Source organism: Lucilia cuprina, chromosome 2 (genome assembly GCF_022045245.1).
Source record: "Lucilia cuprina isolate Lc7/37 chromosome 2, ASM2204524v1, whole genome shotgun sequence".
In the NCBI taxonomy this organism is placed as follows: domain Eukaryota; kingdom Metazoa; phylum Arthropoda; class Insecta; order Diptera; family Calliphoridae; genus Lucilia; species Lucilia cuprina.
The window spans coordinates 21,004,929-21,121,438 of NC_060950.1; the positions used below are offsets into that span (position 1 = coordinate 21,004,929).

At 31.1% G+C, this 116,510-nt stretch overlaps 12 protein-coding genes across 15 annotated transcripts; 8 read left to right on the top strand and 4 right to left on the bottom strand.

Moving 5' to 3' along the window:
* Positions 1–1,580: 1,580 nt before the first annotated feature.
* On the top strand, positions 1,581–45,522 carry LOC111678362. Its single transcript, XM_023439659.2, has 8 exons — positions 1,581–2,451; positions 31,850–32,613; positions 40,442–40,607; positions 41,218–41,315; positions 41,380–41,765; positions 41,828–43,076; positions 43,208–43,539; positions 43,609–45,522. Exons 1-8 carry the CDS (start codon positions 2,364–2,366, stop codon positions 44,252–44,254), a joined length of 3,729 nt encoding a protein of 1,242 aa, XP_023295427.2. The 5' UTR covers positions 1,581–2,363; the 3' UTR covers positions 44,255–45,522.
* A 2,190-nt stretch (positions 45,523–47,712) lies between these two features.
* LOC111678373 (protein MCM10 homolog) lies at positions 47,713–50,420 on the bottom strand. Its single transcript, XM_023439711.2, has one exon. The coding sequence runs from the start codon at positions 50,310–50,312 to the stop codon at positions 47,880–47,882; it is 2,433 nt and encodes an 810-aa protein (XP_023295479.2). The 5' UTR covers positions 50,313–50,420; the 3' UTR covers positions 47,713–47,879.
* Positions 50,421–51,751: 1,331 nt separating this feature from the next.
* On the top strand, positions 51,752–64,547 carry LOC111678360 (GMP synthase [glutamine-hydrolyzing]). 2 transcript variants are annotated; one of them, XM_023439657.2, is made up of 10 exons: positions 51,752–51,996; positions 59,501–59,608; positions 59,680–59,984; positions 60,271–60,571; positions 60,633–61,099; positions 61,162–61,354; positions 61,415–61,586; positions 61,658–61,887; positions 61,955–62,146; positions 64,247–64,547. In XM_023439657.2, exons 2-10 carry the CDS (start codon positions 59,519–59,521, stop codon positions 64,346–64,348), a joined length of 2,052 nt encoding a protein of 683 aa, XP_023295425.2. In that variant the 5' UTR covers positions 51,752–51,996; positions 59,501–59,518; the 3' UTR covers positions 64,349–64,547. The 2 variants fall into 2 exon arrangements, with proteins under 2 accessions (XP_023295425.2, XP_023295424.2); XM_023439656.2 differs by lacking the exon at positions 51,752–51,996 and adding an exon at positions 56,569–57,148.
* A 574-nt stretch (positions 64,548–65,121) lies between these two features.
* On the top strand, positions 65,122–68,844 carry LOC111678379 (serine/threonine-protein kinase Nek5). Its single transcript, XM_023439717.2, has 2 exons — positions 65,122–67,937; positions 68,001–68,844. Exons 1-2 carry the CDS (start codon positions 67,779–67,781, stop codon positions 68,679–68,681), a joined length of 840 nt encoding a protein of 279 aa, XP_023295485.2. The 5' UTR covers positions 65,122–67,778; the 3' UTR covers positions 68,682–68,844.
* Positions 68,845–72,293: 3,449 nt separating this feature from the next.
* Positions 72,294–81,848, bottom strand: LOC111678359 (probable aconitate hydratase, mitochondrial). The gene is made up of 5 exons (XM_023439655.2): positions 81,689–81,848; positions 74,008–75,467; positions 73,772–73,943; positions 73,202–73,705; positions 72,294–73,113 (listed from the first exon to the last, which is right to left on the bottom strand). Exons 1-5 carry the CDS (start codon positions 81,716–81,718, stop codon positions 72,922–72,924), a joined length of 2,358 nt encoding a protein of 785 aa, XP_023295423.2. The 5' UTR covers positions 81,719–81,848; the 3' UTR covers positions 72,294–72,921.
* Positions 81,849–83,340: 1,492 nt separating this feature from the next.
* LOC111678383 lies at positions 83,341–84,233 on the top strand. The gene is made up of 2 exons (XM_023439721.2): positions 83,341–83,420; positions 83,515–84,233. Exons 1-2 carry the CDS (start codon positions 83,366–83,368, stop codon positions 84,042–84,044), a joined length of 585 nt encoding a protein of 194 aa, XP_023295489.2. The 5' UTR covers positions 83,341–83,365; the 3' UTR covers positions 84,045–84,233.
* A 1,608-nt stretch (positions 84,234–85,841) lies between these two features.
* On the top strand, positions 85,842–87,255 carry LOC124420553. Its single transcript, XM_046953804.1, has 2 exons — positions 85,842–86,020; positions 86,098–87,255. The coding sequence occupies exons 1-2, from the start codon at positions 85,954–85,956 to the stop codon at positions 86,613–86,615; spliced, it is 585 nt and encodes a 194-aa protein (XP_046809760.1). The 5' UTR covers positions 85,842–85,953; the 3' UTR covers positions 86,616–87,255.
* Positions 87,256–88,666: 1,411 nt separating this feature from the next.
* On the bottom strand, positions 88,667–92,030 carry LOC111678377. The gene is made up of 4 exons (XM_023439715.2): positions 91,707–92,030; positions 91,402–91,634; positions 89,255–89,425; positions 88,667–89,195 (listed from the first exon to the last, which is right to left on the bottom strand). The coding sequence occupies exons 1-4, from the start codon at positions 91,902–91,904 to the stop codon at positions 88,970–88,972; spliced, it is 828 nt and encodes a 275-aa protein (XP_023295483.2). The 5' UTR covers positions 91,905–92,030; the 3' UTR covers positions 88,667–88,969.
* A 2,147-nt stretch (positions 92,031–94,177) lies between these two features.
* Positions 94,178–95,477, top strand: LOC111678380. Its single transcript, XM_023439718.2, has 3 exons — positions 94,178–94,702; positions 94,797–94,976; positions 95,033–95,477. Exons 1-3 carry the CDS (start codon positions 94,278–94,280, stop codon positions 95,283–95,285), a joined length of 858 nt encoding a protein of 285 aa, XP_023295486.2. The 5' UTR covers positions 94,178–94,277; the 3' UTR covers positions 95,286–95,477.
* A 1,650-nt stretch (positions 95,478–97,127) lies between these two features.
* Positions 97,128–100,908, top strand: LOC111678378. Its single transcript, XM_023439716.2, has 4 exons — positions 97,128–97,670; positions 97,737–97,960; positions 100,417–100,593; positions 100,657–100,908. The coding sequence occupies exons 1-4, from the start codon at positions 97,470–97,472 to the stop codon at positions 100,868–100,870; spliced, it is 816 nt and encodes a 271-aa protein (XP_023295484.2). The 5' UTR covers positions 97,128–97,469; the 3' UTR covers positions 100,871–100,908.
* Positions 100,909–102,071: 1,163 nt separating this feature from the next.
* LOC111674663 lies at positions 102,072–110,644 on the bottom strand. Of its 3 annotated transcripts, XR_006941670.1 has the most exons (7): positions 110,508–110,644; positions 110,274–110,432; positions 107,607–107,827; positions 107,243–107,475; positions 103,113–103,283; positions 102,269–103,039; positions 102,072–102,208 (listed from the first exon to the last, which is right to left on the bottom strand). XR_006941670.1 is itself a non-coding variant. In XM_046956697.1 (6 exons), the coding sequence occupies exons 2-6, from the start codon at positions 110,290–110,292 to the stop codon at positions 102,814–102,816; spliced, it is 870 nt and encodes a 289-aa protein (XP_046812653.1). In that variant the 5' UTR covers positions 110,293–110,432; positions 110,508–110,644; the 3' UTR covers positions 102,079–102,813. The 3 variants fall into 3 exon arrangements, 2 of the variants coding, with proteins under 2 accessions (XP_046812653.1, XP_046812655.1); XM_046956697.1 differs by having other exon boundaries at positions 102,079–103,039; XM_046956699.1 differs by having other exon boundaries at positions 102,079–103,039; positions 107,607–108,034.
* A 3,402-nt stretch (positions 110,645–114,046) lies between these two features.
* Positions 114,047–114,965, top strand: LOC111674662. The gene is made up of 2 exons (XM_023435317.2): positions 114,047–114,176; positions 114,242–114,965. Exons 1-2 carry the CDS (start codon positions 114,122–114,124, stop codon positions 114,811–114,813), a joined length of 627 nt encoding a protein of 208 aa, XP_023291085.2. The 5' UTR covers positions 114,047–114,121; the 3' UTR covers positions 114,814–114,965.
* The last annotated feature ends 1,545 nt before the right edge of the window (positions 114,966–116,510 follow it).

The window sequence follows — 116,510 nt, forward strand, 5'->3', positions numbered from 1 at the left end:
GGACTATTGTCTAGTCTACAGTGTGGACTATTGTCTAGTCTACAGTGTGGACTATTGTCAAGTCTATAGTGTGGACTATTGTCTAGTCTATGGTGTGGATTATTGTCTAGTCTATAGACTGGACTATTGTCTAGTCTATAGTGTGGACTATTGTCTAGTCTACAGTGTGGACTATTGTCTAGTCTATAGTGTGGACTATTGTCTAGTCTATAGACTGGACTATTGTCTAGTCTATAGACTGGAATATTGTCTAGTCTAAAGACGGGATTATTGTCTAGTCTATAATAACTGGACTATTGTCTAGTCTATAGACTGGACTATAGTCTAGTCTATAGACTGGACTATAGTCTAGTCTGTAGACTGGACTATAGTCTAGTCTATAGACTGGACTATCGTCTAGTCTCTATACTGGACTATCGTCTAGTCTCTAGACTGGACTATCGTCTAGTCTCTAGACTGGACTATCGTCTAGTCTATAGACTGGACTATTGTCTAGTCTATAGACTGGACTATTGTCTAGTCTATAGACTGGAATATTGTCTAGTCTATAGTGTGGACTATTGTCTAGCCTATAGTGTGGACTATTGTCTAGTCTATATACTGGACTATTGTCTAGTCTATATACTGGACTATTGTCTAGTCTATAGTGTGGACTATTGTCTAGTCTATAGTGTGGACTATTATCTAGTCTATAGACCATACTATTGTCCAGTCTATAGACCGAACTATTGTTGATAATCATTTCCTTTCCTTAATTTACTTTTTCTGAATTTAAACTTCACTTGATAAATATGAGAAAAATTAAAAAAAAATTATGCTTTAATTTGCATTATACCACAAATTCAGTTGCAGCTTAATAGTGCAAGATAATGTCGCCGTATGCAAAATTTATAGTAGCTTTGCATATGTCAAACATTTCAAGAAATCCATATCAATTTAAACGTATTGCAGTCACGAACTTTTGCTAAATCCATTTTTCAAAAAAAAAAACTTATAATAACCTCTTTTTATATTAAATATTAAAATAAGTTATAATAACTAACTGCTAAGTGTTATGAATTATTTAAATATTAATTCGTTTAAAGTTTTCTCATGTCGATTTAAAGGAGATAAAAATGTTAAACAGCATGTGGCTCATGACTATGATATTCTAAGATCTGCTGTGCTGTGTTCAAATGATTCTTTTTACTTATGTTTCTCAAACAATATCAATTCATTAAATAAAATAATCACGTGCTGAAATTAAAACTTTTTTACTTATTTAACCATGACACAAACAATTGAAAGGGGTATAGAAGCAAAGGCAGTAATGTCCATTTTTGTAAAAAAAAGAATTAGATGAAGTCAAAGAAGCAATCTTTAAAGAAGATCAAAACAAAAGCAACTTAAAGTAATTTACATTGATTTTGATCATATGGAAGGTCATTATTAATTTGTTACTTAAAAAAAATGGAGATTGCAGTTTTTGTTCTATACCGCACAAATATTTGTGTGCCAAAACAATTCTATTAATTGTAAAAATTACAAAAATATTTGCTATTTTTCTAATATTTTTTTTATATTTTTATTGATTCTAATAGATCTTTCGAACATAACAACAAACCTCAAAAAGAACAAAAAAAATGTAAACGATAAAAAAAACATTAAAGTGAGGAGGCGTCTAAAAATAATAAAAAAACAATTAAACAAAAAAATATTTATTTGAAAAAAAAAAACCTCAAAGAACCTAATGATGAACCAAAAACTAGACATTTATGTTTATGACATGTGTACTTACGAGTTTTGTACTCCAACATCTACAACTATGTTTGACACAAGATACTAGAACTGGAATATTTAAAAGATAATAACAATAACAACAAAGATATGATTAACAACATGATGTATGACAACAATAAAAACAATAAACCAACTAATAAATAAATGAGAAAAGTAAATACAAACAAATTAAAATAATTGACAAATAATAATTATAAACAAATAGTTAATACAAGCAAACAACATAAACGTAAACAAATAAATAATCATAATAAACAAACAACAAAGTGACACTCACCAACAACTAGAACATTTATTCAAGCGTCATCAATTCATTCAACTTTTAGTGATTGTTCTTCTCGTTGCTTGTTGGTGTTAAAGTATAGTGAACAATAAACAGTGTAAATAACAGCAACAACAACAACATTTTATGTTGAAAAACAACTAAAACAAAGTGTCTTAAAGAGTGAAAATAAAAACAATCAACAACTAACAAACCAATAAATAAATAAATAAACAACATATTGTCGTCTTTAGACAGCAACAGCATCATTTACCTTCCAACATCATCAAGAGCAACAACATAAAAAACAACAACAGTCAAGATGTCAACCACATGTTGCGGATTAAAACTGTTAATTGCCATCATTGTGTTTGTCACCTATGAAAGTGGCAACAAACACACCTGTAATGGTAAGTTACATTAACAACAACAAACAAAACATGTTTCTCTTTCAAATGTTTGTTACTTCTTTTAATATTAACTTGTTCTCAAGAAGGGAAGCTAGATATGTACTTTAGTACTATTTTCACACACTATAGACCTACTAAAACAAGTTGATAAGTATAGTTGAACAACACCGATTATGTGATACCCTAAACTAAATACATTTTGAAGTAATTTTGGAAAGGATCAAGATCGAGAAATATTAAAAATTTTTGGAAAACTTTGTTATCGATTTCATTGACGTTTATGTAGGATTTCGAGGAGACATTTGTAATAAGATTCGCATAAGGTTTATACGGACAAACATGGCACAGCCATAGATAGATAGATAGATAGATAGATAGATAGATAGATAGATAGATAGATAGATAGATAGATAGATAGATAGATAGATAGATAGATAGATAGATAGATAGATAGATAGATAGATAGATAGATAGATAGATAGATAGATAAATAGATAGATAGATAGATAGATAGATAGATAGATAGATAGATAGATAGATAGATAGATAGATAGATAGATAGATAGATAGATAGATAGATAGATAGATAGGTAGATAGATAGAAAGATAGATAGATAGATAGATAGATAGATAGATAGATAGATAGATAGATAGATAGATAGATAGATAGATAGATAGATAGATAGATAGATAGATAGATAGATAGATAGATAGATGGATAGATAGATAGATAGATAGATAGATAGATAGATAGAGATAGAAAAGAGTTAAGCCATTATTTTAAAGTCCACAGATTGATCTTTTATATAACATATTTTATATAGATTTCAGTTTCAATCTCCAAAGAAAAGTATACTTTGGTCTCTGGTTTACAAATTTCTTGGCCTGTATATGTATGTATTTATTATCCAAGTATTTGCATACATATGTATTTGTATATGGGAAACACTAATAAGTAACTTTTTGCTAAAAGACTTTTTACCCTAAGATTACAGTTTTTCATTGTTGAGTTTTCTTAAGTACATGAATAGTCGCAAGTAAACAGTTATTTATTTGAAAGGTACAGATGCAGTTGTTCATTTAAGTTTAAGAAAAATGACAAAGTTGCAGCAAAGGCATTTTTACTTATAAATTATGTTGGGTGGGAGGGTTTTTTTTTCTCGATTCATAAAATGATTTAAGATAGAGTTTTAAAAGACAACAGACATGCAGACTAATAGATAGACAGACAGACAGACAGACAGACAGACAGTGTAATACAAATGTTAGTTAATGTTTAAGTACGTAAAAAAAGTTTTATGAAAGGGGTCATTAATAAATAGCATAAAATAAATACTATATGAACGAAAAAATTTACAAAAAAAAATAATAACTTTATGATTTTATCTTTGTCAGAGATAAGTACAGAGTGGTTTTTCTTTTCCAAATTATACATACATATATATTATTTGAGTTTAACGCAGTTGTTTACAGTGTCTAGTAAAATGTAAAATTGTATTTATTTAAATGTATTATTTATAAAATGACTTAATTACAGGTGGTGTTAACGAAGAGCTTAAGGCATTTAGATTTAGTGTCATTTTTTATGAAATAAATATATAATTTCATTAATGTATAAAGCAACAATCTCCATAGTAACCCAGCAAAAAAATTGGACCGCATTTAGAATATGAAAAAAGCAAGACTTTGATTCAGAATAATTAGTTTAAAAATGTAAATTTATGTTTTTATTGTATATATCTTAAACACTATATTTACATGTTTAAATGTCAGTGCAAAGTTTCTTGTAATAATTTTAAATCTTAGCCACAGAGATTTGAATAGAGCGGAAACTCTGGTGTCAAAATCTTAAGCACTAGTTCCGGGAGAAAGTCCCGAACTGGTTATTTAACCCACCACTTAGAGTTATCAGTTGCCACAGTACCAATTTGGCGATTAAACATGAGTATGTATTAGAACCTAGGAGGAATCAATTCCTAACAGTTAGGAGAATATTTCTTTAAGAGTTATCTCTAGCCACCCGACTACCCATATGATGTAAACCGTTACTCCACAGATTACCAAGATACAGTCAAAAAGCTAGTCCAATGAAGACAATATATGAGAATGAACATTTTCGTTTAAGATTTTTAAGTGTCTACTCTCTAGGATATTTGGAAATAGTCTTCGCTTTTGCTTACAATTGGGCCACTAAAAATACGATTAACTGTTTGTCAAACTGCTTGAAAAAATGTAAATTTAATGTTTAATTCTAAGTTTCCTTTCTATGTGGTTTATTCTGTACTCTTAACAAACTAGTTGTTCCATATATTCTTACTAATGTCACAGTTGCAACAATTATCTTTGACAAGAGATATATTTTAAAAAATTTAATTACAATATTGTGTTGTTAATTAATCATATGATTTGAAATCTTTTTAAACAATTTTACATATTATTTTAAGACAAAATCTAATATATTTTGAAAATATATAGTTAGTTAGTTTAAAAGGAGGATATATATATACATCAAATCCAAAGAAATACACCTAGGCCTCTATCGGGCTTGTTGTGTGCTCCTTAACCAGTGTCTCAGGTGGGAATCGAACTCACCACCTCCGGTCTATCAGACTAGAACACTAACCACTAACCTACCGGAGGCAATGAAAATATATGAAATATATAATTGTTTTGTCAAGTTTGAAATTGCCATATTTGTATGAGGTAATTTTAGAAGTACGCTTTATGGATTGGAATTAAAAAAAATTATCCTATAGCCATTGAAATGAACAACTTTCATATACGAAAAGTTTATGCAAAATCGGACGTGCAGATTAAGACGTATGTAGAGCATGTAGAGAGGACAGTGAAACACTGGAGCACTTTCTTTGCCACTGTCAGGCATTCGTCGAATTTAGATCCAAGTATTTTGGAAGTGATGTTATTCCGGAAATAACATTTCTGACTAAAACTGAATGGAAGATTCTTAGGAATTATGTTCAGGAAAATAAGTTTCTAAACACTGAAAAATAATTCATTCAGTTACCTTTTTTCATGATAAGGAGATTCACTGGATGTTTATTGATTCACTGGAACAGCGTCACAACGTAGGCTGAATCTATCTTCCCTCTATATTACGACAAACTGTCTTCCTCAGTTTCCAAAACTGGTAGATTTATATGCGACTCAAGCCAATTACCAAGAAAACATAGACATTTATAGTCAATTGATCATTGGATCAGCTAATACATTACAAGGAAAACTTCTTCTTTAGGCAAACTTTCCGTAACTGTAACAAACTACCAGTAAATGTATTTACCGTCATTTGCATTGTAAGTAGATTTAGATTGAATGTTTTCACTACTTCCTCTATCCTTCCTCCCACAACATAATTTCCTTAATTCAACCTAATTTTCTATCCAACGAGTAAAATGCTCTAATGTTTTCGCTATTTACTTTGGATACAAAGAAGTATCATTGTTTTACCCTGACATTTACACGGGGGTAAGTCAAAAATTCGCACTGCGTATAAAATACATGTAAATTTTTTGGTTTTTAAAAATTGATTTGCCAAAAAAGGATTTCTTTATTAAAACACTATTGGCTATCACCTAGTGATAGGAACTAATAGCCCTAATGTACATATATGTAGTTGTCATCATTCTTCCATTTGATTTATGTACGAATTACGAATGAATGAGTGTCATCGGGTGTCATATCATAATCAGCTGTTTGTTCTTATTGGTTAGAGACAAATAGGATATATGTATATATGTATACAAATAGGATATATGTATATAACTTAAATAATGAAACAAACGCTATGTATACACGGTTATTAGATCTTACAACGTTGGCAGTAAAATGCGCAGAAAATGTCTAATAACACTGCCAACTTACAAATTTTGTTTTACAATATTGTCAGTAATGCTTTGTCTGACAACGTTGTAAAAGAAAAATTTTAAGTTCAGGCGATTATTAGATATTTTCTGAACATTTTACTGACAATGTTGTAAGATCTGACAACCGTGTATAATGGCTTATACACACACAAATATTCCAAAAAAATTGTCATTCAAAGGTCGAATTAAGTAATTCTTGCTAGTGTGAACTTGATATAAGTTTATACTCGATCGCAATTAATCGTTAGCATTAAGTTTTCTATATTGATTCAAAGACGATCTAGCCATGTCCGTCCGTCTGTCTGTTGAAAATACAATAGAGTCCAAACGAAAGTAGCTAAAGAGCTGAAACTTTGTACAGTTAATGTAGGTTATTGAAATTGTATTGAAAATGGGCAATATTAGTCTACAATTTCGCCTAGTCTCCTAAATCTCTTTGTAAAATTTTATATGGACCTCTTTAAAACATGTCAGTAATGCTTTGTCTGACAATGATGCAAAAGAAAAATTTTAAGTTCAGACGATTGTTACATATTTTCTGAACTTTTAACTGACAACATTGTAAGATCTGACAACCTTGTATCACGGCTTATACACACACAAATATTCCAAAAAATGGCCAATAAGAGGCTGAATTAAATAATTCAACTGCTGGTGAGAACTTGGTGTTAGTTTTTACTTGACCGCAATTAATCATTAGCATTAAGTTTTCCTTATTGACACATAGTTAAGCATAGCTCCCAAACGATGTGCCCATCTAAAAATTCTTAACTTTCAACTTTATTTTACTGCAAAATTATACAAAAGTCACATAATTTTTCAAAATTTTACCATATAAAAGTTCTTTGAAGATTTTAACCCCTTATGAGGTAACTTTCCAAAACTAAACAAACAAATTATGAGCAACACTGTGTGGAAAATTATGTTGTAGATATGCATGTATAAAAAAAAAACAGTTGTAATATTTGAATGTCGTACCGTCCTCGTTCCGTAAGTCAGTATATTTACAGACATGTGTTGACATGTTAAGGTGCAGGCGAATAAACACTGAAAATTTAACCGGCAAACCACCTTTTTACACATACCGAATATATCCACACATACAATCAATAATATTGACAATTGTTTGTGTGTGTGTGTGTGTGTGTGTGTGTATGTTTGACCAAAAACGGAAGGAGGCGCGTTTTTTAACAATTTTAGTCATTTTCTCATAAACATCGAAATGATGTGCCGCAAAAACAACTACGCATAGATAGTTCTTTTGATTTTTGTTGTTGTTTTTTTTATTTAACTAACAAAAAACATACTAAAAACACACCTTAAAATTGTATTTTGTTTGTTTGCCTTTTTGAGTAGGTTACACTTAGTTTTAGTTTTTAATACGGGTATGAGTTTGAAATTTAGCTTATCATTGTAACCGAAAAAAATTCTTTTTTTGTCGAAGTCATACTAACATAAATGGGCATTATGGAGATGGATATCTTTATACACATTAGACCGGTACTTAAAGAATCGAATTGGTAAAGGTATCTTCTCGCTGTTATAACCTCTCCAAAATAGCTAAAACTGGATTTTAGGACGAGATATCTCGAATACCTGATGTTTGGGAAAATTTCTAAATTCAGTTTCATATTCAACGTATACGTTGTATGTAGCTCAATCCTGAAGTATATATACCTTGGTTTCTGGGTTTTCTAAAGTTTTCTGAATTCAACGCTTTTTTGATCCCCCCTAATGTACATACATAAAAATCTACTCACACACTTGAATATGCAATCGTGCATATTATATTTTTTTGGTTTTTATTTATCAGCCAGGGGGGTTGACCATTTGGCATGAATGACCTTCCATTAAAAGAATATCGACTATCCAAAAAACATTTGTGTTTACTTACTTTTATTATTTAAACATTTTTTTTTTACTTTTTTCACTTAATATTTTGCATTAATATAATAAACACTAAACTCTAGTTGTACGAGACTGTTGTTAGTTATGCTATGTACACACGGTTGTTAGATCTTACAATGTTGGCAGTAAAATAAGTATGCAGAAAATGTCTAATAACAGTGTAAACTTACAAATTTTTTCTTGCAATAACAACGTTGTAAAAGAAAACTTGTAAGTTCGAAGGATTGTTAGACATTTTCTAAACATTTTACTGACAACGTTGTAAGATCTGACAACCGTGTATTACGGTTTTTAGTTCACAAAATTAATAAGATAAGTTCAAATTTGGAATTTTCTCATTTCGGGGGACGAAAATTTTAATTGAATATTCTGCAAAGTTTGCTAAAATTCATTATTAAAATGTACTAAAATGAAGGGTACTTATGAGTCGCCACAATCGAATGTAGCACACTTAATTCTTTGTTTTTTTTTTTTTTTGACTGCTCCCAAATATCAATTTAAAATTCGTAATTTAAACGTTCATCAGTGTGGATTTTTGACAGACAAATATACAAATTTAATTGAATTTATTAGCATTCGTAAACCAATTATGTTTTTTTTTCAAACTCACATGATTGTTCAAACATTTAAAAAATAAGAATTAAATATAGTAGGTATGTGTGCCACGAGTATTTAGAATATTTGGTATTATATTTTACCCCGACTGTTGATTAAACCAGGTGTTTAAGTGTCAACATAATTTCATTCTAACACACATACGTCTAGATATTAATTTATTACCCCCAAAAAAGAAAGAAGAAGAAAATAAAAATAAAAAAAAACATTAAGTGGCAAAACATATGCTAATCATTGACCGAATTTAGCACATCTAAACTTGATAATAACACTAAAATAAATAAATGGAATTTGAGTGTTTTATGATTCTATCACGTCTACAATTATCTCTTGGTAATTAATTTATTAAAGAAATGTCATTCATTAACATTTTCAGACATAGTTTGAAGATGAAAACAAATAGAAAATTTATGCATGCAATCGTTTAGGTGAAGTTTCAAATGTGGCGTATGTTTATTATGAACATATGTTTTTATTCAGGGTAATAAATCAGTATGTTGTAAAAATTCTTGAGCAATTTTCTTTTAATCTCATCAAATAAATGGACAATGAAAAATCTTTTAATACCAACACCTATAAAAAAGATGATTCAGTTCTAGTTTCCAATTGCTTCCTCAACTTTATGTTAAATTTCCCAATAATCAATTTGATTATTGAAATTCAATTTGATAGTGTTATCGTTAATATATTGCGTATATGTCTCTTTCCAATTCGATATTGTTAGACATAATCACAAACAAACGAATGTTGCGTAAATTTCGTTTTAGCGAAAATATCTTGAGTTTCAATATAGTTTCCAAGACGAGATCTATCATACGAATATTCACCATTAAAAAATTCTAGCCCAACATCGGTGCACAAGAATATGTAGGGTAGAAGGGGGATTATACGTCATAGGGCACATCTGCCAAAGCGAATAACTTGAAAACCGAGTAATCGATTTTATCGCATTATCAAATTTTGTTTTCGTATATCGATTATCTATGATCCCTGAAAATTTGAAACAATTACTTTACATATGAAGGGAGGCAGACATGATTAATTGTTTTTCAAAGGGCTGTGAAAATATTTCACTGTGTGAACTTTTTGTGCTAACTTTTTTAGTTTTTGTGATAGAAAAAATATATTGGTCAGTATTAGAACGTCAATAATAGTGAACAATAAGGCAAAATAATATTTTCGATAGTATAATTTGAAGCCCGAAAAAAATTTAAACTAAACCCCAGAACTGACCGTGGGGCACATACGCCAGTAATAATTTGTTTTAATTTTTTGTTAAGTTTTGTGAAATAAACAATAAATAGCTAGTTTATTATACTTTGTTTAATGAATTAAAATATAAAACAGCAAAATAAGTTTTTATTTTTGTAATATTTTCTATTATTTTTTAATGACAAATCTGCCCCATCCCCTTGGGGCATTTTTCCCATGGATTGGGCGGTATCGCCGTTGTTGGTCAGTGCGGAAAAGTTAAAAAATATGTACATGAGGATGACTTAGGAAAGATTGAAAGGAATAAAACTAAAGCCAACATATCTAAGTATCCGAACCAAGAAAAAAATTAAGATATGTATTGCGGATTTAATTTGAGGCCGCCTCAAAAAATAAGTGGCGTATGGTCCCCCTTCTACTCTACTATATAGTTTAGGTCCTTAAGTAGGTCTTCTAAGTATTCAAAAATTAGACTGCAGAGATTGACGAAAATCATGTTTCTAGTGGCTTGAAATAGATCTATTGGAGGCCAGCATCGGTCCACATGTACATGTATATATGTATATATATACATGTAGAGTTTAGGTCCTTAAAAGTTTCTCTTCCAAGATAATATCACTCCGAAGATCTTTAGATCTACGAAATTGCTTCAGATTTTTTGCTGTCCTCTACACCTCGTCTAAACTTGCCCGAATATGTACGTCCAATTTTGTATAATTGTAATTATATGTTTTTAATAACAATATATTGTTACAGTGAACATAGTATAGTTATAGTAACTATGTTTTTTCTCTGCGTGTAGAAAAGAATGAAAAGGGGTAGTTTTAGGGTTGGACCATAAGAGATGTTTAGAGTAAATATAGAATGAAATATGTGTACCTAATGAAGAATTGAGATAGAAGTAGAGGAGGAAATAGAAGGTTTTGTACTTGTAGACTAATAAGCGCCTTGGTCAAGTATGGCTTGGTGATCTTAAAAACCAATTACTGTGTATGATAAAGGCATTAATATTATTCAGCCTTGGTCTGGATAGTTCTGACAAATAGTCGCTTTTCTAGAATCGAATGTCTACTAGTGCAGGGCATTGATAGAGAAGATGTTCGATAAATTCTTTTTCGTCTTGACAACTTCTACAGAAGTTGTTGTAGGGTATACCAAGTCTTCTTGCATGGTTACCAAATGATTTATATCTTGCAATGACAGTGACAAGATTGTTGATGTAAGAACGGTTTAGTTGCGATTAAAGTCGTAACTTGGCTATATCTTCCTAGGTTGATACAAAACTAATCAAAAATAAAAATTTTAAAATACTTTCATATTATAAAAGATTTAAGAACACAAATTATGCACATCGTAATCGAGGGAAATAAAAGTATATTTCTACTGATAAATTTAAGTTAAAAACTGGTAAATTTATTTACCCATTAATTTGACATGGTCTTTAAAAACTTAAGTAATTTATGTCTTCTTTTTATAATACTCTAATGAAAAACCAAATTCCACAAACAATTGTCAGTCCTATTGTATCTTATCAATAAAGTTTAATATTAAAATTATTTGTCTAGTAAGTTCGACGGACGACCACTGTTGAAGTCAATGAGCATTATTTACTTTAGAACTAATTATTTGAGGGCCAATAAAACTAATTGGACCTGCTTTAAAAAAAAGTTAAATTGCTTGCGATATTAATTATTTTATAATGTGTTCTTTTTTGGTGCGCGGGTTTTACGAGCTTTTTCTTTTCAAAGCATAATTATTAGACGACAAAAAAGGTGCTTCAGAATTAGTAAAGAACAAATAAAAGATAAAGAATTTAAAATTATTATTTTAACATTTACTATTTACTAGTATTTTATTAGACTGCTCATACTTATTTAGTATTCATTCACATTAACACACATTTGTCTGCATAATATCTATCTATCTGTCGGTCTGGCCCGTTCCGTCTGTTTCTTTATTATGTATCTATTTATCTATTCATTGTGCATTGTGTATGTTGAATTCATTAAAACCAAAAAAAGATTAACAGGATTCACTGTTCAAACATCAGGGGAAACAAAACAAAAAATGTCAATTATATAGAAATCACTCATTAAATGACATTAAACGAGTTGAAATGATAAGCTATGAGAATGAAAGGGTTGAGTAATAATAAATATTGTTTAAATGACACAAACAAAGTTATGAACACGAGGGTCGTTGAGATATTTGTTCAGAAATTTAGTGATTTCATATTTCTATTGGCAAAACATTGTTGTAATGGTCGAAGACCCCTAAAACGTGTTATGTGTTTTCACAAAATGTCAAAACGCTTTGCCCAGGTTCAGGTACAAGATGGTCTAAAGGGAGGGACAAAGTGGAATGAAATTTGTTCCAATGATCAGTAATTATTGATATTGAAATGTGCAAAGAAATTCAGAAGGCCGAACATTAACTAAAACATTACCAGGTACTTCTTGTTCTCTGTGGACACAATCCAGAACTATTAGTTTTGATTATGTATAGAAAAGTCCGTCCGTAGTTCCTGAAGGAAGTAACTTTGGAACTGTATTATAATGCACCTAATATTTTTATACTTTTCACCACTTTAGTAGGGAGGGAGTAGGGAGGGTTTGTGCTGATGTTTGTAACGTACAATAATATTGGTCATATACCCACCTTAAAGTATACCAATCGGCCCAGAGCCATTTTCTGAATCGATTTAGCTATGTCCGTCCGTCTATTCGTTCGTCAAGGTAAACCTTGTAATCAAACTACAGGTCGGATCTTCTATTGTGCCAAGGATGAAGAATATTGAAAATTGTTAAGATCGGTTCATTATTTCACCTAGCCCCCATACAACTGAACTTCTGAATAGGGCTTGTAAAACTTGTTATCAAACTACCGGTCGCAATTTTGGAGATAATTCAATGAAACTGCGCACATGATCTTCTATGGTACCGTAGACGAATCCTGTTGAAAATGGTTTACACCGGTCTATTATTTCACCTAGCCCCATACAACTGAACCCCCGAATAGGACTTGTAAACCTTGTAATCAAACTACAGGTGGCAATTTTGGAGATAATTCAATGAAATTTGAAACATTATCTTTTATGGTACCGTCTATTAAAAATGTTTTACATCGGTCCATTATTTTACCTAGCTCCCATACAACTGAACCCGCCGACTAGGGCTTTTAAGTTCATAATTATGTTTAATATACTCATATCTCGACAAAAGCTGCAAAACCAAGTTCTATACTAGACTTGATGAACCTCACGAATTCTATAATAATGGGTCCTCATATGAGCCTATTAAAAATTAAAACTTCCCAGACAACCTGGAAAGTATGCAAATAAAAAAAGACAATGTGCTACCATGATGTCCTTTCTTTTTCCACTAACATGCCATTAAAAACCAGCTATCAAGATATTTAATGTTGGACATAAACTGACAGACAGACAATTAGAGAGACGGACGGACGGACAGACAAACTGTAACTGAAACGAAAACCACACATTATCTAGCAACATTTGATGTTGTGTAGCAACATTGTTTGTTTAGAAGAACAATGTCATTATAGAATAATATTGAATTTTATTTAAATGAAACTTAAGTGAATTTTTCTTTTTCGAGAAGAATGAGTGAAATGTTTCTTTTTTTGCCATTTCACATAAAATACATTAGAAATATAAAAAAAACAAAATATTGTCTACAAAGAATAACCATCATTAAGGAAAGGGTTTGGGTGTAAACAAAACAAGTTTGATGACAAAAGGAAGAACAAGAAAGAAAACAATTTTTCATATTACACAGTGAGACATTAGGGAGATGTTAAGAATGTTTAATAAGGTGGCAGCAAGATTAGTTTAAAGTTTAAAATTAAACTTTTAGTTCAGTATCAAATTAACATTTAAGGGCGGGTTTCTTACTACTCAGTTAAACTAGGCTTAACTGGCTGTTAGATTAAACTCGGAACAAATTTAGGCGGACTTTAACAGATGATTGTGTTTTTCAGTTTTGGATTTAAGTTCCGATAACTTTGTTAGTGTTGCCAACTTTTCACTCAAAAACATAAACAATGAACAGCTGTTTTTTGCAAACAATACTTTTGTAAAACGAAAAATTTTGGAAAAATGTTAAATAAATATTTAAAACAGTAATAAATAAAACAAAATAAATCAGAAAATTGCAATTTACTTAAAATATTAAGTTTTTGTTTTTTCGGAAATCCTTAATTGTGAATTTTGACTTTCAAGTTTATTTCTGAAGGGGAGTTTGTATGAGTGTTATGATTTTTTTTTTTTGACATAATGAAACATTTATCGTAATTATGAGCCCAAAGGCCCCATTCGGGAAGTACGGTTGTATGGGGGCTAGGCGAAATAATGGACCGATTACAACAATTTTTATTTTCAACCACACACCTTGCGTTCGTTCTATGTGCCAAATGTCATCAAATTATCTTGAAAATTGCGACCTGTAACGTGCGCACAAGCTTTACATGGATACAAAGACAGAAATCTGGACGGACGGACATAGCTAAATCGACTCAGAAAGTGATTCTGACTACTGTACATAGGGGAATAAAATTAATACACGCCTGGTACCAAATTAACACTAAAGTGTTTATAATTTTCCAAAAACATCCGTTGTCAAAGTATAAACATACAAACGACAACACTATTTTCTCAGACAACATAAAATAATAAACACTTTGGTGTCAATTTGGTACTAGGCGTGTATATTTTTGTTCTCTCTGTGTAACATTAAAATCCATATAAACAATTAATAAAAATTGGTGAAATTTCTATGTGGAGCACTGTTCATATATATTAAATACATAAATTCACATATCTGGAAAACTATTAGAGACAGTATCCTCAAAATTTTCACAAACAATTTTGACATTCATGTGAAAGGGGCAGACTTTCACCACATTCGAAAGAAATGAATGAGTTGCATTTACTAGCCTGGCAAAAAGGCATGTGAAAGAAATACAAAGGAATCGTATATCTAGGAAACTATTAGAGATAAAATTCTCAAAATTGATTAATGTTTGTCAAATTCACAAACCATGTTGTATTGTTGTATGTCATAAAAAATTTTCAAACTAAATTTTTTAAAACAAAACAAATCAATAATAAAAAAAATTACGACATACTACGATACAACACCGAATGTGAATGTGACAATTGTGTTTAGAGTAGTAAAGTAGTAAATTTCTTTAACTACGATGTAAAAATGTATCCAAAGCGATTAGAAAAGCTCATAAAAGACTCTTTTAGAAGAGATAGAAAGAGAGCGGATAAATTAATCAAACTTGTATACAAATTTAAATGTTGCCTGGGATTATAGCACTTTTGTGACACTTTTCACATATACTAATAAAGTTGTTCCTTTTTATACCCTACATCACTTTAGTGGGGAGAGTATATTGGGTTTGTGCTGATGTTTGTAACGCACAATAATATTGATCCTATTCCCAACTTAAAGTATACCAATCGGCTCAGAATCATTTTCTGAGTCGATTTAGCAATTTTGAAGATTATTCAATGCATAATCTTCTATTGTCCCAGGAACGAAGCCTGTTGAAAATGGTTTATATCGATCCATTATTTCACCTAGCCCCCATAAAACTGAACCCCCGAATAGGGCTTGTAAACCTTGTAATCAAACTACAGGTCGCAATTTTGTAGATAATTCAATGAAATTTGGTACATGACCTTTTATGGTACCGCCTATTGAAAATAGTTTACATCGGTCCATTATTTCACATAGACCCCATACAACTGAACCTGCCGAATAGGGCTTTTAAGTTCATAATTATGTTTAATATACTCATATCTCGACAAAACCGAAACCAAGTTCTATACTAGACGAAATTGACCCTCACGAATACCATAGGACCTCATATGACCCTAGTCCCTATGAAAAGCCACCATCAAAATTTCACTTAAATGTCCACAATTTTATTCAACAATAAATGGCTTAAGTATGTATATCTAAGGCACCAATTCAACTTAAATCACAAATTATTTTTGTAAAAGGTGTAGGGTATTATATGGTCGCCCTCGCTTGACTATAATTTCTTATATGTTATATCTATTATTTTATGATTAAGAACCAACCTATTGCTTTTCTTTTTATTCAAAGACAAAATAAAAATGTTTTATATCATATTTATAGTTTTGTTCCTGAACTTGATGCAAAAGCACCAGGAAGAAAAAAAAAGTTCATTACGGTCGCTGGACTGGTTTGATGTTTGGCATTAAAGGCTTTTATCGTTATCGTTAGATACAATATGAATTAAAAAGAAAAAAATGTTGAATGTTATGTATGTATTTGTGTTGTATGTAGGTTTCCTTCCTTCTAAGCAAACAGGTTGATTATAGTTCTACTTCATCATACAGGTGTGGTATGTAAAACAAAAAAAAAAACACATTTTCATATTCAAACACACACACATACACACATACAAACATAAATAAATATTGTGGACATAAAAGATACACATGTAAACAGTTATTAGGATACTAATTAACGGCGGCTTTTAATTAATCTTCATTAGTTTTTGTTTTTTTTTATACATCGAGATTTTCACCATGACAAGGAAACAAATAAAGTGCTGGTGCTGATGACCTGTTGTTGTAATACGAGTATGATGAGAATAAGAAATTACCACTAATTACAAGTTTTGTTACAAACTATTGCATCATTAAATTGTTATTAAAGTTTTCATTTGGCAAAAGAAAATTTCAAATTACTTTTTGTGAAATTTGTGAAAAACCATAGAAAATGTTTAGATTTATTGCTTTTAATCTACATGTTTGTTTTTGCCATTTAATATTCGTTTAAAATACTAACATCCAGTCAGCATCCACATGAGTCATTTAACAGTGTTGTCATGTTGTGTTTTTTTTACGTTTAGTATTTTTCCCCAATATAGATTTTTGTCTTGTGATGTTGTTTTTATAAGAACAACTTTCTGTAAAAAAGTAAAAATACTCTACATAACGTTATTATTAGATTGTCAAAAGAAAAAGTAAAATAATTTGTATATTGCAGTGGTTTCATTGAACATGATTGTATATTAAGGGGGCTTTCAAATTAAATCTCTTAGTTTAAACCCTAATATTTAATGAAGAGATAAAACTCTTCACATTTTACATTGTTTTTGAGATTTTCTTTTTACAATAGTATTCTTTTCAAGTTTACTTATACAACTTTTACTTCTACTTTCCAAAGAGTCAGAAAAGTGAAACAAAAAACATACATTAAAAACAAAAAAAATTATACATCTTGACCTTAGTCAGCCAACTTGTATATTCGAAAGTTCCAATAAAAAAATATTACAATACAAAAAAAAAAAAACAAAAAACACTTTAATGCAAATTGAACATGGTATAAGTACTAGGAGTGTTTAACTGTTTTAAAGCACAAGTAGGAGTAAGAGTAGGATGTCTTGTCCACATTGTTTTCTTTTTGTTTTTTTTCTTTTTGCATTGTTAACAAATCACATATAAACTTGTCGTAATCTTATTAAAACTAAAACTAAAAGTTGTTTTTTTTTACGGAAATCCTTGACTAGGGAACAATTATGTTTATGTCTCGGTTTATGCTGATATACATATGGGTAGGGAATTAAAATATCTAGAGAACGCATATACATATAACACAGGTTAAACATGATTATTTAATAAATAAGTTATAAGTCTCTAAAATGGCCAAAAAAGGAATTTTTCATACTTAATGACGCGATATCTCAAAAATATACGAAATTCTAATCGTATAAAGAGTAGCTCAATCCTATCTATCTATCTTTCTATCTATCTATCTATCTATCTATCTATCTATCTATCTATCTATCTATCTATCTATCTATCTATCTATCTATCTATCTATCTATCTATCTATCTATCTTTCTGTCTATCTATCTAACTATCTATCTGTCTATCTATCTATATATCTATCGATCTATCTATCTATCTATCTATCTATCTATCTATTTATCTATCTATCTATCTATCTATCTATCTGTCTATCTATCTATCTATCTATCTATCTAGCGATCTATCTATCTATCTATCTATATATCTATCTATCTATCTATCTATCTATCTATATATCTATCTATCTATCTATATATCTATCTATCTATCTATCTATATATCTATATATTATATTATATATATATATATAATATATACTATATATATATATATATATATATATTATATATATATATATATATATATATATATATATAATATATATATATATATATTATATATAAGTCTCTAAAATGGCCAAAAAAGGAATTTTTCATACTTAATGACGCGATATCTCAAAAATATACGAAATTCTAATCGTATAAAGAGTAGCTCAATCCTATCTATCTTTCTATCTATCTATCTATCTATCTATCTATCTATCTATCTTGCTGTCTATCTATCTAACTATCTATCTGTCTATCTATCTATATATCTATCGATCTATCTATCTATCTATCTATCTATCTATCTATTTATCTATCTATCTATCTAGCGATCTATCTATCTATCTATATATCTATCTATCTATCTATCTATCTATCTATATATCTATCTATCTATCTATCTATCTATCTATATATCTATCTATCTATCTATATATCTATATATCTATCTATCTATCTATCTTATATATAAAATATAATATATATATAATATATATATATAATAAGATATATATATATATTATATTATAATATATATATATATATATATATATTATATATATATATATATATATATATATATATATATATATATATATATATATATAATATATATATATATATATATATATATATATATATATATATATATATTTTGAAATTTTGAAAAAAAATAACTGAATTTCATCAAAGTCATTTTACATTATAAAATCTTGGGATTTAGAATTGAAAACAATCACAAATATTTTAATGTATTGAAAGAATTCTATTGAGAAGAAATCTGTTTATGCACCATTTAAAAACAACATAGCTATAACAATAGTATAAAATCGATAATTATCAATTATTTTTTATAAACTTTTCCCTTTAGTAAAATTGCATTTGAAAATTCATCATATTAAAAACACTTAGATGCGTCAAAAATTCATCAGACCATATTTGTATTTGTATGATTACGTTATTATTATTTTTTCTTTCCTTTCATAATCAAAACAAATAAAATCTTTTATTTCTTGTTGTACGAAAGAGAGTAGAATTCTGATTCTGTTTGTAATGCATTGTTGTTTATGTTCCATTTCCGACACAATTCGTTTTCTTTTATTCGTTTCATTGTCTGCAAAAAATAAATATTTAATTTGTGCGGAAATTAAGAAGTTTCTTTTTCATACTCTTTTCTTTTATTTTTTGTTTGTAATAAATGATTTGTGTTGTTTGAAATAAGAAAAAAATGAAAGTTTAGTTATGGTGAAAAGTTAGAATTGACCAAAAGATTGCAATTGGCGACCCAATAGGAAAAATTAACAAACAATTAGCAAACTTAAAAAGACTCAATGAAAAAATAAATCAGGATAAGAACATATCCTTTTTTTGAGTTCAATTATAATTTTAAATTTGTAAAATATTGTATATAATTTGTTTCCTAGTCGCCATGAATATTGTTCTTGTATTTAAAACTCCCTCTTTAATCAAATTGTATAAAAAATCATAATGTTTAAATAAACAGTTATTATTCAATATATTATTACACTCATACTTCTTCCTCCACCTAATCCACACACTCCCATCCATCCCATTCATTTACATTCACATTTATGTATTATTTACACAACTGTTAATATAAACAGTTTTGTATGGACGTGTCCTTTGGAATGAAAAAAATATATATATATTAAAATGAAATAAAAAAAAGAACTTAACTATTTAAATACATTTTTTATTCACAATTGTATTTTATTATGCGAGTAAATTTAAATTTATCAAAGCTGAAATCTTTTTTTTTCTCTCGACACTGCTGCATAAAAGACATTCAAACTAAAATACAAAAGACTAGAATATAAGATATAATGACGGTATACAATAAATAACTTTAGTACTTCCGTACAATGGGTACAACACCAACAGCAACAAAAACAACATCTCTTCCTTTAAAAACACTTGTATTCGTACAGTGTGTAACAAAAGTATATATAGAATTTTGTATTCGCTTTAAAAAGCAATGTGAACGTAAAACATATGCATGAGGTCTTTTAGAACGAATCAGTGAGATTATTTATGTTCTTTTGCTTCTCGTCCGATCATATTTCCATTAGCGATATGATCTAATGGCTAAGAACTTCCCGAACATCTTTATAGGCTGTATACACGGTTGTCAGATGTGGTTATGTACTAACAACAAAATATTGTAAGCAACAGGTAATTTTTCAGTAAGAAAACCTTACAATTTGACAAAGAATATATGTATTTGTCAAAAGAACTAAGTTCGTATGACTAAAGTTGCCAGATCAATGGTAAGACTTAGCCAGAAATGTTTCACTTTTACTACACATTTGTTTCTTTTTTTAATGTACATTGTTATCAATACGTATTTGACAATGTTATCATTGTCAGATGCATAAAAATTGCACATCTAACTATAAAAATTGTCAGGCATTTATCTTATAATGAACGGGTAGTGACAACGTAATATGTTTACGTAATTGTAAGATGTCTGTCAATTTACTGTTTGACGATATTCCGACAACGTTGCAAGGCAATTTTTAGAAATTTTCTGAAAATTCTTCTGACACAAACTAATCACATCCTTTAAAGCTATAATACATGGTTGTCAGATTTTATGCTAAGTCTACAAGGTTGTCAGAAAATCTGTAAACACACTACTTTTTAATTACCAAACAAATTGTAAGCAACAGGAACATTTTCAGTAAGAAAAACTTACAAAATAAATAAATAAAAATAAGTTCGTAATGTCGTATGGCTGAAGTTGCCAGATCCGTGGTTAGACTTAGCCAGTAATGTTTCACTATTACTACACATTTGTTTGTTTCTTTTAATGTACACTACGCACATCTGACTATAGAAAATGTCAGGCAATTATCTTAATCGTATAATTGTAAGATGTCTGTCAATTTATTGTTTGACAACATACTGACAATGCCTTTTCTGACAACGTTGAAAGGCAAAAATTTTTAATGTCACACGGCTGTTCGAAATTTTCTGAACATTTTTCTCACTCAACCTAATCAATTCTGTAAAGCTTTGAACACGTACTTGTCAGATTTTAAGCTAAGCCTATATAGTTGTCAGATCTACCAATATTGTCAGAGCAATTTAGGGAAAATATCTTACAATCGTGTAAATTTAAAATTTTTTCCTGGAAATATGTCAGAGAAATTGTCAACAAAATTTGACACACTTCTTTATAATTCCCAAATTGTTAGACATTGTCAGATGAGCTAGTTTTAACATCTGGCAATGACATCATTATTACATAAAAAACAAAAACGGAAAAATGTAAACTAAACTAAAGTCTGACAATTGTGACCACCGTTTGAACTTAAAATAAAATTATTGTCAAAAAAATATCTCACAACCGTGTGAATGGACAGTCTATATCAGGCGCGGATCCACGGGTGAAGGGGAATTTATAATAATCTGATAATAATCTGAGCTTTCGGATCTGTAGATCTTTTCCAAGTTCAATTAGCTCCATGGGAACCTAAGAACTACTTTGCTCAATATCCTTTCTAATATGATAGACGCTTTGAAGATGACACCGGTCTACACACTTTTCTCACACACTGTCATGTGAATGTGTTTATTGTTTTGTAAGTGTTTATGTTGGAATGTGACATAATATTAGTGGGAGTTATTTATGGCGCTACATAACAACCCAGCTGGAATGGTTAAACTTTTTTTTAAGTAAATATTCAATTATGAATTTTATCTTTTTTATTTAGTATGTTTTCTTTTATTTTTATCATCATTTTCTTTTTCTATCTAAAATATTATTGCCAATGTATGTAAGTGTAAATGTGGAAATGGAAAAGTGTTTTCTAACGAGGATAAATTTTAAATACGAATACGAGTTAGTATGTATTTATGTTGTTATTTTGAGTGATGTGCGTGAAGATATTTTGCTGTTTTTTTTTGTTCATCTTCCACAAACTCTATTTAAACTTAGTCACTTAATATATATCACTTGGCCACAAAATAGAACGTACATATTATAGAAGACACTTAAGAAAAAATAGAATGCGGTAGTTCGTTCTTCTGATCCCTGATGACATCTTAGACAGCAACACCAACAACAACAACAAAAACTATTAATACAGAAAATACTTATGACGACAATATGACGCCAATAGATTGCAACTTATTTGTTGGTTTCATTCGTTATTTTTCATGCAGAAAAAGGAAAAATAATAAACGAAAAAGTGGGAGTGAACGGAACCGGAAATGCTAGATTTATTTTGAACTCACATATATAAATGTGTGTATGAGTAAAGTGTATGTGTATGCTGGTTTATGTAAGAAATAAATACAAGAACTTTAATTGAGTATCGAAGAAATTAATAAATGTGAATTGTATAAAATTAATCAAAAATAATTAGTAAATTTTGGATTTTTATTTCGAACTTTATTTTTTTTAATAACACATATTTATTGTATTCAGTGAGTTAGAAAAATTTGTATATTGTCATAGGATTAAATTAATCCTACTTGATTTGTGCATTTGTTTATTTTCCACATAATTTTCCATTGAAATATTTGTATTTAATTTCGATTTAGAATATCCAAATCTAAATATTTATTTTCTTTTTTATTTGAACTGATAGTAATACTGTTTGTTACTATTTATTGAAGTTCATTGATAAGTAAGTAATTAACTATTTGAATTTTTTGTTATTTATTATATTGTCAACGTCATTGTCAGCTGTAGCATGATTATTGATATTTTCACAGTCAACATTTACTTTCTTCTCCAATTCACAAAGCGCAGTAAAGAGGTTATTTTTGTGGTTTTATGGTTAGATAGATAGATAGATAGATAGATAGATAGATAGATAGATAGATAGATAGATAGATAGATAGATAGATAGATAGATAGATACATAGATACATAGATACATAGATACATAGATACATACATACATACATACATACATACATACATACATATATACATAGATACATAGATACATAGATACATAGATAGATAGATAGATAGATAGATAGATAGATAGATAGATAGATAGATAGATAGATAGATAGATAGATAGATAGATAGATAGATAGATAGATAGATAGATAGATAGATAGATAGATAGATAGATAGATAGATAGATAGATAGATAGATAGATAGATAGATAGATAGATAGATAGATAGATAGATAGATAGATAGATAGATAGATAGATAGATAGATAGAAATAGAGCCTCGATGAAATAGTGGACCGATTTCAGACAAGATCATCGGACAAAAAATGTAACGTATAATAAATTTCATAGAATTACATATCTTCAAAATTGTAACCTATAGTTTGATTACAAGGTTTACATAAGGTTATTATTTGATCATTACTTAAGTGCCTTAAAGACATCACAACAATAGGATGAACAGTATTGTGCTGATGTTTGTAACACCTACATCGGTGTGTTTTGTATAAATACACTTTTAAATTTTTGTTCAACAGCAGACAGTGACAATGAAATATTTAATATTTGTTTATTTTAGCAAACAAATTCTTCTTTTATGTTATTTCTCATATTTAAATAATTACGTCAGTGCTTTGCTCCATTACAAATATTTTACTTATTTATCTCTCCTTAAAAGTTTAGCCCACCAAACAGTTCTGGGAAATTCCATTCCATGGTTAAATATTGCAAAAAAAAAGTAGACTGATATGTGTGAGGGTCTGTTGGACAAAATTATTAACAGTTTGTTAGCAGTATGGTGAATTTTTGTATTTTCTTTTTGTTTGTGTAAATTACAAAAGACGTTTTGGGAATTTGTTAATGGTTATTAATTAAATTGTTTAGTGTAAACATTGTTGTTCGTTGTTAAACAGGCGTACTTTTCATTAGACTAAATAAAAGTGAAAATTTGATGGCTTAAAATATGTGTCTCATACATGTCATCGTGATGAATAAATTTGGTCATACTTATACTACTTAAATAAACAATCATTTTTAGGGTTAAATTTGTTTATGTGTTTCCATTGAAAGGTGTTATATTTCATTAAATTTTACACCTTTTTTAATGTAAAATATTTTTTTAACTAATTTAAATACATATGTATGGGTAGCTGTTTTACACAGTTTCCGGTAAAATAGTCGAAACAAAACGTTTTTTTCGAAAATTTTTGTCTAACTATTTAACTTGCTTTAAAATTATATGTAAAATTAAGAAAAATTGGGACTGAGGTACTATATTAAAGACTCTGAAATAGATGTATATATACATAAATACCTATTCACAACATTAGCTTCCCGGCAGACGTACGATCAATAATGTAATGCATTTGGTTTAGATTACATAAAGTGCAAACAGGTCTTATCATTTTTACCGAACACCAGATGACAATTAGGGTCGTATCAGATGAAAAATGTTAATATAAGACCCTATTGGATGTAAAAAGGCGCTTAGACCATATCACTCGGCAGTAGTCGGTAGCAAATGTGATAGCTTTAAAGGGAAGGCAACTCGAGGAAATTAACCTGGTGAACGGGATCCACATAGTGGCTGGGGTTTAATGCCCAAAATCGCGGGGAGAGAATGTTGGTTTAAGGACTGATATATCCTATACCTAGTCTATATAGGTCTGTGTACAAAGCAGCATATGCTAGATTCCTGAACCCGATAGAAATACCTACATCCTTTGTCACATAGATTAGTTCATGAAAGTGGGATCCTAATCCATTTTGTTGGGTATTTCGGACTACCAAATATGTCTCTAGATGCTGTTGCGGAAACAACAGGGCCATCTAAGTTGTGAAGTAGCGCTGACTTAAAGAGGTTAAGAAATGCACTTGAATTGGTTATTACATGATGAGGATTGCATTTTAAATAATGCAATTTTTCATGGCATCATAAAAGGGTTTAAATTCCGGTATATCCAGAAGATTTATTTTACCTTCTATTGACTTTAGACTAGTGATAGCTCTTTCCCTGTCTGGGTGTATATTAGACTTGAGTCAATGCTGCCCATCATTCCACAAACGGGGCTACTATGAAGGATTCAGGGGCGCATGGTAGACCGTTCTGAGATCTACTCAGATTACGCAACTAGGGCAGAATTAAAAATATGGCTAAGAGATCCCTATAAGTCCTCTTGATATAATGAAACGGTGAATAGAACCACAAAGATCCTATGATGTGACCCCAAGGAAAGCAGTACGAGAAGCCGCCTAAATATAAGCAAGTCTGAGGTTAGTTTAATGATACGTATTCTTAGTGGACACACTGGATTACGAGCTCAGCTATACATAATTCGACGTGCGGATTCAGACGAATGTAGAGCATTTAGAAAAACAGTTAAACTCTGGGCCACTTTATTTGCCTTTAGATCCAAATATCTTGGGAGTTTTATAATTCCGAATTATGCATTCCTTAAGAATATAACTCATATTCAAAGCATTACTAGGTTATACATATATAATCTAAATATATATTTAGATATCTTACTTCTAGCCCCTATCACACACACACACCTCGCTTAAACTAGCTAACAAAATTAACTAATTGAGTACTCAAAAACAAGTTTCAAGGATTAATGTTAATTTAATCTCTAGTCCTTCAACTAAAATTTGGCCCTTAGCGTTTATTTTTCTATGGAATTTTTTAATATTATTAAATATTGTTCGCGCGCATCCTTTGGATTGTTGACAAACATTTTATTTAGATAAATATCGAGTGCTAAATAATAAGGAAAGATAAATAAAAATGAATAGTATGTGTTTTGGTGATTAACCCAAATTTTGATTAAATTATCAATACACCATATATGTAATAGAACAAACATATAAATATTAGAACTGCTCAAAAAATGTGAATTAAAAAAGAACGATACAATAAAAAATTTTTAGAAGAGTATTGATATCTTATGGAAACAGACATATATATCTAACAGGAACAATATCTTTTAATTTTTTTATATCGAATACAAAGTTATCGGATATATGTAGAAATTATACATATGAATACAAAAGATATTGCAAAAACCATTTTAATAGAGTTAACCAAAGATTTAACGATATTTGTTGGACCTTCTTATTGTTAATATATAATTATGTATAAAGTCTGTGTATGATAGTTTGATAATCATAAGCATGAATAAACATCACTTTCTTTTTAATTTATATTCAGATGAACACACACGCTTCCATACACAAGTTTTTTTTTTTTTGTGTAAACAATCATATCAAATGATTGTCAATAATAAAATAAACTTAAATATACGCACACATACTCACACACACGCTGTTAATCTAAACAAAAAATTTATTATCTATATATATAAAATTCTAACGTTACTGACTGACTGACTGACTGACTGACTGACTGATTGACTGATTCATCATCGCACAGCCTAAACGGTTAAAGCTAAAGAGATACGTATTCTTAGTGGACACACTGGATTACGAGCTCAGCTATACATAATTCGACGTGCGGATTCAGACGAATGTAGAGCATTTAGAAAAACAGTTAAACTCTGGGCCACTTTATTTGCCTTTAGATCCAAATATCTTGGGAGTTTTATAATTCCGAATTATGCATTCCTTAAGAATATAACTCATATTCAAAGCATTACTAGGTTATACATATATAATCTAAATATATATTTAGATATCTTACTTCTAGCCCCTATCACACACACACACCTCGCTTAAACTAGCTAACAAAATTAACTAATTGAGTACTCAAAAACAAGTTTCAAGGATTAATGTTAATTTAATCTCTAGTCCTTCAACTAAAATTTGGCCCTTAGCGTTTATTTTTCTATGGAATTTTTTAATATTATTAAATATTGTTCGCGCGCATCCTTTGGATTGTTGACAAACATTTTATTTAGATAAATATCGAGTGCTAAATAATAAGGAAAGATAAATAAAAATGAATAGTATGTGTTTTGGTGATTAACCCAAATTTTGATTAAATTATCAATACACCATATATGTAATAGAACAAACATATAAATATTAGAACTGCTCAAAAAATGTGAATTAAAAAAGAACGATACAATAAAAAATTTTTAGAAGAGTATTGATATCTTATGGAAACAGACATATATATCTAACAGGAACAATATCTTTTAATTTTTTTATATCGAATACAAAGTTATCGGATATATGTAGAAATTATACATATGAATACAAAAGATATTGCAAAAACCATTTTAATAGAGTTAACCAAAGATTTAACGATATTTGTTGGACCTTCTTATTGTTAATATATAATTATGTATAAAGTCTGTGTATGATAGTTTGATAATCATAAGCATGAATAAACATCACTTTCTTTTTAATTTATATTCAGATGAACACACACGCTTCCATACACAAGTTTTTTTTTTTTTGTGTAAACAATCATATCAAATGATTGTCAATAATAAAATAAACTTAAATATACGCACACATACTCACACACACGCTGTTAATCTAAACAAAAAATTTATTATCTATATATATAAAATTCTAACGTTACTGACTGACTGACTGACTGACTGACTGACTGACTGATTGACTGATTCATCATCGCACAGCCTAAACGGTTAAAGCTAAAGAGCTGAAATTTGGACAGGGGGTTGGTCTCCCACCAAATAGATCCACTTAGACGGGATTTTTGGAAATTCGAATGTTTAGGGGGTAAAAAAGGGTAAAAACGGGTAAAATCGGTAACCTCATATCTCCTAAACTAGAAAAGATACAAAAATAGTTTAAAGCTTATCGTCGTTCATTTAAAAAATAAGCGGACAGGTGTCTGGTACTTTTTTCAATTTCGGCCCCTTTAGGGAATAAACGGGTAAAAACTGTATTTTGGTACTTTTTTTGCACCCCATGTATCTTTTAAACCAGTGAACATTCAAACAATATTTTTGACTCCTTCATAACTTGACAAAAAAATAAAAATATAAATTTAGTACTTTTTGGTTATTCGGATGTTTAAGGGGTGAAAATTGTACCTATTTTTGGTACTTTTTTCATAAAACACTGATTTTGGTTTATTAACTTATACATATAAATACGTAATAACGGGCTCCCACTACGATGTTGCAACATTTTGGAATAAAATTTTTATTTCGTTAATGAAATTAAGCATGTAGAGCCCGGAGTAAATGAGAATCTATAAAAGGGGACTTTTTGGTACTTTTTCGTTCTTTAAAAGGTACTTTTTGAATTTCCTATAATATTGAACCTAGAAACATGAAATTAAGTATGTAGAGGATGGATTAAGTGAGAACCTATAAAAGGGGACTTTTGGTACTTTTTCGTTCTTCAAAAGGTACTTTTTGGATTTTTGTATAATATTGAACCTAGAAACATGAAATTAAGCATGTAGAGCCCGGAATAAATGAGAATATATAAAAGGAGACTTTTTGGTACTGTTTCGTTCTACAAAAGGTACTTTTTATGAGAATCTATAAAAGGGGACTGGTATTTTTGGTATTTTTCGTTCTTCAAAAGGTACTTTTTGAATTTCCTATAATATTGAACCTAGAAACATGAAATTAAGTATGTAGAGGATGGATTAAGTGAGAACCTATAAAAGGGGACTTTTGGTACTTTTTCGTTCTTCAAAAGGTACTTTTTGGATTTTTGTATAATATTGAACCTAGAAACATGAAATTAAGCATGTAGAGCCCGGAGTAAATGAGAATCTATAAAATGAGACTTTTTGGTACTGTTTCGTTCTACAAAAGGTACTTTTTGAGTTTTCTATAAAATTTAACCTAGAAACATGAAATTAAGCATGTAGAGCCCGGAGTAAATGAGAATCTATAAAAGGGGACTTTTTGGTACTTTTTCGTTCTTCAAAAGGTACTTTTTGAATTTCCTCTAATATTGAACCTAGAAACATGAAATTAAGTATGTAGAGCCCAGAGTAAATGAGAATCTATAAAAGGGGACTTTTGGTATTTTTTCGTTCTTCAAAAGGTACTTTTTGAATTTCCTATAATATTGAACCTAGAAACATGAAATTAAGTATGTAGAGGATGGATTAAGTGAGAACCTATAAAAGGGGACTTTTGGTACTTTTTCGTTCTTCAAAAGGTACTTTTTGAATTTCCTATAATATTGAACCTAGAAACATGAAATTAAGTATGTAGAGGATGGATTAAGTGAGAACCTATAAAAGGGGACTTTTGGTACTTTTTCGTTCTTCAAAAGGTACTTTTTGGATTTTTGTATAATATTGAACCTAGAAACATGAAATTAAGCATGTAGAGCCCGGAGTAAATGAGAATATATAAAAGGAGACTTTTTGGTACTGTTTCGTTCTACAAGAGGTACTTTTTATGAGAATCTATAAAAGGGGACTGGTATTTTTTCGTTCTTCAAAAGGTACTTTTTGAATTTCCTCTAATATTGAACCTAGAAACATGAAATTAAGTATGTAGAGCCCAGAGTAAATGAGAATCTATAAAAGGGGACTTTTGGTATTTTTTCGTTCTTCAAAAGGTACTTTTTGAATTTCCTATAATATTGAACCTAGAAACATGAAATTAAGTATGTAGAGGATGGATTAAGTGAGAACCTATAAAAGGGGACTTTTGGTACTTTTTCGTTCTTCAAATGGTACTTTTTGGATTTTTGTATAATATTGAACCTAGAAACATGAAATTAAACATGTAGAGCCCGGAGTAAATGAGAATCTATAAAATGAGACTTTTTGGTACTGTTTCGTTCTACAAAAGGTACTTTTTGAGTTTTCTATAAAATTTAACCTAGAAACATGAAATTAAGCATGTAGAGCCCGGAGTAAATGAGAATCTATAAAAGGGTACTTTTGCGTTCTTCAAAAGGTACTTTTTGTCTTTTTTATAAAATTGATCCTAGAAACATGAAATTAAGCATGTGGAGCCCGGAGTTAATTAGAATCTTTAAAAGCAATCAGGGACTTGAGTAAATGAAAATTTAAACTGGAATATTTTCTGGTACTTTTTGAATTTTCTATAATATTGAACTTAGGAATATGAAATTAAATAAAATAGGTCCTTTGGTACTTTTTCGTACTTCACTGGTACTGGTACTTTTAGAGCCTTCTAAAATATTGAATATATAAACATAAAATTAAACCGCAGTATCCCAATTGAACGAAAAAGGCACTGTCTGGAACTTTTTCGTTCATCAACTGTTTTTTCTAATTTTCTGTAATATTGAGACTAGAATCATAAAATCAAACTTAAAGAGTTCTCTAAAAGGGGAATTTTTGATATTGCAGATATATATACATTTACAATAATGATATTTATTTTATTCCATTACGATGAGGGTAGCGAAGCACACTGGGTATAGCTAGTTAATAATAAAATCAAATCAAATAGGAAATAAAACAAAGTGGGTGACAAAAGAAGATAGAAGTGGTTCATTATGAGATTTTCTATATGAATTTGATTATATCCCCAACTCTAAAAGTTTATCAACTTAAGGATAAAATGGGGAAGTTAACTGCCATTTTATTAATGATGTTACTTCATCACTCCCTTTCTCTGCAGATTTAAACAATCAACAATCAAATTGGTCATTTAAAGGAAATTTAAGTATCTATCTATCTATCTTTCTATCTATCGATCTATCTATATATCTATCTATCTATCTATCTATCTATCTATCTATCTATCTATCTATCTATCTATCTATCTATCTATCTATCTATCTATATATCTATCTATCTATCTATCTATCTATCTATCTATCTATCTATCTATCTATCTATCTATCTATCTATCTATCTATCTATCTATCTATCTATCTATCTATCTATCTATCTATCTATCTATCTATCTATCTATCTATCTATCTATCTATCTATCTATCTATCTATCTATCTATCTATCTATCTATCTATCTATCTATCTATCTATCTATCTATCTATCTATCTATCTTTCTATCTATCTATCTATCTATCTATCTATCTATCTATCTATCTATCTATCTATCTATCTATCTGTCTATCTATCTATCTATCTATCTATCTATCTATCTATCTATCTATCTATCTATCTATCTATCTATCTATCTATCTATCTATCTATCTATCTATCTATCTATCTATCTATCTATCTATCTATCTATCTATCTATCTATCTATCTATCTATCTATCTATCTATCTATCTATCTATCTATCTATCTATCTATCTACTATCTATCTATCTATCTATCTATCTATCTATCTATCTATCTATCTATCTATCTATCTATCTATCTATCTATCTACCTATCTATCTGTCGATCTATCTATCTATCTATCTATATATCTATATATCTATATATCTATCTATCTATCTATCTATCTATCTATCTATCTATCTATCTATCGATCTATCTATCTATCTATCTATCTATCTATCTATCTATCTATCTATCTATTTATCTATCTATCTATCTATCTATCTATCTATCTATCTATCTATCTATCTATCTATCTATCTATCTATCTATCTATCTATCTAAATGTTCACCTCATTCATTCAGAGTTCACTTCAAAACTGTTATTCAACTTATTCAAAACCACATTCCCATAACTGTCTGCTCTATCTAAATTTAAATTAAAAGTGCATCTATTTTCTCTCTTTTCAGCCTTCGAAGTCTACTTTCCCATGTCGGCCATACAATTAAATCTCCCCTTAAATGAAAAATCACAAAGTATATTCTCCAAAATACCCATAGGACAGTTTCAAGTCCTGGCGGTCAGCAATAACAGCGTTGCCACCGATTATGTTTACAGTTTAGAAAACAATGATCTTTTAAACATAAATAGCACCACAGGAGAAGTATTCATACGAAATGATTATAAACTCATTCAAGATAAAGCCAAATATATATTAACCGCTCTCAGTAAGAGTACCGAAGATGTAACAAAAATACCACACATGTCATTGGAACTGAAACCGTTGAGCGAACAAAAATATTGTGCCAATATGGAAAATATATGTTTTTGGTCTTCGGCTCATTATACCATACTGGAAGATGTTAATGTGGCCACTAAGGAGGATCAACAGAATTTTAAACCTATACAGATAGGTTCTTTAAATCCCAGAGCAGCTAAATATCTATGTCCATATATGAATATAACATATAATCTTTTAAATGCTAGCGATTTATTTATATTGAAAAATAATCTATTATTTACACGAGCTCCCTTGGACTATGAGTTATTGAATTCAACGCATCAAACAAATCTCACGGTTACTGTTAGTTGTCGCGTTGAGGTGGAAGAGAAAAAATTTAAAGAATTTCGTAAAAACATTAATATTCAAATAGTGGATCGTAATGATAATGGACCAGAGTTGCAGGATAAGAAAATTTATAATTTCTATTTGGATAATCCACATTTTAAGGAGGTAAGTTATGTTATTAACTTGATAATTTAAAGATCACTACGTACATAAGTATTCTGACTACTTATATAAGTAAGTGCCGGTCCACACTAAAAAACTTGTTTTGGGAAACTTTTGATTTTACATGAGAGAGAACGAGATGGAAATATCATTTATATCTATTGCGGTACGAAGTTTCTCGTACTCGGAAACTTGTTCTTTTCATTCGTATAAAAACAAATCAATACAATTAAGTACCGTTCCACAATAGGAAACTTGTTTTGCGAAACTTTTGATTTTGTTTGAAAGAGAAAGAATATCATTCATTTCTCTCCCGGTACGGAGTTTCTCGTATTCTGAAACAACAAATCAATACAATTAATACGTAGTTTCTGAAACATAAGTTTCTATATGTAGACATTAAGGAAACTCCAAAAGAGAATTAAGAAAAAGTTTCTCAACAAAAGTTTCCTAGAGTGGACCAGGTCTAAGAAAACTTTAAACGAGAATTAAGAAAAAGTTTTTCAAAAAAAGATTCCTAGCATATAATTCAGTTCTGGGTAAAGGAAGATCGTCGTGCGTCATTGACATTATCTCTTAAGGGCAAACAGGCCGTCCTATTCGCTTTGCCTTTAAGAGTTTTACGTTTCACTGCCGCATTGGTTTGGGAGACCATAAAACTCATTAGCTAAGTCTGAGCGATCTGGATTCCTATACAAAGGTATAGTTTGTTTTGTGGACCAGGTCTAACTACCAACTTCTATGTAACTCTAGCAGATATCCTGATGTGAACATCTTTCAGGTTGTGGTTAACCAAACTGAAAATTCTCAAAACAAGTACATTTTGAGATAACTGTCTTTCCAAAATGACTTAACAAGAGCTAAAATTAAGATATTCGGTGTTGTCATAGAATCCAACAATTGTCGGAATTGGTTTTAATGAACGACCAAAAAATACATTGATATCATGAAATCATATGTTTTAGCTTGATAGTGAATTGAATTATTAATCGATTATTATCTGATCATGTTATTTAAAGCTTTTAAATCCAATTCCGACAACTATTGGAACTTAATGGATTTATGTATGTTTACATTGTATAATTGAATCAAGTAAAATCCCTACTAAAAGTATTATTAAATTCTCAAACTGTTTACGTAAAAATCAACGATCTGATATGATTATGTTGAAAAACAGAATAAGGAAAAAGTAATCGGAAAAACAACAAAATACCTAGAGAATTTTAGAAAGCGAACGACTTGTAAAAACTTGCAACCCAGACGAGTACAAAAACAGACATATTTTAAATTCGATATACCTCATCTAAGGAATCATCTATTGACTACTACAAAGACTAGTCTATTGACTACTCTATGAACTAGTATATTTTCGAATTTTTGGTTTATTCTATGGGCTGCATCTAAAGATTAATATATTGTGGTGTAGTAGACCCTTGTCTAGAGAGTTGACTAATCTATTAACTACTCTATGAACTAGTCTAGTCAATATTCTAAAACTTTATACTTGTAAAAACTTGAAACGCAGACGAGTACAAAAACAGACAAACTTAAATTCGAAAGACCTCATCTAAGGAATCGTCTCTTGACTTCTCCAAGGACTAGTCTATCGATTACTCTAGGGACTACTCTATAAACTAATATATTTTCTAGTTTATGGATTATTCTATGGACTGCATCTAAGGATTAATGGCCCCAAGTCTGCATTTCAATTCGAATCGACAATTTCTCCGTTTGGCAACTTTGGTATTCTGCATTTCGATTCGACTCACCGCCACATAAAAAACAAATTAGACCTGGTTCACACTGGGAAACTTTTGTTGAGAAACTTTTGATTTTGTGTGTAAGAGAAAGAGATGGTTGATATTTATTTCTCTCACACACAAAAATCAAAAGTTTCCCAAAAAAGTTTCCTAGTGTGAACGAGGAAAACATAGGTACGATCGTAACGCAGAATACACATTCGTAAAGCATTGCAACGAAATGAAATTGCCTGGAATACCTTTTTTGATCGAATGCGTAAACGTAATCGAAATGCAGAATAGGGGTGTGGTGTAGTGGACCCTTGCTTAGAAAAATGACTAGTCTATTACCTAATCTATGAACTAGTCTAGTCAGTATACTAGTCTATAGGCTAGTCAAAACTCAATACTCCATTTTAATTAAAATTTAACAATTTATCGATGCTCTTAGCAATTCGACAAAATAAAACATACAATTTGGAGTAACAACTTCTAACCAGATCGACCACTTTAAGAACGAGCGGACATACTTTTCTATATCTACAAAATATTTATAATACGTTACAAACGTAATGACAAATTCAATGTAATTTTCATAACTTTAGATGATGGATATAAAAAGAACATGATGTATTTCAATTTACTTGAAAACAAAGAAATACCAACTTTTAATAAAAGTTCTTCCTTCAACTATTAAAATTTTTATGTGTATTACAACATTTTGACGATTCAATTACATTCCTGTTTTTATTTTCTATTAAAAACATGTACAAACCTTAATTATCCTGACCCAATTTTCAACATTCTAAAAGCATTTTATTAAAACACACAATAATCACAAATACTTGATAATTTTTTGGGAAAAAATGTTTTTTAAACTGTAAAATAAAAGGAAACAAAAACAAGTAATATTTCTATATTCAGCTATGCTGAATCCTATATACCCTTCACCAAGTATGTTTTAAAAAACAGTTTTTATTTATTTTGTATCTCTGCACACATGTCACACATAACATACACACAAACAAACTGTAGCAGAAAGAAATATTAACCGTTGTACTGTAATACCACCGCCAAACTGTATTACCAATATATTACTGCTTTATCTCCTTGTTCTTGTTATACCCTTCACCTTCGTGAGAACAGAACAGCAACCAAACATACAAAAACAATACACAGCTGAATAAAACCAAATACATCTCCACACGCACATGTACATCTTTATCCAATTCACAATGTTGTTGTTGCTTTTTTAAAAAAGCATGAAACAAAATTGGCTTTTTTGATGAAATTTTAAAGGTTGTATGGGATTTTTGCTTATATTTCCGTTATTTATAGACCGATTTTGCTGATTTTAAATAGCGATCTTCTCGAAAGCATGTCTAACTGAATTATTGAAGATTCGGATCTCGCCGATATCTGGGGACCTCTAAAAACTCAAAAACTTCAACAGACAGACAGACGGACATGGCTTAATCGACTCCGTTATCTATAAGGATCCAGAATATATATACTTTATAGGGTCGGAAAATTATATTATAGAAATTACAAACGGAATGACAAACTTATATATACCCTTCTCACGAAGGTGAAGGGTATAATTAACCTAAAATTTTTTAACAACCCACACGCTTATCCATTACGTTCTACGTAAACTAAAGTAGAATTTCTTTTAAGTTTCGTTGGGCAAAGTATTAAAGACCAGAGCTGGCTATACAATTATCTATTTTTTTTTTTTTTTGACCGAAAAGTATAAAAATGAAATTATTTTGTTTATTTTTGTAGTTGTTGTTAAAATTGCTCAATGGAGTGAGGTTAAGTGGTAATGATTTCAAACTAAAGAAAAACACCGGTAGCGTGACGCGTTAACATTTATTATTGTTGTTGTTAGTGGTTTGTTGAAAAATCATTCTTAAAAAAATATATATTTGTTGTTGTTAGTTGACTTTATACAATTTTCTTCATAAATATAAACTATAATTTGAACTTTTTGTTGTTGTATAAATATGCCAATGAAAATGGAAAATACATTTGGCAGACAAATGGTAGACATGCTGCCAAAAATAAACGGTAAAAAAAACTTTGCAGACACCAACCTAGACATGCTATCAATAAAACCAGAAAAAACCAAAATTATATTTGAATCAACAGACTTTGGTGCGGTGCACACGAACAGAAATATACTAAGTTTTGAAAAAAACAAAACGTATCCTTGAATTTTCATGACTTTGACAAAGAAAATACGAAAAGTAAATGTATAAAGAGAAGTTAATAAAAAAACATAATCGATATTAAAATTTGATATTATCCAATTTTCTTAATAAAAATGTATGTTTAATGTAGTAGATTTGCTTAAGGGTTATTTATTTTGAAATGCACTAAATTTCCTTATCACATATATTGAAAATCAATTAAAAACATTATATTCGACTTAGGGCGAGTTTTTCAGATAAAGATAATCTACATTCTTTGATTAAACCTAGTTTAATATATGTTTTGTGATAATCTACATTCTTTGATTAAACCTAGTTTAATATATGTTTTGTGTTTTTCAGTAAACAGTAACGTTACTTATTATCTTAGTTTAACTGAGTATTATTGGCCAATTTAACTTAAGTTATAAGTGAGAAAACACAATTAACAAAAACAATAAACCAATAATTTCGAAACAACAACAACTTAATATTTTAAATAAATTGCAATTTTCTGATTTGTTTTATTTTATTTGTTACTGTTTTAAATGTTTATTTAAAATTTTTTCAAAAATTTTCATTTTACAAATTTATTATTTGCAAAAAACAGCTGTTCTTTGTTTATGTTTTTGAGTGAAAACTTGGCAATACTAACAAAGTTAACTGAACTTAATTCCATAACTGAAAAACACAATCATCGGTTAAAGTCCACCTAAATTTGTTCCGAGTTTAATCTAACAGCAAGTTAAGCCTAGTTTAACTGAGTAGTAAGAAACCCGCCCTTAATGTCTTTTTTTTAAAGTAGCTTGTTGCGTTTTGGACATTAAAAAACTGGCCAGGATTATGTTATCCTGATTATATTTCCCCAATATATATCAATACCTTAAGTCTTCCGGAATGATGGTGTGAAATGTATCCTCGTCCTTTGATTAGAATGATTTAACAAGTGACCATATGGGATGTTTTCGCCCATATGTTTACTTATTCGGAAGTATTCGTTTATGGCGGTTATTCATTTACAATATCTGATAGCTATCGACCATTTTAGTTTACAGTGTTGACCAGTGCAATATATCCTTTCCCAAGGATCATGTTATCCTGATGATCTTTTCCCATATACCAACATCTCAAGTCTTCCGGGAGGATTTTATAAAGCAGATAACTCGTTTCTAGTTATTAATACTTATTCTGAATAATAAACTCCCCTCTACTATAATTGAAGCATAAAAAAGGGAACAAACACCCAAAAAATAATAGTTCATAATTGACTTGATTATAAGTGTACTTTTGTTAATGGATATGCATAAATCCGTCAGTAAACCTGGACATTCAGGTCTCCCCAAATAATTTTTATGGCCGTATGGAATGTTCTCGCCCACATTTTTACTGAAGCGCTGGGCGGAGTATTCGTTTATGGCGGTTATCCTTCCCCCAGGATCATTTTATCTGAAACCTCTACCTTTGTGTTATTGCAATCTTGGGGAACAGAGGTGTTTCCAACACCTCTAGTCGGCCGGGACTATAAATTGGTGTTTACTGTCTACCGCCTGTCTTAGTGTAGCATAGATTGAAAAGAGGTCTAACCAGAGAACTACATAATCTGGTACTACGGGTAGCCAGTTGCCTGCAGGACCATGTTCTGGCTGGTCAGTGGGACTTACCGTTAGAAATGAGTTGGTATTAATTGTATATGGTACGAATGAAAGAGGAGTACGGCGGGGATCACCCAACCCGTCTACCTATAATGAATGTGTCGTATGTTTGTCTGTCTTAGTCCTTGCATAGATTGAAAAGAGGTCTAACCAGAGAACTACATAATCTGGTAATACGCGTGGCCAGTTGCCTGCAGGACCATGTCGTATGTTTTTCTCTTACGAATGTGTCGGATGAATGAGTTGTGTGCTGGGCTGTCTGATGATGGATGAAAGGTATCATGTACAAACGATACCATTGAATTTTCCTTCCTTGTTAACACAGTCTGTCCTTGTGAGTAAGAACAAAGTCTCGGCTTATTTGATGGATTCGTTTACCGGTTACGTCTCTAGGTGCTGTTGCCAAATCAACAAAGGCCATCCCATCTACGTGGTTGTAAACGGAAGTGATGTTTTACATCTCGGTAGTTACGTAACGGGGCAGCAATGGTCAGAGATTAAATAGCTGAAGTACTCGAGCAAAGTTTGTACATGGACCGGTATATCCGTGTACAAAATTTGCAACCTGCGTGTAAGATACACAAAGGGGAAGTGGTGAGTTGTTTACTTTTTACTCACCCAGTGGTTGAAAAACTACCACCGTTATATAGGGCAACATCCACTCATGGTACTCACGTAAAGCACTTCGACATTCATTTCTCTATCTATCAGTACCTCTAGTCTGCCGGGACTTGAATTCGTAGATTCAGAATTAGATGAGAACATATAAAAGGGATCTTTTTGGCACTATTTGCTTCAACAAAAGGTATTTTTTGAATTTTCTATAATATTGAACCTAGAAACATGATGTTAAGTATGTATAGTCGAAATTAGGTCAGAACCGGAAAAACTAAACTTATTCGTACTTTTTCGTTTTTCAAAAGGAATTTTCTATAATAATGAACATAGAAACATGAAATTATGTATGTAGAGCCCGGATTAGACGAGAACATATAAAAGGGAACTTTTGAGTATTTTTTTGGTTTTTAAAAAGGTACTGTTTTGAATTTTCTATAATATTAAATCTAGAAACATGAAATTAACCATTTTGAGCAACGAGGTGATTAATAAGGTTCAATAAATAGACTAATAATCGAACTTTTTCTCGAAAAAAAGTCGAAAAGTCGAAGTCGACTATTTTCTTTCAAAAAGTCTATAACTCGACTATCGTCTGTGAAAAAAGTCGACTTTGGAAATAAAAGTCCAAAAAAGTCAAAAAGTCGGAGAGTCGAAAAAAGTCAAAAAGTAGAAAATAGTCGAAAAGTCGGAAAAAGTCAAAAATAGTCAAAAAGTCGGAGAAAAATCACAAATTGTCAGAAAGTCGGAAAAAATCAAAAATAGTCAAAAAGTCGGAAAAAGTCGAAAATAGTCAAAAAGTCGGAAAAAGTCGAAAATAGTCAAAAAGTCGAAAAGTTAAAAATAGTCCAACAGTCGAAAATTGTTGAAAATGGAAAAGTCGTCTTTTAACTAAATGCAAAAAGTCGACTTTTACTTAAATACAAAAAGTCGAAAAGTCGACTTTTCGTTTCAACTATAGAACCCTAAGTAATTAATTATACAAAAAGAGGCCTAATGTGTAATATTTTGGTCAGTGTTCGAAGACTCTTTCATACATATGTATATATATACCCAAAAATGCAGACATATACTAGATTTTTTCATAATTTATTTCCACATTCTAATATTTATATGCACAAGCACGTAATTAAATAAAATATTTCAATATTAAATTAACGTTCATATTAAAATATCATCACATTTCCTTTTAAATAATTACTTAAACATGGAGTAAATTACTTGTTGTGTTAAGACATTCCTATGAGAAAAGAATTTAACCCAGTTAATTACTATTTACGTACTAATGTAGTATTTAAAAAATTAAACTACACATGTCAATATAAAGAAAAAAATCTATATGTAAACTTAAAATAAAACTGACCTTGTAATACGTGCATAAAAACATTTGGATGGTCAATGTAACAGGCGCAGCATAATATCCTTTGAGGATAAACAAATATTCCTTGAGGACTCTTTGACATTTTCATTTTAAACAAAACCCTAAAATTGGTTAAGTATTTAATTATATGTACATGGTCTCGAGCAATGTGTGTGTTTTTTTTTAAATAAAGAGGTGTAATTTAATTAACTTAATACAAATAATATTTTGTTAACCTAGTTAAATAGTATTATAATTATTTTTTTCTTTTAGAATGACACCATTGGCGAGAAAATAATCTTTGTAGACAAGGACTCTATGGAAACGAATGCTCATCAAACTTATCAAATTTTAGACGATATAAATGATTTGGTACGACCACTGTGCAATGCCTACGAAGCTGATCATACGGGAAAAAGGAATTCTATTATAAGTTGTCGTAAGTTGATTAATTTTAATTTAATAAGTTTTAAATCTGTAAAAAGAGGTAACGTGTCATATGACACTAAAATGTGTCGAAGTGTTTATGGACGTTAAGACAATTCTTAATATAAAAACAGAAATGTATTGAAAAATTTGTTTAAAATTTAGGAAAGGGAAAATGTTATCCCGAAAAGAATTACTTCTAAATTTCAAAATGCAACATGCATTTTGAATTCCTTTTTAAAAGTGTCCTTGATAGCCGACCTTCGGCTAGGCACATGTGTCTTAAATTTTGGCGTATTTTCAATACCTGATTCGCTAAACTAAGCTTTTCTTTACATAAAAAGACTCCTTTAAATCCATAGACTTTAAGTTATTTTTCTCATAGAACAAGCGCGGATCCATGGGTGGAAACCGGGGGCATGTTATCTTGGCGGTTTCCACCGATCGTCCCTTTACATAAGCACGCTGTTTATATTTGATACCTTTGTCTTTAATTTAAAAGTTATATATAAGATTTCAAAAAAATATATCTTAAAAATAACAATTTAAATTAAAATATTATTCAAAATCTTTTGAACCGATTAAATATGTTACAAAGAATAACAAGTTAATTCAATTTTCAGAAATTGTCTTCGCCCGAAATGGAATTCTCAGCCAATCTCCGTACTGCTTTATATTGGAAGCCACAGATAAGACAATTGATGTCCATGTCCCCAACACTGTAAGTATTAGATCTAAAGAAACTTAGAAACTAAATAAATTCAACTGTACTTTTTTGTTCCAAGGCTAAAGCCCATATTTGCATTAAGTCCGATCCCAATAAAATACACGAAGCAGATCGTCCCAAAGCTTTAGCGTTGCGATCACGGCAACATCGCAAATCCAATGTTATGAATTCCGAAGAATCAATATTAAATTCAGATGGTTTTGGTCGAACCATTACTCGCAGTATACTCAGTACTTATCCTAAAGATGCGTATGTTTATCGTACGGCCCAAGCAATGTATCGTGTAACTCAACCTAAAGACTTTTTGGAATTGATGAAGATGCCAGAATTGAAATACACCATAGTAGAGGATCGTAGTAAAGCATTCGCCATAACATCGGTGGCTGGTATTATTTATGTTAAGAATACAACAGCTTTGGAAAATGCTCCGGAAATTGTGTATTTGTAAGTTTTGTTAGGAAAATAAATGTTATCTTTAAGCTCTTAATAACATGTTTTTATTCCAGTTTAAATGTTTCCTGGCATGATACCCATCAGCGTTCTTTTGTGATAAATGTTCATTTGGTAAATGGTCGTCCCGACAACACCACCTGTGATCACAAAGTCAAATCTAGATCACAAACATGTGCTCAAATCAAATACGCCTCGCAATGTGTTAGATTTTGTGGTCTCGCCACTAATGGCAGTAGCTGTGTATGGCGTGGTTCTAGTGCGGGATTTTTTGGGCGTAACTATAAATCTTGTGTGCCAAATCCTGAATTCTGTCCCGATAATATCTGTGATCCTTTGGAAGAACTTAATACAGCTGCTTGCCCCCAAGATTGTACACCTAGCAATAAGATCATGGGACCGCACTCAACAAATGAAAATCGTCGAGGTATACTTTCGGCCTCAGGCACTTGTACGTGTGAGGATAATGGCAAATGTTCTTGTGCACCTTTAGACGATGAAGAACCCAAACCGAAACGTAAACGAAAGAATGATACCAGATCGGAAAACTCAGCTGACAAGTTAGAGGGACCAATTTATAATCTAAATACACAGAAAACTGATAAAGGTCCCCTTGAAGAAATGCTTAATTTAGCAGGCTGGGAATGTGACAATACATGTATAATAGTAGCCATTACTTGCCCCATGATTTTCATTACACTAATCATATGTTTGATTCTAACCAAGAGAAGTTTCAAAAAACGATCTTTCAGCAAAGAGAGTGTTACTAATAAGAAAAAAGATCATTTATCAGATTGTGATGTTAAGAACGGAGATTTACCTTTAATGCAATTGGAAAATAGTTTCAAATTTGATAGTTCCATTGCCGATACTAAGTGGGAGTTCCCACGCGAATCATTGGTCTTAGATTGTATTTTAGGCGAAGGAGAATTTGGCAAAGTAATGAAAGGTTATGCCACCGATATAGCCCAACGTCCGGGTGTTACTACGGTGGCAGTGAAAATGCTTAAGAAAGGTGCCAATTCGGTTGAATATATGGCTTTGGTCTCTGAATTTCAACTGCTGCAAGAAGTTTCCCATCCAAATGTTATAAAACTATTGGGAGCTTGTACTAAAGGTGATGCTCCCATGATAATTATAGAATATGCTCGCTATGGTTCATTACGTAGTTATTTACGTTTGAGTCGTAAAATCGAAAGTGCCGGTTGTGAGTTTGCCGATGGTGTGGAACCAGTTACAGTGCGTAATATTCTGTCCTTTGCTTTGCAAATATGCAAAGGAATGACGTACTTAACGGAAATAAAGGTAAGATTGAAATTTTGGATTAGATCCCTTAATAACCTTAAAAAACTTGACAAAATTATGTACGAAAATTCGTACTAAAATCGAATATAATTTGAGTTCAGATGTTAACTTATTCACTTGTAATATTCTAGTTGGTTCATCGCGATTTAGCCGCCCGCAATGTGCTATTGGCCGAAGGTAAAATATGTAAAATATCTGACTTTGGTCTAACACGTGATGTCTACGAGGATGATGCTTATTTGAAAAGATCTAGAGATAGAGTGCCAGTTAAATGGATGGCTCCCGAATCTTTGGCAGATCATGTTTATACCACTAAATCAGATGTTTGGGCATTTGGTGTTCTGTGTTGGGAATTGATTACTCTAGGAGCATCACCATATCCCGGTATACCACCACAAAATCTATATCATTTACTTAAAAATGGTTATCGCATGGAAAAGCCCGAAAATTGTTCAGATGAAATGTAAGTTTGAAAACAAAAAACACTGATAAAAAAGATTTATAAGAGCTAACTTTAAAATTTTCTCAATAGCTATAATCTTGTTAAATCCTGCTGGACAGATGAGCCAAATGCCAGACCCTCATTCAAGTACTTGGCCTCAGAGTTTGAAAAACTATTAGGCAATAATGCCAAATATATAGAATTGGAAACAAATGCTTTCTCCAATCCCAACTACTGTCTCGAAGAGGAGATAACGAAAGAGGCCTCCAATATAGAAGAAACCGATTTAAGTAAACCTACTAATTTACAATGGGGTGAACCGGATCCCTTGGATCATCTGTGGAGACCTCCCAAAATAAGTTATGATTTACAAGATTGTTGCAATAGTCGTGATACTACCAACACATTCTCTAGCAGTTTTCAACCACCACCCGGTTATGATATGCCAAGACCTCTCTTGGAAACACACACAATCGAACAACGTTTACGTTATGAAAATGATCTCAGATTTCCACTCAACATACGTAAAACATCTATGGCCGAGCCCATGAATAATATACAGGCTACGTATACCTTGCCCGTAAAGCGGGGACGTTCGTATATGGATATGACAAATAAGACATTGCTATGCGATAATTTAGATAATGATGATTTCGAAAAGCATATTTCTAAAACAATTTCATTTCGTTTTTCCAGTCTTTTAAATCTGAACGAACAAGAAGATAGTATGGCTTAAATATTGAACAAGAAAACAAGGAAATATTCTCTTGTAAGAGAAAATTTCTTGTCACCTTTTCATTTTTTTAGGAGAATTATACAGATTTTAAGTCAAATTTATTGGTTTAGTTTAACTTTTCGGTATTCCAAAGTTAATGGCTTTAAAATAGTTTTCCATGAATGAAATCTCTTAACTTAATATATGCATAAGACTATTTTTCAACATACACACCTATTCGGCATTTCAATTCGAATCGAAATTTTCTCAGTTTGATAACATTTCGTTATCAAAGTCAGTCACTAAAATAACAACTAAAGGGCAGTTCACACGATCACACTTTACGTCCGTAAAGTCTAATGAAAAAGTTTTGTATGTGTTTACATAATAATACATCCCTGATCTAAAGCGACGTGCTTGTTTTTTAATCGTTTTACAAAATGAAGAGAGCCATACGACTGTCAAATTTTCCATCCGTATTCTCTCTCGATGTGTGATAGTTTTATTACAACGTACTCTTTTACACAAAATTTTGACAGCTCATATTACTTGTGTGATCGTGTAAAGCCGGCTATAGGGCGGTTTCTACTACTACTCGGTTAAACTAGGCTTAACTTGATGTTATATTAAACCCGGAACAAATTTAGGCGGACTTTTAACGATGATTGTATATTTCTGTTATGGATCTAAGATTTGTTAAATTTATTGGTATTGCCAACTTTTCAGTCAAAAACATAAACAATAAACAGCTGTTTTTTTGCAAATATGTATCATTTTTGTAAAATGTAAAAAAAATGGCTAATAACACTCAGGTTACAGATTACTAAATAACACAAATAGTTAAACTAGGTTTAACCAATGACTGAAGATTATCATAATCAGATAAACCCGCCTATACAAAAACGTAGTAGTAATGCAGAAAAAATACAATCGTAAAGCATTAAAATAATAATGTTATCGTTTCTTCTTTTTCTTACGATTCCATTTTTAGTTGGAAAACAAATTTTCGAAATGCAGAATAGTGGTGATAATCTTTTCTCTCGACCATACATAAATAAATCTTAATTGTGCCAAATAAAATTTTAGTTTTTTTTGTACTTACATATAGACAAGTTTTCTGATACCACAAACATCTTTGACATCTGGAAATCTTTGAGATCTTAAACCGATTTTCCAAATTTCCATAAATTTTGGCATAGAATCTTGCATTAAAATAGCAACTAAAATAAAACAAAAAGAAAATTTAAATCTTAATTTTAAATCAAATCAATATTTACTTAAAAAATATTAGCAAAATACAAAATTTCAAATTAATTTCCATTGTCATTAGTTTTTTAAATTTTACCTTGAAAATTTTAGAATATATTTATTTTTAAAAGACTGTTATTATTTAAAAAAAAAATTAATTTAAGTTTTTATATAATTTAAAAACAATTGTTCAATTCACAATCGTTGTCATAAAAATGTTTGAAACAAATACAAATCAATAATATACAAAATTTACGACATACTAAGAATACAACCATACAACACCGATTATGAATTGAATAAATATTATGTTGAAACTGTTGATTAGTATTAGTTTATTGTTATTGTTTAAATTTAAATTCTTTTGCATACATAAAACATAAAATACTCTTTAATCCATAAAAGAAAATATTTCAAATTTAAGAATTTTTATTTTAATAAAATTTGCCAAAAAAAATATAATAAAAAATTAAGAAATTAACTAAATTATAAATGTAAATTGTATTTTTTTAATTAATATATATAAAAATTAATAAACTAATTTAATTATTTAATTTTTATAATTTTATATTTTAGCAAAACGATTGAATCGAAAATCTTTTGCAAATTCAAGCTTGCCAAAAACAAATGTTTTACTTTCCATAGATTTAAGTTAAACTTTGTAAATATATTTATTTATAGATTTAATAAAAAATATACACAACTATTAAATATGTATTTATGCTTAAATAAAATAATTATGTACATACATATAAATGCAATCGTTTATGAATTATTATTAAATACATAACTAAGGGCGGGTTTCTTACTACTCAGTTAAACTAGATTTAACATTTTGTTAGATTAAACTCGGAACAAATTTAGGCGGACTTTAAACGATGATTGTGTTTTTCAGTTTTGGATTTAAGTTCCGATAACTTTGTTAGTATTGCCAACTTTTCAGTCAAGAACCTAAACAATGAACAGCTGTTTTTTGCAAATATCACTTTTGTAAAATGTAAAATTTTAGAAGAAATATAAATAAACATTGAAGACAGTATACTGTTATTATAATAATATCAATAAAACAAATCAGAAAATTACTATTTACTTAGGGCGGGTTTCTTACTACTCAGTTAAACTAAGCTTAACTTGTTGTTAAATTAAACTCCGAACAAATTTAGCGGGTTTTAACCCGCACTCATATTGCCAGGTTATCACACGATTTTCCAGAGAAAACCCCACCAAACGACCTATACCTTCATATAGGAAGTTGGAGCATGCGGACTTCATTTCATCAAAGGTATTGTTGGTCTCCACCAGAAATAAGTTTCAGAGTTTTAATGGTCTCAACCAGTATATATGTATTTGAGTTTAAATGGTCTGCACCAGGTTATATCGTGAGTATTTTATGGTCTTTACCAGTTAAAAACATAACCTCACTCTGAGGTAAAACGAAAGCACGCGTTTAATGAAGACAGCTCATAACTTATAACAGTTTAACGAAGTAGTGCATTAAATTAGTGCGGGGTGAGAAGAAATTCTGTCGAAAGCCCAGCAACAAGCACAAGCCTCACCGTACTTAAGAAATAAAAACGTTGTCGCGAGAGTTGTTCCCCAACTCAGTCCTGAATTAGAACTTGGATTTTGAATTTAAGTTTAGTTAGCTTTGTTAGGGCGGGTTTTCCAGATAAAGATAATCTACATTATTTGTTTAAACCTAGTTTAATACATGTTTTGTGTTTTTCAGTAAACAGTAACGTTACTTATTATCTTTGTTTAACTGAGTGTTATTGGCCAATTAAACTTAAGTTATAAATGAGAAATTACAATTATGAAAAACAATAAAACTATGATTTCGGAAAAACGAAAACTTAATATTTTAAGTTAATTGCAAATTTCTGATTTGTTTTGTTTTATTTATTATTGTTTTAAATGTTTATTTAAAATTTTTTCATATTACAAAAGTATTATTGCAAAAAAACAGATGTTCGTTGTTTATATTTTTGAGTGAAAAGTTGGCAGTACTGAACTTAAATCCATAACTGAAAAACACACTCATCGGTTAAAGTCCGCCTAAATTTGTTCAGAGTTTAATATAACAGCAAGTTAACCTAGTTTAACTGAGTAGTAAGAAACCAGCCCTTAGCATTGCCAACTTTTCACTCAAAAACATAAACAATGAACAGCTGTTTTTTTGCAAATAATACTTTTGTAATTTCACCGAAGAAAGAAAAACACCAAAATTATTGCTAAATGTGTATTTATTTGTTCCATATGAAAATGAAAAAGAATCGAAACATAAAATTCATAATATATAAAAAGTAAAAAATACCACATTACAAGTAAAAGAATTTATTAATACAATCTTAAAAACTCGAATATTTGATCAGAATGGCGCCAAAAAAATCTTGGCCTCTTAATCATCAGGAACAGCTAAATTTAAATTAGCTTTACCCGATACAGAACCAATAAACATTTCTTCGTCACCACGTAGAGATAAGGCCTCACTGCCATCGCACACCTTGCGTTCGCGTATCATACCGCAACGTTCCCAACGTGAACCCTGACAGTTTTTGCAACTTACTTTGGGTAATTTAAAGACTGACACCGTACGATTACCGCAGTCTTTGCATTGGAAGAAACGTTTCTCTGCATCGACCACCTTTAAAGGATGACCTTCAGCTTTACAACGTTCCGAGGCAGATAATGCAGTATATTTGCAGATTTTGCAAATGACCGCTTTGCAGGGCATTTTATAGGTATTTAACATTTTCTCCTCCAACGCCTCCTTCTTTTCCAATTTACTAAAGTATTTATCCTGTTCCTCACGCTCACGCATATCCACTAGGTTTGTGTGCGATGAAGTGGCATCCATAATCCTTTGTATACGTGTTTTACGCTCCTGTTCTTTATGTTCTTCTTCGAGTTTTTGTTTCTTAGATTCATGTGACATAAACTGTTCATTGAGGTCATCTATGGCACGACGTTTACCATCTCGTGTTCCTCTTGTGGAATTGGGATTGACCTTTTCTATGGGTTTTTTCTTAAGAACTTCTAATGCCTTCATTTTCGCTAGCTGAGCTCTTCTATCGCCAACATTAACTTCTATGCAGAAATTATCTTTGGACAATTGTGGTGATTTTGAGGTGCCGGCAAAGGAAAACTCACGATTTTTAAATTTGTCTGGTATCGCTGAAATCGTTGGCGTTGAAATGGAAGGCGCTGCTAATTTTGAATTTGAACAAGGGGTAGAAGTTTGCGAGCTGGCAAATATAGATTCTCTTGTTTTTTGAGCCTGTGGTGTGGTGGGTGTCGGTGAGTTTTTTCCGTCCAAACTTGTAGAATGTTTTTCAGATTCTGCCTGCAGAATCTTTAATCTTTCCAAGTCCTTCATACGCTGCTTGGCTGAAGCTTCAACATTGCCTGCTATTTTAGAGACTGGGCCTTCTCGCGATGCATAAGGAACTGTAGAAGCTTGTAGTGCTCTTGGCTTAGAGGCATGATTAACACTGCCAGCAAAGGGTGATACAGCATACTCTGATAGAGAACTTATTCTTGAATTGTCTTTTTGTGTTAATTTTGCACTTTTTCTTGCCGGCACTGCCGAAAAGGATTGGCCACCATAAAAAACTTCACTTTTACCGAGTACCTTATTGCGCAAATCATTTAACCCTCTACCAGCATTAGCTGATTGCAATTCGGAACGTTTAGACATTTTACCAAACTCTTGTTTCATGTGAAATATACAGCAATCACATTCACTAAGATTGATTATGGCGTTACAAATTTCTCCATTGCGTTTAGTGGCTTTGCAGTTACCCATATCTTTAGACTGGCCCAATACCATCACTTTCTGGGCTGTGTCTATTGAAAGGCAAGCAACATCTTTACTTTCAGCTCGTTTTTCAAATATGGTGGGATTTAATACTGCTATACACATGCCCTGCGCTGTTTTCCATAGTTCTTTATGTGCGCCCTTAAAGAGAAACAATGACACAGTCTTGATTTCACCTCTCAAATCGGACAAACGCCAAATAGAATATGGTTGATCTTTCTTGCTCATCTGCACGGGACTTTTATGCACAAGAACTCCGGCAATAACCCAATCCTTAGAAAGATCTCCTCTTTCGGTATGAAATGCTATTGCAGAGAATGCCACAGATTTACGTCCACTCATACGTTCTATAAGCAAAGTACTAGAAATTAAAGGATTTATGATACGCAAACCGAAGACTGGATCAGTGTATACAGAACTACTAGCTCCGTTAGTGGGCAAAGACCGCCTGTCTTTATTTTCACTAACATTTCCAGCCGCCTTTGTTTCCGGCATTTTCTTAAAAGAGTCACTTATAAGAGATTGTCGCTTAGTAGGATGATGTGGATTTTTAATATGCATTGACAAAGATTTTCCCCCTTCAGCGGCATTATTATTACTTTTATCTTCCTTCAGAAACTTGTCGATTTCATAGTCAGCTTTTGACTCTTTTGCTGCTTGCTTTTGTTCTTTCAGTTTTTTGTTTATATCACAGCCATACTCATTGTACTTACGTTCTAAGAAATTCTTTATTTCTTCATCATCGGATGAATCTAATTCCACCGTTTTACTAGCTACCTGTTTTTCTATTTGCTTCTCAAGTTTGTTGTCCACTTCATAGCCAAAGGCTTCCGCAAAAGTACTGTCTTCTTTTAATTGAGGTCGTTGTTTCTCTACGGCTTTTGCAGGCAATAAATTTTTCTGTTCAGCTTTTTTCTCCTCTTCTTCAGCTTCGGCCAGAATTTTTTCTAGAGCCATAATTTCGGCATCATCATCAACAGATTCGTCATGTGTACTTTTCTCTTGGGGAGTCATTTTTTCACAAGTCTTCTTTAAACTTTCATTAAACTATATTAATTTGAGTCCAAAAAACGAAATCAACTGAAAATGAAATAAAAAAATTTTGCCGCTTTTTTTATTAGTGTTGATATTTTAACGATAACTTTCGTCAGGTAACAAGGTTATCGAATTAGAGTTGTATTTTGTTTCAGAGTTTTATTTTAATACAAAATGCTGGAAAGACATTGAATTATTGTATATGATATTAGATCTGTCAAAGGATATTTAAATGATATAGAATGCGCTGTTGCTGAACTGATTGCAGATTCGAATACCTCAGATAGATATCTTTAAAAAACTTAACATACAGCCAGACGGGCGCAGATAAATCAACAGATATACGAATATTTTTAAGGGTCGGAAAATTATACTGCAGATATTATTATTATTCAGTATTTTCCTGCAAATCTAACTTCGGAATCTAAATCCAAATATACTTCTCTATGAAAATGCAGTTTTATAAACAATTTCTATATTATATCCATCTTTTCCCACTGTGTTTTGTTCATAAAATACAGCTCTGTTTTGATTAGTTTTAAATATTTTAAATTTTGACATTTACATTTAGGCGCCATTGTTGTTTCACACTAGCTGTTCTCTTTTAACATGCAAGAATAACGTAATTTTCAATTTTATTTCTTATTTTACTTTGTTCATATATTTCGTATCTATTTCATTTTGATATTGCATTTCATCGGCTTTTTATCTTGATGCTCAATGGTGCTAACACTATGTTATCGAAAACCGTTAAATGAGAGTTCAAAAATGGGTAAATTATTATTTTGAAATTTCTTTAGATCTTAAAAAGGTGAAGTCGAAATCCCAGCTGATTATGTTTCTTAGTTGCAGTTATTGGAATTTATGAAAGTAACATTTGTCAGCCCTTTACCACTAAGTATACAGAGATGTCACTTTTGACATTTGAAAAACTCTAAAATCAGCTTTTGTTTGATTTTGAAATTGTTTGGTGATAAGAGGTATATAAAATACAGCTAAAAAAATCGTTGAATTCGTTTTGTGCGAAGGAGAGGGAAAAAGCTTTTTGCTCGTGACGTCTCTGTATACCCTGTGCCTTTACATCAAAAATAATCCAGAAAACTCGTATGATCTGTTTGGCTAACAATTTTACGAGTCCTTGTAATAGTAAGAAAATAAAAAACAAAAGTGTTTAGTTATATATCCTCTGTTCTAAAATTATTAGTTATCAAATATTTGTTATAATAGCGTTTTCCCGTATAAACTTAAAAAAACACCAAATAATTGAAAAAAAATCGCTAAATTATTACTACTGTACGTGATGTGCAGTCAAATATTTTCCGATATGTCAGATTGGGCGAACAAAAAGTCGGAAAATATTTAACACAAAGTAATTTCACAAAATATACGGCGTGGAAAAAAGTAAAAGTAACAAGATAATAAACTAAACAATTACATGAAAATTCAAAAGTAAAAAGTGTATTTGTTTAACAAGTTTTGCAAAAAAAAAGAAAATCTGTAGACTAGCGACAAAGAATAAAGAAATAAAAGTAAAATCCACAAAAGAAATTTGTTGCAATTTTTTTTCTTGTGGACCCCATTGAAGCAGCAGCAAAAAGTGTGTGTAATAAAGAAAGGAAGAAAAAAATAAAACAACGGCACAAACTCCAGAAAAAAAGTAAAGGTCAGTTTTAACAAAATAAAATATAAATTTTACAAAAGTTATAGGTATTTTTAAATATTTTTAAGGATACATAAGTTTTATAGCAACAATTGTAGTCCTTTAATTACATATTCGGATTCAAGGGCGACTCCGGTTTTTGTGTATGATACGACATTTAAACATACAAAGATAAAGGGATTTTGCATTTTTATTGGTATAATTCTATTAAAAATATATTTTGTTATAAAAAATGTGGTTCTTAGAACAGAAATTCAATATTACACGTGCTTTTTTGATTTAACTCAGCTACTTTGCCCTTGTTATTTTGTTAATAACAATATGGGAATAATGTTTGTGTGTATTTGCACATGTTTTACATGGAAAGAGTAGGTTATCAATTTGGCTTCTAAACAAATTGATTAGTATTTATTTTAAATAAACTAGTTAGTGATTAAATGTATTTATTAGTGCTAATCATGTAAATAATTAAGTTTTTGTTGCAAAAGTAAAATTATTAATATAAACAAATATGTAGGAGTATACTTTACATGGATATAAAAACAATATCATCCTTAAAAATATTATCATAATACTAAGGTCCATTATTACAACTTGCAATAATTAAAGTTAGGATTTTATAAAGCATACCTATAACTCGATAGAGCAGAAGGAGATCTTTCCTCCAGATTATCTTATATAATAACGAGAAACAAATTATCAGTATTATAAAAGCCTACCTTAATTTATTGCTAAATTGTTATAGTTTGGCCTATATTACCTGATTATTGAAAACAATGAAATTGAATTTGAAACAAATCAGAGCATGGCAGATGGGCAACATTTTGGTTGCAATGTTAAGTCTTAAGTGTACTCTGTGATATTGGTTTCTTCATTCACTGACCAACAATGGTTTCTAAGCTGGTATACAACCAATGGTTACTCATTATTGTCAAGGTAGAGGATCCTTGTTGCAAATCCCTTTTTTTGTGACATAGCTGATAAGTTGCCTAGGTTCATTCTTGTTCAATAAGGATCTTACTTTGGAACTTATCAAATACCTTGTTATGTCATAAGATGTTACTAAAACCATTTTGTGTTTAATGTTGTTCGTTCGTTAGCTGGATCATTCTCAAGAAATTGTCCTAAGGGGGACAAGAATTTACATACAAAATTGTAACAAGATTCAAAACACATATCTTTGTTTTATGATAATTGCCAAAATATCGGTTACAAAATACCCATTTTTGTTACTTTTTTAAACTTTGCTGATTTTTTTACAAAAGTAATATTTCATTTGAGAAGTTTTCTAATGCTGTGTCTAACGGTATACCTACAAAACTTGCAATATTCTAAAAATCTTAATGGAATATGTCAATTATTAGGACATACAGATTGAGTATAAAACATTTTATTTTAAACTATCTTTTTTGAGATATGCATGTCTTGAACTCGCTTGGTCATTGTAATGTTATTTCGTTATACCGGAATGTTATACATTAGTCCATGAACGTTATTTTTGTCTATTGCTTATTAAATTTCCCTAATAGTTTTTTATTAAATGTAGGTTCTAGCCTATATTTAAGTTTTGCTCTTTACCCAGCAAATTAAAAAACCTTCAAAGAAGCAAAAAAGACCTGAAGAAGTTATGATTTTAATACAGGCTTGTCATAGGAGGGAAGTCCTTTTTATTTGATTCCAAGTACACTATATCTGAAGTCATTCTCAGGAAGTAATTTGTAAGTTCTTTCAGGCATTTATCAATTAACTCCAAAATAAAATTGGTTTAATTCAGAAAAATTTCAGTACAAACAAATATACCTTAAATTTAAAAAAATTGGATTCTTTTCGCTTCTTTGGACATCAAAAAAATATCACTTCTATAGAAGTTACAAAAATTCACTTAGGTCGGGTTTCTTAATCATCAGTTAAACTAGGCTTAACTTGCTGTTAGATGAAACTCGGAACAAATTTAGGCGGACTTTAACCGATGATTGTGTTTTTCAGTTTTAGATTTAAGCTCAGTTAACTTTGTTAGTATTGCCAACTTTCCACTCAAAAACATAAACAATGAACAGCTGTTTTATGCAAACAATACTTTTGTAAAATGGAAAATTTTGGAAAAATGTTAAATAAACATTTAAAACAATAATTAATGAAACAAAACAAATCCAAAATTGCAATTTACTTAAAATATTATGTTTTGTTCTTCCGAAATCATTGTTTTATTGTTTTTTTTAATTGTGTTTTCTCACTTATAACTTGAGTTTAATTGGCCAATTACACTCAGTTACACTTAAATAATAAGTAACTTTACTGATAACTGAAAAACACGAAACATATATTAAACCAAGTTTAACCAAAGAATAAAGATTATCTTTATCAGAAAAACTCGCCCTTAGTGCGAGTCTTCTTGTTTGAAAAGCTATTTTTAAAAGAAAACATTTCCCTGAACGAAAATTTACATTTTTTTAAGGAAATATTAGTTATTTCTTTCAAACAGTCTAAAAACTTGAAGTCTCTATAGTAAAATTACTAATAAAACATCCATGTTACTAACTATTATCATTAACATAACTCCCAGTTACCAATTATTTTTGAGTAATTTTTAGGTTTGTTGCAGATACCCAGCTAGCATTTTTTGAAATTTTTAATCACATTTGAGACATTTATGACTCTTCTGTACGATTAAAATCGTCATATATGCTCTCATTTTCTGATCATAAATTATACATTTGTCGGGAAAAAATGGTACCCTACCCGCGACTCTTCTAAATGAGTCATTTATGAGCCACACTTCTGATCAATTTTTACTCATTTTTCAACCTTTTTTGAGTCATTAATGAGCCAAAGAACTGATCGTTTTTGAGTTACTTCCGAATCATATTATAGTCATTTTAGAGTCTTTTCTGAGTATTTTTATGTTTGTTACAGACAAATACAATACAACAGAAAACAGTTTTTGATCTTCCGACTGCGCGAAATTTAACTACAAACTGCATTTTTAAACAATCATATTTCAAACGCCTGGATGACCTATTTATGATTGGTATACATTTTGTTATTGTTTTCCAAATAAAACCGAATTGTTTAGACTTAGTTTAGTGATTAGTCGCCCAACTATTTTCCGTAGAAGATCATTAAACATATAAAATTATTATAATTAAAGCATAATAAAATTTCAATTTCCTTGACAGAAAATCGACTTTATAAATATCACACAAATGCAAATAAATATACATTTAATTTTATAAACGAAATGAGAATTATATCAACTCATTTTAGGCCAAACAAAATGTTTTGCTAACTCTTCTAATCAGTTTCGATTCATTTTTTTGCTGTTTCATTACAAACAAACAATTACATAATTAACAATTTTAGATCTTCCAACTGATGGAAAAATATGAACTCAATGTAAGTTTTTAAAACTATCATATTTTAAATACCAGGATGATCAATTTATGATTGCAATATATTTTGTTATTGTTTTTCAAATATTCAGTTTTCAATCATATATCGAGATCATTTTCGAGTCATTTTTTAAACGCTCAACTTATTAATCACATTTTGGTCATAAAAAGTAGTCAAAAAATGACTCATTTTACTGATTAATCAACCAAATTCTAGTTGGGCTATGACAGTACTACTTTGTATTGGTATTTTCAGTCTGCAAACTTTGCTACGATTTTGGACAACTTTAGCTACACTTGTTCTCAGGATTCTTATTTGAGAACACTAATCTCCGGGAGGTGAGTGGTTAGTGTTCTAGTCTAGTTCGATTCCCACCCGTGGCACTGGTTAAGGAGCGCACAACAGGCCCGATAGAGGCCTAGGTGTATTTCTTCGGATTTGATGTGTATACATCCTCCTTTCAAACTAACTATTTGATAATTAACTCATTTCAGTATATGAGTATATTTGTGCGTTGATCTTGGTCCACCTACTTTTTAAATATTTATTTATTAGTTGACTTTGCTGAAATCTACTTCCACCATCCTTTTCCGAAGTGATATTTGGCTGTATGTGAAATAAAAATCAATTGCAATTCTCATTGTTTATATTTATTTTTGATACATTCGGTTTTACGTTTTGTTTGTTTTGATTTTCAATATTTACCTACTATCATATACTTTAGCTATTGCTCTTTTCCTATGGCATTTCTTGCCAATTTTTGACAATTTTGTTGCAAATATGATGTTATTTTATTTTTACGCTCTCATTGTTTATAGTTTGGTTTTGATTCCATTTTTATAATTCATGTCATTTCTCAGATTATCTTTATGTCATGCTCTTTTAATGCTATTGCAGCAGCAATTGCTGCTGCTACTACTACTACATACTATAACTATTGGTTGTCAGTTTGTCTGTCTGTCCGTGTCGCTGACTATATGTCTGTCGTCTATTATTGTTGTTGTTTTGCTGAGTTGACCCACTCATATGATTTGTATGAATTTTCTTTATATTTCAGTTTATATTATTACGTTTGAAAGTCGAACGCAATAAACTAAAAATAATAATAATAAAAAGACATGAATACAAAAGACAACAACTGCAAAAAAACAGCAACAAAACATCTATTCCAATTTTCTTTTTTTGTTGCTGTTGCTCACACACACACTTACTCGCTCACAGATTGATTATATCTACTGATGACATTTATTTTTTGTTTTCCTTTACAAGTGAAAATTTTTTATTTAAATTTTCTCAATAATCACAAGAAAAACTCGGAAATCCGTAAAAAGAAAACTTTCAACAAAATAATAAACCTAATTGCATATTTGCTGCATTTATATAAATATTAAGAATACTACATAACATTAGAGTGCCAATAAAAATGTATCAATGAAGTGAAAAATTTGAAAAAAATAAAATAAAATAAAAAAAGACAATAAGCAAATGAAATTTAATAATCAGTGGGCGTAATACTTTGTAATTAATAAATTATTGTAATTGTATTCACATTAAATGCATTATTGTTTATTACAAAAATAAAAAAAAGTCAGTCAATATGACCAACTGAAGTTATACGAATATATGAATTTGATGTTAGAAAACGAAAACTGAATTTTTTTCCTTGTTTGATAATCTTTATTGACTTGTGTGACCCCATTTAAATGCTTATTATTTGCTGTTTGTATGTTGAATGTTCCTTAGAGTTTTCCTCAAAGTATTGCCGGTTTGTATTTCTATTATAATATTGTACATAATTACAAATCTTTTAATTATTGTTATTATTATTTTCTTATAAACGACTTGCATTCTTTTCAAATCAATAACTCCCAAATAAACAAGAAAGAATCATCTATTGATTTTATTTATTTTTTTTTCAACTTTTTGAAAATTTTATAAGATTTCCTCTTTTTTATAATTACATCAAACACATTTAATAAAATAGAATATTTTATTAACATTTAACATTAATTTTCTTAATAAGAAGAAGAAAATAATTAAATAGACTGTCCTATACTTGCTGTCATTTCCCAGCAGTTAATTTATCCGAAAAAGACAGTAATTTCAACTAACCTCTAACAATCGAGTTGGCTCTTATACACATTTCGTTAGAAGTGTACTAGAGTGCAAACAATTGCCACTTTAGTAGCCACATAATAACACACGAACACACGGGCGGATGGGCGGACATAGCTAAATTGACTTAGGTCGGGTTTTTTAGATAAAGATAATGTACATTCTTTGTTTAAAGCTAGTTATCAGTAACGTTACTTATGAACTTTGTTTAACTGAGGGCGAGTTTTTCTGATAAAGATAATCTTCATTTTTAGGTTAAACCTGGTTTAATATATGTTTCATATTTTTCAGTTATCAGTAAAGTTACTTATTATTATTATTATTATTATTATTATTATTATTATTATTATTATTATTATTATTATTTGCAATTAAACAGCTGTTCTTTGTTTATGTTTTTGAGTGAAAAGTTGGCAATACTAACAAAGTTAACTGAACTTAAATCTAAAACTGAAAAAACACAATCATCAGTTAAAGTCCGCCTAAATTTGTTCCAAGTTTTATGTAACAGCAAGTTAAGCCTAGTTTAACTGAGTAGTAAGAAAACCGCCCTTAGCAGTTTAATATGTGGTGGACGTCATGAGCACTTGACCAAATGCAGAACATTCGTTAGGAAGACATGGTCAATGCTTGACTAATAGGCATTAACTCCGATCTTAGTTGTGCCAGAACTGCTCTTGTTTTTCGCGACATGTTTTCTTCTGTGTTTACTATGTTGATCTAATTATAAAGGGTCCTTTACATATCTGCGTAAGGTTTTCTCGTATATATAAAGATTTTTCTTGGCATGCCTCGGGGAGTTGAGATGAGATTGACATCTAATGAAAGTGCTTCTAGCTTTTTGACCCTACCTTTGTACTCAGTGAAGTGGCTATTCCTTCTAGGACTAGCACATGTTAAAATAGTCAACTGCTTACTCGGCGGCCTAGAGGTAGGTTAAATAGCTAGTTCAGAACTACCCCTCCTATCCTGCTATGTTGCTCCAGAGTGACCTCCTTCGCTGAGTGATACCCAGTGAAGAAATATTCTTGGCTTCCAAAATGCTGCCCTACGATTTGTAACGTGCTGCATGCAAATAACCTTGGAACTCTACTTACATTTGGAAACAAAGGTGGTGCTTCCAGTCAAAGAACATAATATCATGCTGACAGTTGGATGCTTTTCTGAGGCATGTCTGGCCCTTCGTGTATACGAGGAGAGCATACGATGATATATGCAGGCCCTTGCATCTTAATTTGTTTACAGCAGCATTGAACGACATTTATATAGACGTCATCAATACCTCGGTTTCAGGTTACCGGATGAATGACGTGCTTGGAGGCTGAACTCCGCCAATATATACCCAATATATACCCAATATGTGGACATGGATATCCACCACATATTCAACTCTCCAGCACACTCTATTTCTCTTAGCCCAATGCGTTTATGGACTAACCCTGTACAAGTAGCCCAATTTCTTGGCTTGGACCTAAATACAGAACCTCTGAATAAAAATTGTACAGTTAAAGATGTTACAGCAACAACAACAAATATCTGCTTACGAGCTCCACATAACGAGATAACTTTTTCTTCGACTTTCGTTAAACGTTCTTCCAAAATCCTTTGCCTTCTGTCAAGTTAAAAAGTTTCTCCTTTAACCTTTTTGAAACCTTAAAATCGAATGGTTTTTTTTAATATCTAGTCTTAGTATTCATCCTCTAAAGATCGTCCTCCAAATTCTTTATTATTACAAAACGGTCAACAAACTATCTTATGTGTTATGAAAAGAAAAGTATAATAAGTAACTTTTCCTTGAATACTAAAAGTTCTAGTTTGGTAGATCAGTTTGATAGATCAGAGCTCGTGGGTTTGACTCCCAACTGAGGCACTAGATTTAGTTGCCCTATAAGCAGTAGTTTCTGGGTTTATCCAATACAAATAAACATAATTCCATGTAGATAAAATGAAAAAAAATAATTCTTTTTATATAATTAATTTTTATGTTTTCTTTTCCTTGTAGTGCTGCAACAGTAAAGACATGAGTGCATCAAATAAATTTCTATCTGCGGAAAATGGTTTGCGCCATGATAAAGTTGCTATTCTAGATGCGGGTTCTCAATACGGAAAGGTATTCATCAGTTTATAATAAACATTTTACTATAAACAATTAAATAAAACTATTCTTTGTATATGTTATAGGTTATTGATCGTAAAGTACGTGAACTATTGGTAGAATCCGATATTTTGCCATTAGAAACACCGGCTGCCACTTTACGCACGTCTGGTTATCGTGGCATTATCATATCGGGTGGACCTAATTCCGTCTATGCCGATGATGCTCCCAATTATGATCCTGATATTTTCAAATTAAAAATACCTGTATTGGGTATTTGTTATGGCATGCAAATGATTAATAAAGAATTTGGTGGTACTGTTCAAAGGAAAAATGTACGTGAAGATGGTCAGACAACAATTGAAGTTGAGACGTCGTGTCCATTGTTCTAGTAAGTGAAAGAAAATAGAATACATCTTTAGTTTTTTGTAGCCCTATTTTACGAAGGAAAAGAAAGCATTTATTTTATAAGCATTAATAACTGCCGATACAATCCTTCAATATTAATAGAAACCATGAACACTCCATTACTGTTAAGTTTTTCAAATTGGACTACATGTGGTTTAACAAGTTTTTTTCTTATAAAATAAGAAAATTAAAAGATTTTTTAAATGAAAACTTTTAAAACAAATGTACATTTAATTAATTTTAAATAATATTTTTAAATATTTCTACAGCCGTTTGAATCGCACTCAAACTGTGCTTTTAACTCATGGCGATAGTGTGGAACGTGTTGGTGATAAGTTAAAAGTTGCTGGACGTTCTTCTAGTAATATTATAACTGCCGTTTATAATGAAAGCTTGCGGATATATGGTGTACAATTTCATCCAGAGGTGGATCTAACCGTTTGCGGCAAACAAATGTTGCAAAATTTCCTATTCGATATATGCGGTTTAACGCCCAACTTTACCATGGGCAGTCGTAAAGAGGAATGTGTTAAATATATTAAAGATAAAGTTGGCAACAATAAAGTGTTGGTAGGTTGTTTAAATTTAACTTCAAATTTGTGGTAAATAATTATTTTCTTATCTTATTTAGTTGCTTGTTAGTGGTGGTGTTGATTCATCTGTATGTGCTGCCTTATTGCGTCATGCTTTACATCCCAGCCAAATTATAGCCGTGCATGTGGACAACGGTTTCATGCGCAAAGATGAAAGTGAAAAAGTGGAAAAATCTTTACGCGATATTGGCATTGATTTAATTGTACGCAAGGAAGCCTATACGTTCCTTAAGGGAACAACTCAAATCAAAAGACCCGGACAATTCTCAATTGTCGAAACGCCCATGCTATGTCAGACCATTAATCCCGAAGAAAAACGTAAAATTATTGGTGACATTTTTGTAAAGATTACAAATGATGTTGTAGCCGAATTAAAACTAAAGCCCGAAGAAGTTATGTTGGCCCAGGGTACCTTAAGGCCAGATTTAATTGAGTCTGCCTCAAGTTCGGTTAGCAAGAAAGCCGATACCATTAAAACACATCACAATGATACAGATCTTATAAGGTATGTAACTTAACTAATAGAGAGTTAAGTAGTTTTCTATAAGAAATTTTGATATACTGCAGAGAGCTTCGCAATGCTGGTCGTGTAGTTGAGCCTTTAAGTGATTTCCACAAGGATGAAGTTAGAGAATTAGGTAATGATTTAGGTTTACCAGCTGAATTGGTAGAAAGACAACCATTCCCTGGTCCAGGTCTAGCCATACGTATTTTATGTGCTGAAGAGCCTTTCATTGAAAAGGATTATTCGGAAACACAAGTAAGTGAATTTATAACTTAACGCTTTAAAATAACATTTAAAAAAACTTTAACTTATCAGGTTATTGCCCGTGTTATAGTCGATTACAAGAATAAATTGGAAAAGAATCATGCATTAATAAATCGTGTAACTGGCGCCACCACAGAAACAGAACAAAGAGAACTTATGCGAATTTCTTCAAATTCTCAAATTCAAGCCACTGTGCTGCCCATACGTTCTGTTGGTGTACAGGGTAATTATTTGTTATTCTTTATCGATTTGTTTTAGGATTTTAAAGTTTTTTGTTTTTCATTTAAATTAAAGGTGATGCCCGTACCTATAGTTATGTAGTTGGTCTCTCTAGTTCCCATGAACCCAATTGGGATGATATGTTATTCTTAGCCAAATTAATACCTCGTATTTTACATAATGTCAATCGTATTTGTTATGTCTTTGGCGAACCGGTTCAATATCAAATCACAGATATCACTCATACCACCCTTAATAATTATGTTATTAAACAGCTGAGACAGGCCGATGCTATAGCTAATGATGTAAGTTATTAAGTTTAATTTCGTATTTTTTTTGTAATTTTTAATTTTCCTTATCTTTTTCTTTTAGGTTATAATGCAAGCTGGACTTTATCGTAAAATTTCACAAATGCCTGTTGTTCTAATACCTGTACACTTTGATAGAGATCCCACAAATCGTACACCCTCATGCAGTCGATCGATTGTTTTGAGACCATTCTTAACTAGTGACTTTATGACTGGAGTGCCGGCTATTCCAGGTTCCGAACAATTACCAATTTCCGTAAGTTTTAAACAAAAAAAATTAAAGTCTTTGTGTAAATATGAATTTATATATACCCTACACCACTTTTGTGGGGTAGGGTATATTGGGTTTGTGCTGATGTTTGTAACGCATAATAATATTGGTCCTATATACAAATCGGCTCAGAATCATTTTCTGAGTCGATTCAGTTATGTCCGCCCGTCCATGTTAACCTTGTAATCAAACTGCAGGTCGCAATTTTGAAGGTAATTCAATGAAATTTGGTATTCTATTGTCCCAGGGACGAAGCCTATTGAAAATTGTTACGATCGGTCCGTTATATCACCTAGGCCCCATACAACTGAACCCGCCAAATATGGCTTTTAAGTTGATAATCAATATACTCTTGTCTCGACAAAAAGCTGCAAAACCAAGTTCTATACTAGCCTTGATGACCCTCAAGGATGAGGAAATACGCGACAGAGGGACATTCATACAGGCCGATTTTCCTCTTATCACCAGTCGCGAAGACTCTTGAAGCTCTTTTCCTCCCCCAGCTGTCCAGCCACCTAACAGCAGCTCGTCACCAGCATGGCTTCCGCAAAATGTACAGCACCACCACAGCATTAACCGCCATTGCCACTCAGATCTCACAAGGTTTAAATCAGCAGAGACCCCGTGAAAAGACGTCCTAGTGGCTCTTGACCTGTCGAAGACCTTCGACACTGTCAGGCACGCTATCCACAATGCCCAACAACACGAAGAGATGGATGGTAAATTATCTGATTGGCCGTCAGTCGTTCGTGGAGTTTAGAGACAGACGCTCCAAACACCGTAGAGTTAAACAAGGCGTACCTCAAGGTGGAGTACTATCGCTACTTTTGTTTAACTACTACCTCTTTAAGCTCCCCGCACCTCCATAAGGCTTGGAAGTGATTTCATATGCGTACGACTGTACAATCATGGCGACGGGCCACAACATTGATGAATTATGCGTTCTGGTGAATGGTTATCTCCACGAAATACATCAGTTCTTCACTGCGCGTATCCTGCAATTATCACCAGCAATGTCGTCAACAACACTTTTTACCACCTGGACGAAGGAGGTAAACCTAAACCTTGGTATCGTAGTCGATGGAGTCCAAATTCCGACCGTGCATCACCCATAAATATTGGGGGTCACATTTGATAGCCTCTTTACTTCCTCAACTCACGCCACTGCAATCACGCACAAATTGAAAGGTCCTCAAAGCGCTAGTCGGCAGCACTTGGGGTATGGATAAAGAAACCTTGTTGGCTACATACGCTGCTCCAGTGTGGTCACCTTTGCTAAGTGATACCCAGTGGAGAAATATCCAAAGCTGCCGCCCTAAGGTCTGTAACGAGCTGCTTACAAATTTCCTCGGAACATCACCTGCACGAGGAAACGAAGGTCCTTCCAGTCAAGGAACACAATGTCATGTTGACTAAACAGTTTCTCCTGGAATGTCCCAATTTTAAAATCACAGAATTGGATACTCCCCCGAGGCATGTCAGGAAGGATCTTCGTATATTCGAGGAACACATATGCAGATATGTGCGGGATTCACTGGATCAGTCCTCGTATTCGGAAGCTTTGAACGACATTCATAGAAACGCCATAAATTTCGCGGTCGCAGGATACCGCATGAATGTTCGTACTTGAAGGTCGCCCACCGCCCATAGCAGACACGAAAGAAAACCGGCCGCGGAAAATAAGAGTAGTTCTGGCACAACTAAGATCGGAATGGAGCAACAGCAACTATTGTATAGTTGAGACTGAAATAGCTAGATAAAATGATTCCACGATGAACTAGTAGATGTAGCAGGGTGCAACCTAGGCGACATTATGGGCTTCATTAGGGAAATTTTAGGGATTTTCATATAACAGTCTATTAAGGATTTGCCTTCCATGACCACTTCCTATCTCTGTTCTCTTTTTGAAGGGAAAATCTCACTCTTCTCATCTCTCTTCTCTTCTGTCTTCTTTTGATTTCTCCTTGTTCTTTATTAAAGGGGTTCACAATGGACCTTTGGGTCTCCGAAACTAAACTAAAATTATATGATCGACCTCTTCTGACTATAATCTCTTACTTGTTTTTTCTCCATTTCATTTTTCAGGTGCTACACAATATGGTGCAACAAATTTCCAAATTAGATGGAATCTCAAGAGTTCTTTATGATTTAACATCAAAACCACCGGGTACAACAGAATGGGAATGATTAAATCAAATGTTGTAGAAAAAATTAATGAAAGAAACCAACAAATAACATGAACAAATGTTTTATTTTGTTGTAAAATATATGATTACAATAACAAACAGCCATTAACCATAATAACTAGAAATAAAAAAGAAAAAAACTTTTCATTTGAATATAAATAATTTTCTTTTTTAATACAAAAGAGTAAAATAACATCAGATTCAATAATAAAAAACAAAAGGATTTTAATCCATTTATAAAAGTCTTTTAAAGCTTAATATTATAATAAATATAAATTTCCTTAATATATTTATATAATTTGTTTCTACAAAAACATACAAAAGATTAGTTAATGTTGGCAAATTATAAAAAAATAAAACTATAAACGTCCTTTAACAAATATATGTTTAAAATTTTGTTGTAATTGTAGTTTTTCTTTAATTTTTTTTTCTGTCCGCTTATTTTCTTTTTGTATTTTAAACTTTTTGTAAAATAAAATTTATAATATTAACTAAATAAAAAAAAGTCTGCAAAAATATTATAATAAACAATATTTATAAACAAAAATTCTATGAAATCCATTCACACTTACACACACACAGACACTAAAAAAAAGTAAAACGAAAATTAAATTTTAAATAAATTAACACAGGAAATTAAAAATAATAAAAAAATAAAACTGAACTATTATATAAATGTAAAATTAACAAAATTAAATTGTTATAAAACGTCATAAAGTTTATTATATAAATAAATAAAAAAAAAAACAAAATTAAAAACATTTGCGATAAATATATATATTTAAAAAATATATATAAAACATAAATATATAAATAAACACATACATATAACTAAATATTTGAAATATTATTAATAAATAATTGAAAATAAATAAATAAAAAAAAAACAAATTAAGGATGACAATGAAAGTAATGATTCAAGTGTTGAGGCATTATAAAAAAAGGTCTAATAATTATGAGAGTATAATAGATGTGCTGCATTTTTAAAAAAAAGAACATAAACAATATATATATATATTTAAAGCCTATAACAAAAACATATTTTTAAATATAATAAATGAAAAACTAATTAACAAAACACATTCTTTAGTTTGAAATTTCTTTGCGAATAGTTTAGGAGTTTATAACAAGAATCACCCACACGCTACATATGCTTATAATCACAAGTAACAACAAATTTTGAATCGCTATTACGCTATCAACCAGAGTGTTTCGTTCTCACGACAATTGAATCTCTGTTCCGGAACGACCCGATTCTTGATCGGCCAAAGATTGACAACATTGCAACAGCTGTATCAACCGGAAGTTTTTCCCCAAAGAAGAACATCCAGTTAGAGACAACCTGTTACAACAAGAACAGCCAGTGTTTCGTTCTCACGACAATTGGATCTCCGTTCCGGAACCACCCGATTCTGAATCGGCCAAAGATTGTCAACAGCTGTATTGCTGATATTAACATAAAACGGTCTTTCCGACTTCCTGACGAATGTAGTGTCTTCCAAACAGAGATCCTAGCGATCTGGAAAGCGACGGAGCTGCTCTTAGAGCATTGGTTTGTCACACGGTACATTCGCATCTAGTTGTGGATTGTGGAAATGCCCTTAGGGACATTATGAGACTATTTGTCATTAGATTGTGTTGGGTGCCAGGGCACTGTAATGTGCAGAGCAATGAGGTTGCGGACGAACTAGCTAGACTGGGTTCGAACCTTGATATAGAAGACAGGGAGAGGATGGTAAAACCACTCATTTGTCACTATAATAGGATGATATTCGAAAGAATGCGCGACATCATCAACCAGTCCTGGAATAGTAGATGAATGGTGAAACACAACCAGTTTTAACACAGATCAATCAGAACTAGATCTATTAAAGGCAAGATATGGTCGATCTTTATAAGCTAATCGAAGACATTACAATATCGACTCTTCCACAAGGCTGGATCGCCAAACTATACTACTCCCGTCGGTATTCTTAATCACCCCTATTCTGTATTTCAATTACGTTTATGCATTCAGAGAAAATTTCGATTCAAATTGAAATGTAGAATAGGGGCCAATATATGTATGTCGTTGATTGTAGCGATTTAGGAAGTAATTGGGGGCTCTCTTCTGATTTATACAGTCCCAGTACGTAACGCTGTGACACCTAATTAATCACTCCTATTCTGTATTTCAATTCGAATCGAAATTTTCTTCTTTTGGCAAAATACAATTGCTTCTTCTTTTTCCTACGATTTCGTTTTTATTTTTTTTGTTGGAATACCAATTTTCCATTATTGCGAAACAGAATGCGGAAGCGTAATCGAAATGGAGAATAGGAGTGAATGATTGTTGCTGTTGCAACAGCTAAATTATACAAAAATCTAGTTGGGGATTCTACCAATCAATGGACAAGCCTAAAAATTGTGCTATTTTAACTTGATGTGTCCATAAATCTATTGGACAAAGTGGAATATGTGGTGGATGTTATGACCATTAGACATTAAGGCTAAACAACTCGGTGGCAACAACAACCCCTGCGAGAACACCATTCCAAATGCAAAGTAAGTCCAAAGGACTAAGAATCTTACCCGAGACTCTCAGAGAAAATAATCTTCAAAACAAAACCATCTAAAGTTATTGGTTCAGATTGCATCTTTATGTTAATAATAAAGAAACTCGTTTTAATATGTCTCGAATATCTAACCCATCTTCTGGAACTCTCTCTTCACTAATTGAAGATTCCCGATATCTGGAAGGTCGTTCGGCTAATCCCAATTCTAAAACCAGACAAACTGGCTACTTAGGGAAACGGTGGCCAGATACCCGCAGGACTATGTCTGGCTGGTCAGTTGGTTGAGGTTCCTTCGGAATCCACGTAGTAGCTGAGTTGCGGTTTAAAGACTGATGTAAGGTAAAGTCAATATTTGGGGATAAGTTCGGTGCTGTTGCCGAAACAACAGATACTCCAAAAAGGAGTGACTGTGGGACTAAGCGTTGGAAATGAGGTGGTATTAATTGTATATGGTACTGGATGAATGTAGGGTACGGCGGGTATGTTTTTCTCTTATGAATGTGTCGGATAAATGAGATGTGTTCTGAGTTGTCTGATTATGGATGAAAGGTATCGTTTATATTGAATTTTCCTTGTCCAGCTATGTTCAGAGATTAGATAGCTCAAGTACTTGAGCAAAGTGCTTGTACATCTACTATCTACTAATACTTCTTGTTAAAACTTGTAGCGAAAGGGTTAATGAGTTCTTAAATTAAACATACCCTTTCAATACCGTTATTTATATATAAAATATGTCCTCTATGTACTACAAATAAACAATTTTATGTACTAAAATGTGTTTTTCGGTAAACAAGATCATGTAATGTTATTTTTCCAATCAATTATAGTGAATTTGTTGATTCAGCTGAAAAAGTTCAATTATTTAAAATAAGCCAAATGGATTTGGGAGATCCATCGTTGAAGCCAATCAAAGTCTTGGGTTCAGGCTCATTTGGTCGTGTATTTCTCTGCAAGTATCGTAATACTCAAATGGCATGTGTAAAACGTATTATTGTGCAAAATCCTAAACAAGAAATGAAAATGATCATGGAAGAGGTAAGTGATGCAAATATAAAAACACAGTGTTAAAAGAAATAAAACAGTTTTCTTAATTTGCAGGTCTATATCATATCACAAGTACGTCATCCAAATATTATCCAGTTTATTGGTTCTTTTGTTCATGCCGGTACGGTCAATATAATTATGGAATATGCACCGAATGGTACTCTCCAAGACATTATAAATCAAGCAAGACCAGTGGGTCTCTCCAATGCCAACATTCTGCGTTATTTTTGTGATATTCTAATGGGTTTGGAGTATTTGCATATACGACATGTATTCCATCGTGATCTAAAGCCAGCCAATCTACTGGTCGATATAAATGATCATATCAAAATTGCCGATTTTGGAATTTCTCTAATACACACGCCGAACAAAGCGAGTGGCAATGCAGCTGGTACTGCATTTTATTCAGCACCTGAAGTTTTGCGTGGTGATAAATACGATTACAAATCAGATATTTGGTCATTGGGATGTATACTTTATGAAATGTGTGTGGGTCATAGTCCATTCTCTCAGGCCAATAATTTAGAAGATTTGATATATTTAATTAAAGTTTTAACGCGCCAAAAGCTAAATTGCAATTATATCAGAAACAAGTATGGTCCCTTGTGGGCGAGTCTATGTGAACAGATGATTATGATTAATTTACAACAACGAATCTCCCTACCCGATATTCTGTGTATGGATCCGGCTCTAACTTTACCTTATTATAATAAGTATTTTGATTATAAGTATTGATTGAAATTAGTTACGATTAGTTTAACATTTATTATCTTTAATTGAGATTAAGAAGACTCGTGTTATTTGATGTTAATTTGTAATTCCATGTTATTTTGATTCCAATGTTCTTTAGTTAAAATTCGAATGTGTGTTCAAATAAATTTAATTAATACTTTTAAAAGTTGATAGATTAAAACTTGGCTTCAAATCTTCCCGATAAAAGTTAACCGAAAGTTGTAATAAGCAACCATAAAAGTATGTTTTAAACATAAAGATTGAACAACAATCACTATTCGAATAGAAATTTTGTCCGGTTGGAAACTACGGCATTTTGCATTTCGATTCGTTACTTTGAAATGAAAAATAAAATCTTCTTTCTCTTACATCATCAACCAATCTTGGTTAAATATATGAAAGCTACCAAGATACTTATAGGACTGGTAAGTGGGACAGTAATATACTTAACTAAAACACATTGGGAATTACTTAAGTACTCAGTTAATTTTGTTTCTAGTTTGGAGGTAGTTTTTTTTATAAAAATAAACATTTAAATTCTTAATTTATTGATTAAATTTAAAACAAAAACAAGTAATATTTCTATATTCGGCTGTGCCGAATCTTATATACCCTTAACCAAGTATGTTTTAAAAAACAGTTTTTATTTATTTTGTATCTATGCACACATGCCACACAAACAAATATAAACTGTAGCAGAAAGAAATATTAACCGTTGTACTGTAATACCACCGTCAAACTGTATTACCACCCTCAAACAAATATGAGCTGTATTACCAACATATTACTGCTTTGTTCTCCTTGTTCTTGTTATACCCTTCACCTTCGTGAGAACAGAACAGTATCCAAACATACAATAAATACACAGCTGAATAAAACCAAATACATCTCCACACGCACATGTACATCCTTATCCAATTCACATTGTTGTTGTTGCTTTTTCAACAAAGCATGAAAAAAATGTGGCTTATTTTATGAAATTTTCAGAGGTTGTCTCGGATTTTTGCTCATATCTCCGTTATTTATAGACCGAATTTGCTGATTTTAAATAGCGATCTTCTCGAAAGCATGTCTAACTGAATTATTGAAGATTTGGATCTCGCCGATATCTAGGGACCTCTAAAACCTGATTTCAACAGACAGACGGACATTCCCCCCAGGGGCATGTTACCTTGGCGAAGACCTCCGCCTTGGTGTTATTGCAATCCCGGGGTATAAAGAGGGCCCAATACCTCCAGTCTGACCGGGACTGAAAAATTGGTTGTCTCAGTCTACTGCTTGGCTTAGTCCTTGCATAGATTGCCAGAGGTCTGACCAGAGCACCGCATAATCTGGTTCAACGGGTGGCCAGTTGCCCGCAGGACTATGTCCTGGCTGGTCAGTTGGTTGAGGTTCCTTCGGGACCCACGTAGTGGCTGTTGGCTGAAACCAAATTCGCGGGAAGAGAATAAGTGGCGGTTAAAAGACTGATGCATGATAATAGTCAATATTTCGGGATAAGGTTCGGTGCTGTTGCCGAAAATCAACAGATACCCCACAGAGGAGTGACTATGGAACTAAGCGTTGGAAATGGGTTGGGGTCAGTTGTATATGATACGGAATTAATGTAGAGGTATGCGGGACTCATCCACCCGTATACCTAAATGAGTGTGTCGTATGTTTTTCTCTATGAATGTGTCGGATAAATGAGATGTGTGCTGGGTTGAATGATGATGGATGAAAGGTATCATATACAAGTGATACCAATTAATTTTCCTTCCTTGTCCAGATATGTTCAGAGTTTACTCTGTTCATATCAGACTTGCCACAGCGTGTCACTGTGAGTAAGAACAATGTCTACGGCTTATTGATGGATCGTGCTTCGGTCCACCGGTTACGTCTCTAGGTGCTGTTGCCGAATCAACAGAGCCATAGTAGTGTGGTTGTCTTACAACGTGACTACTTTGGCAAGAGATTAGATAGCTCGAGTACTCCAGCAAAGTACTTGCGCATGGTACCGGTCATAGCCAATGTGCAAAAATTGCCACCTGCGTCTTCATTGAAGACAAAGGGGCGATGGTAGACCGTTCTCAAGTCTACCCTGTGGATGAAAAAGACCACCGTGAGATAAGGCCGACACGGCAGGTGCTCACGTTAAAACTATCGACAGTCAGACAGACGGACATGGCTTAATCGACTCCGCTATCTATAAGGATCCAAAATATATATACTTTATAGGGTCGGAAAATTATATTAAAGAAATTACAAACGGAATGACAAACTTATATAAACCCTTCTCACGAAGGTGAAGGCTATAACAAGTATGAATGTATAGTCGGGCAAAGCCATAGACCATGTGATACCCTACACCAGTCAGTATGTTGAAAGTGGGGATTATTTAAATAAATTTTTTTTTAAACTTTTTTTCGGAATATTTTTATTTTTTCAGCAAAAAAAGAGATTTTTTACAAGAGGTCTAAAAGGGGAGTACGTGAAAATATGGACTTATCCTTATAAATGTTGTTAGAGTAATTCACGACTAATTCAATGTTATTTATGTAGAATTTAAAAGAGTTATTAGTGTTTATAGGTAAATTTTGACCTTGAAGTCATTTTCTGAAGGTAGACAAGAGTCAAATGAGGCCCAATAATTACAAATACTGTTAATGTCATTAAAAGTTCTTTAAAACTATGTTTTGCCGACTTTTGTTGACATAAAAGAATATTTAATTTAATTATGAGCCCAAAGGCCCTATTTGGGGGGTACGGTTGTATGGGGGCTAGAACCGATTTTATTCATTTTCAATAGGCTTCGTCCTTGCACCAAAAAAAGAGTGTGCGCGAAATTTTATCCAATTATCTTGAAAATTGCGAAACATTTGAGTATTCTGTGGTATAAGCCAATAAAACATAACCTCACTTGAGGTGGAACGAAAGCACGAGGTTAATGTAGAAGACATATAACTTTGAACAGTTATGTGAAGTAATACACTACACCAGTGCGAGCGAGACGCAAAATTGTCGCGATGACGCGAGTGTTGTTCCCCCACTCAGACCTGAATTACGACTCGAAATTCAAATTTTTATTAATTTTCAAATTATATTTACAATCCTTCTTCTTTTTTATGAAACATGCATTGTTTTGATAACAGTCTGTGACGTTTTCCGTTGTTTTGGCAACTCGGCGAAGTTTAATCTTGTATTCAAAAACATCAAAGGGGGTTTACATCAGATTGAATTTATTTTTCGATTAACTAATCTGATTATTAATTGGCATTTGATTGCCAACTTAAACACCTGATCTTAGCAATACTAGAAAACCTTTTTTGGAAACTTTTGATTTTTGTGTGTGAGAGAAAGAGATATCAACCATCTCTTTCTCACACATACAAAATCAAAAGTTTCTCAACAAAAGTTTCCAAGTGTGAACCAGGTCTAATTGATCTTAAACAGAAAAACACAATCATTAGTTAAAGTCCGCCAAAATTTGTTCCGAGTTTAATTTAACAGCAAGTTAAGCCTACGATAACTGAATAGAAAGAAACTCGCCCTAATTTGTCCTTTGAACAATGTTCAGTTTAATTATTCAAGATATACTTACTACAATAACTGAATGGCAAATAAGAAAACAAAAAATTTTTCCATTTTAACGTATTTAATATTGAATCACATCATCCGAACTATTTATATAATAAATATGCGTGTATTAAGTAATAATAGATCATCAACATCATCATGCGTAATCGAAAAATAATCGTATTTATGAATGACAAAGTATTAAATAGCAAATTGAAACTTTTACATTTTTCCTTAACTATTTCACTCGCTTATTGTCCTGGCAACTAGATATTTAAATTTTGAAATAAATTAACTATATTTGGTGTTTCGTTTTTTTTTAATTTTTCACTGAATTAAATTCATCATTTTTTCTTTATTAAATAAAAATTTTAATTAAGTATATATGGTATATCGTGTCATGAGTGTTTCGCCATCTGTTTTATGTTTTTTTCTTTTCTCTTAATTGTTGCATTTTTCTTTACAATAATTAACAAAATGGTATGGTATATCATTTAAATAAAATACAATATCGTAAATATATATAAATATGTGTATCGAATTTCGATCTTTGTTTTTTTTTAACATAAATTGAAACAACAATATTACAAAAACAATTGTATATTCATTCATCGGGAAAAGCAAGACAAACAAAAAAAAGTCATCATAAATTAGGAAAAAATCAGACATGCAGTGTTGGATTTTAGATTTAGTTGCCAGAAATTTCCTTCATGCGGTTGAGGGCACTACCGGCTCTGAACCATTCAATTTGTTGTTCGTTCATGGTGTGATTCAACTTGATTTTGTCGACTTTGTCGCCGTTCTTGATTTCACAATCGACTTGTTTGCCAGGTGCCAAATTGGCAAGACCCAACAAAGAGATTTTGCTAGTAGGTTGAACCTAAAATTATACCAAAAGAAAACACGTGTAACAATTGTTATTTACCAATTCAAATATTAGAAATGCGGGCATGTGTGTCTTTGTTTACCTTATCGTAATCGGCAGGGTTGGCGAAAGTCAAAGGCAAAAGACCTTGTTTCTTCAAGTTGGTTTCATGGATACGGGCAAAGGACTTGACAATGATGGCACGGCCACCCAAGTGACGGGGTTCCAAGGCGGCATGTTCGCGAGATGAACCCTCACCGTAGTTGTCATCACCAACGGCAACCCATCTAATGTTGTTGGCCTTGTAGTCACGGGCAACATCGGGTACACCACCCCATTCACCGGTACGTTGGTTCTTGATCTTGTTCATTTCATTGTTTTCATAGTTGGTAGCACCAATGAACATGTTGTTGGAGATGTTGTCCAAATGACCACGGTATTTCAACCAGGGACCAGCGGCAGAAATGTGATCAGTGGTGCACTTACCCTTGACCTTGATGAGTACAGTCAAATCGATATAATCTTTGCCGTCCCACTTGTCGAAGGGAGACAACAATTGCAAACGTTGACTCTTGGGATCGACATCAACCTTAACGTTCTCGCCGTTCTACAATTTTAAATAGGACATCATAGAATATTTTTAATTTCCCTATTTCTGTTGTTCACTACTTACAGCTGGAGGAGCATCATAGGTGTCCATGCCGGGGTCGAAGCCCTTGGAGGGTAATTCATCTCCATAGGGAGAGTCCAATTTGAATTTCTTGCCATCAGCACCAGTCAATTCATCGGTAAGAGGGTTGAAGTCCAAGCGACCAGCAATGGAAAGAGCTGTTACCAATTCAGGGCTACAAAAACAACAATTAAGTTATTAATTATCATATAAAATAATACAACAATTTAGTATCTCACCTAGTAACGAAGGCATGAGTGGCAGGGTTGGCATCATTACGACCGGTGAAGTTACGATTGTAGGAGGTGACAATGGTGTTCTTGTCGCCCTTCTTAATGTCCTTACGATCCCATTGACCAATGCAGGGACCGCAGGCGTTAGCCAAGACGGTACCACCGAATTTGTTGAAAACATCAGCGATGCCGTCACGTTCAATGGTGGCACGAATCTGTTCAGAGCCGGGAGTTACATTGAAGGGAATCTTGGATTTGAGACCATGTTTCATGGCGTTCTTGGCAATGCTGGCGCAACGACCCATATCTTCGTAGGAAGAGTTGGTGCAGGAACCGATCAAACCGACCTTAATGTCCAAAGGATAACCGTTCTTCTTGGAGTTCTCACCCAATTTGCTGATGGGATGGGCCAAATCGGGAGTGAAGGGACCGTTGACATGGGGTTCCAAAGTGTTCAAGTCAATTTCGATGAGTTCATCGTATTGGCAATTGCTGTCGGCAGACAAGATCTTTGATTGGAATTTCTTGGCTTCATCAGCGATGCCAGAGCGACCAGTGGATTTCAAGTAAGCAGCCATACGTTCATTGAAGGGGAACACTGAAGTGGTGGCACCAATTTCAGCACCCATATTGCAAATGGTAGCCATACCAGTGCAAGAAATTGAGTCAACACCCTTGCCGTGGTATTCAATGATAGCACCAGTACCACCCTTGACGGTCAAGATGTCAGCAACCTTCAAGATGACATCCTTAGGGGAAGTCCAGCCGCTAATCTTACCAGTCAAGTTAACACCAATAACCTTGGGACACTTCAATTCCCAGGGGATGTTGGCCATTACATCGACGGCATCAGCACCACCGACACCAATGCACAAACCGCCAAGACCACCACCGTTGGGAGTATGGGAATCAGTACCGATCATCAATAAACCGGGGAAGGCATAGTTTTCCAAAATGATTTGATGGATAATACCACTGCCTGGCTTCCAGAAACCCAAGCCGTATTTAGCACAAGCACTGGCCAAGAATTTATAGACTTCGCTGTTCAAGTCCTTGGCGCGAGCCAAATCCTGAGGACCACCAACTTGAGCTTCGATCAAGTGATCGCAGTGAACGGTGGAGGGGACAGCTACCTTCTTCAAGCCGGAGGAAATGAATTGCAAAAGAGCCATTTGAGCGGTGGCATCTTGCATAGCAACACGATCGGGGCGCAAACGCAAGTAAGAGGTGCCACGAACAATTTCTTGGTTTTTGGGATCATCCAAGTGAGAGTACAAAATCTTCTCGGACAAGGTCAAAGGACGGTTCAAACGACCCTTGACAACATCCAAAGTTTTGGCCAACTTGTCATAAGGCATAAATACATCAGTATCGAATTTGGATAAAGCTACTTTAGAGGCGGTATAGCAGGAAGCATGGAATTGACGAGCTTGTACATCAAAACCATATTGTCCGGCTTTGCGAACCTAAAATGACAACAACATAAAGACATCATTTAGAAACAAATAGAACATATCAATTTAAATTTGCTAAACAGCGGCAGAGAATGGATGATACAAGTGATAGACAAACTTGTTAATTACGCTAATAAGCCAACAATAAATACATAATTCATAATCAAGCCGGTATATTAGTTCACTCACACTTTCATTCATTCAGCCACACATGACCTTGTTGTTTTTTTTCCTAGAGCCGTACTAATACCATCATAGTCTGTGACATTTTTATATTAATATGCAAAAAAAAAAAATATGTTCAAATCTTATCAGTTCTGGAAAAACACCAACAACACTGTGTACAAATGGTGAAATTCTAAAGGTAAATATTTGTTATAAAATTTTTTGTTTAAGAAAAAAACCAACAACAACTAATATACATATTAAGTCACATGGCTGTTGGACTGTGACTATATTTGTCTGGCAGTGGCAATTGTTTTTGGTTTTATATTGTTTAATAAAACCTTTTAGTAGATGAGATTGTCATTGAACCTTTAAAATACTGGTATTGACGATTTTGTTTCTACGTCATTTTTTTTTTTTTTTTGATTTAAGGAAGCTTATTTATGATGCCTGATAATTGATATCAATCAATATATATTTTATTCGAATATTTAAGAATTTTATACTGATTGTAAAATAAAGTTATTATACCCACCATCAAAAAAGTTGGGGGGTATATTGATTTTGGCATTCCGTTTGTAACACATCGATATATTGGTCATAGACCCACAAAAGTATATAAGTATTTCTGGGTCCTTATTAAATTCTAAGACGATCTAGCCATGTCTCTCCGTCCGTCCGTCTGTCTGATGAAAGCTCCATAGATTCCGAACGGAAAGAGATAGTGGATTGAATTTTTCCACAAATTGTCTCTATAGGTAAAGTTTGTTTGGTATTGAAAATGGGCAATATCGTTTCACGTTTTCGGATAGCCCCCATACAAGTAGACCCTCGAAAACAGCTTTAATGGACACATCTGTTTCAAAAGTACGAGTATAGCGATGATATTCGATATAAGTAAGTCTCTTATGATCAAAAACCTCTCTACTAAATTTTATGTTGATCGGTTCATAGTTGACCCTACCCCCCCTATAAGGTCCCCTTCAGAAAATGACTTTAACGCCCATTACTAACTTCAAAATACGAGTATAGTGATAAAATTAAAAACACATATGATCCAAAATTTCTCTATCTAAATTTTATGTTAATCGGTCTATAATTGATCCTACCCTCCATATAAGGTCCCCTTCATAATATGACTTTAACGCTCATTACTGGCTTAAAAAATTCGACACACATAAGTTTCAATGAAGCCAAAATCTCTCTATACAGCTTTATGTGGATCGATATATAGTAGACCCTACTCTCCATATAAGGTGCCCTTTAAAAATTATCTTAACGATCATTTCTGGCTTGAATACTGGTACAGAATACAGAAAAGCTATGACACACATATTTGTTTGTACGAGTTAAGTTAAAACCTCTCTACCAAATGTATTGAGAATCGGTCCATAAGAAAATTACTTAAACGTTCATTTTTTTGGATTTTAATTAGGTTTGGCGGTGTATTAAGCACTCATATTTCCAGGTTTGTCACACGTTTGTCCAGAGAAAACCCCACCAAACGACCTATACCTTCATATAGGAAGTTAGAGCATCCGGACTTAATTTCATCAAAGGTATTGTTGGTCTCCACCAGAAATAACTTTTAGAGTTTTAATGCTCTTCACCAGTATATATTTGAGTTTAAATGGTTATATCGTGAGTATTTTATGGTCTCCACCAGTTAGAAACATAACCTCACTCTGAGGTAAAACGAAAGCACGCGTTTAATGAAGACAACGCATTAAATTAGTGCGGGATGAGAAGTAATTCTGTTGAAAGCTGCGAGAGTTGTTCCCCAACTCAGACCTGAATTACAACTCTTAACGATCTTTGCTGGCTTAAAAATACATGAACAGTTATGAAATTGTATAAAAAACATTTATAAGAGAGTAAATCTTTTTAATTCATGCGGAAAGTGTGGGGAAGTTATATTCGCTTTCAAGCTGCAAACGCTCGATTCGTGAAAAACTCCACGAGCTTGCGCAACACAGATGGTCGACTAAGGCTACCTGTAGACTGGCGAGGATGATGTGGCCGTCGTATGACCGACGTAGATCACGAATCCTTATTCAGTTTCCGACAGCAAATCTACGGAACTTAATTGCAGAGGTGACTGGCCACTGGCCTTTTGGGCTTCATGCTAGAAGACTAGACCTTCCTAGTAATGACTTCTGCAGGAGCTGTCAAGACGAAGAGGAAGAAGAGAATACTGTTCACTTCCTCTGTCAGTGTCCTGCCCTAGCGGAGAATAGATTGAATCTGCTAAGAGCCAATGTCATGCATGACTTAACGTATCTATCTGAGGCTGACATCCGAAGAATAGACTCCTTTATTCGTGCGACTAAATGGTTTGGTTAGGAAACCAGAGTAGTTGGGTCGAAGTGTAATAATACGCCGACCGTTTTCTTTCTCTTTTCAGGTATCACAAAGGGATTACAACAAGGATCCAAGTGTGCCCCTAATGCGAACAGCAAGGGACAGCCTGCTAACCTAACCTATTTTCGAGGTAAAGATGTAAAAAAATTTATGAACAACGGTCAATTATTAACCCTATCTTTCATACAAGGTCCTCTTAAGTTAATTTAATGAGTAATATCACTCTGATGTTTATAAGGTAGCATTCCTTTTAAGGCATATGGTTTGATGAGATTCGGCACAGCTGAATATAACACTCTCACTTGTTTGATTATGCACCTGAAGTAAGTTGTAATTGACTCTGACTCTACTACTGACTAGTATGCCATTGACTTATTTGACTAATATTCAATAGACTAGTCTGTAGTTATGGGAAAATACTAGACCATAGATCAGTTAATATACTTTTCAAAATTGTTATAAACTCCAAAGATAATTAAAAGAAAAACAATAAAAATTTAGGTCGTTATTCAATTGCGACGTGTTTAAATTAAGTAAAATAGGAAAAAATAACAAAACAAACATCTTTAGTAAAAAGAAATTGAATTATTTATATCAAGATATACATTAGACCGACTCACTGTTTGTGAGCTGGACCAAATTAAAAAAAAGATATTTTCAAGTTATTTTTATTTTGTTTTGAAACAAAATTAAATTAAGCACCATTTTTTGTGAGTCGGTCTAATGTACATATATATCTATAAATGTATATGTATACATGTGTGCATTTGTTATATATATTTAAATAAAAAAAAGCGGTAAATATATTTCCAATTCACAATCGGTGTTGTGCGGTTATATCGTTGTATGTAGTAATTGGTTTGAACAAATTTTGCATCATATATAACTATACAACATCGATTGAACAATAGTGTCTGGTGAAATCTACAAATTTTAGTCCAGACGTCTGGACAAAATTTTGTAGAAACCTTTTTTAGGCTAATATCTAATGTTGCATTGATATTTGGAATAAAATTACGTTTTAAAATCATATAACATTTATAATTTTTCATGAGTGTAAGTTTTCTCGCTTACAATACCAGTGTACACTTAATAAGGTAGCCTCGTCCGCACAGCTGATCATCAGCTTTTACAATCTTATCTGTCAAAATTCCTGTTTGTTTACATAGAAAAAAAATCGCAAAAGGTGTAAAAATTTTAAAAAGTGAAGAAAATTATGGTTTTAAAGGAGTTTTCTAGGTCAATCGTGATTAAATGTCTTTGTTATCCTTCTCTCTTGATAAAAAAAGAAAATCTTTAGCTCCGGCATACGTTCCAAATCAGTTTCAACTATTTTTAACACGACCAATCACTTTTCACAAAAAACACGTTTAATTCGGAAAATTGGTGTTCCCAATAGATATAGTTATGATTTTCAGACATTCCACGTTTAATTAATATAATATATTAATATTAATAGTTAAAAATTTAAATTATTGCTAAAAACTCAAATTTATATTGTGTTTATTTGTTGCTTTTTCATTCTACACACACAGCTTTTTTTGACAGATGGGATTATTCTACAATAACAAATCGCCTGTTGTTTTTGTATTGTTGTATTTGTTGTAGCGACGAGGCTACCTTATTAAGTGTACACTGTACAATACTATAGTAATACCCAGCAATTGATAACAAAGTTATCACATGCTTTCATTTTTACGTATTAGAATTTATTGTAACACTTTTTTACACACTGTATGTTTGTATAGGTATGTGCGAAATGTTTGTTTGTTTTAATTGCTTCAATTATATTTGCATGAGAAATAATACTAGAGTAAGCGGATATTTGACCTATGTATTTAACAATTAATTCATGTATAATGATGTGAGATAAGATATTAATAAAGAAAAATTTAACAAAGCATGTCAAATTTTAATATGATACGAGGAAAAGTAAAAAAGGAAACTGAAGAAAAGAGAAAGATGCGAGAATTTCCCTGCAAGAAGAACAAAGGAAGAAAGTGGTAATGGAAGCGAGATACCTAATTGTCCATTTTTTAAATAACCAAAACATTCCTCTGATGAAGCCCAGAATAGTACCTAATTTGCATCCTGTTATATTTCCTTGTTTATCGTGGTATCTTTTTCCTAATTATTTCAGTCTTTATTCTGGGATAGTGTCAGTGTCCCTGTACCTGAACAATCCTTCCAGTTCCCTTTTAACAGTTGTTTACCAAGCTAGAATGTAACATTTTAAACTATAAAGCTTTAATTATTATCCCAAAGGGTTTTACATAACCTAATCTACTATTAAGCTCCAGATTAAAGCTCTGTCTAGCCAATTAAACTGCAATCTAATTATCCTGTACGTTACAGTATCCCTGTACCTGACTAAACCTTCCAGTTCCCATTTGCAGCTGTTTACCAGGCTAGAATGTAACGTTTTAAACTGTAAATCTTTAAAAACTATCCGATGGGGTTTTACAGAACCTAACCTCTAGATCTAAGCTCTGTCTGGCCAATTCATCTACAATCTCTTAATAATGTCGGATTAAAACAGATTTCCATAATGCCAGGATCTCCAACTGAAAGGCGCTACATTCGCCCCAAAAACCTGCAGGGGGTTTATTTGGTACATCTACCAAATAAACCCCCTGCACCTGTGCCAGAATCCATCAGTAAAGACTGTTCAGTGTGATCAAAGTTCAATGATCTACTATTTCTCTGCAATAACAACAACAAAATTATTTGAATCTCATGCCGAAAAGTACTTTCAATCAGCTCTGATATTAATAACTTACTTAATATTACAACCATGTAAACAACATAATCATCATTATTAACAAGATCATTAGCAAATAATCAAAATATAGTAAACAATTAAGTGCCGGTAATCAAATTGTTTGATTTTTATAAAAGAAATGCAGAATTTTAAAAACAAGTGTTGCTAAGCATAAAATTTTTTAAATAAATTTGCCAATATAAAAATATAATTAAATAAAATCACTTTCGTTTAATTTGACAATTTAAAAATAGTATATTTTGGCAACCGAAAGAATCCAAACAATTAAATGACTGCATTAAAAAAAAAACTAAATTTATACATAACAAAATAAATGCTGATAAAGTCATAATGATCAAACGCAATAAAGGAATTTTGCCTTTTTGTTGTTTGCGGAAATTTTGTTAGGGGTCTTATAACAATATGATTTATAATAAGGTTTATTATAATCTCTAGAAGTGATATTTATAAAACGCATAACAAAATGTAAACCTAATCAGATAACAAAATCTTAAGGCTCTAAATTTTAAACTCAACTTGCACCACCACCCCCAATATACTAACAACAGTAGCCTATAAAGAAATTACAAAATGCAAAGTCTATTGTCTTTGCATTATTGGACGACCGAATATTTGGTTAGGTAACAGTCATTTGAGGTTAGAATCGTTTTTATGCAAACGCAAATTTTCCTTTTGGCCATTTTATTGCACAACCGGACTGAAATTGTTTTCCAAAAATCAAAATATTTTCTTTTGATCATTTGTTGTCATTATTGTCTTTATGTTATTTATTAAACCAAATATAGGATTTATGACAAAACTACCAACAAATTTAAAAAAATCACATAATTATCACGGCACACACTTTGGATAAAACGAAAATTTTGCTAAATTTATCAATGCGTTTTTATTTAAACATATTCCACATGAGAAAAGGCCAACTTACCTGCGATTGCAATAATCTGATAGTGGCCATTATGTTCCAAAAAAACACTTGTATAAAAATTCCTATAAATTTATTATTTCTTTATATAAACCGACTTGGTGCACAAACGAATCTTCAGCCTTCTCAGCTGGAAGATTTCAATTCTGACTGACGACTAACGGGAAGAGAATCTGTTCTCAATGTAAAATTCTTTTGTGACATTTGATTTTTTTCATTTTTTCATTTATTTGACATTTGTTTTGTTTCATTTTCGTGTGTGTGAGCAAAAAACAGAGCAAAATGCTACCAGATCAATTAATTTTATAATACAGTGGAATGTTCGAGCAACGTGTTGTTGCGTTTAAATGTTGTTTAAAAAATATTAACTTTTAACGTTTGAAATAAGTTTATCTATTGTTTTCTTCATTTCGTTATTTAAATAAGAACATATGCAATTAAATATAAAGCTAATAGTCTTGTGAAATTCGTTGAAAAAAAGTTTGGCAACTGTTGTGAAATGATAAACAAATAGCGTTTCAGATTATTTCTGTAATGAAATTTAGCGGTTTTGGTATTTTGTCTTATTTTGATAAAGGAAATAAAAATTGTGCCTCATTTATCTGACCGATATAATTAAATTCTGTTTTAAAATTAATGGCTATGGAGAGTTAATAAAAAAAGATGTGAACTGGCAATTTCAGGAAAATTATAATTACGATGGAAAGAAGTCAATCTCGAGATACAAATTAGGGAATTTAATTGTTTAGTTATACCCTACACACTGTTTGACATATATTGTCGTATCGAAGTTAAAAAATATTGTATTATATAATAACCTAGACCGTTATATTATGAACAGAAATGGTTTAAGTAGGTTTTAAAAAGAGATCTTCGAAGATATAAGCACTTAAAAAATGGTTCTGCACAGTTTCTCAGAATCGACTGATGTTAATCTCCTTTGATGTTTTTTATCTATCTATCTATCTATCTATCTATCTATCTATCTATCTATCTATCTATCTATCTATCTATCTATCTATCTATCTATCTATCTATCTATCTATCTATCTATCTATCTATCTATCTATCTATCTATCTATCTATCTATCTATCTATCTATCTATCTATCTATCTATCTATCTATCTATCTATCTATCTATCTATCTATCTATCTATCTATCTATCTATCTATCTATCTATCTATCTATCTATCTATACAAAATGAATGTGTGTTTGTTTGTATGTTTGTATAACGTTATAGACTACTAAACGGCTGAAGCGATTTTCTTGAAATTCAAGGCGTATTTCTGTATGTCTGGAGTTGGTAATAGGATTCTTTTCATTTTGAAATTTCATGAGAGCGAGGAGCCACGCCCACATTAAGAAAATATAAAATTCGTATATTTTAGATAATATAACAGTTAGAGTCCTCAAATTTTGTCGGAGCCATTTTATTGGCGGACTAGCGTTAGAGGGCGTGGCACCTCCCTTTATTATTATAATTATTTTCTTCATATACATAAAAATATAACATAATATGTTATATATATTATATCTTTGATTCTATATATAAAATAATGTATCATGAAGTAAACCGCAGTTTTTTTATCATGAAATATATAAATAAATTCCTTGCTTGTACTTTAATTATGTGTCTTTAAAGATTTAGTTTTAATTAAAACATTGACAAGTTTAAACATGAAATTATTAAATATAATGATCTTGATATTACCAATCATTGTGATTGCATCTGGTAAGAAAAAAGGGCGAAATTTATAAAAATTATAATTTTACTTATGTTAACAAACTTAACACTTTAAAAAATATTGAAATATTATCTATTTCAGCAAATGAATCATTCAAACATTGTTTTGATACTTTAGATAACTATAATGAGAATCAAATAAAAAATATTTATAATTTTACTGTTGAAAAAGTTGCAAATACTTCCCCAGCTAATAAGATATTTGAATGTTATCTAAAGGAAACTCGTCAAAAGGGAGTTAAAACAATTGATGAAAACTATTTTGATATCTTGCTAAAATGCAATGAATACAAGAACCAACAATTGTCTAATTTAGAATTGCAACATATTAAAGAGCTTAAACAATTGGGGTTACCTTTGTATTTGGAAGAACATGCACGAAGTCGCATAAATGCTGGATTAGGAATGGGTCAAGAAAATGCGAGAAACATTTTGAAATACATTGAAAATGATTTGACTAAAAAGATTGAAATGAGTGATCAATATACGCATTATAGAAGTTTGGTATATGCCAAATTGACATCATTGGGAAAATCTGGTAAAAAATCTATAGCTGCACATGCTTCAATTGTATTCACCGCTTTGATAGCTTTTTTAATTAAACAATTTTAAAATTTTATTTATTAAATTGTGTATAACAATTATGGAATATTCTTCTGAAACCTGCCAGCGGAATGAGCATACAGTGAATCAATTAAGTAATTTGCCTATGTAAAATTTTATAAATTTTAAGAAAAAACTTTATTTAACAATTATTTTTAGCAAAATAAAGCAATTTGTTTGTTGTATTTTTTTAAAGAATATGCTTTTTTTAATTTTCTATCATAAAAATTAAAATCGTTATATTAATTAACGAGATTTTTGAAAAAATGTGAACGTATTGTTAATTTTTTGGGTCAATAAAGTATTTTGCTTTTTTAGGTTTTTTGTTCATTTTTTTAATATTGCTGCATTATTTTATAAAATTTAATATTTTTATTACTCCTATTATTATCAGAATTTATCAATATTTGACTTAGCATGAAATTTCGAAAATAATAAGTAATTTTGAATTGGATACATGATATATTAAATAGTCAATGGATTTGGACCTAGAAAAAATGTTTTGTGAGGTATTATTTTTGTTATAATATATAGATTTATATATTATAACAAAAATAATCCGGGGTTTTGGTCATTTTGTATTGATAAATAAAAACTACATTACGGAAACTCCATCTATTTGGGGAGTATTGTGTAAATTTTATTTAGAATTGTATAATATTGATTCTTATTCAATAAATCTAACACTTAGTACCACCCTAGCCACTCTAATGGGTATGGGAACATCACCATATACCACTATAGAACTATTAAATGCTCAAATCTTGATTTTCAACCTCATATTTTAAATCCTTTATTTTATGAATAAGATACAGTAGACGTATTTGGATCTAGATAGTTATTCTTGATTTGGGTTCTAAATATATATAAGTGTATATATTAGGTGAAAAGTATTTCTTTTGTTGATGTTACGGTATGATAACCACCTCTATTTTAAAATATCTAAATTAGGTATTTTACCTCTACTACACGACTGTCCACTTTACATTGGTTCCAAGCAACCTAAGGTCTGTTTAGAGGTCTAAATTTAAACATAGTTTTCCTCCTAGTTCGTATATAGATTTTGAAAAAGATAAATCAGGTGTCCAATAGTTTTCCTTGGATACAAGTCGCCCCCTTTGGCAGTTAAAGATTTTGAAAGAGCACTCAGTGCGTTTTTACTAATAATTCTTTGGATCATTTCATCTATTACTCTATTTAATATTTTTTAATGTTATTGATTAAACATTTCGTAATTATATTTTATTGATTTACACTTGTTCTAGAAATCTAAACTAATTTTTTACATCGAAATTGCCTCATTATTATCCTTTAAACATTTTAAGGAAAATAACATCATATTTTCACCCAATGAGGATATGATTTTTGCAAATCGCAATTGAAAAATATTTAACACTTCTTCAATAAATTCCAAAAATAATTAAAAAATAATTTGAAAAACCAAATGAAATTAACCGGAATTCTTAATATGCAAAATACTTTATTGACATGCAAATTCTGATGAATAATTATAAAATGCAACAACAAATGCACCAAAATTTGTATTTTAATATTTTTTCTAATTTTTCCCATTTTACACAATCTCTATTTTTACCTGTTTTTTCGAATTTTATTTATGAACAAAAAAACTAAATTCTCTTAAAAAAGGTAGTCAAAAAACTTAGTTGATTCACTGTAGCTGCTCACAATCTGTGGGATTTAGGTGTAACGGTTTTTTTTTTAAACTTTTAAAAACAACCATAATTGTTAATTGTTGTCGGTTTCACACACTGTACGCGGGTATAGAACGGTTAAGGGCAGTTTCAAATGTTATCAGGAAATTAATATTTATGTATGTTTGTATATAATCTGGTTGCTGGTATTTTGATTTGGCGACTCTAATACTCAGTTTCATTAAAATCTTTAACAAGTAAAAAACATGGAGAGAAGGGCCGATCAAATTAAAATTATTATTTTATTATTTTCCATTATTATGACGACATCTGGTAAGTAATTTAAAATCGGTATTAAAATAAAAATTTAATTATTTACTATTTCTTAATATATATTTTTTTCCTTTTAGCAAACACCCGCGATCATTGTTTTGATATTTTAGACAAATACTCACAGAATCAAATCAAAAATATCTATAGTTTTGACGTTGAAAAAGTCGCAAATACTTCTCCAGCTAATGAAATATTTGAATGTTATCTTAAGGAAACACGAGAAAATAATGTTAAAAAAAATGCTGAAAAATATTTCGATGTGTTCAGAAAGTGTAATGAATATAAAAAACAACAATTGTTATATATAGAATTACACCATATTGAGGAGCTTACTAAAATCGGTTTACCTTCGTATTTGGAACAACGTATTGTACGTCGTATTGAAGGTGGTGAAGGAAATGCTAGTGAAATTTTAAAATTAATTCAGAATGATTTGTGTACTAAGATAGAGATGAGTGATCAATATACAGAGTACAGAAGTTTGGTACGTTTCAAATTGGAAACGGCTGGGAAATCTGGCAGCAAATCAATTGCAGCAATACATTCTTCAATTGTATTTATTGTTTTAATACATTATTTATTTAAGGTATTTTAGAATATTTTTAATTAATTATTAAAATATGCAAGTATCCAGCAAAAAAAAAAAAAGAACTTCCAAAGAAGCGAAAAAGAAGTAGAATTTACTTTATGGAAGTAGTGCAAAAAGACCTGTGCTAAGGCTTATCATAAGAGCAATGTTCTTTTTATTGGATTCAAATTCACTACATCTGAAGTCATTCTCAGCAAGTGATTTTTATGTTATTTTTTGGAAGTTATTAGGATGTGAATTTGTACTATTATAGAATTCAACTAATTTGACTTAAATAATATTAACATAAATTGATAAATGCGTGTAGCATTTATCAATGAACTCCAAAATAAAATGGATTTAATTAAAAAAATTTCTTTTCGTTTCTTTGGAAGTCAAAAAACATCAATTCCACAGAAGGTAAACAAACAAACACCACTTCAAAAGTAACACTAATGTGTTGATAAGTGGTAATAAATGTTATTCTTTTGGAAGTACTTCGTTTTATTTCTGCTGGATACAGCGCAGTTTTGAATATATTTTTCAATGAAGATATTTTCCTTGTTAATATTAATAATTAATCATTATCTCTACCTCGTATTATCGTCCATAGTGTAAATTTATATATTGCCGGTTAAAATATATGTTTGTAAAAGATTTTAATTTATAGTTTTTAGTATTTTAATAATATAATAATCTGATCGTAAAATAAGATCTAAGAAATAAAATAAAATGTTTACTCTTTATTAAGCCGAATGTTATTGCTGTTTATTGAAAATATATATGAGTAGTTCTAAAATCGTATTACTAAAGTCAAAGACTAAAATTTTCGAGCTACATGGACATATATTTATTCCCAGTTTTACTTTTTTGTGTAATTTTTAAATATACAGTGAATCAATTAAGTAATTTGCCTATGTAATTATTTACAGCAAAATAAAACTATTTGTTTGTTGTATTTTTTAAAGAATATCTTATATTTTAATTTTCTACCATAAAATGTAAAATCGTGATATTATTTAATGAAATTTTTGATAAAATGAGAACGTATTGTTAATTTTTTAGGTCAATAAAGTATTTTGCTTTTTTAGGGTTTTTTTGTTATTTTTTCAATATTGCTGCATTATTAGGGTTTTTTTTTTGTTATTTTTTCAATATTGCTGCATTATTTTATAAAATTTAATATTTTTATTACTCCTATATATTAGAATAACATTTTTAGATATTATAGTAGTGGAACGACATTTCTTAACTGATTTATTATCCTATATACCTATAGGAATTTATCAATATTTGACTTAATATGAAATCTATTGTTTCTTCGATTAAGTTTCGAAAATAATAAGTAATCTTGAATTGGATACATGATATATTAGATCATCAATGGATTTGGACATAGAAAAAATGTTTAGTCAGGTATAAATCTATATTATATCTATATTATAACAAAAATAATCTAGGTTTTTGGTCATTTTGTATTGATAAACAAAAACTACATTACGGAAACCCCATTATACTGGGGGTTACTGTGTAAATTTTATTTAGAATTGTAGAATATTGATTGTTATTCAATAAATCTAACACTAAGTACCATCCTAGCCACTCTGAGCATAAGGACATCAACATATATATGTATTTTTCCTGTACTACACGACAGTTTACTTTACATTGATTCCAAGCATCCTAAGGTCTGTTTAGAGGTCTAAATTAAAACATAGTGTTCTTCCTAGCTCGTATATGGCTTTTTGGAGAAGATTAATCCGGAGTCTAATGGTTTTCCATGGATACGAACTAACTAAACTAATTTTTTATATCGAAATTGCCTCATTATTATCCTTTAAACATTTTTACACAATGAGGATATGATTTCTTCCTTTTAACAATAAAACAATAAATTCCAAAAATAATTTGAAAAACCCTATGAAATTAACCGGAATTCTTAATATGCAAAATACTTTATTGACATGCAAATTCTGATGAATAATAATAAAATGCAACAACAAATGCACCAAAATTTGTATTTTAATATTTTTTCTAATTTTTCTATTTTACACAATCTCTTCTTTTAATTGGAAAACATATATTTACTTTTTATCTGTTTTTCCGAATTTTATTTATGAACAAAAAACAAAATTCTCTTAAAAAAAGATAGGCAAAAAACTTAGTTGATTCACTGTAGTGTAGTAGTAGTAGTTCTAAAATCGTATTACTAAAGTCAAAGACTAAAATTTATTCTCAGTTTTACTTTGTAGTGTAATTTTGAAATATAGAGTTACTTCTATAACTCTAGCTTAAAACATCCAACCACTAGAACTCAAATCGGATCTTTAATCTAAATCTAAAAATATTAATAAGATTTTTATTCTATTCTAAGAATAAAGTCATTTATTTGCAGGTTTATCGGACCAATACACTTTATCGATAACTTTGAAGCCTAATTTTTCAAACATAGAACGAGAAGGTACATTTTCAAACACCACTGGAGCTGTTACTTCAATATCTTTTTCAGCTAATAATTTAGACATATAACGTACAGCCAAGTTGCCAAGACCTTTGCGTTTATGCGTATCCATAACCTGCAGCAGACCAAGAGCACCCAAGGGAAGTCTATAATAAAGTAATGTATTAAAATGATTTTTATTAATTAATAATTTTTATATATTTACATTAAACACCAGGCCACCAAATTGTTATCCTCGAATAGACCAACTGAGTCATTTTGCCTTATTAGTAACTTGACAAATTCAATGGAATTAGGTCCACGGTGTGGCCATACGCTGTTTATTTGTTCGGCATGACATAATTCTAAGGGTTTCAATTGTATATTACTGGGAGGACTGCAAAAGAAAGGTAAATAAATTATTTATTAAATTAGCTCAGAATAGGAAAAATATTTTATGCATATGAGTAAAATTTAGATTTTTGGTAATGCAAATAAATAGAAAATATATAACTTAGGGCGGGTTTCTTACTTCCCAGTTAAACTAGGATTAAGTTGCTGTTATATTAAACTACGAACAAGTTTAGATAACTTAGTTACTATTGCCAACTTTTCAGTCAAAATCATAAACAATGAACAGATGTTTTTTTTTGCAAATATCACTTTTGTAAAATGTAAAATTTTAGAAAAAATATAAAAATATCGATATTTGCAAAAAAACAGCTGTTCATTGTTAACGTTTTTGACTGAAAAGTTGGCAATACTAAGAGCGAGTTTTTGAGTTGGCAATCAAATGCCAATTAATAATCACATTAGTTAATCTAAAATTTTATTGATGTTTTTGAGCACAAGATCAAACTTCGCAGTGTTGTCATACAAAACAACAGAAAACATCACTGTTATCAAAACAATGCATGTTTTATAAAAAAAAGAAGAAGACATTTGTAAATATATCATTTTAATGTTTAATGATAATGATAAATCAATCATTTTAATGTTTATTTTAGTAAACCATTTATTAAATTTAAATTTGCATCAGCTGTTTATGCTTAAGCATTTCTTGTTCAAGTTAAAACACCTCTATTGGGCGCTTAAACTAGCAAAACAAAATTAACTAATTGAGTACTCTAAAACAACTTTCGAGGATTAATTTTAATTTAATCCTTAATCCTTCACCTAAAGATTGGCCCTAACTAAGCTAACTGATCCTAGATTCATAACTGAAAAACACAATTATCGGTTAAAGTCCATCCAAATTTGTTATGGCAAGTTAAACCTAATTTAACTGAGCAGTAAGAAACCCGACCTAAGTAACTTTACTGCAGTAATCAGTTTTAACCGAAGAATGAAGATTATCTTCATCTGTAAAACCCGCCCTAAGTCAATGATTTGACATTCAAATTGTTCCCAATCTATTAAAGCAAAACTGCTGTTCTAGTTACCAGTTACGCAGTACAATTTTTAGTTGATGTTCCTTAAAAGGTTTTAAAATTACTTATTTCTGAAATCTCAAACAATTAATAGTTACTAGGGTTCTATAGTTGAAACGAAAAGTCGACTTTTCGACTTTTTGCATTTAGTTAAAAGTCGATTTTTCGACTTTTTTCATTTAATTAAAAGTCGACTTTTCGACTTTTTGACTATTTTCGACTTTTGATTTTTTTTTCGACTATTTTCGACTTTCCGACTATTTTCGACTTTTTCCGACCAGAGTTAAAAATTTATAAAGTTGCCAGAAGCGTAAATTTATAATGTTGCCATTTAACATTATATTATTATTATTATTTATTATTATTATTATTAATAAAAAATTTTATTTATATTTTTTCTATTTGTTGCAATTTTTTGAGTTTTTTCGACTTTTCGACTTTTTTCGACTATTTTCGACTTTTCCGACTATTTTCGACTTTTTCCGAATTTTTCGACTTCTTTCGACTTTTTCCGACTTTTTTCGACTTTTTCCGACTTTTATCGAATCTTTCCGACTTTTATTTATAAAGTCGACTTTTCCACTTTTTTCATAGACGATAGTCGAGTTATCGACTTTTTTGGAACAAAATAGTCGACTTTTCGACCTTTTTCGACAAAAAGTCGATAGTTCGATTATTCGAAAGTTGATTTATAGAACCATAATAGTTACATGTAGATAAATATATGTATCACAAATTGGCAACACTGTTTTTACGCCATATTTAAGAAATACATTCAAGACACACATTCAAGAGATACATTTAAACTTTAAATGTATCTCTTGAATTCAATTTTAAAGATACAAAATTATTTCTCTTTTCCTACACACGCACACATTCGCTACAATTGCAATCTGTTCTTATTCATTAATAACTTTTGATTACTATTGTTCATAGCACTTACTCGATTGTAAATTGTTTAGCCTGATCTTTCGATATATGATACCAATAAGTACCACAAGGTTTACAGTCTTCCTTATCTAAACCAGTGTCAATAAAATGTTGTTCTACAGTTGACACCAAAAAATCTTGATATCCAGCTAAGAGGTAAGATTCCGATGAGTCCAAGCAATTTAAAGCAGTTAACAAACGTTTATTATTATCTCCGCATGTATTAAAAAATACTTGATATAAAAACTGCAAAAATATAAAAGTACAATTATTTGATATCTCAAAGATTAACTGAATTTTTTAATGTTTTTTTTTTACCTTGGCAACAAAAGTACCATCTGCCTCCCAATCACCGTTAAGCGAGTAAATGTTTAGATCCAATTCTGGTTCTTTGTTTTTCCAGTTGATTAGAGTTTGTATTAAATTATAACATGAAGCTCGATCTTTACGCTTTACATATAAATCGCGCAAGGTCGTCCATTTGTCTACGGGTATTTCTACTAATTTGTTTGTCATATTGGCGACACCAAAACACACCACACAACTTAATGTCTATTGCGAACAAAGACTCTAGTCACACTGATACTATCCGGCTCTGGTTTATAATTATATTTTATTCTTTTTATGGGGGTTGGCCGCGTGTAAACTATAAAAAAACAACAAATTTTATACTCACAATTTGAAAGAATATCTCTTATTTTTCGTTTTTAAGTTTTCAAGAGATTTTTTGTTAATAATTTTTTTATTTAAACATATGTATTTTAAAAATTTATATTAATTTACTCATGGCCAGACTTGACGACGATAATACATCATATTCTTATCTACCCCTTTGTTAGATTTTACTGCAAAGAACCATAGTTTATTTATACCCTACATCACTATAGTGAGTAGGGTACTACGGTCTAATGGACAAATTCAATTATTAATTATTAAAATCGACCCAGATTTCATATAGTAATCATAAAAATATCTTTCCGGAATACCACATGATTGCTTATAAACTTGTATGTTAATTATGAAGCAATTGTGATCATATTAATGTAAAGTATATTTGACCTTTGTCCTTCAATAAAATAATTTAACACTCACAATATACTCGAAGCGATCAAACAATATCATACAGATAACTAAGGGTATATAGGACACAGAGATATAAATACAGATTATGCACCAGAAGATCATATTTAGTTAATCTCAAGAAATTCCAAATGATCTTCTATAGTATTTTGTAATCTTTTTTTAATTCTTCAGAGGCAAGGATAATCCAATCTCCCGAAAAGTTAAACAATGAGAATAAATCTAAAGAGAAAAAATAGTTCCCAGTCTTCAGATATACTGTCAATGCAAGGAATAGCTTCCTGTAGGAGAGCCATAGGCCGTGTCTTAATCAAACTACGACACACAGGCTCTAAGTGTAATAAGACCAGTTCTAAGTTACAGATCAATATTTGGGTGAATTAGAGATGTGTGTACTATATTGCTTAGCTATAGGCCAAGGCTTTATAAACATTTTCGGCGTTAGTAGACTAGCAATACTGTCATAAGTATATACCGGATACGAAGGAGAGTTATACACAAACATCAGACGTATCCAATCGAATACCAGAAACAAAAGTGATCAAAATTAGCAGACATTGATCCCATAGACATAGAGAGAGAGATCATAATTAAATGAAAAGTAAGAGATAATACTCGAGGAAAATTGCTGCAATAAGGATGTATGTGTGAAATGAATTGGATTAAATATTTGACAGATGTGAAGGTAACCTAACTAACTAACTGACTAACTAATTAAGTACCTAACTGACTAACTAACTAACTAACTTATTAACCAACTACCTAACTTACTAACTAACTGACGAACAAACTAACTAAGTAACTAACTAACAAACTAACTAAGTAACTCACTAACTAATTAACTAACTAACTAACTAACTAACTAACTAATTAATTACCTAACTGACTAACTCCCTTATTAACCAACTAACTTACTACCTAACTTACTAACTAACTAAATAACTAACTAAATAACTAACTAACTAACTAACTAACTAATTAACTAATTAACTACCTAACTGACTAACTACCTTATTAACCAACTAACTTACTACCTAACTTACTAACTAAGTATCTAACAAACTAACTAACTAACTAACTAACTAACGAACTAACTACTTAACTAACTATCTAACTAACGAACTAACTACTTAACTAACTATCTAAGTTATGCTTAATATCAGCGTTGCCCTAACTGCTGTATGGTATCATGAGGTCGGACAATCCCGGCTATTACTGATATTCTGCTACTACAACATGTTATAAAAATCTTCTCTTTTTGAAATACTCTTAAATTTGAGTTTTGTTGCGCTAGATATCAGTGTTGCCATAGTCAGGAATTGCTTAATTTTTAACTCAAGTAATTTTTTACATCTACCTCTTGCACGGTTGTCAGATCTTACAACATTGGCAAAAAAAAAGTTCGGAAAATGTCTAATAACCGTGTGAACTTACATCAATTGTTGTGAAATATTATCAGAAAATGCATGTTGCAAAACAAAAATTGTATTTTGACGCGGTAGTTACACATTTTGTTAACATATTGTTGACAACATTGTAAGATCTAACAAGCGTGCATACATAGTTTAAGAAACATTTTTGAATTGTATATAAATAGAAAGGGCCACAAATCTTAAAAATTCCCATATTTCTTAATTGTGCTTTGGCAACACCGAATGAGTTTCTTAAGTGAAAAAGAAAAACTAAAAAGTGCAATTAGTCATTGAATTCAAACTAAACAAGTACGTTTGAAAATCGGAAGTGTGAAAGTAGCGAATATTTCGTTGATTATTAATTTCAAACAAAATTTTAAGAAATACCTTTAAAAAAATGATCGATCTTTTGGAATTAAAAGATCTAAGTGAGTTAGAAAAATTAAGAGATTTATACCGTCGTGATTGGCCAAACAATTGTGTGGGTTATTATTGTTTGGATAATTTTTTAAAATGGAAAAAGAAAGATGTACATTTGAAAAATCTCAGAATCTTGACGTCCGCAAAAGAAGAAGGTCTTTACGTGATTATAGATCGTTATCAGTTGTTTGTAGGTTCTTTGAATAAAGAAAATTGTGATAATTTAACACAGGCCCTTAAAAGCCTAGATTGGTCGAAAGGCTTTAAGGTCAGTTCATTTTTAGAATGTCACCGAACGGCTGTATTGAATACGGTTGAAAGTAAAAAACTTAATTTAGAATATGATAGTTTGACCTTAATGTATTATCTGCCAAATGCAGAGGCTAAAAATTTGGATTTAAGGTAGTGTTTTTTATTAAAATTTAATTGATTGTAAGAATTTTAATTGTAAGAATTAAAATTAAAAAAAAAATATTTGTATTTCTTCCGTTTCCAGTTGCCCCAAAGGTTTTATTATAAAACCTCTTACTTCTGCAAAAGATGCTGAGCTGATTAATTCCTTGTGGCCGAATCGTCATGAAGGTTCTTTATTTTTAATTAAACGTTTAATTGATTGGAATATAAATATGGGTATTTATGTTGAAACCACAAATGAACTGGTGGCCTGGTGTTTAAGGTAATCACATTTTTTTATATTAAAGTTTTTTTTTTATTAATTCCATTACTTCTTAGACTACAAGGAGGTTTCTTGGGAGCTTTACAAGTTAAAGAAGAATACAAACGTTTAGGCTTAGGAGCCGCAGTAACACGTGCCACTTCCCACCGCATAGCCGAAGATGGCGATGATGTTATGGCTTTAGTTAATAAGGATAATATACCATCGCGTCGTACTTTTGAAAAGTTAAATTTTAAAGTAACAGAACAGTGTTATTGGCTAAGGTCACTTCCCTCTATAGAAAATAATAATTGGCCCGAAGATGAATGAGTTCAATATTTATATACGAATTGGCAAATCTGCCGGGAAAAAACATATTTAGTATTGGTATCATGATAGGCTATGGCTGATGATGTGTATTATATATCGTTAATAAAATCCTGAAAAGTACTTCTTATATATTTTGAACTTTTTTAATGAAAATTCTGTAAAATTTTTACATAAATCACATTATTTCTCTAGTGAAAATGTGTTTTTTTTTTTTTGATAAATTTGCCCACTGTAATGTTATTTAATGTGGGATTTAAAAAAGGCATTGTATGTATTTGAGGAACATCCAAGTTGGCAAAATAATCGAAGACGACATTATATTTGTCAAGGACTCTTTGACGATTCATGCAAAACATTTTCGAATTTGTCCCCTATCGCTGAAGTGGGCTAAACAACAATGTGTAAGAAATCTTCGTTAACAACAAGATTACCGACAAAAACTTGTAGGTTGTCGACTTTTAAATCCTATAAAAGACAAGATGAGCTACTGTATTTTTAATATTTTCTTCTATAACAAGAGAATATGTATTCAACGATGTCTTTTAAATATAGTTCTATAGTTGAAACGAAAAGTCGACTTTTCGAATTTTTGCTTTTAGTTAAAAGGACTTTTCGACTTTTTCCGACGTTTTTAAAATTTTCGACTTCTTAACTATTTCTGACTATTTTGTTTACTTTTTCCGACTATTTTAGAGTTTTTGACTTTTTTCACAAAATTTTTGTCCTGGGGTCAATATTTGGCGAGCTGAATCAAAACGTATTTTTTTGGGTGTTTTATGATTTTTTCAACGGAAAGAAATTTTGGACGGAAAGTACAAAGCTCAACCCTAGTCTGTGCCGACTTTTTATTTTTTTATAAATATTCTATAAATAACTTTTAACGATATTTTACATTTTTTCGACTTTTTCCGACTTTTCTACTTTTTACGACTATTTTCGACTTTTTTCCGACCTTTTCCGATTTTACGACTTTTCTACTTTTTAAGAATATTTTCAACTTTTTTCGACAATTTCCGACTTTACGACTTATTTTGACATTAAGACTTTTTTCGACTTTTTTCATAGACGATAGTCGACTTCGACCTTTTTCGACAAAAAGTCGATTGTTCGATATTCGAAAGTCGATTTATAAAACACTACTTTTAAATAACTCTATTGACAAAGTGAATGATATTGTCGCCTATATAGTCATTAACGACAAAGCTGAAAACATTGTCGCCCATATAATCGTTCACGACAAAGTGGATGATATTGTCGCCTATATAGTCGTAGACGATAAAATGGTGGAATTAATGTATGCTTTTGCGTGAACGACAAACGAAGCAACATTGTCTCTCATTTAGTCTTCCACGATTTTCGCGACATTTGTTTGAAAAAGTCGTTGACGATTTGTTTTGGCTGTACTACATTTGTCTTCTAGGACTTAACATTGTGGTGTACCCATCGTTGAGGATGTCTTAAAGACAAGCATTTCACACGATCAAATTTTACTTACGTAAAGTCGAATGAAAAAACAGAATAAAAGTCGTATGATTTATATTTTTTTGTATTTACACGATTTGTATAAAACAATAACAAAGTAAGATGGAAACAGCTGTTTTAATGTTTTTGTATGTATTGAAATATAAATACATAACTGATCTAATGCGGCTTGCTTGTTTTTGAATAATTTCAAAAAATGAAGAGAGCCATACGACTGTTAAATTTTCCATTCGTGTTTTCTCTAGATGCGTTTAGACGATCCCATCCGTACTCTTCTAGACAAAATTTTGACAGATCATATTACTTGTGTGCTCGTGTGAAGCCGGTTTAAGGCTATTCAAATATGAAGCTTTTTTGGTGGATTGGTGCTTTGCGGTTTTAGAATTTTGTACTCAAACATGGTTCCGCCTACGAATCGGAACAATTGTAAATCAACTTGAAAACAACTCAGCACCAAACTGAAATGTTTCTAAACAAAAACGTTTATAAACCACTGTGCACTGCTAAACATAAGTACTCACATATGTACATACGTACTCAGTTTAATTGTTAATTTACTCATATAAAGATTTATTGATAATGTTTTTTTTGATAAATCTACTGTTAAAAAGTCGAGAGACAACTTAACAAGTTTTAGTAATTATTAAAGCGTTAAACTTGTAACAACTAAAAAATTTACTCAATTACATTAAACAAATTAAAATGCCGATATTACAAATTTTAAATGATATAAACGATCTTAAATATTTACGCGATTTATACCGCAAAAATATACCAATCACTTCACACGGTTATTATACATTGACAAATTTTATAAAATGGTTTGAATTAAATCCCCATATTGATCATGTTAAAGTTTATGTGCTGGACAATTGGAGGGAAAGTGGTTTCTTTATTGTTTTGGTGAGAGTATTATTTGGGGTGTTTATAAACATTTTTGTTTATTTATTTTTTTTTTCATTTTTATAGGATCGTTACCAGTTGTTTATTAACACTTTAAAATTCAATGTTGACGAGGTATCGAATGCTTTAAAATCATGGGACTGGAGACGTAAATATAAGATTTTTGCTTTGCCAGCTATTTTATTTCCTGTTGTTGAAAAAACATTAAAAGATCTGAACATGAACATAAGAATGACTACTCTTAAGATCTATCAAAGAGATCAAAGTTTTGTGGATACTAAAGGGATCGAGTAAGTGTTTCTCTTTATAAATATTTATAAACGTATTTTAATTATTTACTTAATATTTGAGATAATATAGTCATTAGGTTCGATTTAAGGGCATTTCACACGATCACACTTTACGTACGTAAATTCTAATGAAAAAGTAAAATGAAATTCCATCCGTATAACGAAAAAGAGAATAAAAGTCGTATGATTTATATTTTTTGTGTTTACACGATTAGTATAAAACAATAACAAAGTAAGATGGAAACAGCTGTTTCACTTTTTATACCCTACACCACTATAGTGGGGAGGGTATTATGCGTTTGAGCTGAAGTTTGTAACACCCAAAATATTGGTCCTAGACCCACCTTAAAATATACCAATCGCCTCAGAATCACTTTCTGAGTCGATTTAGCTATGTCCGTCTGACTGTCTGCCTGTCTGTCTGTCTGTGTGTCCATGTAAACCTTGTGCGCACGCTACAGGCCGCAATTTTCAAGATAATTTGATGAAATTTGGACCAAGCATATTTTTTGGCACAGGGACAAAGCCTATTGAAAATGTTTGAAATCGGTCTATAATTTCACCTAGCCCCCATATAAACGTACCTCCCGATTTGAACTTTTTATGCCGTAATTACGTCAAATATTATTTTATATTTCTAAAAATTGGCACAAGTAAGTCTTATATAAGTATAAATGACAATGCAGATTTTCGTAAGGATCGGCCCTTATTTGACCCTAGCCCCCATACAAACCCCCTTAAAAAAATGTCTTAAACGTCTAAAATTGACTTGTAACCATTTGTATCGCAATGAAACTTAACAAAATTAACTGTTATTTAAAAATATATCCTTTTACAAAATTTACTGAGGATCGGCCCACATATGACCTATATAAAGACTCATTTAGACATTTTTGCTTAATATTTGCTTAAATATTTTGGAATTATGGTAATATTCAACATAAAAAATTCTTTATAAAAAAAAATTAAAATATAGTCATGGTGTAGGGTATTATATGGTCGGCCATGCCCGACTATACTTTCCTACTTGTTTTGTATGTGTTTACATAAAAATACATCCCTGATCTAATGCGACTTGTTTGTTTTTTGAACCATTTCCAAAAATAAAGAGAGTCATACGAATTAGGGTTCTATAGTTGAAACGACTTTTCGACTTTTTTCATATAGTTAAAAGTCGACTTTTCGACTTTTTTCATTTAGTTAAAAGTCGACTTTTCGACATTTTTCATTTAGTTAAAAGTCGACTTTTCGACTTTTTTCGTTTAGTTAAAAGTCGACTTTTCGACTTTTTGCATTTTATGATAAGTCGATTTTTCGACTTTTTTCATTTAATTAAAAGTCGACTTTTAGACTTTTCGAATATAAGTATTTTATAAATAGTCGACTATTTTTAGACTTTTTCCGACTTTTTGAATTTCGACTTATCGACTTTTCGATTTTTTTCGAGTTTTTCCGACTATTTTAAAGTTTTTGACTTTTTTACACTTTTTTAAAATTTTCGACTATATTTTCTACAATTTTCGACTTTTCGACCTTTTTCGACTTTCAGACTTTTCGACTTTTATTAACAAAGTCGACTTTTCGACTTTTTTCACAGACGATAGTCGAGTTATCGACTTTTTGGAACAAAATAGTCGCCTTCGATTTTTCGACTTTTTCGGCAAAAAGTCGATTATTCGAATGTCGATTTATAGAACCCTAATACGAATTATCTCTCAATTTGTGATGGGTTCATTACATATAGCGTTTAGACTATCCCATCCGATCCCATCTTCTACATACAATTTTGACAGATCATATTACTTGTGTGATCGTGTAAAGTCTTCTTTATTGACACTCTTTACCGATATAAATAAATTTTTAGATATATAATCTATAACAGACCAATGGTCAATATATATCCGATCGTCATGGTCAAAAAAAAAAAATATTAATTTGGTGTCATCGGCTTTATGTTCGATCTAGAATTCAATTATATATTTATTGAACAAAAGAATTTGGATTTGGATTGTCGAAACCAATTTCGACAATGATTTAGAATCATGTCACCTTCGAAAACCGTCGAGTCTGCTATAAAATTTTGTAATCAAAACTAGTTCCAAATTTATATTTTTTTGTTTTAAATTTCAGTTTTCATATTACATTCACAATTATCTTCTTCTTTTTTATAAAACATGCATTGTTTTGATAACAAACAGTGACGTTTACAGTTGTGTTGTATGGCAACACTGCACAATTTAATCTTGTACCCAAAAACATCAAAGGGGATTAACACCAGATTGAATTTATATGTATTTAGATTAACTAATCTAAATAAAAATTAGCATTTGAATATCAAATCAAAATCCCGCTCTTTATTAATTAACTGCAAAATGATTGGGTTTGCTAGCGCATACATAATTCATATAATTCAGATATTTTCGAATTTCATTAATATTAAACAAATATATTTGCAGTATTCCAAATACATTAGTGCTTCGATCCTTATCTATCACAGATGCTAACCTGATTAATGAAACGTGGTACTCACGACAAAATGGTTCTCTTGAATTCTTACAAACCCTGATAAAATACAACATCAATTTGGGTCTATATACAAAAGATACCAATGAGTTAGTGGCATGGTGTACCAGGTAATGGAACTTTGAAACTAAACTCTGATAGAATTATAGTTTTATACCTTTTTAATTTATCAGATGTCAATGTGGTTTTCTGGGCACTTTACATGTGAAGGAGAACTATCGTGGACAAGGTTTAGCAACAGTATTAATTGAAAGATTTTCACAAAAAATCATCGAATGTGGAGAAGATGTACGCACATTAATAAATAATAATAATTTGGCGTCGCAAAAACTTTTCGGAAAATTAGGTTTTAAATATCAAGAAGATGTATTTATTATGTATAATTAGTCATGAGTAAGAAATAAAGTGTTTTTGGAAAATTATAATTAATTAGTTTTAAAAACAAAACCTTAGTTCGAAGTACTGAAAGAGATTCGAAATATAAATAAGAAAAACGTGAGGTTATTACTTTATGGTGAACTGATCATAGTTGGATTCAGGACACGTCATCAATGTATAATGGACCTGTAAGACAGACGTCCGATCGCAAACCGTAGTAGTGAATTCGATTCTTAATATAAATTTGAAACAACCATGGAGTATTTACTTTAAGGTGAACTTATCAAAGTTGGATACATGACAGACGTCCGATCGCATACATTCCATTGTATGGCGGAATGTGTAAAATCTATTGAATAAATTATGGCACCAAGGTAGGTAGGTACTTTGTAACTACAAAAATTCGTTTATCTTGGAAACCTTGGCACCTTCCTTATAAATTAAATACAAAAAACGTGGGTGATTTCACTCGAAAGTCTTGTGGCCTATTAATTTAGCATTCCCTAATATTTAGCAATTGGTTACCCTCCCTAGTTTCGTTGACTACTTAGTTCGGTCTCCGTGCAAACCAGCCGGTGCTTTTGAAAAATATGATCATGTTTATTAGCGACGTATCTCTGAGACAGTCTAGATCTATACTCTTGTAAGCTGGGCAGTCACATAGAAGGTGCTGTACCGATTCTAATTCTTCTTCGTCTAAGTAGCTTCTACAATAGCTATGATTTGGGTAGCCCATACGTTCCGACATATGACTCGATATTGCACAATTGGTGACATTTGAACATCTGAGTTCCGTCTCACTAAGAGCCCATTCATCAATCAGTTTTGATAGGGTCGTCAGAGCCATTTCGACTTAAAAGCAAGTTAAGAGCCTTGATTGATGCAAGGCCGTCAAAGTTAATATAGATAGATAGATAGATAGATAGATAGATAGATAGATAGATAGATAGATAGATAGATAGATAGATAGATAGATAGATAGATAGATAGATAGATAGATAGATAGATAGATAGATAGATAGATAGATAGATAGATATATAGGTAGATAGATAAATAGATAGATAGATAGATAGATAGATAGATAGATAGATAGATAGATAGATAGATAGATAGATAAATCTTGAAGACTATAGGGGTTTACTTTTTATATTGCTTTAATGGTAGCAAAGAACACTGGGTATAGCTAGTATTTAATAAAACCAAAGGATGTAAATTTGTTTAAACTTTATTGAATTTATAATTTAACATTTCTATCATTATTATTATTATTATTATTATTATTACTTTTTTTCAACATTATTTCTAAATAAGTTTTCACCTTCCTCGCTGATGTATACTTACTGTAGCTGTGTAAATAAATTAATAAAAACTAAATAAAATTAATATAAAAAATATTTGTACTTTACCTTAAATATCGTTGCCCGTTCATTAAAAATGATGTCCTGTAAAATTTTAAGAAAGCTACATGCTTCAACGATAAATTGCCTTTTATTTGTATGCAATACATTTGCGCACGATGGGCCAGAATTTCTATATCTTTTGTTTGTGATCAAAAGTACATTTTAAAATCCTTAAACTTGGCCGTCTTATGTATTTGTTTTACACTTCGTTAAGGGATTTTTGTTTTGTGAATTTATTTATACTGAATACTATAATTAGAATAGTTGGAATCTAATTACGAAATCATATCGCTGATCACGTAGCTAAATTCAATATTTTTCAAATTAACGAAAAATATTTTCAAAATATCAACAATTTAAATGCATGTTAAAGACAAATATTTAAAAAAAAATATGCATAATATTGGAACCGCCATTTTGCGTAGCTAAATTTCAGTTTAGTATGCTTTCGGCTTTCTTATCACAATAACTTAGACCAATGGCCCATCGTGCGATGTCAGCATTACAGTATTCGTTTTAAGGATATGAAAACTTTTTTTGACAATTGAAATTCATTTATTTGCCGGTTTATCGACCCAATACACTTTATCGATAACTTTGAAACCCAGTTTATCAAACATGGAACAAGATGGCACATTATCAAAAACCACTGTAGCTGCCACTTCAATATCATTGTCAGCCAAAAATTTTGACAAATAACGAACAGCCAAATTACCGAGACCCCTGCGTTTGTGAGAGTCCAATATGCGCAGTAGACCAAGAGATCCTAATGGGCGTCTGAAATTAATTAATACAAAGAGATATTAACATTATTAATTTAATATGATATGTATTTTTTTGAGTAATTTACATTAAACACCATCCCACTAAATTTTCATCTTCGAATATACCAACAGATTCATTATGACGTATTAGTGTGGTGATCATTTCAACTGAGTACGGTAATCTATGGGACCACATGTTGTTTATTTGTTCTACATGACATTCTTCTAGGGGCTTTAGTTCTATATTGTTGGGAGGTCTGAAAAGAAAATAAAAATAAAATTAGTCTACTAAATAGTTTATGATATGCAATTGCGTATGGATATATATAATACTAAATATTATTAGCCTTAACAGCTAGGTCTTTATGACCTGTTCGGGTTGTATGGGGACTAGGGTAATGATAGAGGCGATCCGTATAAAATTTGATGTCGTTATGTTTACATAAAAAAGATTTGTTCCGAATTTCAACGTGATATTAATATTTATAAATTAATCGAGGGTATTGAAATCATTTTCTCAAGGGGAGATCATATGAGAGCAAGGGTCAAATAAAGACCGATCATTACGAAGGTAGACTCTATTATTTACATTTATGTTAGACTTAGTTTTACCAATTTCGGTTAAAATACTAGAACTGTGAGCTCAAAATTCCTATTCGGGAGGTCCGATGTGAGGTCTAACTAACTACCTAACTAACTAACAAACTAACTAACTAACTAACTAACTAACTAACTAACTAACTAACTAACTAACTAACTAACTAACTAACTAACTAACTAACTAACTAACTAACTAACTAACTAACTAACTAACTAACTAACTAACTAACTAACAAACTAACTAACTAACTAACTAACTAACTAACTAACTAACAAACTAACTAACTAACTAACTAACTAACTAACTAACTAACTAACTAACCAACTAACAAACTAACTAACTAACTAACAACCTAACAAACTAACAAACAAACAAACTAACTAACTAACTAACTAACTAACTAACTAACTAACTAAATAACAAACAAACTAACTAACTAACAACCTAACAAGCTAACACACAAACTAACTAACTAACTAACTAACTAACTAACTAACTAACTAACTAACTAACTAACTAACTAACTAACTAACTAACTAACTAACTAACTAACTAACCAACTAACGGTACCTTGCATATGTTGCAATGGAATTTGCCAGATTTTTTACTTTTTCTATAAATGAATAACGATGCTCATGTTTTGAAAAGGGCATAAGTCCATCAAAGTTTTCAGGAGAACGATAACTGCATAAGTATTCAAAAAGCAAAAACCGACAAAATTATGACTCCTGCTATTTTCGAAATGTCCATTTCATTAGTTTATGTATATTATTTTTCTGGTAAACATATTTACTCGTTTCACCTCACTGGGACACCATTTAGATTAAAGTTTATCGATTTTTTAAGGTGACACATAAAAATGTATCATTAGGAATGTTGAAAAAGTTAATTATTCATTTCCATCATTATTAATAACTTTGAAATATTTTCTATTAGCATGGGGACTACCTTAATTAAAAAAAAACATTTGTTACTGTCAACTGTTATTTAGCAAAAGAATAGCGACGTATTTATATAATATATAAATTTTAAAATCATCATAATTCTTAAAGTAAAATTTTTCAATATTCAATTAAATGCGTAGAAATATTAAATAAATAACGAAAAAGAGACAAACTTTGTTCTATTTCGTCAATGAATTATTTTTAAAATAAACCATAATTGTTTTTGTTTTAACATAAATTTTCCTATTGTATGAGTGTTTGTCCTTGCACTTTGATGACTTTGAGTATTTTTTTCTTGAATATACATATTATACATTTATCACAAAAGTGGCATAACTCAAATAATATAGTTTTCAGAAAATCTGTTTTTAATGTTGTATTAACTTTTACAAGACTATAGACTAGACTATGTACTATACTATAGTCTAGACTATAGACTAGACTATAGACTAGACTATAGACTAGACTATAGACTAGACTATAAACTAGACTATAGACTAGACTATAGACTAGACTATAGACTAGACTATAGACTAGACTATAAACTAGACTATAGACTAGACTATAGACTAGACTATAGACTAGACTATAGACTAGACTAGACTAGATAGACTAGACTATAGACTAGACTATAGACTAGACTATAGACTAGACTATAGACTAGACTATAGACTAGACTATAGACTAGACTATAGACTAGACTATAGACTAGACTATAGACTAGACTATAGACTAGACTATAGACTAGACTATAGACTAGACTATAGACTAGACTATAGACTAGACTATAGACTAGACTATAGACTAGACTATAGACTAGACTATAGATTAGACTATAGACTAGACTATAGATTAGACCATAGTCTAGACTATAGACTAGACTATAGTCTACACTATAGACTAGACTATAGACCAGATTATAGACTATAGACTAGAATATAGACTATAGACTAGAATATAGACTAGACTATACTATATAATAAACTATAGACTAGAATATAGACTATAGACTAGAATATAGACTAGACTATACTATATAATAAATTATAGACTAGACTATAGACTATACTATAGTCTAGACTATAGACTATACTATAGTCTAGACTATAGACTATACTATAGACTAGACTATAGACTAGACTATAGACTAGACTATAGACTAGACTATAGACTAGACTATAGACTAGACTATAGACAAGACTATAGACTAGACTATAGACTAGACCATAGACTAGACTATAGACTAGACTATAGACTAGACTATAGACTAGACTATAGACTAGACTATAGACTAGAATATAGACTAGACTATAGACTAGACTATAGACTAGACTATAGACAAGACTATAGACTAGACTATAGACTGGACTATAGACTAGACTATAGACTAGACTATAGACTAGACTATAGACTAGACTATAGACTAGACTATAGACTAGACTATAGACTAGACTATAGACTAGACTATAGGCTAGACTATAGACTAGACTATAGACTAGACTATAGACTAGACTATAGACTAGACTATAGACTAGACTATAGACTAGACTATAGACTAGACTATAGACTAGACTATAGACTAGACTATAGACTAGACTATAGACTAGACTATAGACTAGACTATAGACTAGACTATAGACTAGACTATAGACTAGACTATAGACTAGACTATAGACTAGACTATAGACTAGACTATAGACTAGACTATAGACTAGACTATAGACTAGACTATAGACTAGACTATAGACTAGACTATAGACTAGACTGTAGACTAGACTATAGATTAGACTATAGACTAGACTATAGACTAGACTATAGACTAGACTATAGACTAGACTATAGACTAGACTGTAGACTAGACTATAGACTAGACTATGGACTAGACTATAGACTAGACTATGGACTAGACTAGACTATATACTAGACTGTAGACTAGACTATGGACTAGACTATGGACTAGACTATAGACTAGACTATGGACTGGATTATAGACTAGACTGTAGACTAGACTATAGACTAGACTATAGAGTAGACTATAGACTGGACTATAGACTAGACTATAGACTAGACTATAGACTAGTCTATAGACTAGACTATAGACTATAGACTAGACTATTGACTAGACTATTGACTAGACTATTGACTAGACTATTGACTAGACTATAGACTAGACTAAATCGACTCAGAAAATGATTCTGAGCCGATTGGCGTGGTTTAAGGTGGGTATATGCCCAATATTGCGGTACAAATATGAACACAAATCCAATATACCACTAAAGTAGTGTAGGGTATAATGAAACCTGATTAAAGTAGTAGATGTTTTTAGGTTTCTTAAGTGGACTTTAATTAAATTGTTATTCATTAGTTTTATGTGAAAATATAAGTTTTAGTTTTGACGTTTCAAAAATCACTCTCACACTGAAAAAAATACAAATTTTTGCGCATATTTTTTTGTACACAGTTCAAAAAAAAACCCCTGAATAGTGAGTTATGCTAGTTTTGTTGGAAATGAGTAATATGTATGTATGTATATGACACCTACAATAGTATTTATATTTAGCTAAACTGGAATATGTTTAAACAAACATCGATTACAATAACAAAAAAAAACTTTGCTATATGTATTTTCTTGCCAATTTAATTTTTTGTTAATTTATGTTTTGTTACTCACTCGATTTGAAATTGTTTAGCCTGCTCTTTGGGTATATGATACCAAAAGGTACTGGTAGGATTATAATCTGCCTCATCGAAACCACAGTCTTTTAAATATTGCTTTACTACAGGTACCAGGAAGTCTTGATATCCCGATAAGACATAATATTCCGAGGGATCCAGACATTTTAAAGCTTTTAATACTTGTTGTACATTATCAGAGCATGTATTGAAAAATATTTGATTTAAAAACTGCAAAAGGAATTCAAAATAAAATTAAAAATGAGTTGAGCAAAAACAACAAATTTGTTATTGATTAGATCATTTAAATGTACGTATGTATGTAGATACTTATAGAGTATAATATATATATATATATATACCTTTGCAATAAATGTACCATCTGCTTCCCAATCGCCATTAAGTGAATATATAGTTAATTCCAATTCTGGTTCCTTGTTCTTCCAGCTGATAAAAGATTGTAACAGATTGTAACAAGCAGCACGATCTTTACGTTTTGTATACAAATCACGTAATACTGGCCATTTATTTGCAGGTATTTCCACTAATTTATTCAACATCTCTACGTCACACGATTTAAGGTCTAGTACGAACAAAGATTCTTGTCAGACTGACACTTTCGATTTTTTTTTTTTGTTTTATAATAGATTTTTTTATGGAGGGTGAAAGGCACGTGAGAAACATATAGCGCTGAATGTCTTGTCCACGTTTGTTTACTCACATCATAGTACCATTATTAGTTCTCTTTTTCAAAAAAACGTTTCCAATAGTACGTACAAGAAAGAAAAAGCTTTTTTGTTTTCAAAATATTAAACATTTGATTATATTAGATACTGAATTTTGTGTATAAGGGTGTAAATAAACCTGGCAAATTTTTTTTGTTTGGGATTTCGGTACAATTTTCCAAATAGAAAAGCTTGTTTATGTGTATATTTTTCTTCGTCATATGCTTTTATTTATAAGATGACTTTAGGGCATTTTGATGGGAAAGAAAAAGCACAGCTATTTACTATTACGAGCCTAAATTTTCCATACAAATTGATTTTTTGTTTGTTTGTGTTTTCTTAATTTCATCCCCCTTACTCATTCCCAAAAGATTCTATTGTGCTTTTAACAGACAGACTGACGCATAAGACATGCGTATTGATTGGGGATTTGGAAACAAGTGAAAGTTAGAAAATTTAAATTTTGAAAAAATCATTAATTGATACATAACTATTGGGATAGAGTTTAGTTTTGTTTGTGTTTTTTTTGTTAGGTTTTGTAACAAATGGTAGAAAATGTTTATGTATTGTGTTCGTTTATTATTAAAAACATGCAACGAGGAAGCAAAATATAATAAATACAAGTAGGAATGTAATGTCAGCAAGGTCGATTATAGGACACTCTATACTAGGCATATAACAGAAAAGGTATATAGATTAGACTATTTACTACTCTATAGATTAGACTATAGACTAGACTATAGACTAGTCTATAGACTGGACTATAGACTGGACTATAGACTGGACTATAGACTAGACTATAGACTAGACTATAGACTAGACTATAGACTAGACTATATACTAGACTATATACTAGACTATAGACTAGACTATAGACTAGACTATAGACTAGACTATAGACTAGACTATAGACTAGACTATAGACTAGACTATAGACTAGACTATAGACTAGACTATAGACTAGACTGTAGACTAGATTATGCAGACCTTGACTGTAGCCATGTAAAATTTTATGCCATTTAGACCAGCCACTTAGAAAAAAATTGTATTTCCAAAAGAAAAAAAAATAATTTTGCCCCACTGTGTATCACGTAAGCATATTCATGTTTTATGTAATTTACATAAATAAAAAATATTTTACTACTGGAAACATTAAAAAGGAAGAGTTAACCTTAAATGTGACTATAGACTAGACTATAGACTAGACTATAGACTATACTATAGACTAGACTATAGACTAGACTATAGACTAGACTATAGACTAGACTATAGACTAGACTATAGACTAGACTATAGACTAGACTATAGACTAGACTATAGACTAGACTATAGACTAGACTATAGACTAGACTATAGACTAGACTATAGACTAGACTATAGACTAGACTATAGACTAGACTATAGACTAGACTATAGACTAGAATATAGACTATACTATAGACTAGACTATAGACTAGACTATAGACTAGACTATAGACTAGACTATAGACTAGACTATAGACTAGACTATAGACTAGACTATAGACTAGACTATAGACTAGACTATAGACTAGACTATAGACTAGACTATAGACTAGACTATAGACTACACTATAGACTAGACTATAGACTAGACTATAGATTAGACTATAGACTAGACTATAGACTAGACTATAGACTAGACTATAGACTAGACTATAGACTAGACTATAGACTAGACTATGGACTAGACTATAGACTAGACTATATACTAGACTATAGACTAGACTATAGACTAGACTATAGACTAGACTATAGACTAGACTATAGACTAGACTATAGACTAGACTATAAACTAGACTATAAACTAGACTATAGACTAGACTATAAACTAGACTATAGACTAGACTATAGACTAGACTATAGACTAGACTATAGACTAGACTATAGACTAGACTATAGACTAGACTATAGACTAGACTATAGACTAGACTATAGATTAGACTATAGACTAGACTATAGACTACAATCTGCAGACCAGATCATGGACTCGACTATAAACTAGACTATAGACTAGGCTATAGACTAGACTATATACTAGACTGTAGACTAGATTATGCAGACCTTGACTGTAGCCATGTAAAATTTTATGCCATTTAGACCAGCCACTTAGAAAAAATTTGTATTTCCAAAAGAAAAAAAATAATTTTGCCCCACTGTGTATCACGTAAGCATATTCATGTTTTATGTAATTTACATAAATAAAAAATATTTTACTACTGGAAACATTAAAAAGGAAGAGTTAACCTTAAATGTTAATCACTTAATTATATTCACATATCGTACCTTGTTCACAGGACGCCATTGTCGACCAAAATACTTTTTCAATTTAAATAACACGCCACACAACTATTGTTAAAAAGGCGGTAATTGGTATTGATTGCTATTGATTAATTATATACAAGTAAACGTACATAACTACTAACAACAAAACACAGCCAAAATCTGTAATTTTTTTATTTAATTAAATTAATTCACTTTATTAAAATGACCAATATTAAAGTAACATTTTTTACATACACTTGTACTTTTGATGAGGGGGTGTTGTAACGCTCCCACTTGGTTAAAGTTGTAATTTTATTGTGTAGAACTCACATACACGAATTTTTCTTGCGATGTTTTTCTTTAAACGTGGCTTTATCTGGAATGCTTTTTAAGAAATGAATGAAGGAAATGTTAAACATAAAAAAATGTGAAATGACATTGCAAACGAATGAATGTTTTGTGTAGTTTAATGTCATGTTTTTTGTGTAAACAAGTGTATATTTTGTAAATACTTTACAATCAATATTTTTACAGACAATACATTTTAACAGTTGTAAAACCGTTTGAAATGAACAGTTAATATTCAAATTTAAAACAAGGAAGGTTTTGAAAATGTTTTGAAATAATGTGAATGTATACAAACATACATAAGTATGGACATATGTATGTATGTCCTGTACAATATTGCCAGATAGTTTTTCTGAAACTACCACCAAGATGGGAGTACCTAAGTATCATTTATAAAAATAAAATCAAATTTCTAATTTCGAGGTTAAGGTGGCAAGCAAATATTCTGACATTTTAGAAAACATGAAAACTTTAATTTGATGGACAATAACTTTAGTAGTAACGTATAAAACTATAAACACTCCAGATGTCGGGATTTGTCCCCAAAGTGGACAGATTTTGGTATATCTTGCAAGGGACGTTTTTTATTGTACTTTATTTTGTCCTACGAGGAAGTCAATCGTCACTCATGGAACACTAAAGAACGATTATCATTTCCCTTGTTTACAAAGAGTAGATCCGTGAAGAATTACGAAATAGGTGCCAATAGGAGCCAAGCAGGTGGTGTTAGACGTAAATGGAAATCTCTATCTTTTTCGTGTGCATTGACTCCTTTGTCGAACTGCCCAGAGGGCCACAACAGTCATACAAACATATATGTTCATACATAGATTGTATAAGCATTTACTTTAAAGGTTTGAACATTTATTTTACATGTGTTGCGTCAAATTCGCAGTAACCTCATAACAACTTGAGAGATAAGGTGATAGCGAGTGACAATTTGTGAAAATATTTCTATGTAGTTTCAATAAATGTCATAGTTTTTTCATATGTGATTTGACATTCTGAAAACACATCTGTATGATATGCTCTGCTTACAATTTATGTTTTCTTTACAATATTATGTTATATAGCGCCACCTATGTTTCATTAAATGTACGCTTATCAAAGACACTTTTTATTGGTTTAATTTTACACTGACTACCAGAAGACGCAGTGTGTAAGACATGTCTCGGCTATATTCAATGATGTGTTTAATGAAACATAGATGGCGCAACATAACGTCGAAGTCCTTACAGAAAAAGTCGACGAATCGATTTTACATAATATATATTATTAAAACCTAAAAAATCAAAAAGTAATCTATTAATTATATTATCCCAGCAAAAATAGAACTTCCAAAGAAGCGAAAAAGAAGTAGAATTTAATCCATGGATGTATTCAAAAAAATACCTAAAGAAGTTATGATTTTAACACAGGTTTGTCAAAGGAGGGATGTCCTTCTTATTTGATTTCAAATTCACTATATCTGAAGTCATTCTCAGGAAGTAATTTTTATGTTCGTTTTTTAGAAGTTATTAGGAAGTTATTTTTAGAAGTTATTAGGAAGTATTTTAGCGGTAACGGTTGTCAACCTTGAGTTTTGCTGTGACTCAGTGAAAATGCTAAAACTGTAGAAACATATACATATATATGTAGGTCAATCCCATAGTCTGGACTATAGATAAGAATATTAATTGAAATATAGACAAGGCTATAGTCGGGATTACAGACGCGACCATAGTTAGGACTATAAACAGAGCTATAGGTATTACTAAAGTCTGAACTATATATACTACTATAATCTGGACTATAAATACGATTATAGTATGGAATATAGACACGACTTATAGACAACAGACATCAGATTATAGACTATAATCTGGATAAAAGTCAAACTTATGGTCTGGACTATGTCTAGGCTTTAGGTAATACTATAGTCTGGATTATTGACAATATTATTGTCTTATTAAAGTTTGGACTAAAGACAAGACTTATAAACAAGACTACAGCTTTTACTATAAAGCGTGCTATAGTCGGGACTATAGACTAGACTTTAGACAATACTTTAGTTTGGACTAGAAGTAATGTCTGCATTATTAACAATACTATAGTCGGGACTATAAACAAGACTATAGCTTGGACTATAAACCGTAATATAGTCGGGACTATAGGCAGTACTATAGTCTGGACTATAGACTGGACTGTAGACAATATCATAGTCGGGACTATAAACAATACTATAGTCGGAACTATAGCTTGGACTATAGACTTGATTGTTAAACTCGAGGATTTTCAACATCAAACATTATACTGAACTATAGACACGATAATAGTCTGAACTATAACAAGAATATATAGTTTTGATTATGGACAATAAACAAGACTTTAATCTTGGACAAGACTGTAACTTGCTCCACCTTAAAATTTGTTAAAGGAGTTTTAATTAATGTTGACATAAAATATAAACTTGAAGTACTCCAGAGTTGTGTGTATGAAGAGAAGTAAAACAAAAGATTTATTTATTATTTTATATGCGTTTGATGCGTTTAGCTGGAACAATGAACTGAAGTGTTTGATTTTCAAAGGGTTGTTTTAATATTCATTTTTTTAAATTTAAGTTTTTTTGTATTTAAACGCAATTTTTATTTTTTCTTTTAAAATTTCATTTACAAAGATTTTACATTGTACAATGAGTTATAGAAGTATTTGGAAATTTGTATAATCTAAACGCAATATTGTCTGTTATGTGAAACTTCTTTAAAATAGTGATTGGATATGAAATATTATATGAATTGTTAGCAGTTAAAGGGCACTTCACACGATCACACTTTACGTCTACAAAAAATTTTGACAGATCATATAACTTGTGTGATCGTGTAAAGCCAGTTTTAATAAAATGAAGAGAGCCATACGACTGTCAAATTTTCCAAATTTTCTCTCTCAATGTGTGATGGTTCCATTACATATTGCGTTTAGACGATTCTACACAAAATTTTGACTGATCATATTACGTGTGTGATCGTATAAAGCCGGTTTTAATGCGATCTGCTTGTTTTTTTAAATCATTTAATAAAATGAAGAGAGCCATACGACTGTCAAATTTTCCATTCGTATTCTCACGTATCTCAATGCGTGATGGTTTCATTATATATTGCGTTTAGACGATCCCATCCTTACTCTTCTACTCTAAATTTTTGACAGATTATATTACTTGTGTGATCGTGTAAAGCCATCTTAAGTACTCCCAATGAGAGTCTTTTTCGAAAATTACTTTAATGCTTATAAATCTCTTGTTTATTTTCAATATTATCAATAGTCCCTTGATTTCTCAAAAGTAGTTGGTTGCCTTTTCTATTCGAATCGATTTCAATGTTTTATTCTGAGTCAGTTGCGGTTATTATTTGTATACTTGTAGTAATAAAATATTTTCTTTTAATTTCACATTGTAAAATTACATTTTATTACTTGATCTGTTATCTGAATACTTTCTGAGAGATAAGAACATAGCAATTATAAACGTAAATTAATTCCAAAAGAAAATGAAAAGCTTCGTCTTGTATTTAATACTTTCACTAATTATGGCGGCTTTTTCAAGTAAAGTACATATTTTAGAAAACTGATATTTAACAAACCTTTCAATCACTTTCATTTAATTTCAGCCAATGATCCACAGCATTGCTTTGATGTTTTGGAAATTACTCAAAAATCGGAAATAAAAGAGTTCTCTGAAATGTCATTCATAGAAACTGCAAATACAGCTTTAACTGAAGATATATTTAGTTGTTTTCTAGAGGAATCGCGTAACAGTGAAGGCGATAAAAGTGAAACTGAAAAATACTATGATATTTACAAGAAATGTAATGAATATATACAGAATAATAATGAACCGATTGGTAGTCGACAATTTAAAGAATTAACTAAATTGGGTTTGTCACCTGCTCTGAACACTAATATACAAAATAGAATAAAATCAAAAGAAATGAAAAATAAGGAAGGCATCTTACATATCGCAAAAGATATGGCGAAAAGCATTGAGAATAGTTTGGAATTTAAAAATTACAAAAAGTTTATTTTACAACAACTTGGAGGTCCCAAATTAAAACATGTTGGTTATGATGAGAGGAATGAAAGAATTAATAGAAATTCTGGCCAGAAATCGGCTTATTTGGATATTTCCTATATAATGCTCTTTCAATATTTATGTTTTTTAACTATTTTAATGTTTTCGTAGAAATTGTAGTCTAATAAAATGTGTATTATTATGCGTTATAATCGGTCGATCGATAGCGGAATTAAGATTATAAAACATATATGAATTTCATTCTTTTTTCAATATATCTAGTTCGAAATGTATGAAGAATAATAGAAAAATAAAATATAACATCATAGACTTACTCATTTTGAAGAGGCTTCTTTTCCTGCATTCCTTAGGGTCATCCTATAGAATCATTGTGGTTCTACACACCGTTTCAATTCAGTTCATTGCCATGTTGTTCTCATAATCCATGTCTTATTTTTTGGAATGCATGTGTGCATATAAGCCGTGATACACGGTTGTCAGATCTTACATCGTTGTCAGTAAAATGTTCAAAAAATGTCTAATAATCGGCTGAACTTACAAATAAGAGGAGTTTGCTGTTAGTTTTGATTGTTAGGAGAATGTAAACTACATCAAATCCTAGGCCACGTTCGGGATTGTTGAGTGCTTCTTTATATGAAAAATTATTTGTTAAAACCTTACAATATAGTTTTAACTAAATGTATTATCGTTCGATTTACAGAAACTCAGTGTTTTGGACGTAATAACTAAAAATTTTCAGTTTTCTCCATATGTTTTACATTATCCCTATGTCCAATTTTGAATAGCTATACCTATAATCCTGAGTGTCTACTTATAATATATATAATATCATAGACTTTCTCATTTTGAAGATGTTTCTCTTCCTGCATTCCTTAGAGTCATCCTATAGAATCATTGTGGTTCTACACACCTTTTAAATTATCCAAGAGATCTCATTGCGTCGAATGGTTTTGCGTTCGTTAGGATAACCACCTCGAGCTTACGTCACTTTGGCTCTTTCGTTGCCAACTACTCCCGCGTGGCTTGGTATTCATATCATGTAAAACTTTCATATAGGGGAGTATTCGGTCAAAGTTTTCTTACATCATTACCTAATATCTTTTTGAAAGTCCATAGCCATGTTGTTCTCATAATTCATGTCTTATTATACCCTACACCACTATAGTGGGGAGGGTATTATACGTTTGTGCTGATGTTTGTAACATACAAAAATATTGGTCCAATACCCACCTTAAAATATACCGATCGATTCAGAATCATTTTTTGAGTCGATTAAGACATGTCCGTCCGTCCGTCTGTCCGGCTGGCTGGCTGGCTGTCCATGTAAACCTTGTGCGCAAGGTACAGGCCGCAATTTTCAAGATAATTTGATGAAATTTGGACCAAGCATGTTTTTTGGCACAAGGACGAAGCCTATTGAAAATGGTTGAAATCGGTCCATTATTTCACCTAGCCCCCATACAACCGTACCTCCCGATTTGAACTTTTTATGCTATAATTACGTCAAATATTCTGCTATCTCTCTAAAAATTGGCACAAATAAGTTTTATATAAGTATAAATGATACTGCAGATTTTCGTAAGGATCGGCCTATATTTGACCCTAGCCCCCATACAAACCCCCCTTCAAAAATGACTTAAACGTCTAAAATTTACTTGAAACCATTTGTATCGCAATGAAACTCAACAAAACTAACTGTTATTTAGAAATATATCCTTTTCCCAAATTTACCGAGGATCGGCCCATATTTGACCTATATAAAGCCTCATTTAGAAATTTTAGTTTTTTATCAATAAATGGCTTAAATATTTTGGAATTATGGTAATATTCAACATAAAAGTTTCTTT

What these genes read in the sequence shown, in the direction of transcription:
- LOC124420553 (XM_046953804.1), top strand. Translation starts at nt 85,954, where the DNA reads ATGGAGAGAAGGGCCGATCAAATTAAAATTATTATTTTATTATTTTCC. An exon ending in CATTATTATGACGACATCTG is followed by an intron (nt 86,021 to 86,097) that starts GTAAGTAATTTA and finishes TTTTCCTTTTAG; the next exon opens with CAAACACCCGCGATCATTGT.
- LOC111678362 (XM_023439659.2), top strand. Translation starts at nt 2,364, where the DNA reads ATGTCAACCACATGTTGCGGATTAAAACTGTTAATTGCCATCATTGTG. An exon ending in GCTCCGGAAATTGTGTATTT is followed by an intron (nt 41,766 to 41,827) that starts GTAAGTTTTGTT and finishes TTTTTATTCCAG; the next exon opens with TTTAAATGTTTCCTGGCATG. An exon ending in CGTACTTAACGGAAATAAAG is followed by an intron (nt 43,077 to 43,207) that starts GTAAGATTGAAA and finishes GTAATATTCTAG; the next exon opens with TTGGTTCATCGCGATTTAGC.
- LOC111678380 (XM_023439718.2), top strand. Translation starts at nt 94,278, where the DNA reads ATGATCGATCTTTTGGAATTAAAAGATCTAAGTGAGTTAGAAAAATTA. An exon ending in GCTAAAAATTTGGATTTAAG is followed by an intron (nt 94,703 to 94,796) that starts GTAGTGTTTTTT and finishes TTCCGTTTCCAG; the next exon opens with TTGCCCCAAAGGTTTTATTA. An exon ending in CTGGTGGCCTGGTGTTTAAG is followed by an intron (nt 94,977 to 95,032) that starts GTAATCACATTT and finishes ATTACTTCTTAG; the next exon opens with ACTACAAGGAGGTTTCTTGG.
- LOC111678373 (XM_023439711.2), bottom strand. Translation starts at nt 50,312, where the DNA reads ATGACTCCCCAAGAGAAAAGTACACATGACGAATCTGTTGATGATGAT.
- LOC111678383 (XM_023439721.2), top strand. Translation starts at nt 83,366, where the DNA reads ATGAAATTATTAAATATAATGATCTTGATATTACCAATCATTGTGATT. An exon ending in AATCATTGTGATTGCATCTG is followed by an intron (nt 83,421 to 83,514) that starts GTAAGAAAAAAG and finishes TATCTATTTCAG; the next exon opens with CAAATGAATCATTCAAACAT.
- LOC111674662 (XM_023435317.2), top strand. Translation starts at nt 114,122, where the DNA reads ATGAAAAGCTTCGTCTTGTATTTAATACTTTCACTAATTATGGCGGCT. An exon ending in AATTATGGCGGCTTTTTCAA is followed by an intron (nt 114,177 to 114,241) that starts GTAAAGTACATA and finishes ATTTAATTTCAG; the next exon opens with CCAATGATCCACAGCATTGC.
- LOC111674663 (XM_046956697.1), bottom strand. An exon ending in GCTAAACAATTTCAAATCGA is followed by an intron (nt 103,284 to 107,242) that starts GTGAGTAACAAA and finishes TTTTCTTTTCAG; the next exon opens with ACCTCCCAACAATATAGAAC. An exon ending in TTAGTGGGATGGTGTTTAAT is followed by an intron (nt 103,040 to 103,112) that starts GTAAATTACTCA and finishes AATTAATTTCAG; the next exon opens with ACGCCCATTAGGATCTCTTG.
- LOC111678377 (XM_023439715.2), bottom strand. Translation starts at nt 91,904, where the DNA reads ATGACAAACAAATTAGTAGAAATACCCGTAGACAAATGGACGACCTTG. An exon ending in GCTAAACAATTTACAATCGA is followed by an intron (nt 89,426 to 91,401) that starts GTAAGTGCTATG and finishes TTTCTTTTGCAG; the next exon opens with TCCTCCCAGTAATATACAAT. An exon ending in TTGGTGGCCTGGTGTTTAAT is followed by an intron (nt 89,196 to 89,254) that starts GTAAATATATAA and finishes ACTTTATTATAG; the next exon opens with ACTTCCCTTGGGTGCTCTTG.
- LOC111678359 (XM_023439655.2), bottom strand. Translation starts at nt 81,718, where the DNA reads ATGGCCACTATCAGATTATTGCAATCGCAG. An exon ending in CCTATGATGCTCCTCCAGCT is followed by an intron (nt 73,706 to 73,771) that starts GTAAGTAGTGAA and finishes TTAAAATTGTAG; the next exon opens with AACGGCGAGAACGTTAAGGT. An exon ending in ACCCTGCCGATTACGATAAG is followed by an intron (nt 73,114 to 73,201) that starts GTAAACAAAGAC and finishes GTATAATTTTAG; the next exon opens with GTTCAACCTACTAGCAAAAT.
- LOC111678379 (XM_023439717.2), top strand. Translation starts at nt 67,779, where the DNA reads ATGGATTTGGGAGATCCATCGTTGAAGCCAATCAAAGTCTTGGGTTCA. An exon ending in TGAAAATGATCATGGAAGAG is followed by an intron (nt 67,938 to 68,000) that starts GTAAGTGATGCA and finishes CTTAATTTGCAG; the next exon opens with GTCTATATCATATCACAAGT.
- LOC111678378 (XM_023439716.2), top strand. Translation starts at nt 97,470, where the DNA reads ATGCCGATATTACAAATTTTAAATGATATAAACGATCTTAAATATTTA. An exon ending in GTGGTTTCTTTATTGTTTTG is followed by an intron (nt 97,671 to 97,736) that starts GTGAGAGTATTA and finishes TCATTTTTATAG; the next exon opens with GATCGTTACCAGTTGTTTAT. An exon ending in TTAGTGGCATGGTGTACCAG is followed by an intron (nt 100,594 to 100,656) that starts GTAATGGAACTT and finishes TTAATTTATCAG; the next exon opens with ATGTCAATGTGGTTTTCTGG.
- LOC111678360 (XM_023439656.2), top strand. Translation starts at nt 57,116, where the DNA reads ATGTTCCTTAGAGTTTTCCTCAAAGTATTGCCG. An exon ending in AGGATTATTCGGAAACACAA is followed by an intron (nt 61,355 to 61,414) that starts GTAAGTGAATTT and finishes TTAACTTATCAG; the next exon opens with GTTATTGCCCGTGTTATAGT. An exon ending in CCGAACAATTACCAATTTCC is followed by an intron (nt 62,147 to 64,246) that starts GTAAGTTTTAAA and finishes TTCATTTTTCAG; the next exon opens with GTGCTACACAATATGGTGCA.